Here is a 121,896-nt window from a genome sequence, read left to right as displayed (position 1 = left end):
TTCTTCAAATACAGGAGGCAGCCTCCTGCCTCAGGGCCTTTGCACCGGCCTCTCTCTGACCTTTAAATGTTCTTCCCCTAAATTATTCCCACTGACTGCTCCTTTACTCAAATGTCATCCTTAGTGAAGCCTTCCATAAGTAACCTATTTAAAATAATATAAAGGGCTATGGAAAAAAGAAGGGAAATGAGGACCGGAGTATTATCTTGTGTGTTTTATTTATCTTGATTACTGTAGCTCCTCCCATGAGAACACCAGGATTTTTGTCCTTTCAGTTCACTGTTGTAACCCCATAGTCAAAAATCAGTGCCTAGCAGATAGAAAACACTCAGATGTGTCCTTCTAATGATATTTAATACAGCTAATAATCACAAAGCACTTATTAAATAGGCCAGGCCTAGTTCTAAACATTTTACGTATTTAATCCTCCCCATAATCCTACGAAGAAAATACAATTACTATTTTCATTTTACAGAAATGAAGGAATGGAGGAAACTGAGGCTCAGAGAAACCAAACAACTTTCCTAAGGTTACACAGCTAGTAAGTGGAGCGACTATTTGTGGAATGAAATGAATGAAATTCGACTTGGCGCAGGGATGGAGATTGACACGGTGGGAGCGGATGCGATCAATTCACGCGAGTGCGTGCAACTTGAGCGCGCAATGCACCGCCTGACGCCAAGATCTAAAAGAGGGTGAGAAGGTGCTTTGGAAACAGCGCGGAGAAAGCTCCAGTGAGCCACCGAACTGCCATCACCAGCCGCCGCTCAGTCCACGGCGGCATGGAAGCAGGAAGTAGCGGCGGGCGTCGCGTGGGGTGACGTCACAGCGGCGCTGGCAGCGAAGGGCGGGGGAGGAGGAGGAGCGAACCGGGCTTGGGGGGCGGCTGCACAGTCTCTGGGATCCCCAGGCCTGGAGGGGGGTCTGCGCGCGGCCGGCTGGCTCTGCCCCCCGTCCGGTCCGGAGCGGGCCTCCCTTGGGCCAGCCCGATGTGACCGGGCCCAGCGGAGCCTGAGCTAGGAGCGGGTCCGTCGCGGAGCCGGAGGGCGGGAGGAACATGACATCGCGGAGGTGAGGAGCCCCGAGGGCCCGGCGCGGGCCTCGGCCCGGCCCCCGCCGCTTTCGTTCAGCCCCGCCCGGGAGGAGGCGGCCCAGCTGGGCTTCGGACTCCCGCCCGGGGTCGCGGGGGCAGGCTCCGTCCCAACCCCCTAGCCCTCCCGGGCCCGGGGGTCCGGCCCCACCGCGCCCCCTCCCCTCGGGTCCCCATTCATTTCCTGCCTCCCCGAGTTCCGGCTCCCGCAGCCCTGGGGATGCCCGTCTGGACGGGGCAGGTAGAACCGCCCGGGGAACCGCGGACGCCAGCGGCCCGGCTCGGCGCCGCATTCCTGACCCATTGCCTCATGAGAATTGCCTCATGGTGATTCCGAAATAACCCCGCTCACTTGGGGAGGCTCCTCGGCCTGGGACGCGGGAGGGGAGAGTAGGGGCCAGTTGCGCGGGGCCAGGCCCCCGACGGTCGAGTCGCTCTGGGTCCCTCTGCCTCTTGCGCGCATTTGGGGGCTTTACTCAGGATCCCTGACCCCTTTATATGCCTCTTTGCATCTCCTTTCCCCCCCACCCCTCACGTGCCAGAAATGGAAAAACTGACTGTATCTGCAGCTATTAGAAGTATTTCCTTCCTCTGCGATCTTCGCTTTGGGAGATGGAAGGGAAGGGAGCTGTATGTCTAGTTATTTAATCCTTCACAACCTTAAAAGTCAGGTAACATTAATTACCCCCGTTTTACGGATGTGGAAACTGAGGCTCAGAAGAAACATGCTAGTAAATGATAGGATTTGAACCTAAGAGTCAGAAGGAAGGTTAGTGAATTAATGAGATCCTTTGAAAGCTCAGGGTAATCATACTACTAATAGCTAACATTTATTTAGCTCTTACTGTATGCCAAACAAGTTTAATCCTTGCTATAACTCTATGAGGTAGGTATTGTTATCCCCGTTCTAAAGATGAGTAAAGTGAGTTTCAGAAGTTAGGCAACCTGGGCTTCCCTGGTGACACAGTGGTTAAGAATCTACCTGCCAATGCAGGTGACACGGATTCGGGGTTCGAGCTCTGGTCGGGGAAGATCCCACATGACCCGGAGCAACTAAGCCCTTGCGCCACAACTACTGAGCTTGTGCTCTAGAGCCCACGCTGTGCTCTAGAGCTCGCAAGCCACAACTACTGAACCCATGAGCCACAACTACTGAAGCCTGCACGCCTAGAGCCCGTGCTTTGCAACAAGAGAAGCCCACGTACCACAGCAAAGAGTAGTCCCCGGTCCCCGCAACTAGAGAAAGACCATGCGCAGCAACGAAGACCCAATGCAGCCAAAAATAAATAAATAAAATAAATTAATTAAAAAAAAAAGAAGTTAGGCAACTTGCCTAAGGCCACTCAATCAATAAATGATGGAGCCAGAACCCTCTTGTTAATTACCAGGTTACTATTATTTTATAAGTATTGCCAATAATTTGTAAGCCTTAATTTTGTTGTTAAACAGTAGTGTGATCTACTGTTTTCAGATAATGATCCTGCTATTTTGTATTTCCACTCTTTATATACGATTCATATATAAGACCCATTGTTTAGACTTCATTGTCCTGTTATGGTCACCGTCTTAGACATTTGAGAAACTGTTTCAAGCTGTTGGAGTTATTTGAATGAGAGACTTTTCAAAATATTAGGAATGTCTTCTTAGAAATACCTGCACATTATTCATTCATGGAATGAAAAGAGAGAGAGAAGAAAACTGAAAACTTGGGAAGTGAGTGATTTGGACAGGTCTGTTGGCAAGTGCTTACAGATCTGGGTAATATATAATTGCATTTCAGCAGAACAGTGTATAGCCTCAAATGTTTTAATTCCTTAGGGAGCTTTTAAATAAAACAGTTGTCTATTTAATCTGTCAAATAGTCATTGAGCCTTTTGTTCCTTGTGTCTGCTCTTCCAGACAAGTAAGGATCTGCTTCTTTTAGGAGACAAAGACTGGGGGCTGGGAGTGGGGTAGGGGCTGGGTAGTAATAGACCCTACATTGTCCAGCTTGTTAGTTTAGAAGCCAGGAAGTGTGGGTATAGCCAAAGCAGCAAGTGGTAAAGATGCCAGTTTGAAACGGAGTAATTCCTCCTCTCCTCCAGCCCTCCCTTACCTATTATGGAAAAGAAACGTGTGCCACCTAAAAAGCAGATTATGAATGTAACACACATAATTGGGGATTATTTATTATTATTTTTCAGATCGTAGGTCTATTTTATTATTTTAACCCAGCTTTATTGAGGTATAAATGACATGCAACAAATTGCATATATTTAAGTGTACAATTTGATAAGTTTTGACACGTGTATACACTCGTGAAACCATCACCACAATCAAGATAATGAACATATCCATCACCCCTTTTGATGGCTCCTCGTGCCCTTTATAATCCCTTCCTTGTTGCCAGGCAAACACTCTTCTGCTTTCTGTTACTATACATTAGTTTGCATTTCCTAGAATTTTATGTAAATGGACTTTTATGTGTGGCTTCTTATGCTCAGCAAAATTATGTTGAAATTCATCCATGTTGTAGTGTGTGTCATATAGTTCCTTACTTTTTATTGATTAGTAATATTCCATTTTATGGAGGTACCACCGTTTATTTATCTATCCACCTATTGATGGATGTTTGGGTTGTTTCAGAATTTGGCTTCACAAATAAAGCTGCTCTGAATGTTCAGGTACAAGTGTTTGTATGGATGTATACTTTCATTCCTCTTTGGTAAATACCTATCAGTGGTATGGTTGGATCACATAGCAGATGTATATTTAACTCTTTCAGCAATTGCCAAACTTTTTCAAAGTGGTTACCATTTACATTACCATTTACATTACCATTTACATTCCCACTGGCAGTGTATTAGAGTTCGGTTCCTCCACATACTGGTCAACACTTGGAATGGTCAGTTTTTAAATTTTAGCCATCTAAAGGGTGTGTCATTGTATCTCATTATAGCTTTTTCCCCCATATCAGCACTTTTAAATTTTAATTTTACTTATTTAATATTTTAATGGAGGTATAATTGACATAGAACATTATATTAGTTTCAGGTGTACAGTATAATGATTTGCCATTTATTCATTGTAGTTTTAATTTGTATCTTCCCTGGTGACTAATAATGTTGATCATCTTTTCATGTGCTTATTTGCCATCTGTATATCTTCTTTGGTGACACGTCTATTTGATTAAATATTTCCACCCCCCCCCCCTTTTTTTTTTTTTTGTGATACGTGGGCCTCCCACTGTTGTGACCTCTCCCGTTGCGGAGCATAGGCTCCAGACGCGCAGGCCCAGCGGCCGTGGCTCACGGGCCCAGCCGCTCCGCGGCATGTGGGATCTTCCTGGACCGGGGCATGAACCCATGTCCCCTGCATCGGCAGGCGGACTCTCAACCACTGTGCCACCAGAGAAGCCCTAAATATTTTCCCTTTTAAAATTTACTTGTGAAAAAAAAATGAAATTTACTTGTTTGTTTTCTTATTGAAATTTGAGAGTTTCTTATTCTGGATACAAGTCTTTGATCAGAATTGCAAATATTTTCTTTTAGTCTGTGGCTTGTCTTTTCATTTTTTAAAATGTCTTAAACGGAGGTTTTTAATTTTGCTGAAGTCCACTTTATCAATTAAAAAAAAAAAGGATCATGCTTGTGGTGTCATTCCTAAGAAATTTTTGCTTGACCCAAAATGTCTCAAATGTTTTCTCTTGTTTTCCACAAGTTCTATAGTTTTAGCTTTATGATCCACTTTGAGTTAACTTTTGTATGTGGTATGAGGTGTGGCTGTATCTTCTCTTTTTTGCATATGGGTATCCAGTTGTTCTAGCACCATTTGTTGAAAAGACTGTCCGTCTTTATTGAACTTGTACCTTTGTTGAAAATCAGTTGTCCATTTATATGTGGGCCTATTTCTAGACTCTCTTCTGTTCTATTGATCTATTTGACTTTCCTTATGCCAATACCACATGATCTTGTAGCTTTATAACAAGTCTTGAAATCAGATAGTGTTAGTCTGCGAACTGTGTTCTTTTTCAAATGATTTTTAACCTCAGAATTAATTCATTCAACAAGTAGTTATTGAACCAGGCAGGATGAAGCAGTAGAATAGGCAAAGATCGTTGTTCTTATGGCTGAAAGAGAAAGTGGACAAACACATGAATAAATGAGACTATTTCAGGTAGTAATAACTGCTGGGAGGGAAAAAAATAAACCAAATGTGGAGAATGTGGTTAGTTTTGATAATGGGTTTAGGAAAAATCTCTGAGGAGGTGATCATATGAGCTGACTCCTGAATGACTAATATTATGAATTTTGTTTTGTTTAATTATCAAAGTAATTCTTTTTTCATGGGTTTAAGGTTTAGAGTTTGTATGCATTTAATAATTACAATGTCATATATTCAGTATGCTGATACATCTCAACATCACAGGTAAGGAAAGGAAGGTATGAGCAATTATATGATTCTCCCTCCCACCCAGGTAATATAGCAATGCTAGTGCTGAGTTTAGATTTTGAGATTGTTCGGCTGCCCTACTCTGCCTTGTTTAGCTGACAAAACTGGCTGTATTCTTCAGCATCTGGTGCATCTTTTGCATTTGCTTTTGTTCCTCTGGAAGGTAGTGTCTGAGGGCTTAAACTGAGAGGGCCAGGAAATTTAGCTCGTTCTCAGACTCTAGGCTTTTGATTTATCTGATGCAGGTCAGGTACATTTGTCCCAGGCTCTCCTTAGTGGCCCTGTTTGTTTCTATCCTGTAGGAGTAAATAAACTTGCCTTACTGAAAAATAACAGTTCTACGTCTTTCCAGTTGAAACTGGGTTGTCTTTATTAATGTCTTGCCCCGATGTAAGCTCGGGTTTTTGTCCAGAGCTGCTCAAATGCAGGGGCTACTGCTAAGATCACTTACCCTTCTTGAAAGTGTCAGTGTGGCGAATGTTAGAGAGTCACATAAGAGCTGGAAAAGCAGAGCCAACCCTTGTTTGTAATTGTTACTAGCGGGCCTTGGTGTACTTTGTTCGGCAGCTATGGAACAATAGAAGATACTGTGCTTATTCCTCTTTCCCTTTGGGAAACACAGACAGCACTTGCTCTCCAATGCTTACCTTTTTAAGGAAGGGGAAGGCAAATACTGATGTTTGGCAGGTTCTGTGGCAGTTGTAGCCTGCAACCAACGGTTTGAGACCCTCCCCGAAATGGATTCAAACACCCTAAAATGCAGCCCAGTTCATTACTGAGTTTTGGAGGGTTGTGTGCATTTAGCAAGCTTGTATATGCTGTGGTCCTTGGCAGCACTGAAATATGCAAGATACGATTCATGTTCACAAGGAGCATTGAATTTAGAGAGGGAGACAGACTTGTAGGCCAGCATCAAATGAGTTTGATGAACATAGTACCAAACTGAAACTGAAATTTGTCAGTATAGAGTATACTGTTTAGAATACGTACCTACTTGTATACTGATATACACGTTCATGCACACTGTATATATGTCTGTCTATACGCACATACATATACACACACGCAATATGTTTATTTTAAAAATAGTAAGCTATAGATCCAAGTCTGTGTCATTCCATCGACCCACTCTAATGAAACACTGACCCATTCATTCAAGAACTTGGGATTTAACTTATTTATCGTGGGATTACTAAGTGCGGGGGGCACTGTGCTAGGCATTGGGTGTTCCAGGTTTTAAGGAAACAGCAAGTGCGGGAGTGCTGAGGTAGGGAGTTCTTGGACTGCTTGAAGGACAGAAGGGAGCACGTGGAGGAGCTGAGATAGGGGCTGTAGGTGGAGACTAGACCACACAGGGATTTTTAAGGTCCTCACTGTCACGTGGACCATGGAGAGGAGTTTGGGTTGTATTTTAAGAGCAATGCAAAACTGTAGAAGGATGTGATCAGGGGAGTGGCGTGAGCTGATCTATTTAAAAATATCCCTCTAGCTGCTGTGAAGGGAGGATTGTAGGAGGCTGGAGTGGACCCAGGGAGAGCAGACAAGAGAGAGAGAGGCTTTGAACAGGGTAGAAGCCATTTGTGGAAAGACTTTTGGAGGCAGTTTCCATTTATTGTCTTGTCATCAGAGCAGAGATGCTGACCAGTGAAACTATGAAAAGATAATGATTTATAAAGACATAGCAGCTATCCACTACCATTAGAAAGCTAGCTGCCTTAACTTTTTTTCTTGCCTCTGTTACCTAGAATGCTTGTCCCTATCGACTGCCCCTCCCTTGTGACTCATCCTTTTCCCATAGAAAATTAAAATTTAATTGGAAAAGAGGAATATTCTTGTAATCTGCAGAAAGTACCAAACTCTAAACTTTCTCCCCAAGGACAAAGATAATGATTTTTCTGGAGCAGCGGGTAAGAAAGCTATACCCAGTATCACTTTATATTTAGGCAAGAAACTGAAATAAGACTTCAGATCCCTAGTTTAAATTCCCTTCTTAGCATAGCAGCCTTGAGAATAAGTTCCTGAAATTATTGGCCTGCTTGACTGTTTCCCCACATCACTGGGGGAAGGGGACATAGATAAAATATTCAGCATCATTGTATTTTCTTTTTGGTTCATCAGCATTTTTTTTTTTTTTTAAACTCACTTGACATAAATAAGGTCCTGGCGTCAGTGAGCTAAGCCTTTGCAGAATCTGTATTCACTAATGAGGGATTTAGATTTCTGGGCAAATAGTTTGGGTTTGTAAACTCTCTTGGAGGCAGGGATTCTGTCTTTCCTTTCTTCAGGCCCACTCAGCACAGGACTGATTTGTTTTAGACATTGATTTGAGGCTCTTTTTCATGAGTGTTGGTGTTGTGTGTGTATGTGTTTTCAAACTCTTTCTGTGAGATGGGTGGTACCGACCTGGACCATGTTATGACCTGAGAGTCTTAATAAATAATAGACAGTGCCAGAGGATGACCGATTAGAAGGGATTGTCAAGCTCTGGCAGGTTTGCAGGGGTTAGAATGTGCAAGAGGAGAACGTTCTTCCCCCGCTTCCCTGTGTGACGTTTTCGCTATGCCATTCCTCTCTCTTTTCTCCTCCCTGGTTTTTCTTCATTCCCCGAAGTTAATTCAGGCAGCAGTCATTCACCAAGTGCCCACTGTATACATGAGGAAGACTGGAAATTTATCTGTTTTTTCTCATCCTGTATGGACGCACCTTGTTGACAGACCCAAATGTAGATATACTAATTTGCCCTTTTCCCCTCCTTTTAGATAATACAGATACATTTACATTACCTTTTGGGGAGACTAACCTCTGCTATTTGAATTCACACTAGGTGGGAGATGGAGGCAGGATTTAGAGATGTACAGCCTCAGTACCTAATATTACCAGTGTAATAATCCTTGAGGCCAGCTCTATAATATCATACTAGTCCTATTAACTCCACTATTCTTCCTTACCGTCTCTCACTCAGATCTCAGGGGTTGAATGAACTCTAACTGCTCTGTGTTAGCGATAAGCATGTTGCAAATCACAAAACTGCCAGTAATTGCACTACAAATATTAAACATGTAATTGGGAAAGACTTTTTTGGTAAATACAAAGGCTTTTTGAAAAAAATAGCCAAGGAAGGAGAGTTTACAGTATATCAAAACTCAAGTGGGTGGGTTATGGAATAGAACTTTCAATTTCTAATTATATACTGTTTGAGATAATGTAGGGACAGCTCCTGAGCTGTGAAGTTCAGTTTTTGAAAAGGCAGTGTAACATAAATGATTCATATCTCAAAATGGTCTGTGTGAAACTAACATAATTATGCAAGAGAAGAATCTATCTGCATATCTTCCACCAATAATAATAATGATAACAACAGCGATAACACATGTTTATTAAGCCCATCCTCTGTCTAGCCTTTGTGCTAAATGCTGGTTACTAAGTTTCCCCTGTAAACATCACTCTCCTGTGTTCACTCTTTTGTGTGTGTGTGTGTCTGTATGTTCACTCTTAAAAACATGATAGGTATAATTAGAAGTTGGTTGGAAATGAAATAATAATGGTTTATTTAATAAAGGACTAAAGAGACCACCTGCCTTATCTCCTCTGCCAATCTACCTGATGGGTGGTGGTTGTAGTTACCTAGCGTCACCTTCAGCAGTGGAAGTCACTTTTATAATGTCCCTCAGCATCAGCAGGATACTCTACATAAGTGTTATTTTTGTAAAATATACAAAGGTGAGAACACATGGTTGTGAATGAAGACCATCTACAGTCAGAGTTCTGCTTTAGAAATTTTTAGAAATAAATAGCAGAGTGTAATGGTTAAAAGTTTGACTTCTGGAGTCTACTTTGCACGCTGGCACATGGCAAACAGTAAATGTAGCTACAATTTTAACCAGCCATAATATATAATGGCCAGTAAATTATTTTTTCCCTTGCTATCAGAGCTAGTTGATAATTGAGGGGAAAAAAAGTGTATGTAATAATATAAGCATGGAGAAGTCTTTTCTATTTTATAATTTATAAAGTTTTATTAAATATAAAATATTATTAGTAGTAAATAATAATTCTGTCTTCTCTTTTTCTCCATACTCTTTCTTGATGTAACTTCTCATCTCTGTCTTATTTACTTTCTTCTCCCAGTCATCCCCCCTTTTTAGTACCCATTGCAGGGTCCTGTTAAAATCTGTGCCTTTATTGTGTTTTATTCTGACATAAAACTAAATTCCTAGTTCCACAGGTGAAACTCCTTGGAGTTTTTTTCTGTGCTAAGCACTTTATGTGTATTAATTTATTTCCATTTCACAACAGTGCTGTGGGTTAAGTTTTTCTAAACATAGCAAGAAACCCAGAAGCCATAAAGGAAAAAGCTGATAAATTTAACCATGCCAAGATGAATTTCTTTGGGGAAAAAAAATAACCACAAGCAAGTAAAAAGGGAAAAAAGCTAAGACAAATATTGTCACATGTATAATAAAGGATCATTTTCTGGTTCTATCAAGAAGAGCCCCTTTAAATCAGTAAGAAAAAAAATCCAATAGAAAATGAACAATGACAAGCTGACAACTCACAGAAAATGAAAAAAAAAGTGGTCTGAAAACATGAAAAAGTGCTAGTCTCACATAGAAATGCAAACTAGAATGGTACCATTTTCCATGACTCGGATAAAAAAGTTTGGTAATATACGTAGTAGTGGCAAAACTGGGAGAAAACGGGCTTTCATGCTTAATTCATGGGAGTCAAAACTGGTACCTTCTTTTGAGTGTGGTTTGGCAAATTTGTCAGAGTAAAAAAAAAAAACTCTTGTCAAAGCAGTTTTATTTCTACAATTTTAATTTACAGATATTTATTTACTTGTAAAAGTGTATAAAGATGATTATAAAGGGTGTGATATGCTGCATTATTTGTAATGACAAAAATCTATGAATAATATAAATGTCCTCTAATAGGGATTAAATTATAGACGGTACATTTTTATAATGGAATAGTGTATAGCCATTAAAAAGAATGCTCGGGGACTTCCCTGGTGGCAAAGTGGTTAAGAATCCGCCTGCCAATGCAGGGGACATGGGTTCGAGCCCTGGTCCGGGAAGATCCCACGTGCCACGGAGCAACTAAGCCCGTGTGCCACGATGACTGAGCCTGCGCTCTAGAGCCTGTGAGCCACAACTACTGAGCCCGCATGCTGCAACTACTGAAGCCCACATGCCTGGAGCCCGTGTTCCGCAACAAGAGAAGCCACCACAATGAGAAGCCCGCGCACCGCAACAAAGAGTAGCCCCCGCTGGACGCAACCAGTGAAAACCCGCGCGCAGCAACAAAGACCCAACGCAGCCAAAAATAAATAAATTAAAAAAAAAAAAAAGAATGCTTGCACGGAAAGATCTTTGCGTCGTAGTAAGTGAAAAAATTGGGGTGTAGATCAGGATTGCATTTGTGTATGTGTGTGTTCCACACAGGCTGGCATAGAGAGAGTAGTGTGTTTGCACACATGCACACGTAGGTAAGTATACGTATGTATATGCACGAGACATTTCTCAAAGATTAGGAAACTGCTAACTAGTGACTTCTGATGTTGCAAGGGAAGCTTGGGCTTTTTCTCGGAATTTCATACCTATATGTGCTGTTTTAGTAAATGAATTTTAAAAGGTTTTAGAAAGTTTATGTTTGTGTTCTCAACAAGATTCTAAAGGACATTGAGTCTATAAAAAATTAGAGCTGCCTGAAGTAGTTGGCTAAGGAAAAATGAAATGGGAATGAAAAACAGGAAGATAAACAAATAAAAAGATCTTGCTAGAAGCAGTAAAGAGTGCCCTTGAGGCAGCCCTCCCAGTGGTGAGGTTGAGGACAAACCTGAGAAATTCTTCTAGAATCTATTTTAAAAAAGAAAGAGGAGATAACAGTGGTGACAGTAAGGGAACAGATCCCCCATAGGTGGTGGTGCCCCAGGCTGGATGACCGGTATTTAAAAATGAAGCAACCTCTGAGCCCGCAGTATTTCATTTAATGAAGACCAATAATGGAGGAAGATGCTGGGAGAGAGCTGTAGAGGGGAGACAGAATGGTTTTTCCCTTTGTTCACTTCATTAACCTGATAATTGTAGGTTTAAGGACTTTTTTTTTTTAAATACTGCAGTATAACCATCATTATAATTTTAAAATAATTAGAATCTTATTAAAATTAGGAGCAAGGTGTCTGCCTTCCGTATCAATGAAGTAGCTGTCTTTATCTGGTATAGGTATCGGTGTTATATTTGCTTCATGAAAGGAAGTGGTACGTTTTCCTTTCCTTTTGACTCTCTGGAATAATTTATAGAGCACTGGGATGGTCTGGTCTTTGAAAGTTTGATAGAATTCCATTTTGAAACCATCTGGGCCTGGTGCTTTTCTGTGGGGTAGTTTTAAAATTGCTTTCTCTATTTTTATATAGAAATTGGTTTGCCTAAGTTTTCTCTCTAATGGACTCAGTTTTGGCAGTCTTTATTTCCCTAGATAATTATTCACTTCATCTAGATTTTATAATTTATTTGCACAGCAGTCTGCAAAATAGTTTCTTTAAAAATTTTTTTTCTTCTGTTTCAATGCTTATTTCCCCCTTGTCATTTCTTGTTTTGTGTATTTGTGATTTTTTTTTGTACTCCTGAATAAGTTAACTAGTGGTTTGTCTATTTTGTTAATTTTAAAAAGCAGGATTTTTATTAATTAGATCTACTACTTTTTTGTTTTCTTTTTCTTTGATTTTTGCTTATTTATTTATTTATTAGCTGCATTGGGTCTTCGTTGCTATGTGCGGGCTTTCTCTAGTTCTGGCGAGCGGGGGCTGCTCTTCGTTGCGGTGTGCGAGCTTCTCATTGTGGTGGCTTCTCTTGTTGCGGAGCACGGGCCCTAGGCGTGCAGGCTTCAGTAGTTGTGGCTCGCGGGCTCTGGAGTGCAGGCTCAGTAGTTGTGGTGCATGGGCTTAGTTGCTCCGCGGCATGTGGGATCTTCCCAGACCAGGGCTCGAACCCATGTTCCCCGCATTGGCAGGCAGATTCTTAACCACCACACCACCAGGGAAGTCCCCTGCTTTTATCTTTATAAAATAGATTTCCTTCCTTGTGCTATCCTTTGTCCTTTTTCTAGGGTTTTTTTTTTTTTTTGAACTGGGACTTTATTTTTATTCTCTTATATTTTTTATTAATGTTAGTTGTTTGTGTAGTGAATTTTCCACTGATAACTCCATTAGCTGTATCCCATAGATGCTGATATGTAGTGTTTTCATAGCCATTATTTCTTTTTTTTAATAGAATCCATGATAAACTTTATTTATTTATTTATTTATTTATGCCTGCTTTGGGTCTTCATTGCTGTGTGCAGACTTTCTCTAGTTGTGGTGCACGGGCTTAGTTGCTCTGCGGCATGTGGGATCTTCCTGGACTAGGGATCAAACCCCTGTCCCCTGCATTGGCAGGTGGATTCTTAACCACTGTGCCACCAGGGAAGTCCCGCCATTATTTCTTACAAATTGTGTAATTCAGCTTGTATTTCCCCTTTTACCTAATTGTTGTTTAATGGAAGGTTTTAAAATTTCCAGGTAGAAGGGCCTTTCTGTTTTTTGCTTTTGTTAGTGAAGTTCAGGTTTATTGCATTGTGATATTGTTCTGTGTAATACTTCTACTTTATAGGGGTTACTGTTTTCCTTGTGACTGTATATGTCTGATCAATTTTTATGGAAATGCTCTAGGCGCTTGAGAAAAATGTGTAATTATTATCAGGGTGTGGAGTACAATATATGCACATAAGATCTACCCTATTGTTTATGTTATTTAGATTTTCTATCTCTTTACCTATTTTTTTAGTCTATTTTATCTTGTATTGAGTGTGGTGTATTAAAGTCTCCTATTATTGGTGTGTTTCCATCTGCATTTCCTTGCATCTCCTGTAGTTTTTGCTTCACAAAGATGATTGCTGTGCTTGGTACATAAATATTCATAGGTTTGTTGATTTCTTTTAATAGCAAACTCATCCACATTTATTGTTATGACTGATAGGTTTGGTATCAACTCTATCATAACATTTTTTAAAATAAATTTATTTATTTATTTATTTTTGGCTGCGCTGGGTCTTTGTTGCTGTGCATGGGCTTTTCTCTAGTTGTGGAGAGTGGAGGCTATTTTTTGTTGTGGTGTGCGGGCTTCTCATTGTGGTGGCTTCTCTTGTCGTGGAGCACGGGCTCTAGGCACGCGGGCTTCAGTAGTTGTGGCTTGCAGGCTTACTTGCTCCACGGCATGTGGAATCTTCCCGGACCAGGGCTTGAACCCATATCCCTTGCGTTGGCAGGCGGATTCTTAACCACTGCACCACCAGGGAAGTCCTCTATCTTAATGTTTTATACTTACAGTTGACCCTTGAACAACACAAGTTTGAACTGCACGGGTCCACTTATGCACGGATTTTTTTCAATAAATATGTAGTACAGTATGATACAATCTGCCGTTGGTTGAAACCATGCAGTTGGAAGCAGAACTGTGGATATAGAGGGCTGACTATAAAGTTATATATGAATTTTCAATTGCGCAAGGATCGGTGCCTCTAAAGCCCATGTTGTTCGTGGGTCAACTGTAGTGTTTCCTTGCATTGTTTCTCACAAGATGTGTGTGTGTATGTATGTGTGTGTGTGTGTGTATATATAATATATATATATTATATATAATTTTTTTCTAAGATGTATATTTAAAAATTTTTTGTTTAAAACCGTTTTTTGAGGGGGTATTTAGGAAGGTTTGTATTTTTTTAAATCTAGTACTTACACCTTTTTGAATGTCCTTAGTCCTCTGTTTTGTTATTTGACTTTTATTATCAGGCTTATCAGATTTTTTTCATTATCCTTAAACACCCATCTATTGCCTATTGCCTATACAACAATGAGTTTTTTTCTGTTTTCCTTTTCCCATTTTCTAGTTGTAGTAGTTCTACTTTGTCACAGTATATAACTGTTGTACATTAGTTTTCTACTCTCATTCCCATCTTTGTTTTAGTCTTACATGACATTTATAGATTATTAAATGCTCACCATCGGTTATTTTGTCAATGTTGCTTGTTACAACAAGATAGATAGATAAAGTTTATCCTCTAGTAGATTCATCAGGAAAGACTGATAAGTACAGCATTCCCTTACTTGTTGTATGTTGAAACTTGTTTTGTCTGTAGCGCTGATAGTTGAAGTATAACTTAGCTGGATATAAAATTCTTAGTTTACCCTTTTCTTTCATTGAGTTTTTAAAAAATGCTTGTTCATTTATCAACTTGCTTTATATGTTGGCTTTGAAAAGTCAGATGCTAATCTAATTTGTTACAGTAAGTTATTTGTTTTTCGTGGAGGCTTTGAAGATTTTTTTTCCATTTGTCTTTAAAGTGTAATAGTTTCATTAGAACAAGTGCCAGAGCAATTATTCTGGGCTAATTTTCCCAAGTACCTGGTGGTCCCTTCCAATGTATAGATTCACATCTTATTTTATTTGTTTTCTCAATTTAGGTTTAAATATTAGTTCTGTTCCATTGCGTTTCCCCTCTCCCCTTACCGCAATTATATGTATGTTGTTTCTTCTTTGCTTGTCTTTCATATTAACCATTTTCTTTGTGATCTCTTTTATTTCTTTCTTCATCATATTTTATTCTCTTCATTGTTTTCCTCCCTTTCTTTAATGCCACTTATTAGATTTTCATTTGAACTTATTCTCCTTTGGGCGTCTAGTAATTTAGTTTTCATTTCTGAGATGATTTTCTTTTCCTTTTTCTTTGTGAGTTTGATCAACTCCCTCTTCATTTTTTCCTACTTTTTGTCCACTTCTGTTTTTTTTTTTTTTTTTTTTGTGGTACGCGAGCCTCTCACTGTTGTGGCTTCTCCCGTTGCGGAGCACAGGCTCCGGATGCGCAGGCCCAGCAGCCATGGCTCACGGGCCCAGCTGCTCCGCGGCATGTGGGATCTTCCCAGACCAGGGCACGAACCCATGTCCCCTGCATTGGCAGGCGGACTCTCAACCACTGTGCCACCAGGGAAGGCCTGTCCATTTCTGTTTTTAACTTTTAAATTTCTTATTCAGAGTGTTTTTTCATATCCCCAAGTCTTGAGTATATTTAATTCAGATTGGAGTGTTGTCTCATAGTTTTCTTCTGCATCATGGGTGTTTGTCTGGGGTAATTTTCAAAAGCTGACTGATGTGTGACTCTTCTTTTTTATAGTAACTTTATATAGACTTATACTTTTTTCCTATTTATTTTGTGGCTCTTAAATATTTTAAAGGTTCCTAATTCAATGGCATTTTCTTCTGTCAGTATAGAAAAGTCCAGGTTTTTTTTTTTTTTTAGTGGATTTGTGTATCTATTTGTGTTTGCGGTAGGGGAGAGGTTATTTGTCCTCTGGGTTTTTTGTTTGTTTGTTTGCAGGTAAATAAATTTCCTCCTTCTACTTCCTTTCCTTGTTGTCACCTAATTGCCAAATGGATCCTGTCTCTTTTTTGCCTTTTTCTTCCCCAGAGACCATGCATTTCTAACACTACACCTTAAATCATTCCCCTTTTCTATAAATAGGGCTCTGATCTACAAGAAAACTTTTTCAATATTTTCACACTTAGGGTGGACTTTCTCTTTCTGGAGGTGTTTTTACAGCAATTTTAGGCCTGCCACTAGCTCCCCTGTTCTCTCTGACATGCAGTTTTTCTCAGAATGCCCTTGGCTTGGCACAGAGGGTTGCAGTAAGAAGATGAGAGATCACTACTGAGATTTGGTATGTCTTCTTTTTTTACTTACAGGTAATTTGGAAGTTTGGGCATTCTCTGTCTTCTACTTTTGTTGAGGGCATGGTTAGGTTATTGTGTGGTTTTACTTGTTCTTTTTTAAAAATTCCATATTTAAAAAAAATTCCCGTTAGTTTTTAATTAATTAATTAATTAATTTATTTATTTATTTATTCTGGCCACACTGTGTGGCATGGGGATTGAACCCACGCCCCCTGCATTGGAAGCGTAGAGTCTTAACCACTGGACTGCCAGGGAAGTCCTCTGTATTGTTTTTGAAGGATATGTGGGAAGATGTGAATTTAGGCAGTCATCATTGTCCTTGGCTACCCTGAAGTCCAGGCACTGTTATAGACACTTTATAAATATTAACTCATTTTATCCTCTCAACACCCTGTGACACAGTGCTGTTGCTATTCCCATTTTATAGATGAGTTAACAGTTTAAATAAGTAGCCTGGGATCACACAGAGCTGGGATCTGAACCAAAGTAGTCTGGTTCCAGAGTCCGTGCTCCTACCCATAAAGCTTTGCCACCACATGCCAACGATTCTCAGCTTTTTTACTTCTGGAGTCTCCTCTTTTTTTTTTTTTAAACCATAAACCCAATATTCTAAAGAGAATTGTTTCCTAACCTGTATTCATCATATAATAATTAGTTTTCCCTTTTTGTTGTAGAAGAAAACATATATGCCACTCAGCTTCAGACTACCACACCAAGTAACATAATTGTTTTGTAGCCAAAAGCAAGAGAGATTTGACATTTTAACTAGCTTATACAGGTAGACAAATTGAAGATTAACATAAGATTTTCACTATACTTTTTGAAAAGTTAAAAGTAACTGGAAGCCTTCTGTTATTGCTTTCTGATTCCCTAGGACTGTGGGGACTCAGGTGGGAACCATAGATTAAAGAAGCTGTGGACAAGATTTAAAAAAAAAAAAAGGATAGTTTAGTAATCATACTGTATGCAAAAGTATTGGATGCTGGAATGATAGGTATCTTATAAATTGAGGTTGAGTTTTCCCTGGGTAAAATTCTGCCTCGATCTTCTGACAAGCTCTCAGAGGGAGTAAAGAGCAAACTAATATTTTTTTCCTTTTGATCTGAACCCTGTGATTTTTCTCTAGGATAATCAGAATGATGTTTAGATTTCCCCAAAAATGCTAGTAAAATGCTATAGGAAAAATTAAAAAGAAAATAAATTTCAGTTAATGTAAACAACAGGAATGTTGATAGACTATGTCTAGATTCTTGCCTTTTCTGATTATTTCTTGTGAGAACAATCTTATAGTTATTGTCATGATTGTCAGTAATATCTAACTATTAGTGCTTAATATGTACCAGACACTCAGATGATTAAGCATCTCATATTTAACATGTACCAGGGCTTCCTTCCCTGGTGGCGCAGTAGTTAAGAATCTGCCTGCCAATGCAGGAGACATGGGTTTGAGCCCTGGTGCAGGAAGATGCCACATGCCGCGGAGCTATTAACCCCGTGCGCCACAACTACTGAGCCTGCACACCTAGAGCCCGTGCTCCACAGCAAGAGAAGCCACTGCAATGAGAAGCCCACGCACCACAACGAAGAGCAGCCCCCACTCGCCACAGCTAGAGAAAGCCTGCGCGTACCAACGCAGCCAAAAATAAATAAAAAATTAAAAAAAAAAAGATTTAACACGTACCAAATCTAACACTTGATTTTTCCTCTCCCCACCCTTTTTCCACATCTCGTACGTGGTACCGCCAACCTTCCACTTGCCCAGACATGATACCTAGGAGTTGTTCTTACTCCTTTCTTTCTTTCCCATCTCATATGTAATAGATTAGGAAATCCTGTTGGCTACCCTTAAAATATTCCCAGTTGGACCGTTTATCACTACTCCTTCCACCACTTTGGTCCTTGGTACCACCATCTCTTGCCTGGATTATCACAATAGCTTATTTAACTGATCTATGTGCTTCTACCCTTGCATGATAGCTTGAAGATGTTTTAAAAATATAAGTCAGATCATGTTGCTTCTCTGTCTAAAACCCTCTAGTCCTTTCCCATTTCACAAAAAATAAAAGCTGAAGTTTTTACAGTGTCCTCCGAGGCCCTGCATCATCAGGCTTTTCATTACCTCTCTGGCCTCATCTACTGCTCTGTCCCTTAAGTGTCTTGCTCCAAGCATACTGGCCTCTTGAGTGCTTGAGCATGTCAAATACGGTCTGCCCCCGTGCCCTTGATCTTGTTCCTCCCTCTGCCTGATATGTTCCTTTCCTATATGGCTGCACGTTGCTGCCTCATTTCTTCCAGGTCTGATCAAATGTTACCTTATTGCTAAGGCCCTCCCCACCACCCTATATAAATAGCATCCACCTCAGCCCCAATCCCACTGACCATGCCCCCAGCCCCATCTACTGTGCTAGCAGGATCCCAGGCTCCTACCACGGGGAAGACAAGGAGGAGGCGGTGACCAAAGAGAGGAAGGGAAAGGGATTGGGTTGGTGTTTTTATTTGCTACTCTACTAATAAGCATTTTAGCTGTGACGGTGTGGGAAGTAGTGCCGACAGAGTCCTTTGTTTTTCATTGGTCTATTTCTCTCTCTCTCAAGATGGTTTCACCCAAATATCACTGGCGTGGAGGCAGAAAACCTACTGTTGACAAGAGGAGTTGATGGCAGTTTTTTGGCAAGGCCCAGTAAAAGTAACCCTGGAGACTTTACACTTTCTGTTAGGTAAGTTGCAAGAAAAAGAGAGAATCCTGAGAGTGTTTTCCAGGGGGGAAATGTTAGGACCACACTTGGACAACTTGTGACCCTCATTTAGAGTCTGAAGGTCTGCCTGCTGCCCCGTGGGTGAGGCCTTGCCAGTGCCCTGGCCCACAGATCAGGTGTGATTCAGGCCTGCTGTGGGGTTCGGGACGTGGCCTCCTGAGAGTGAGAGGCTCGGGGAGTCAGCAGAAGGGGCCTGAAGGTGGGCTTTTTCTCCCTTGAGAGGCCACTGAGGATGAGCTGGAGCACAACATAGCAAGTTCTTAAAGCCTGGGTTGATCCTGCTTCAATCCAAAACAAGGCTCCATCCTCGTTCCCTGCATTTTTCCTTTCCCATCTGTTGATTACGGAATGGGACAAATACTCTCTAAGAGTTTCTTCAAACAGCCTCACAGACGTAGAAAACAAGCTTATGGTTACCAAAGGGGAAAGTGGGGTGGGGGAATAAATTAGGAGTTTGGGATGAACAGGTACACACTACTATATATAAAATAGATAAACAACAAAGGCCTACTGTATAGCACAGAGAACTATACTCAATATCCTGTAAGGGAAAAGAATCTGAAAAAGTATATAACTGAATCACTTTGCTGGACACCTGAAACTAACACGACATTGTAAATCAATTATACTTTAATTTAAAAAGAAAGAAAGAAGGAGAAGAGTTTCTTCAGATCACTTTTCTTTTTCAAGAAATAAAACATCACTGAGGAAGTTGTGGTCCCGTTTGTTCCCCTGCCCAGTCCCATTCCCCTCCCTCTTTCCTCAGAGGAAACCACCATCAAGAGGTTGGTATATCTCCTTCCTGAACATGTTTTTATACTTGTACTGCATTTGTACTATGTGTGAATGATATGAGGTTGGTTTGTGTGTTTTTAGAATTCATATCCATGGCTTTATAGTGTACGTATTCTGAGACTACCTTTAAATTTTTTTTGAGCTCTGTGCTGATACATATAGATCTAATTATTAACTTTAATGGCTATATAATATTCGAAGGTGTGCATATACCACAGTTTATCCCATCCCATATTGTTGGACACTGAGTTGTTTTTAGTTTGTTTAAAATTGTTTTGAACAGTATTGGCAACATCTATTACATGTCTCTTTGGACACATGTAGGAGAGTTTTTCTAGAAATTGACTTTCTCTTATATACTCATTCTCCTTACTCTATCTCATTCCAGGAGCCAGAACTGAATTGCTCTATGAATTTGCTTTTATTATTATTATTTTTAAATAAAGAAGTAAGGAAAACATGTTCTGAGGATTTATTTAGGACTCCTTCGGGATTTGGGAAGTCCCTTTTTGATATCGATTAGTTTCTCAAGGAGCTCACATTGTTGGCTTTTACTTCTGTTTTGCAACAAGGAGAGGGTAGAAGCCTTCATGAATTTTCCCAGGCTTATCCTAGCACAGACTTCTAACCTACAGTTGAGTGACATTTGACCTGTAAGAGTTTGGATGGAGATTATATAATAATAACAACAATGATGTTGAGGAGGAGGATGATAGCAGACGTTATTGAGGGCTTGACATATTCCAGGCCATCTTGCTAAGCACTCTCCACATATCATTTTATTTAATCTCTCCAACAACCTATGAATAAATGCCACTATTATCTTCATGTTAGGGGTGAATAAGCTGAGGCACAGAGGTTAATTTACAAAGCTGGTTTCATAGCTAGTAAGTGGCAGAGCCGGGACTACAGAACTGGTGAGGTTTTTTTTTTTTCTTTTTCCTCAACTTTTTATCTTGAGAAATTTCAGCCCTATAGGAGAGTCAAAAGATGAGTACGGTGAATACCCACATTCCCTTTACCTGTTAACATTTTGCCATGTTTGCTCTTTTTCTCTGAGTGTGTGTGTGTATGTGTATACTCTCCCCTCCCCCAGCCTTTTGAAAATAAGTTGCAGATGTCAGGATGCTTATTTTTACCTCTGAGTACTTCAGTGTGCATGACCTATGAACAAGGACATCCTGTATAACTACAATATCATGATTATATATAAGAAATTTTAAGTGATTCCATAATGTTATCTAACACACAGTCCATATTCAAATTTCTCTCATCATTTCAATAGTGGATTTTGAAGCCATCCCTTTATTTCACATCAGGAAGCACATAATGTCTGTTTGCCCCATCTTCTGGAGTGTCATTGCTTCTAGGCCCTTTTAGTAGACAGAGCTGGGAAATAAATACTTATATATTTAAAACCAAATTTTAAATATATCAGTATCAATAAATATATAAATATATATCAGACAAGTCTGATAGCTCTAGTTCAGCCCAGTTTCCTTACCTTTTCCCATTCCGTATTTGTGTTTCCCTTCTGTAGAGAGAACCGTGTTTCACAGCAGCATCAATGTATGACCTCATTTGCCCAATCTTCTAATACAAAGATAGTTTCAGAATTACTATACCATTATCATTTCTAATTACAAACCCATTAAGTAAAGTTCATGATTTCTCTGGAGTGTTTCTGTTCACAGCATGTATCCCACTAAGGGTGTATAATCTGTACTGTGTTCAAAAGCTACGGGAATTAATTTTCTGTGTAGTTACAAACTTACTGCAAAGTTGGAGTCATTTCTTTCTTTCTGTATTCAGTTTTTTGGTTTTGTACTCATTTTTTTGATCCTTGTTGATTTTATTTTTTGAATATGTGAAACATTTACAAGATTTAAAAGTCAAACTGTATAAAAAGGTATATTCTGACAAACCTTATTCTTACCCCTACCCTGTGTACCTTATTTCCATCCCTGTAGGTAACCAGTTTTATTAATTTATGGTTTATCCTTCTGTGTTTCTTTTCACACATGAAGTGGAATACTAAGTCTATTTCTTTGTAGTTTACTTTTTTCACTTACAGAAATCTTTTAGTGATCTTTCTCAATTTTTAAATTAACTGCATAGCATGTAACTTTATACAATTTCCTAAAAATGGGAATTTAGTTATTTCCAATATATTACAATGATAAATAATACTGCATTTAATATGATAACATTTTGCATATGTTTTGTGCTTTTGGAAATGTATCTTCAGAGGTGAATTCCCGGGAGAGAGATGACTGGGGCAGAGAGTCAATATATATTAGTATAGTTTTTCCAAATTCCCCTCCACAGTGATTGTACCATTTTGCATTCTCACCAACAGTGTCTGAGGGTCCCTGTTTTTCCACAGCTTCCAGTTGAGTGTTGTCAAGCTTTTCACTTTCGTCATCCTGATAGGTGAGAAATGGTATCTCAGTGAATTTTAATTTCTCTTATGATTGAAGCTGAACATCTTTTAATAAGGTTAAAGGTCATCTGTATATCTTTTTGGTGAACTGTCTTAGAATCAGTGCTTTTAACAACTCTTAAACTGCCAAGTTTCACTTTATATATGTTTTCTTATGTATATGATGTATATTATAGACACTGAGATGCATGTGTGTGTGTGTGTGTGCATGCATAAATGACAAGTTTATTGTTCTAGTTTTCTACAGTGATCTAATCTTTTTGTTATGTGCCCATGCTGAAAATTTGATGATTAGGTTGCCTTAGTTAGTCAAGGAAGATCCCCTTTTTTTAATTTTGAGGGAAAAAAAATACAGAAAAATACAAAAAATTATGTCCAATTACCCATATTGTATTTATTGCCAGTCATTTTTTCCTTCAAATTAAAATATTAAAAAAAAGCAAAATTTCCCTTTTTTCACCACCCTTCCTGCTGTTCTTCTTTTTGCCACAGAGACAGCTACTTTCTGAGTTTGGTGTATTTCTTTCTAGTTCATTAAAAAAAAAGTACAGGGCTTCCCTGGTGGTGCAGTGGTTGGGAGTCCACCTGCCAATGAAGGGGACTTGGGTTCCAGCCCTGGTTCGGGAGGATCCCGCATGCCGCGGGGCAGCTAGGCCCGTGAGCCACAACTACTGACCCATGTGCCGCAACTGCTGAAGCCTGCACGCCTGGAGCCCCTGCTCCGCGGCGGGAGAGGCCACCACGGTGGGGGGCCTGCGCACTGCAGCAAAGAGTGGCCCCCACTCGCCGCAACTGGAGAGGGCCCGCCCACAGCAACGAAGACCCAACACAGACAAAAATAAATAAATAAATAAAATAAATTTATTTTTTTAAAAGCACATATAATAAGTAATATAACATAAAAGTAATATAATAATAAAATATAATATATATGTATGTCTGTGGTCTGTGTCATGAATAATGTATAATATTACTTGTGTGCATTCTGAAATTTTCACAAATGGTACATGCTGAGCATATCATTCTGCATTGTGCTTCTTCCATGCAATATCATAGTTTTTTTTGGCTGCGCTGTGTGGCTTGGGGTATCTTAGTTCCTCAACCAGGGATTGAACTTGGGCCCCTGCAGTGAAAGCGCTGAGTCCTAACCACTGGACTGCCAGGGAATTCCCAGTATCATGTTTTTGAGATCCATCTATGTTGCTTTATAGTCCATACCTGAAATATCTGTTTTTGTGATATGTTAAGTCAAGGTTAGAGATAGAAAGCTGAGGTGTTAAAATAGAATCAGGTGTAGCTGGAGGAGAGAGACCCAAAGTACTTTTTTTACCCACTGGAAAAGATTGTAACCAAAAATTAGAAGTAGATATTGTTATTAACATTGTAGGACAATTTTTCTTACTTTCCTACGTTTCCATTTTCCTTTATCTTTAGTAGAATTGTGTTTATATTTAACAGAGGCTTCATCAATAACACTATAGGGTCAGACTAAAAAATAAAAAAAGGTCAGTGATTACCATTTAGGGGTTGCCAGACCCCTTGGGTCCACAAAGATGATTACGGGTGTCCTTGAGATGTACTTAATAGTACAGAAAACCAAATGGAAATCATCAAACTGCCTAGGCTAACTAAAATACCAAGTTTTAGAAACTTTTGGTCAGTGTTGTCAATTCATTGGGTTGACATACTAGCTATCTCACATGGGAAACTCTGTTAATTATATGTCTTTAAAATGATTTTTAAAGATACAATTACATATAGTATCTTAAGTGTATATTGAGATGAGTTTTGACAAATGTGTTTATCAATGCAACCAGAGCTCCAATCAAAATCTTAAGTATTTCTATCACCCTAGAAAGTTTCTTGGTGCCGGTTTCTATTCTCCCTCCCCCTAAGAGGCAACCACTCTTCTCTTTTCTATTCCCATTGACTAGCTTATTCTACAACGTCATATAAATGAAGTCATACAGTATATATTCTTTTGTGTCTGGCTTCTTTCTCTTAACGTAATGTTTTTGAGATTCACCTAAGTTGATTGTATATATCAGTGGTCCTCTCTCTTATTTAAATTGCTGTGTGATATTTCATTGTATGAGTATTTGTGTATCCATTTTGGCCATAAATATTTGACCTTTCAATTTTTTTCTACTACAAAAAGGCTGCAATGAATATTCTTGTACAAGTCTTTTGGTAGCCATGCAGTTTCATTCCTTTGGGGCAAAATACTAGGAGTATGTTTACTGGATTATAAGGTAAATGTACATTTAATTTTAGCGATATTTGTCTTGATTAATTGATGAGAAAAATGATTGTCACTTAATATACGCAGAGCCCTTTGTGTTGAAATGGTTGACTGGTTATTTCACTCACTGCATTTGTTTAGGAAAAGCGTAAACTTGCACATTCCTTGGGTTTGTTTCAATGTTTAGGTGAAATCTGATAACGAATATGAGATCCGTTTTTACTAGTAGCTCTTTATTTGTCTTTTACCCCCACTTTTCTAATGGACTATTTTAGAAGAAATGGAGCTGTCACCCACATCAAGATTCAGAACACTGGTGATTACTATGACTTGTATGGAGGGGAGAAGTTTGCCACTTTGGCTGAATTGGTCCAGTATTACATGGAACATCATGGGCAATTAAAAGAGAAGAATGGAGATGTTATTGAGCTCAAATATCCTCTGAACTGTGCAGATCCTACCTCTGAAAGGTCAGTTACATTTTCGTAATTGCAGAGTCTGCATCTCTCCCACGCCATAGGTGCGAGGTGAATGCATTATGGGGGTTTGACTTCTGTTTCTCAAACTGTAATCTTAAAAGTGTTACTAAAGTAAGAGTAATAGGATCAGATTATTCTCAGAGTGGCCTTTTCTGAAGGCCACCTTTCTGAAGCAAAAGCTTCAGTCAGTGTTACTTACACTCGTTCTACAGAAGTCTCAGACTATTCCTGTATATACTTGATACATGCAATAATGTTAAGATTATTGACCTTGAGCGTTATCGAACTTTGAGCGTTAGGAGAGGAAAACAAATGATAATGGGAACACCAAAATAGCAGTTCCCTGTAGTAGCTTCTGACCAGCTATTCAGCAATGCCACCAACAGATGTCAGTTTAAGCTCAGAAGTGGGAAAGCAGAGGACTCGGTCAGATTTTTCATCAGTTCTTTTATGTTTTATCCACAAATGTGTGAGAATGACCCTAATTAGAGGGAATCGTATTATTTCAGAGATCTTTCCCCAGTGTTGGAACTAAGCTGATGAAAGCTGGGGCTTGACTTAACTTGCATTAATTTTATTGGTTTTCTGCATTCCCAGTCTCTTCTCTCTGACTCAGTACCAAATCAGGGTCTCTTAATTAGGTTTGAATATTTTCTGTCTTCAAGTAGGTTTCTTCTACTTATACCTTCGTGTCACTGGTATTTTATGCTGATAATTTGTTTTCCAGCCAAATTATTAAGCAAAAGGCTGTCAGCCAATTCTGTGCAGTTTATTTAATTTTACTCTGTTCAGTTGAGGGTAGATGAAAAATACCTCGAAGTATATTCCTTTAGTGTTGAGCCATTAGCAGTATGTGCTGTGATCATGCTTGTTTCCTCACCAAGATCCTGAGGGAAAAAGCCACATTATTAATATGACTATGTTAAGATGTTTTCTGTAGTAACTTAGAGTAGCACTGTTTCACAGTCTGACCTCAGATGGCCTACATTAGGACTCTGGTGTGCTGGTTAAAAATGCAGATTGCTGGGCCCCATTCAGACTTAGTGTATTGGTATCTCTCATTGTGAGGCATGGGAATTCACATTTTTAGCAAAATCCCTTGCCTCTACTCCAAGTCTTACGTGCATTAAAATTTGAAATGATGACCCAGTGGATAGTACAAGGATGTTGACAGCAAACTTGGAGGCTATTGAAGTATAGATTGGAAATCTGGAAAAGCTTGGAATGCCTGAACTAATTTATAATGAAGATCCTTTTTAATGTAGTGTTTGCATGCCAAAGCAAGGGCAAACATTCAAATGATTCTCTGTCGCTACCATAACTCTCTATTATAACTTCTTTAAATGACTGTAATTAAATAATTGGTCCTTTTAGGGTTTGGCAGTGGAGAAATGACAAACTGCCTTTTTAAAAGATGGGGGATTTAAAAGAAAATAGGAAAGATTGAGGATATTTGCCTCCAAATGATTGTGGGCTCATTTAAGGAGTTTAATGGTCATTCTTTTTTTTTTTTTTTTTTTGGCCGCACCACGTAATCTGTGGGATTTTAGTTCCCTGACCAGGGACTGAACCCGGGCCATGCCAGTGAAAGCCCGGAATCCTAACCATTGTCATTTTTCCTGCCTGCTTGGGATGCAAATTCTGTCTTATGTGGAATGGATCAATCTCTTGGAGGAACGTGCCTGTTTTTAATTGTGTTGAGTAGAGGTGACTATGTACGGTAGTTTTGTGAAAGAATGTTGTGAACGCATGGCAGAACTCAATTGATTTTTCATTTAAAAAAATTTAGGTGGTTTCATGGACATCTGTCTGGGAAAGAAGCAGAGAAATTATTAACCGAGAAAGGAAAACACGGTAGCTTTCTTGTGCGGGAGAGCCAGAGCCACCCTGGAGATTTTGTTCTCTCTGTCCGAACCGGAGATGACAAAGGGGAGAGCAATGACGGCAAGTCTAAAGTGACCCATGTTATGATCCGCTGTCAGGTAAAACCCGGATTGAACTGTGGGTCTGGTGAAACGTCATCTTTGGGTGGTTTTTTGGCTGGGAGAAGACCGACACCATTACTTCCAAAGTCATTTAGTTAAGGGCTTCTACACTTTTAGTACCTTGTTAATTATAACTGTTTCATCATTTCCGAACTTTATTAAATTACTTATTTCCTCTCTATCTCTGGCAGATTAAGTCATGCCTCAGTACGTCACCTTCTGCCCTGCAGTATCTTTTTTTTTTTCTTTGGCTGCATCACGCAGCTTATAGGATCTTAGTTCCCCGACCAGGGATTGAACCTGAACCCTTGGCAGTGAAAGCACCGAGTCCTAACCACTGGACTGCCAGGGAATTCCCAGCCCTGCAGTATCTCAGTCTGTACTTGGTTACAGCTGGAGTCTGCCTCTGTCTTAATTTCTAAAGCTATGGCCTCAGCTTCTCCCTTGGGTCAGCACAGTCTAGCCTGTGACTACATGTACTTTCATATTATAGAATTCTGGTTAAGGCTGGGAGAACTGAACTCACCATTTCTTGTTTTTAATGTGATGGCTAGACCAGGGAGGTTGGTTCTCAGTCAACTACATCAAACTTTGTTTTGACGTAGTTTCCTAAATAGCAACTGTCTATTCACTTATTGCTTCGGTTTTTCAATAAGATTAAAAAAAAAAAACCAAAAAAACCCAGCTTTATTGAGATATAATTCACACACCATACAATTCACCCTTTTAAAGTGGACAATTTGGTGGTTTTTAGTATATTCACAAATTAGGCAGCCAACAACGTTAATTCCAGAACATTTTCATCACCCCAACAAGAAACCCTGGGTTCATTACCAGTCCCTCCCCATTTTTCCCCCTCCCCCCAGCTCTTGGCAACCGCTAACCTCTTTGTTTCAATGGATTTGCCTATTTTGTATATTTTATATAGATGGAATCATGTAATATGTGGCCTTTTGTGACTGACTTCTTTTACTTAGCATGTTTTTCAAGGTTTATCCATGTTATAGCATGTGTCAGTAAACTCTTTATTGGCAAACATTTTGTTGTATGGATATATACCACATTTTGTTTATCCATTAAAAAATTAATGGGCATTTTGGGCCATTAATTATTATGAATAATGCTGCTATGAATATTTATATACATTTATGTATTTATCATTTTGTGGTATTCTCTGTTTGATGAGCCATCATGTTCATATTTTCTTTTAATTTATACTTTCCTTTAGTTCTTTGAATATATTTATACTAGCTGGTTTAAAGTCGTTGTCTGGGCTTTCTCAAGGACAGTTTCTGTTGAATGCTTCCCACCCTCCCCCCCACCCCCAAGTATGGACCATATTTTCTTGTTTCTTTGCATGTCTCATAAGTTTTTGTTGGAAACTAGGCATTTTAAATAATATAATATAAATCCTTTGCCCTCCTTTCTCAGGCAGTATTATTTGTTGTTGCTACTTTTTCTTGTTCCTGTAGTTGTTGTTGCTGTTTGTGTGTTCAGTGACTTTCCTGTCTTTGTCTTGCGTGGCCACTGAAGTCTTTGCTTGGGTAGCTTAGTGATCAGTTAATGATTGAACAGAGATTTCCTTAAATGCCTTGAAACATTAAATCTCCCAGCCTTTGCCAGGGAGGCTGTGTGTGTGTGTGTGTGTGTGTGTGTGTGTGTGTGTGTGTGTTGGGGCACGACTGCCTTCAGTGCTCTGGCACCTTAAAACTCTGCCTTAGTCTTCACTTCCTGCTTGCACAGAACCTCAGGATGAGCTAGACGTAAAGATTAGGGCCTTCTTGGATCTTTCCTGAACTTCACACAGCCATGCACGTACACATGCACGTCCTTCTAGATTCTCAAGGATATGTTGGAGGTTTTCAGAGCCCCCTGTGGACAATGTCTGGATTTTCCTTTTAAGTTTTTGATCAATCTCTTATTTGCCCTGACTGGTATTGCTGCCTTAGGCCACTGTGATATTAAACAATTGCTGCTGATTGTTTTTGGGAGATCCCCTGAAGGCCGGCTGAGTAAGCTGTAAGTCAATCAAATAAAGACAAGCTCTGAAAATAAGGCTTTCCCAGGGAGCTGCTAAACAGATCAGACAGTGATAATTGTCTAGGGATAGGTCTGGAAAGAGCTCCAAATCCATCTGTCTACTCCAGTTATGCTAAGCTGCTTTGTTTTCACAGCTACTGTGGTTATGAGACTCTTGGTTTTCAAGGCTACCAAGAAGCTGGGGAGAGGTAGGTGGGAATAGGGCAAGTTAAAAGGCCACAATTTGTTGTTCTCATCAAGGTCCAATCTTTTTCTTGAATAAATGCTCCTTGAACTTTATTGGTTAATTTTCAGAGTTCTGAAAAAGTTGATGACAATTTTTGCCAGGGTTCTTGTTACTTTTGTGAAAGAGCAGAGTTTCAGAGGTCCTTACTCTGTCATTCTGAAAGTGCTTCTTCCCCCCTCACTCGATTTATTTTTAAATAAAAGGTCATACCCAAATATCTTCATGTATCATTTCTAGGGTTTTGTATTTTCTAAGTTTAACCATTTTCCTGTTGTTTTCCTGAAACAGCCTATTCTGGTCTCCTTGTCAGAAAAAATTTCCTGGTCTCTGTTTATAATTTCCCTTTTAAATTTTCATTAGAAGATGAAAGTAAAGGCTTGTATATTGGACTTCAGTGCTGCCTCACCAGCCTTAGAGCTTGTTGTGTTTCAGAGAGAAGTAGTTATTTATCTTCTGTTCAGCAGCCTTGTGTGTAGTCACTTAGCCTAGAGTATAAGTAAATAGTAAATATGGTTTTTCTTTTTTTTTTTCTAACTATTTAGTTAACCTATGAGGGAGAAACTTTTTTGTGGCCTAGTTAATGTTGGATACTTATTTAGAGCTTCTCACACCTCACAATGAACTCTTTTACATTGGATCTGCTTCTCCATTTTCATCATCTTTGTTGCTTCCCTTTCTTGTGCTCTTACAGCTCTTCAATCTTTCCATTATTGGGGGAGAGTTAGTCTCTGTACTTGAGTTGGGAAAAACAGTAATTTAACATAAAGGTCATGAACATAATTTTTTTTTTGTCTTGAAAGGAACTGAAATATGATGTTGGTGGAGGAGAACGGTTTGACTCTTTGACAGATCTCGTGGAGCATTACAAGAAGAATCCTATGGTAGAAACATTGGGCACAGTACTACAACTCAAGCAGGTAAGCATTTTGGAAAGCTAAACTCCCCCTCCTTCTAGAGTTTAAGAAGTCCGAACATAGAATATTCCAAACAGACAGAAGTAGAATAGTATCGTGAACCTCCATGTACCCATCACCCAGCTTCAATTACGATCAACTCATCAAATCTTGTTTCATTTATTACTCCACTCACTACCTTCTTCTTGTAGTATTTGGAAACAAATTGTAGATAGTACATCATTTTCATGATTATCTCCGTATGTAATTCTAAAAGGCCTTATGGAGTTTTTAAAGCAAAGTTTTTATCAAATTTTCATTGTAGATGCACCTTTGGTTACCTTTAGGTGATCATACCTTTACATTTTGGAGTTATTGCTGTTTCAAAGCTCACACTTATTACTTAGTGGCAAATGATACCATCTCTAACATTGTGGTCTATTTATAAAGAAAAATAGGTTTGAATTTATATCAGCAAAGTGTGTGGAGATTGAAGAAACATATATTTCCTGAAAGAACAGAAAGGAAAGTGAAACTCTATTTGAAAACATTTACTGTGAACTTCCTGTCCTTGCCTCTATGAACACCAACATAGAAGTCTTTTTTTTTTTTTTTTTTGCATTAACAATTTTTTCTGTAATACTTTCTTCATTTCACACCAACTGCTGAATTTGATTAGCCCCTCAACACAACTCGTATCAATGCTGCTGAAATAGAAAGTCGGGTTCGAGAACTAAGCAAATTAGCTGAGACCACAGATAAAGTCAAACAAGGCTTTTGGGAAGAATTTGAGGTAAGTTTTTAAAAAAAATTTCTTTTACATGATTTATTAAATCCTGTTCTTAATGGAAGAGAAGTTGGTTTTATGTTTGGGATTGGATCTGAAAGACTCGGATCTGCGTCTTTTCTTAATTTGGCCATTGATTGACATGGAACAAGTTGCTGAGGGGGCTTTTTCAAATAGAGCTGCATTATGTTCTGGGAGAAGGGAGTTGGCAGTTAATATTACATGGATGAGCCAATAGCTCCATTTGGGTCTTTTGGTTTGGACTGCTGGCAAAACCCCAGAAAAAGAAAAGAATCTAATTCTTCGGAAGATTTCCAGCATTGGCTGTGGTCTTTAGAAAGAATCTATAGCTTTACTGCAGGGAATAAGTGAAAGACAGTTATCTCGTGGTGGCTTTAATCTGGGAGTTGAAATTTATATCTTTGAGAGGTTAAGGGGACTGATTTCTGTCCTGAAACCAGCTTGGGTAGGAGAATGTCCCCAGTGGGAGTGGGCTGTGTTCCTCTTGCACTGAAGTTTGTCACCTGCCAACTCATTGTAATCTTATTCTCTCCGTTATCATCCCTGTGACAGAAAACTTCGTCAAAAACAATTTTTTTTGTGTGTGTGCCATATTTACCTTCATAGTTATTCTTAGCATGTAGCACACAGTGCCTGGTACACAGCAGAAACTCCATAAATGTTTGTTGAATGAGTATTTGCATTTAGCTAATATTTATGTTATTTTATTAATACTACTCTGTTTATGGGAATGATTATTCCATACTTTTTGTAGGACTTTAGAATTCATAAATATTTGTGGAATGAATGAACAAATGAATGGCCACACGAAGTCCTTTTAACCACAGTATGTCAGATCAACTTGGTGAGATATTATTTCCATTTTACAGATGAGGAGCCTCAGACTCAGGGAGGTTAAGTAAATTGTCCAACTTCTGTACCACGAATATTGATTAAATTGCAGCACTGAGGATGTGTACAGAATAGAACAGTCATGGTCATTGCTGAACATTGCTAACCAGAGACTTGACCTCACATTTATTCTTTTTTCCAGCATTGGGTTAGTCACCAAGGACACCATGGTGAACAAGATGGACAGGGTTTCGTCTTTAAGGAGCTTTGAGTTGAGAGAGGGATAAGTACAGAAATTTTAGAAATCTTACATCAAAATTTGAATGAAAAGCCTATTTTTAAAAACTTTTTATTATGCAAAATTTCAAATATATACAGAAGCAGAGTGAATTGTATAATTATAGCAATATATACCTATCACTCAGCATTAACAATTGTTGATATCTGGCCAGTCTTTTTATTTTTTATAAATTAAATTTATTTATTTATTTATTTATTTTTGGCGGCATTGGGTCTTCGTTGCTGCGCATGGGCTTTCTCTAGTTGTGGCGAGCAGGGGCTACTCTTTGTTGAGGTGTGCGGGCTTCTCGTTGCGGTGGCATCTCTTGTTGTGGAGCAGGGGCTCTAGAGCACAGGTTCAAAAGTTGTGGTACATGGGCTTAGTTGCTCCGTAGCATGTGGGATCTTCCTGGACCAGCAATCGCACCTGTGTCCCCTGCATTGGCAGGCAGATTCTTAACCACTGCACCATCAGGGAAGCGCCTGGCCAGTCTTTTTAAACTATACACCACTTAACTCCCCCAGCCCTGGCTTATCTTGAAGCAAATCCCAGATGTTATTTCATCTGTAACTATTTCATTAAAAAAAATTATAACCAGCATATCATTATCACTCCTAAAACTATTAACAATAATTTCTTAATATTAACACATATCAGTCACTGTTCACATTTTCTTGATAACACACACACACACACACACACACACACACACACACTTGCAGATTGTTTGAATTGGGAAGTGTTTTTTCCCCACTTGATTATGAAAAAAATTTTGAATATAAAATAGATTTGTATAAAGAACCCCCATGTACTATTACCAGTTTCACCAGTTACCCCTGATATCACATGAAATATCATAAATATTTCAGTATTCCTGGAATTCTTAAAAAATTAACCAAAACACTACTACCACATCTAAAAAAAGATAATAAAAATTCATCAAATAGCTAGTCATTGTTCCAATTAGGATAGCTATCTTTTTTTTTTTTAATTTGTTTGTTGTTGGATCATTTTTCAAATAAGTTCCCCATGGATCTCTTTTTTTAAACTCTGTTTTTTTTGTCTTGTTTTGTTTTGTTTTGTTTTGCCGTGAGGTTTGTGGGATCTTAGTTCCCCAATCAGGGATCGAACCTGGGCCCTTGACAGTGAAAGTGCAGAGTCCTAACCACAAGACCACCAGGGAATTCCCACTGTTTTTAAAATCTTAAGCCTCTTTATATTCTTACTCTCCTTTCAGCCTCTCTATTCCATCCTTTCCCCTCCCTTCCTTTCTCTTCCACTCCCTTTTCTTCTCGCTCTGTATTAGTCCATTCAGCTGATATAACAAAATACCATAGACTGGGTGGCTATACACAACTGAAATATATTTCTCAGAGTTCTCCAAATTCTGGAGTTCTGGAGGCTGGATCTGAGATCATGGTGCCAGTATGGTCCGGTGAGGGTCCTCTTCCAGATTGGCAACTTCTCATTGTATTCCTTCCTGACAGAAGGGGTGAGGGAGCTCTGTGGACCTTGTGTATGAGGGCACTAATCCCATTCATGAGGGCTCCACCCTCCTGACCTAATCACTTCCCAAAGGCCTCACCTTCTAATACCATCACCTTGGGCATCAGGATTTCAACATAGGAATTTTGGGGAGACACAAACATTCAGACCATAGGACCCTGCTTTTTGTTACTGTTTTTGTTATTGGAGAAAGCAGGTCCTTTCCAGAGAGTTACTTGCGATCTGGATTTTTCTGAGTGTGTCTCTGTGGTGGATTTTAACACCTTTCTCCCCTGTATTTCTTGTAAGTTGATCTATCTAGACGCTTTGTTAGATCCGGTTTTTCTTTGGCAAGACTACATATGAGATGGTGTGTCAGGACGTGCTTATGTCCTGTTGCGTCTCTTTATTTTCTAAGCAGCAACTGATAATTATTGCCTAGATCCATTCACTTATAAGGTGTGTAATAACTTTATCATTCGTCATTAATAGCTGGAATATTTCTATAAAGATAAGCTTTTTGTCACCAAGGCAGGATATACACTTGATTCTTTCCTGTTTACTAAGTAGTTTTAAAAATAGCGTTCTCCAAAAAAAGTTTTTTTTATCAATATGTACTCATGGATTTTTTAAACGTATTTAGTGTGCTTCTATCTATGGCATTTATTATCACTTCTTTTGCTCAAATTATTTTAGCTTTGACCAGTGGGAGCTTCTGCAAGCTGGCTTCTACTCCTTCCTATACAACTCTGGTAGTTTTTGCTAGATTCCTTACTTTCTGGTGTAATAAGTTGTTACAGTGCAATACATTTCCCATGTCAGAACTGGAATCAGTCATTTCTCCAAGGAGTGAGTTAGCTTTTATCTCATTTTCCTCCCTTTCTTCCTTCCTTCTCTTTCTTCCCTTCCTGGGAAGTGGTATTTAGAGACTACAGTCTGGGAGCCAGAAGTGTTTATTGTTGTCAGGTTGGTTATTTCCATCTCAATGGGTGGAGCTAGAAAAAATTGTTTTCTTGAAATAAATTATGAGTCCAAATGATACTTCCAATTCAAATTTAGGACTCAAGACTAGTAAGACTTCCGTTACCCCCAATAATATCATTACTGAAAACAGTTTAATTTTTTTTTTTTTTTTTTTTTTTTTTTGCGGTATGCGGGCCTCTCACTGTTGTGGCCTCTCCCGTTGCGGAGCACAGGCTCCGGACGCGCAGGCTCAGCGGCCATGGCGCATGGGCCCAGCCGCTCCGTGGCGTGTGGGATCTTCCCGGACCTGGGCACGAACCCGTGTCCCCTGCATCAGCAGGTGGACTCTCAACCACTGCGCCACCAGGGAAGCCCAACAGTTTAATTTTTTTTCCAGCTTTTATTTTTAAATCCTTAGGGTAGATCCTTCAGAGATGTATAGTCAAATTACTGTGCTTTCAACTCATTTGTAATAGTTCTTCTCTATGTGGTTATATACTAACGGGATATACAGCTAGGTTATTTGTTTCATTTTATGTTTGGATTTCAGAAATTTCTTTCTATAAAATTTTATTTACAATTATATAAAATATTGCCTTTGATTCTAAAGTCAAATATAAAAAGTACATTCAAAGAAGTTTATCTTCTATCCCTGTCTTTTCCTCCTTATATTTATAGCCATTTAAAAAAAAGTTGAAGTTCATTATTACCTTTCAAAAAGTATAAGCAAATATATATCTGTAATTTCATAACCCATCCTTTCATGGATAAATAGTAGCATAATTTTACATACTTCTTTCCAACTTCTTTTTTTTATTACATTGGAGATCACTCCACAGTAGTATCTACAGATAGTCTTCATTCATTTTTACTGCACAGTACTCCACTGTGTGGATGTACCATAGTTTATTCAACCTGTTGATGAGCATTTGGATAGTTTCCAAATATATTACAAAGAAGATACAATGCATAGCCTTGTGCATGCATATTTTTCTCTTTTTGCTGATTATTGTTAATATTAACATTTTTTTGATATTCTGTGTTAAAAAAAAAGTGCTGATTGTTACTCATCTTTAATTTTTTTTTTTTTTGTTTGTTTGTTTTTTGCCGGGCCGTGTAGCTCGCGGGATCTCAGTTCCTGATCAGGGATTGAACCCAGGCCACAGCAGTGAAAGTGCCAAACCTAACCAACTACACCACCAAGGAACCCCCTACTCATCTTTAATTTTTATTATATATCCTACATGATTTTGGTTAGCATATTTAAAGTCTGAAAAGTATTTTTAATTAAAATTAAAAGATATCAAACCTTTTTGGTAAATATAAGAAGTGAGCTAGGGGCTTCCCTGGTGGTGCAGTGGTTAAGAATACGCCTGCCAATGCAGGGGACACGGGTTTGAGCCCTGGTCCGGGAAGATCCCACATGCCGCGGAGTAGCTGGGCCCATGTGCCACAATTACTGAGGCCCAGGCACCTAGAGCCCATGCTCCGCAACAAGAGAAGCCACCACCATGAGAAGCTCACGCACCGCAACAAAGAGTAGCCCCTGCTTGCTGCAGCTAGAGAAAGCCCGACGCAGCAACGAAGACCCAAAGCAGCCAAAAATAAATAAATTAATTAAATTAAAAAAAAAAGTGAGCTATTTTTAAAAATTATTATTTATTTATTTATTTTTGGCTGCATTGGGTCTTTGTTGCTGAGCGCAGGCTTTCTCTAGTTGTGACGAGTGGGGGCTACTCTTCATTGCGGTGTGCGGGCTTCTCATTGCAGTGGCTTCTCTTGTTGCAGAGCACAGGCTCTAGGTGCGCGGGCTTCAGTAGTTGTGGCTCGCGGGCTCTAGAGCACAGGCTCAGTAGTTGTGGCGCACGAGCTTAGTTGCTCTGCGGCATGTGGCATCTTCCTGGACCAGGGCTCGAACCTGTGTCCCCTGCATTGGCAGGCAGATTCTTAACCACTGTGCCACCAGGGAAGTCCCAGTGAGCTATTTTGTAATCTAGTCCCATTTTTATGTTACACTTCATAATAGCTGAGGCCATCATTTGCACAGACCACTTTTCCTATAAAGTGACTATGAACTTTAAAAAAATTACAGCAGCAAATTTGGTATCTGGTGCAGTGGTGGATTCTTTAAGTTCACTTAGGCAATGCTTAGAGAAACAAAGTCAGACCTTCTTACAGCTTGCGGCAGTAGGGAGTTTTTTATGATCCCTTTGGCGGGGTCAGGATAGAACTTAGAAGGAAATCCTAGCCTGACTTTTCTGGCCATGGAAAAAGGTTGATTCTAAACGCTGACCTGATGGTTTCAGTCCGTGACATCTGAAATTCAGTTCATCTTTTATACATTATTAACAACAAAATGGGGGAAAACTGAGTTGGCTTTCAGGGGAAATGGAAAAAAACAAGATCACATCTGTACTCTACTAAGTCCTCTGTAGATGTCAGGCTGGGGTGATAAATTGTCAGGCACTAAATCAGGGCATTAACGTTTCACTTAAACTGAAGCTAGATCCAAATAGCTGATGGCCTGCTTTCTAGATCTCTTATGTACCTGCTTCTTAAATCCAGTCAGTTTTCAAAAAATTGCCCTTTAAGGTTGGGGCCAGGGGAATAAGGCTGAGAACAGAATGAACCATTATAGAAGAACTTAGGTATGTGGAAGCAGAGACTCATTAAAATCTAAATCCTCTGAAGCTGAAGTTTGATCCAACAGCAAGGCATTAATTATTTTAGTGATTGTACCTTAGTTGTTTCCCAGAAGGTGATAAATTTGGGATCAGTTCCTTCTTACTGTGTATTCTGATGGTCTTTAAAGTGAACCAAAGCTCTAAATTGCAATGCCACTGATAATTAAACTCTGATAGCTATGTTTTGTTTGTCTGTATGCCCGGCTTCTCGTTTTCTGTGAAACTCTTTGTGTTCTTTTGGGTAATTTTCCCCTAGAAGACACTTACAAATTACTTCCGATTTTGATGCATCTTAAAATATGAAGTCTCTTGTGAAGCTCTTTGGTTCTTTTCTCCTTTGCTCCTGAAATAAATTCAGGTTGGTGGTTTTCTTCAAGGATATGTGGTATGGTCAAAACATTGCAAACCCAAGTTTTTAATTTTTCCTATAGAGTCCCCATTTTTTTTCCTTTCTTTCCCCAATTTTTTTTACTGTGGTAAAATGAGATTGTCCTTTTCTGTAAACATCTTTTGTCTCCTGCATATCTCTGCCATGACTGTAAAGAAGTGGAAAGTATTTCTAGATTTGTTGAAATGAAGTAAAGTTCTGTCAAAATGAGATGGACACTAAATAACTGATCAGGCAGGTTTTGATCCTGCAATTTTGCCCCTTCGTTGTGCAAGTTACCCGAAACCTGAATTCAGCCCTTGTGTGTCTCTGTGAGAGGCATATCGCATGGCTACATTTATAGGGTATCTGCCCTCTCTGTGCCTGTTCTTCCCTTTTGAGTCTCTAGACCTGAGTTGCCAAGGGGCACTGTGAGCTGAGCCTGGACGTCATCTAACTGCAGGACCCAAGCTGAGGATGGAAATCTTGCTGTTGATAGTCCTTCGGCTGCCAGACTTTGCCTTCACCCTCCTCTTCCATCTCACTGCCCCCTCTGTATCCAGAACCTCGGCTCTCCACACACCTGCTTCGTTCTTCTTTCCCTGCGGAAGGTTTCTTTTCTTCTTGACTTACGAACTTTACTTCTTACCCCTTTCAGATATTGAAACTGGCAACTTTCAGTCATTGTATCAAAGTCTCAGCGATTTTCACTGGCTCAGACGCCATCCATCTCTGGTCCAAGGACAGCATCACATAGAACAAAGACATCTTCATGGACCACTGTGTTTGGGGAAAAATAGTTCTCAGATGAAGGTTATAGGGAGTTGGGCAGACATCCCCAAAATATCTCCCCCAAACAGTAGCCATTGGTGGTGGCAGTGATTAATTTGTTCATTCATTTAACAAATATTTATTAAGCACAGACTCTATCCTGGAGTCTCTGTTCTAGGTTCTGGGGATGTAGTAGAGAACAAGTCATAGTCTTTATCCTTGTGGAGTCAATTGGGAGAGACAGACAGTAAACAAAGAAGCAGGTAAGTATTCATTATGTGAGATGGTGATAAGTGTTGTGAAGAAAATAAAGTAGGGGAAGATAAAAAGGGTGTGCTGATGGGGGCATCACCATTTTACATAGAGCTCTCTGACAGAGTGGCATTTGAGTGGAGACCTGATGGAAATAACGGAGCAAGGCATGCAGATAACCTCAGGAAGAACATTCCAGGCAAAGGGAACAGCAAGTGCAAAGGCCCTGAAGTGGGAATGTGCTTAATGCACGTGGTGCACAATCAGCGGACAGGCCAGTACTATCAGAGAAGGGTGAGCAAGAGGGAAATGTAGGTGGAGCCATAACGGAGGGGTCAGATCCCATGGGGCACTGTGGTCAGGGTAAAGCTGTTGGCTTTTACTTGGAGTAAGATGGAAAATCTAAGGAGAGTTTTGAGCACAGGAGTGAGGTGATCACTCAGGTTACCACATGGAGGACAGTCTGTAAGGGGAAGGACAGAAGCAGCGAGATGGGCAGGGAGGCAAATTGCAATAATTTGAACAGAGAAATAATGTTGGCTTTGACCAGGGCAGCAGCAGCGGAGGTGCTTGAGAACTTGAGACTTTTTTGAAGGTAGAATTGTATTTGAAGGTAGAGTTGACAGATTGTATGGTTAAGACAGAGGTGAGGCAGGATAAGGTGAAAGTTTTTGGCTTGAGCGATTAATTAGTAGGATGGAGTTACGGTTTGCTTAGAGGGGGAAGAATGGAAGGAATGGGTTTGGGGGAGACTCGGAGGGATGAGTTTTGGGGGAAACTGGGAGGGATGGGTTTTGGGGCAAGTGATCAACTTACGTTTTAGACATGTTAAAGTTTGAACTGCCTATTACATACCTAATGGGAATATGATTCTTCAGCTAATTCAATTGTGTTACAGGTGGGATTGTACTAGAATGTTCTTCCTTCCTTACGTCACCTTGCTAACGTCTCTTCACTCTTCAGTTCCCAGCATCAGGGTCATTTGTCATTTTCTCAGGGAAACCTCCTTGATCCCTGTCCCTATGCCTGGATTGATTCTTCCTGTTATATGTGCACATAGCAGCAGATCCTTTCCTTTGTAGAGTTTACCATCCTTGGAATTCGTGAATAATTTGTGTAGTTATTGGTTTAATGTTTGTTTCTTGTCACTGTGAATCCACAGAAGCAGATGGCGTTACGAGGTCTGTTGGAATAAAAAGAGGTCTTGTTCAAATGAAACTGTTGGTGAAAAAATAAAGAGACAAACTTTGATCCTGCTGTTTTATGTCTGCTGTGTGCATATTATCTAAAAAAATAGTCTGGGTCAGTCTGTGGGCCTCACAAGGACAGATAGTCCTGTTTTGTTCACTGTAGCCCCAGAATCCAGCAGAGAGCCTGGCACACAGGAGGCACAAAATAAGTATTTGTGTTGTGTTGAATCTGAGCTGTTTTCCATAGCAAGAGAGACTTGTATTGGCTTCAGACCCTTTGCTTATATTCAATAGGGAACAGCTTTCTGATGCTTAAAAAGTGTGGAGGAATGTTCCAGGCTTTGCTTTGAGATGTTCGTCTTTATTCCCATGCAGTTTTCATTTGGAGCCCCTGTTTGAGGCTTGGTGAATGCACGTTTTAGTCTCTGAGACCCCTCTACACACTTGCTTAAAAGGATGTCATTCAGGGTCGCAGTAATGAATTTCAGGCAGATTTTAGTTTTGAACCCTCTGTTTCTGATTAAAAAAAAAAACACAGTACACACAGACAAACCTTCCACAACGTCTTTTTAACTGGGGTTCTATTTTCTCAGCTCTTTAAAGCTTATTTTCCTTAGTAATTGGATTTTTTTTTTTAAAGCCCAGCCTCCTTCTGTTATACAAGCCTCTCTTCCCTGTCGTGGTCTGAAGCTGTGCTCCGTTTGCACGGGCATCGCAGGCATTTCTCTGAAAGCCACACAGATGTCCTGGATTCCACCAGCAGCTCTGCCAACCGACAGAGGAGCTAGTGCCTTTCTTCAAACCCACAAATTCTACTTGGAGATAGTTAGGTTTTATGGAGACAAGGCTTTAACTGCACCCCAAAGCTGTGTCTCAAAAAATAATTCTTGCTGGTGATCTCTAGTGGAAATCTTCTGCTTGGTGACTAAGCAAAGCCATATTGAACAGCTGCCCCAACCAGGGCTCCAGCCTCATGATTAAAAATGCTCCGGGAGGGCAGCCTTGAACTGTCATCAGGCTTTTCCATCCAGGCCTGAGCTCCCGGCTGCTTGATAGAAGGGCTGCTCCCTTCTGGTGGGCAGAGCATCACAGTGGCTAAAGGGTTTTATTCCGCAAGCCCCATTCTGGAGAAATTCCTTTGTTTCCTTTGAACTATTTCTCTTTCAGCCCACTCCATCCACCCCCCCGCCCGCCCTTGCTTTTGTTCTGTGCCCCTCCAGTGTCAGGTTTTTCTCTTTAGAGTTGTTTTCATTTGCTGGAGATGCTTGACATCTTTACAGAGAACTGAAGAACCGAAGGTGCTTCCAGGTGCTTTCACATCTCTGCTGTACCTTCCCCTTTGCCTTTGAACAACCTTGCTGCTTTCCACACTGTGGGCCTGTGCTGCAGCCTCCATTTCTTCTTAGCCCCTTTCTTCTTTAACCTTGGAATGTGACAGCCCACAGTATGCTGAAGTAACACTTTGAGAAGACACCAGTGGCTTTCTTATTAAGATTAAAAAATAGTCTTTTCTCTGGCCTCTTTCTTCCGTGAGCCGCTCTTGAGACAGCTGTCAAGTTGCTCATTCCCACCATTTTCTTGTTTCTCTGATCCGCAGCGGCATGTGCCTGGTTTATTCCTTCCTCCCCTCCCTTGTGCTCTTCTTGCTGTTTGTTGTTTTTTCTTCTCCCAACCAGTTAACTCTGGTGGTCCTCCAAGACGTGGTCTGGGCCCTCTGCTTATCTTGCTTTAAACTTGCTCTTCACTGAGGAGCACATCCATTTTCACCCTCCTCTGATTACCGCTAAGTTTGTGTTGCTTCCGGGCTCTGGCTCTACCTTTTTTTTTTTTTTTTTGTGGTACGCGGGCCTCTCACTATTGTGGCCTCTCCCGTTGCGGAGCAACAGGCTCCGGATGCGCAGGCTCAGCGGCCATGGCTCACGGGCCCAGCCGCTCTGCGGCATGTGGGATCTTCCCAGACCGGGGCACGAACCCATGTCCCCTGCATCAGCAGGCAGACTCTCAACCACTGCGCCACCAGGGAAGCCCTGGTTCTACCTTTTGAATTGTGCCTTCCACACTTCTTCTTGGCTGTAATAGCTCTTCAAACTCAAGCATTCACAACCAGACCTGTTATTTTGTTATTTTCCCCTTCAGACCAAATATACCCTTTTACTTCTCATCTCTGGTGGTTGTCCTGTGTATTCTCTGACCCTGTAGGCTGGAATCCTCAGAGCATCCCTTAACTCATCTTTCTCCCATACCTTGCCATTCACCAGGTCTGGTTGATTTTTCTTTCCTAGTTGTCTTTGTGGTCTTAGAGGAAGGAAAGAAATTAGCATTTATTGTCTGCTTGGTGCTGCATTTTGGGCTAGGGAAATCATCTCATTGCATCCCCAGATCTTATGCGGTAGGTAGATCTTGTGTCCCTGGGTGCTCTGAGAGATCAAGGCACCTGCCCAGGACTGCCCAGGTGGGCAGCAGCAGAGACAGGAGTCTCGCCTGATGCCAGGGGTGCAGGCTCTCATCGCCTCACAAGACACCAGCTGCCCTTTTACTCTCGGCCTCTGCCCTTCCATTCGCCCTTCATGCTAATCTACTCTCAGCATTTCTCCTGTCACTCTTCTGCTCAAAAACCTTCAGTGGCTCCCGATTTCCCACCAGAGGCATAGCATTTTCATTTTGAATATGAAGACACTGAAGCCCAGAAGAAGGGAGAAAGTTGTCCCCAAGGAGGTGGCTAGCAAGTAGTTGGCTGTGGTTTGAACTTCCAGAACGTCTGACTCTAAGTCTACCGTGCTGTGCTTCTCAGCTGTTGAAGATCTCCCGCCCAGTTCTCAAGGCCCCCCATCTCCCCACCTAACCTCATTTCCCACACTGACAGAACTCAGCTTCCAGGCCCTTTGACCAGTTTCCTTCACCCTAACTCTGAGGCCACTAACTCTGGCCTCTTAGCCACCTTTGCTTATGTCCCTAACTTGCTGGGATGTTTTCCTCCCTTCCTTGTACCCATCTTAGCCCCTCACTTGCCTCAGGCCTCACCTCCTCCCAGAAACCTGCTTCACTTAGTTTTCATGGATCTCACTCCCTAAATTCCACACCACATAATTAATTACACACTTAATCATAGATTATTAATGATAGATTTGTCTTGTACTGTTTGCTGCTGTTTCCTATGTCAGAACCTCTTCTCCTCTGGGGACCGTGTCTTCTAGATTTGTTTTTCTACTTCACCTTGTTGGAGGAAGGAGGTGACTTAACTTCAAACAAGCACCTGGAAAGGAACCAAATCTTGGATTGGTTTTGTCCCTCACGGTGCTTTGTAAGTGCTTGTCCATCAGTTGGGACCTTCTCTGGTGATGAGAATCTCCAGCTGCCCTTTCACTCCTGGATGATGCTGCAGACTCATTGGGGACGAGCCTCCCCAACTCCACCGTGGGGAAGTGGTGACAGGCCGTGCAGCATGGCATCTGGAAGTGGGGGCTTTCACCTGCTGGTGGTGCCTGGTAACACCACAGAGTTTGCAGTAAAGAGGACGGAGTGAGAATTCTAGTGTTCCTCTGTGCGGAGGGCAGATGCCAAAGGGAAACAGAAGTTCATTCAGACCGGGAAGAAGGCCCAGTCTGGCGCCTGTCTACGTGGTTACTGCTGTCTTATTTGTGGCCCCCACCAGAGAGGCCATCTGCCTGACAGCCGTTCTCAGCCCTCTTTCTCTCCTTCAGGTGACCAGCCGTGAGTGGGGTAGGGGGAGAGTTAATAGGAGCTTTTACATTTTTATCTTTTTATAATTTATAAAAACGTTCTTTTATTATTGAAGTTTTCACACACGCCAAAGTTGAGAAAACAGGACGATGGACCTTCTTTTTCCCAACACTCAGCTGTAACACTTATCAGTATTTTGTTGATCATGTCTCCTCCCCTTGTAGCTTTGTTTTTTTGTTTTGTTGTTGTTTGTGGCCACCTAGCGCAGCATGTGGGATCTTAGCTCCCCGACCAGGGATCAAACCAGTGCCGCCTGCAGTGGAAGCGTGGAGTCTTAACCACTGGACCGCCAGGGAAGTCCTTGTAGCTTTGTTTGTAAAAATACTGTACAGTTTGGTCTGGCCTTAATGATTAGTGGCGTTATTTTTTTTTTCCCTTAGCAATTTGTCCCTGTTGCTCAGAGCAGTGCAGGCAAATGGTTCTCAGGCCACTGTCCTGGCACATGGGGCTGCCTGGCTCTGCCCATTCATTTGTTGTTTGTCTGTCTTTCTTTGATCCTGTTTCTCCACTTGCATTCGTGACATTCTGGTCAAGAGCCGGTTCCAGTGGTCTTTAATCAGAGGACTTTGGAAGCCTGTGAGGGTCTCTTTTGGTCATCACGGTGACTGGGGGTGCTGCTACTGGCATTTAGGCTGGAGGCTGGCAGGGGTCCAGGTGTGGGGAGCACAGATGTTCAACAGCCATAGCTGTGAGGGACCGTTCTGCATTGTGAACACCTGTTCCATCCACACTCGGTCATGCTGCTGGGCACGCCTAATGTACGATGTGGATTGGGGATTGCCTTTCTCTTCATGCCTTTTATAAACGCTTAAAAGTTTGATATAATCCATTTGTTGATCACCGTTGATTCATGTAATCAGGTGACTGTAACTAGCCTCTGGTCCTTTCTGAGGGTTCATCCTTGGTTGCAAACCCTTTGGTTGTTTTACGTGGGAAAATGGGGTATCTTGCAGCCTGTGCCCCAGCTTTCTCGTTGCCTGTCCCACGCCTTATCACTGGCATCCTGCCAGGCCCAGTGGAGAATGGGGATGGAGACAGTGACATTCAGCCGCAGGTCATTCACAGGTTTTGGTGCCCTGGGGGCAGCTGAGAGGGAGGTTGTGGAAGATCATCCTTGAAGGGATTGTAAACTCCTGGGGGCAGGGCTTGGTGGCTATTCTCCTGCCTCTTCCGGCCATCAGCCTGCTGCTGCTGGGGAGGAAGCGCCCCTTAGCAGGCGGTAGCGGTGCAGTCGGGGAGCCTCTGCAGGCAGAACATGGAAAGTGACAACTTCTGAGTTCTTTTTATTTTCAGTCTCACTCGAGATGGATGGCAGCCTTCCACTGTGGGAAATGAAATGTGTTCAGGCAACTTGGGCCCCAGGCGCAGATGAGAATGGGCTAATGGGCACGGAGGAAGGAGCGGGGCTGGAGGGGGAGAGGCACACTGTTAGTCATTACTAATCCGTGACAGCTGCCAGCCAGCCGCTGGCGGTTAGCACCCTACTGCGCCTGGGACACAGGGCCTCTGGGCCTGTCCTTTCTGGAACACTCCAGGGCCCAAACTGTCTCAACTTGTGTGCTGTTCAAACCTCAAATCCGCATGGAAGATGCAATTGGTAACTTAATGCAGGATGAGGGAAGCCAGAGGCTGAGCTGAGTAGATGGTCTAGCCAACATGCTATGGGTATTGGTGAGGATTTCCCTGGCCTGGAACTCTGGATTATTCTAGCAAAGTGTTCTTGGTGTGTGAGATGATTTTCCGGGGCACCCCATTACAGTAAGATCAAATTAGCGAATGAGGAAGGTTTTTCTCTTTTTTAACCCATACCCATTCCTTTTGACGTGGCTTAGGAGAAGGTCTGAGTACAGTTTTAGTATGCCTCTAACACCTACCTCTAACACCTGCCAGTGTCCCTTTTCCTTTACAGAGTCTCAGGCATGCTACAGTATCCAGGTAGAATTTGACAATATTTTGTTTTTATTATATTCCTTTTTCTGGTTACCTTCCATATATGGCAAGTGATACTGGTTTTCATGTGTGCTAGTAATATGCAGTTTCCTTTTGAAATACATTTTCTGAAGGGAAAAAAGAGGCTGTTAATTTAAGAAAACAATTGATATAACAGGTGATGTGCTGAGATGGCACAGCATCTTGAAGATGCTTTTCAAATGACTAAAGATCGGGAAATGCTGTTTTAATATTTTGCCTACGTGGTTTTTCTTTATGTTGAAGACCAGGCCGGCAGTGTCAGCATGGGATGCTGAGTGTGGGCCCTGCAGTGCCGAGGCCATCGCCATGATGGTCTGTGGTTTGTATGTCTCCCTCCACCCCCTTCTGTATTTATTTGTTCATTCAGCGGATACATTTTGAGTGCCTACTTTGTGCTGGATGCTGTGCTGTTTGCAGGCAAACAAGGGTGGTCCATGCTCTCTAATAGAAGAGACAAGATTGCAAAAATGTAGCTGGGATTCAGTGTGACGAGCATACTCACGGAGGGAGGTGCTGCAGCCCTTGAACTGGTATTGTGAGCCACAGGGAGGTCGTGCTGAGTGGGTCAGGAGAGCTTCCCAGAGGAGGAGGTATTTGGGGTGGGTCCTAATGAGTAAGTAAAATGTAACCATTCATAGGTACTCAAGGCAGAGAAAGGGAATTCTAGGCAGAGGAGATGGCATGGATAAAAACATGAAGGCCTGAAGAAACATGGTGAGTTCAAGACCCTTGTGTATATTTGGTGTGGCTAGAGTGTAGACAGTGCGCCTTAACTCTTAACACCAACCCTATGGGGTAGGTAATTAGGATTAGCCCCACTTTACACTTGAGGACACTGAGGCACAGACAGGATAGTAACTTGGCGAAGCAGCAGCTGAGGTTAGAGGCAGGCCTCCATTAGCTCAGAGAAGGTTTCCTGAGTTGTTCTGAAAAGCGTGCATTTGATCTTGAAGGCAGAGGGAGGAACTGAAGGTGATTAAACAGGGCGGGCCTGGGTGAAATCTGCCTTTTCTAGAGATTGCTCTGGCAGTGTGCCCTCCACAAGTGAAGCATCACTTGAGGTTTGTTTCATAAGTGAACACTTGAATGCTTTGCTGTCAAGTTTGTTTTGAATCAAGCACCTAGTTATTTCCTAGTATGTGTCCCGCCCTTCCCCCACCCCATTGTAGCTTTTGTTAATGTTGTTTCTCTTCACTTGGTTGATGTTTAATTGATTGATTCAGTTCATAGTGTTTGAACCTCACCTTAATGTCTAATAATCAAGATCAAACTTTCTTCCTAACACAGCAATATTGCACGGTAAGGCTGGCTCACAGTTGAGAGGAAATGCCAGCTCCAAGAAGGCAAAGGGCTGTAATTACTTAAAGTGACCTCATTTAAGAATTTTGAGTGACCGTTTGATTGTCAGAGTTCTGCATACATTGTATTTTATTTCTGTCCAGGTTTCCACTGGCTGAACACTTTGGTTATGAGCTGAGTGTCAAGGCCAAATATTACATTTTGAAACTGAGAGTCAAACTAGCAATTTAAACTCCTGACTTTCGTACCTGTCTGTGAAATTCAGATAAATGAAATGGAAATCTAACAGGGCTGCTGTGTTACGAAATACTGACTCTGCCTCTCCTTGTAGAGAAATCTCTAAGGGAAAATCATTTTAGCGTATATAAATATATTAAAAATATATATAACACACTTTTCCCCCCCTTTTTTTAGTCTTCCTTTCACTTTCTTGATTTGCCCCATTTGTGATTTCCCATTCAAATTAGGCTTGTTTGAAACCAAGGGTCCCTTGAAGAGGCACTTGTGGTAATTTTGAAAATGAAACCTACTCCTTGAAAATACTTCAGCCTAGCTTGTCCACCTTCCTGTCTGTTTCTGCAGCTGGTGCTTCTCACCACTTCCCCACATCCTCTCTTCCCCTGGGGCCAGCTCCACTGTGGCTGCCTAGTTTAGGCTCTTGCCCTGATCGCGTTCCCCACCTCCTTTACCTGCAGAGGTGTCCTTCCTGACCCCTCGCTTTGGGTGCCCGAGAGTTCTCCTCCTCCATCTCTGGCTGCGGTAGAGGATAGGGGCCCCCTCCCCTCAGAGCATAGGAGAGCGGGTGTCTGTGCAGACGCAGGCTGGCTGCCCAGGGCACTGACATGGGTTTGAGGCATAGGAGGACTCCAAAGCCTTGCTAACAAAGCTTGCATGCCCATGATCTAGTGGCACCAGAACTACTTCTACTGTCCCCCAGGATCCAAATTTGAGAACTGACTTGCAGCTTGCTCTGAATCAATCAATGGTAAAAGGCAGATCATAAAATCCTCAAGAACATGGATCATATGTATTATTTGGATGCTGTCTACCAATGCTCACTGGCTTTCATTCTTAATAATTGTTATTTTAAAAGGTTTCTCTTCTTTTTTTTTTTTTTTTTTTTTTTTTTTTTTTGCGGTATGTGGGCCTCTCACTGCTGCGGCCTCTCCCGTTGCGGAGCACAGGCTCCGGACGCGCAGGCTCAGCGGCCATGGCCCACGGGCCCAGCCGCTCCGCGGCATGTGGGATCCTCCCGGACCGGGGCACGAACCCGTGTCCCCTGCATCGGCAGGCGGACTCTCAACCACTGCGCCACCAGGGAAGCCCAGGTTTCTCTTCTTATAAATATTTATTTATTGTAGCAAATTTAGGCAAAAAACAGTTAAAAAAGAAAAAGAAAAGAAAAAGAATAATCCCACTGCTCTCAAAAAAATAATCCCCGTTACTTTTTTGGTGTACATCCTTCTGCCATTTCTTATATACACAGGTGCATGCAGACATATGGGCTTATGTAAGACACTGTTTTGGAAGTTTGAGCTGCTTTTCAGTTAATACTTACTCTGATCATCATTCCAAGGCATTAAATATTCTCCTAGGATATCTTTTAAACGTCTGTAGAACATCTTTTGTATGAATGAACGAAAGTGTTTATTTAGGCAGTCCTTTCTGGTTGGACATTTATGTTGTTTCCAGTGTTCCTGCCACTCTTGATATAGCATTAAGGTGAGCTTTCTTGTAGCTGTTGCCCACGACTCTGGAACATTTCCTAGGAAAAATTCCCTAAAGTGGAAGTGCTGGGTCAAGCTTTTTTTTTTTGAAGCTTTTGGTGCATAATAATATTTGCTTTTGTTTCTCTCTAGACACTACAACAACAGGAATGCAAACTTCTCTACAGCAGAAAAGAGGGTCAGAGGCAAGAGAATAAAAACAAAAATAGATATAAAAACATCCTGCCCTGTAAGTATAAATGTATTTCTTCATAATAGTCATTCTTGGAGGTTTTGATTCCCAGTGTCTCAGTAACTTTTCTGGGGGCCATGTGCTTTCTCAGCAGATCCAAGGTCTTAGCTTCTTTTAATTGTAAGTAGTTTCCAAAATAATCAGCTGTTTTGGGGATGGATGGCCTCATTCACTGAGTTCCTGTGATGTTGATTACGGAGTAAAATTGCCACTGGGAGGCTTAGTGTGTGGTTGTTTCCTTCTATTAATTAATTTTGTCTGCGTAGGAGAGATCATCTCAAGGCTTGCCATCTCCCAGGGTCTCACCATCAGGCTCAAGGGTCCCAGGCTTGTGTCCTTGCTTTGCAGCGTCCAGCCCTTGGGTCTTGGGGACAGCACGCCTCCTTTCTGGGGCTCTGTTCCCTCATCTGGGGAACAGACGAGCTCCTCCTGGGGGTTCTTCCAACTGTTCCCTTCATCTTTTCCGACATCCCTCATCCCTTGAGCTCGAATTACTGGAGATTCAGGTGCATACCTATGCTTTGCTCAGAAGCAGACCTTGTGATATTCATAAAGCAGTACCTCCTTTAACACCCAGGTGCTGCCAGGTAGAGCCTGAGTTGAACTGTAGTGAAAAAGAGGCCCAGAAGGATGTAGGCCTTGGGTGAGGATCCCAGAAATGGCACCACACAGTTGTGATAGCTCACCTCCCCTGAGTGCTGTCTCTGTGCCAGACTCTGAGTCCATATCTCACTTAATCCGTATCCCATGCACACAAAGCAGGAGTTCTTATTATCCCCATTTTAGGGACCATTTTAGCAAGGTCACAAGTGGGAGTGAGTGCGAGAACTGGTACTGGAGCCCCCAAAGTCACTGCTCTTAGCCCTGAGCTCTAATGCAGGGTCTCCAGAGTGGGCTGGGTAAGGCAGTCTGCCATGGGACAGGGAAGGAACATTTAGAACGTCTCTTGATTTACATCTTTTATCTAAAAAAAAAAAAAAGAAAGAAAGTAAATTTTAAATCTGATGTGCAGCTTGATGGCAGAGCATGCATAATGTTTTTACCCAATTTAAAAATAAGGCTTGTGTGGGGCTTCCCTGGTGGCGCAGTGGTTGAGAGTCCGCCTGCCGATGCAGGGGACACGGGTTTGTGCCCCGGTCCGGGAAGATCCCACATGCCACGGAGTGGCTGGGCCCGTGAGCCATGGCCGCTGAGCCTGCGCGTCCGGAGCCTGTGCTCCGCAACGGGAGAGGCCACAACAGTGAGAAGCCTGCGTACTGCAAAAAAAAAAAAAAAAAAAAAAAAAGACTTGTGTGTATCTATAATTGTATATATATTTCAGTGTTCAAAAACTTTATTATTGAAGTTTATTGACAGCATGATCAGATTGGAGAGCACTGCTGTAATGTCTCCTCAGGCCAGAGCTATTTTGTCAGATACTGTAAACCCATCCCATGTGTGCGTGTGTGTGTGTGTGTGTGTGTGTGTGTGTGTGTGTGTGTGTGGCATAGTCTTTCTGTATACATAGGTGCACACACACAGTGTATATGTATATCACATCCATATAGATATTTTTAATGTGTGCAGGTGAGGATGGGAGAAAGTGGAGGCATTTCTAATACTGAGGAGAGACAATGAGGAATTTGTAGAGAATCATTTTGAGCCACAGCATGGTCCTAATGACGTTGGGGAAGCATTGCCCTCTTTATGTCTTAAGTTTTCATTTCTGCTCAAGAGGTCTAAATGGTACTCATTACTAAGATGTGGGGATGTAGGGAAAGATGAAGGGAACAGTGGTATGCAGTATCTATTGATAAATAGAATATTATTGCCCTTTCCTCCCTTAAAGATCCCAATCAGATGTTTCTTCTGATTAACATCATATTCTTTAAAGATGGGGAGTCTGAAGCAAAAGAACATTATTCTAGTAAGACATACAACTTTATTACTATTTCTCAGTGTAAAATGCGTTGCTTCGGTAGAACACTCAGATTTTTTAAACATCAGTAATGTACTTCTGTATAAAATTTGGTCAGTAGATACTATCATCAGAATCCTGTTGTCTAGATACTGTATTTAATTCTACTTCATTAAAAAAAACACCCTTTTTCTTATGGAGAGTTTAAAATATATTCAAAAGTAGACAGAATAGTATAAAGAACCCACACGTACCCATCACCCAGCTCCAACAATTGTCAACTCCTGCCCAATCTTGATTCATCTATATTCTGATACACTTCTCTTCTCTCCCTGAATTGTTTTGAAGCAAATCTCAGACATCATGTCATTTACCTGTAGTTTACTCTTCCTCTAAAAAAACCCCCCAAAACAAAAATAACTTTTGTTTTGAAATAATTTTAGACTCACAAGAAGTTACAAAAATATATAGAGGGCTCCCATGTACCCTTTATCCAGCTTCTCCCAATGATAATATTCTATATATCCATAGTACATTATCAAAACCAGGGAATTGACATTGCTACTTTATTCTCTTAAAGAAAGCATTATGAGGCATCATATTCAGATTATTGTTTAGGATTTAGTTTTTAATGTTGTTTTATCATGAAATGAGCAAAACTTGGACTCGTTGAGGATGAACTGATTTGAACTGATTTGTCCTGAAGAGGTCTCAGTACCTTTGTGACCATGGTCTCTTTTTCTTCCAGTTGATCACACCAGGGTTGTCCTACACGATGGTGATCCCAATGAGCCTGTTTCAGATTACATCAATGCAAATATTATCATGGTAAACTTTGTTTCTCGTGGTGTTTTCTGACTGTATATTGCTAGCCAGTTTTTGTATTTTAAATCCTTCCTCATGGCCTGAGAGCAGTTTTCAAATGTTTGAAGTATTTTCTTCCTAAATTTCTAGCCTGAATTTGAAACCAAGTGCAACAACTCAAAGCCCAAAAAGAGTTACATTGCCACACAAGGCTGCCTGCAAAACACCGTGAATGACTTTTGGCGGATGGTATTTCAAGAGAACTCCCGAGTGATTGTCATGACAACAAAAGAAGTGGAGAGAGGAAAGGTATGCTATATACTCTACTTTTTTGAAGTATTGGACATGTCAGGTTGAACATGTTAAGAACTGAATAGGGACTTCCCTGGTGGCGCAGTGGTTAAGAATCCGCCTGCCAATGCAGGGGACACGGGTTCGAGCCCTGATCCAGGAAGATCCCACGTGCTGCAGAGCAGCTAAGCCTGTGCGCCACAACTACTGAGCCTGCGTTGTGGAGCCCATGTGCTGCAACTACTGAAGCCTGCGCGCCTAGAGCCCGTGCTCCACAACAAGAGAAGCAATCACAATGAGAAACCTGCGCACCGCAACGAAGAGTAGTCCCTGCTCACCGCAACTAGAGAAAGCCCGTGGGTAGCAACGAAGACCCAACACAACCAAAAATAAAATATAAATAAATTTATTAAAAAAAAAAAGCTGAGTAAATACAGTAAGCTTACTCTGACCCTCTGGAAAAAAGGGAGTAGGAGAAATTTGATATGACGTACTTTGGTGTAGTTTTCTTTTTTTCTTCTTCTTAGGGTTCATGGAGCTTCTTGGGTCTGTGGGTTTATAGTTTTCTTCAAATTTGAATAACGTTTACTATTTCTTCACACATGAACTGCCAACCCACCCTGTCCTGGGATACCAATTACACATATATTAGGCTGTTTGAAGTTGTCCTGTAGCTCACTGAGACTTTCTTCATTTATTTTCAGTTCACTTTTTTCCCTCTGTGTTTGGGATAAGTTAGATAAGTTTCTTTTGCTATACGTGTTTCAGTTCATCTTTTCTTCTGCAGTGTAGAGTCTGCTGTTCATCCTATCCAGTGTAATTTTCACAGTAGACATTGCCCTTTTCATTTAAGTTTTATTTGAGTCTTTTTAATATATCCTATGTCTCTCTTCTTAACATGTCCATCATTTACTGTACCTTTTGAACATACGGAATATATTTATAATAATTTTTTATATGTCCTTGTTACTAATCCTATTATATATGTCATTTCATTTTTCCATTTTAGTGGTTTAAGGTAGGAGAATAAATCCAGTTTCTGTTACCCCATTGTGTCCAGAAGCAGAGGTCATAAAGGGAGTGTAAGAAGGCCTGTCTGGTACCTTCAGGGGATTAGAGGACTAATCAATAAACGTTGATTTCACTTGTCATGTGAACTATACTTAGGACTTCTAAGCATTTAAAAAATTAATTTGAACTATCCAGACAATGTATTCAGATAAACATTCAAACTCCTTACAATTAAACTTACCTTTGTCACCATCCCTTGTCCACCCAATTGTTCCCTCCAACATAAACCCTCTTATCAGTTTGATGTGTATTCTTCCACACTGTCTTCTTGGCATTTGCATATGCATGAGTATAATAGGCATTATATACCTACATTTGCACATGTATATGTATTTACATACATACATGCTCCTATAGAAGTATATAGTGCTATTTTCAGACAAGTACTGTATGAAAAAGTGCTGTCATACAGTAACTTTATTGTGTATCTTGGTTTCTTTTCTCCCCACCTAATATATGTTCTAACTTCTTCTGTTAGTACATATTGGCCTATCTCATTCTTTTTAGTAATTGCATGGTATTCCATGGTATGGATGTACCACCATTTGTTTAACTGTCATATATTAGGCATTTAAATGTTTCAGTTATTGCTCTTATAAACAGTGCTGAAGTGAACAATCTTGTTCTTGCTTTTGTATGTGGTAAGTGTTTTTCTAGGTCAGATGTCAAGAAGAATTGCTAGGTCATAGGGGATGTGCCTGTTGTAAATTTTTAAAAAAATTTTTTAATTTTTTTTTTCTCTTGTTTTTTATTCCATTTTTGAATTTTTTAAATTTTTTCTTGTTTATTTATTGTTTTTGCTTTTGCATGTTGTAAATTTTAATAAATTCTGACAACTACCCTCTAGAGTGGTTGTCCCCGTGTACACTCCCCCCAAGCAACATATGCCTAGTACCCATCTCCCTGCACTCTTCATGACACTTCAGGTTTTTAAAAATTATAACATCCCACACCTATGGAGAAGCAGACAGATCTCACTGAGTGACAGCTCTGTGTGTTATCCCAAAGTGAACCCATCCATTGTGGATTTTTTAATATGGAAAAGTTCTCTGTTTTTGTTTGTGTTCTAGTCAAAGTTCTTTTTATTTAGATATACTTTAACTGGTTTATGTAAAAGTTGCATGGAATGTAGCAGTCATACCCTATAAAAAGACAGATGGGTGATTTTGGATTTTAGCCCTTCTAATGTAATTTTCATATCAGTTGTGAAAGGCAATGTGATTTTGTAAGATTTTTGTTGTTGTACTGCTAGTTGTTACACTTTTGAATACCTTTGAGGCCAGGTCTGGTCATTGTGAAACAAAGGCTTCCTCTAGCAGCTGCCTGCAGTAACAGTAGATGTTCTTGAATTAATGGACAGGTTAAAATGTCTTCATAGTTTTTGCTTCAGGTGAGTGTTACCGGCTCTAAGTATGGAAAGGAAAACTGAGCCCTCCGTCCTGCCTGTTGCCTGATTGCAGTTGTAGGAGGCCACCTGTTCTCAGAGGACTTGAGGGCTGTGAAGAGAGGGTTCTCGGGTCACTTCAGAGGGATCAGGATTGGTCCCTCTCAGAAGAGCTGCCAGAAACGCCTAGAATAGACAGACGTTGGGCCAAGTCACTCTGCCCCCAGCTCCTTACCTCCTTCTCCCGGCCTTTGTCTGTTTTCTCATTCTCCCTCTGTACTCTGCTGCTGGAGAGGAGGACATGATGGGCTTTCAGTCTCCCCGCGAGCGTTTCTGGTAACTTGTTCGCCTGTTATCCCCTCCAGTGCACAGAAGAAAAACCAGACTCTGAATTCCCTTTGATTCCTGGGCTTTAATTTAAAAGCTAAAGTATTAGCACTCACATTTTAGAATTTGTTTGCCAAGGTTTACATCAGAGTTTGGGAAACTGGGAGGAGGGCACAGTAGATTGCAGACATGAAGAGTCAGCTACAATGTTAGGAGTTGTGATTTAATTTGTCTTCTTTTGAGCGACCAGCAGTCCTCAGAATTGTTTGGAGAGTGGCAGCATTGCATACATTTAATAGTCAAAGTGTTTATTTGGGGATAATAAAAATTGTGTCAAATCTGTCAAAGAGGTTTTTGGATCTACAGGATCGTGGAGGGAAAGCTGAATTCAGAATAATACATAAAAGACCACATAAGCCATGCTAAGCAGAAAAGTAAACGCTGTCCATTAATTCTTCTGTTGACCTTTCCTCCTGCCATGTTTTTCTTCTTTCCCTCAGTCATTGACTGTGGGGATGTCTGCAGCTGCTCTCTGATTTCTCGTTTTATAACAGTGAATTTCTCTGTCTCCCTAATGCACAAGGTAGATTTCTCTTGCTGATATTTGTGTCTTGGTTGTTGTTGAAAGTGAGTGGTGTGGGTGACTGCTCCCAGGAGAAAACAAGACGCAAAGGCATTCTCTGCCCAGGACATATCACCAAAGATACGCAGACTCATCTCTCATTGAGCAAAATATCTTCCTCTTTGGCAGCCAGAATGGTTCCCTTGGTGCCATATTCTCCAATCTGCCTGCTCTGAAGCCAGCAGCTATTGCAGGCTTGGCGTTCCCAGGCACCCAGTTAAGCGAAGGTGACGTGTGTAGCAGGTATCAGATGGATCTGGATATAGAAAAAGCAGCTGGTTCAAAACCCCATCAGCTGCCTTTCTGTGCTGGAGTTATTCACACTTGGGTTAGATAAGGCGGGGAGACCTCCTACACTGGCACGGAAATGGACCAGACAGTCTGGCTCGTTGGGCAGCCCATCCACCTCCAGAGCCCCTGCTTGCCTTCCCTGCATAGTGACTGGTAGATCTCTGGAATTCAGAACTGAGTGCATGCTAGGCAGCACACTCATACTGGGTAGTCCCCTTCTTTCTGCCTCTTTGGTTCTTTAGAGAGAAATAAGCAAACACTGACTCTCCTTGGACCTGTGGCTTAAATTAGGCAATTTTGCAACAGCAGCTTTCTCTTCCCACTTCTCCCTGGTTCTCCACACACCTGCTTTTCTTTTTGAATTCTTCTTTCCTTCTTTCAAAACCCAACAGTTAGATACCAGACAGGCCGTTTTCCATGTTAGTGGTCATCAAGGAAGACTTGAACGTTGGTTTTCTTTTGGTTTCGGCTTTCATGTCAGAGTTCACAGAGATTAACTGTCTTTTCTCTGATCCCTTCCAGAGTAAATGTGTCAAATACTGGCCTGATGAGTATGCGCTAAAAGAATACGGGGTCATGCGCGTTAGGAACGTCAAAGAAAGTGCTGCTCATGACTATACGTTAAGAGAACTTAAACTTTCGAAGGTTGGACAAGTAAGTATATTGTCGTACTTTAGAGACTTTGGTAACTGCGCATGGTGTGCGCTAATCCAGGGTCGTGCGGTTACTCCTGTCTGCATACCTTCAGCCATTCGTTCACTCACTGAGTAACATCCATCTATCAGGCGCCTTCTATGTGCCAGGCACCGTCAAGGTACTACTGATACATCGCAAACCAGACCGGCACAGTCCCTGCCCCCACAGAGCCTAGGGAGGTGGAAGGTTAAGGAGTAAATAACCAACTAAGCTTTCTGATCGTGCTCCAGCTGTGAAAGCCACAGGATGGTATGTTAGAGAGTGACTGGGTACCCGAGATGGAGTAAACAGGGAGGGCTTCTCTGAGGGGGTGCCACACAAGCTGAGACCTGAAGGTGGAGCAGCATCCAGAGGGTCAGGAGAGGAGTGTTCTAAGCGGAGGGAGCAGTGAGTGCAAAGGCCCTGAGGCCTATTCAGTGACCAAATTCCATGGCATCAGCTTTTAATTGCTTGTAGTTCAGGTTTGTCCCTGGGGTGACTAACTTTGAATCCAACAAGATTTGGATTCATTATAATTACATGGTGCGAGGGGCTTACTTTTTCAAAGTCCTCTGGGGACACAAAGGTAAGCGAAATCGCCTTTGTCCCCAGGGAATTGCAGTCATGTAGCCGAGAGAAGCCACGTATGCAAAGTCCTGTGCTGTCGAGCAGACACCGGCTGTCACACCCGTCTAAGGTGCTGGAGTTCTGCCGAGGCTGGGCTTCCAGCCGGGGCATCAGGGAGACTGTCTCAGAAGAGGGTGGGCCTTTAGGTCGGGGTCTCTGTGGGAGAAGATGGTGGAGAGAGGGCCTCCCAGATGAAGTGTCATTGTCAGCCAGGGTTCTGAAGTGCCAGCGTCAAGGAAATGGGGTTTACAGGGAATGAAGGCAAGTGGGGAATTGAGGGAGTAAACGGGTTGAGAGAGGTTGGGACCAAGTTGGGAAGAGCCTTAACTCTCACGTGAAGAAATGTAAATTTTAGGGACTTCCCTTTTGGTCCAGGGGTTAGGACTCTGTGTTTCCATTGTAGAGGGCCCGGGTTCAATCCCTGGTTGGGGAACTAAGATCCCACATGCCGCAGGCATGGCCAAAAAAAAAGAAATGTAAATTTTATTCATTGGCTGGTGTTGAACCCGTGACAGTTCTTGTGCCAAGTGGACACATGTGGAGACAGGTGCCAGGAAGGTGTCCTACAGCCCCCCGAGGGAAGAGTGGGATGGAGTGACTCCAGTGGCCAGGACGCCTGTAACCAGGAGGGCTCCGCAGAGGTCTAGGTCTGATGGCCTCTCTCCACGTTTTGCTTCTTTTTCCTTCCTTTGGAAATGAATATGATATAAAATGCCAGAATAAACTCTAGAAGAGAAGCGAGGGATGTGAGAGACCCCTTGGGGGGGTGAAGTCTGTAGGGTGTGTAGGGATAGTTTGGCTATTGGAGGAGGAGGCGGAATCAGACGTCGTAGGGTTTTGAGTCTGAGTGGACGGTGGCACTGTGGCAGAGGTCTGAAAAGCTGGAAGATGTACAGGATGGTAGGGCTTGAATCGTTTGGGTAAAAGATGGTAGGGGCAATGGAAAGAAGGGGACTGACTGGAGATAATTGTGGATGTAAATGTGAAGGGGTTTGATGATGGTGTGAATGAGGGGCGAGGGCTGCAGCAGATTTGAGGAGGGAGGGAGGATGAAGCGCAACCTGCTGGACACGTAAAGTTTGAGATGCCTTTGAGACGTCAAGGCGAGGATGCCAGGGAGGCAAGGGTGGAGCCTGGATGAGGAGGGGCGTGGGATCTAGAGCATCGTGGATGGGTTGGTTTTGATCGATGGGGGTAGCACTTCTTGGCCACAGGAGGGAAAGAGGAGAAGGTGGCCACAGATATAGGGAGGGGAGCTGACAGGGATTTGCTCTAAATTCTCTATCAGGCCTGAGGCAAGGCCATCCATTGACATTCAAAGGGAATAAGAAGAGGCGAAATGTTTGAGGAAAGTGGGGAAAGGATGAAATAGTCATTGTGTAGCAAAGCAAGAAATCCAGTAAATTTCTGGGCAGTGCTGAGTGCCCATTGAGGTGGTGAAGATGAACATTCAGTGATACCAGTCACCTGGTGTGAGTTTTCTCCAAGGACACTCTGTTCCTTGGGTACAAAACAGAGAAAGTGGGTGGTTAGGTTCGTCCAGGCTTGGGGCTTTGCTGGGGTGGGGCGGGGTGTGTGTGTTTGTGTGTGCAGTGGGTGGAGAGAGGGTGGAGGGAGTGGAGGTCTGTGTTGGAGAGTGGCTGTGAGGAGAGTGCGTGGAATCTGAGCTGGGCAAGCCAGCAGCAAGGGCAGGAGGAGGCAGGCAGAGGGTGGATGGAGGGGCTCAGTGGTCTGGTGAGTTCCATGAGGTGGTCGGGGGACTGAAGTGAGCTGGAAGCCTTGGCAGATGTGGTCCAGGGTGGGATGTCAAACTTCTGATGTCAGCGGGGGTGCAGTTGTGGGGAGAGGGTGGAGGTTCAATTGCAGAGACTGAGAGAGGAGTTGTCCAGCAGAAATGAGACAGAGATTTAGAGGACATCGGACAAAGATTCCGGATAGGTTTTTCTTCAGGTTTAGTGATAAACTACCCATCTTCTCATCATCAGGTGTTTCTCAGTAGCAGGTGGATTTTTATTCAGTTTTAGTGATAAACCATCCATCTTCTTGTTATCGGAGATTTGGGAGGAGCAGGTACGGGAAATGTTGGTGTTTGGGTTTGTGTTTTGCACCCTCGGATGCAGGCGCTGACATGGGACCAATCATTTCTCCAGAATTGCTGGTCACAGATTATCTGCTGTTTTGTAGAGCTCATTCCATGTTTTCTAAAGTGCTATCACATGATCTCATTTAAGCCTCCTGATTGCTTGGGAAGGAGGGGTGGGAGCAGAGACCTCAGTGGCCATTTACGAAGGACGAGGAGCAAGGATGCTCCGGGCGCTGGATCTCTCTCGTTCCCTGTCCTTTCTGTGACCCTGGTAGCCCCCTGATCTTTAGCTCACTGGTAACATCCAGAAAAATCTTTTTCTGGCTCAGCAAATTAAATGCACATAATTCAAGAAAGGATCTTGATTGTGGTTCAGATTCCCTGGATGTTCTGAAGGTTACTGGTGGTGGACACTGGTCTAGTTATACTCTCTCTCTCTTTTTTTAAATCCCCTTTAAAAATGTTACTTAGCTTGGATTGTCTCCAGATATGTCGGAAGAAGATGTAGTAACAAATAGTGCCGTTACAGTGATCTAATCTGGGTAGACCCAGAACACGATGCTTTTTGGTTTTTTGTGGTCTTGGTACCCTTGTTGACCTTTATTAATGTCAGTCCTCAGAAGAGCACCAGTGTGCTGAGTCTCTTAACTGTCTCCTGCGCAGTGGCTGTGTGTTTAATTGACGTTGTTTAGTCCTCACAATGGTATTGTGACTGAGAGATTCTTATCTCCATCGGCAAATGAAGAAGTTGAGGCTTAGAGATGTCCAGGGGCCGCAGTGAGTGTGAATCTTGAAGTTTGGGCCTAAATCCACCCATCTGATTGCAAAGCCTGTCTTCTTATCTGCTTTGCAGCAAACAGAGGTTTAAATATCATATTATAATAAAAGTGTGTGTTGGGGAGGGGAGGAGGGCCAGGTACGAAAAGACAAAGAGGAACAAGTGCTTGAGGGAATACCCGTTTTCTCTTCTGGTGGGAGGAGAGCCCTGAGTCCCAGAGGCCTCAGTTGCCTCCCAGGTAGAGCTGCACTTGGATGAAGAGGGTCAGGGACCTCATCTGCCCCTGGCTGAGGATTCAGAGACCGATTCAGGCTGTAGTTTCCTGAAGAACAAATAGCCGTACAAGACATCTTGGTTCTTATGGCAGAGGCCAAGGGTTGCCTCCAGGATTGCTCAGCCAGACCCAAAAGGAGGAGAGATCTGGGAAACTCGTGCAGGGGACCTGTAAACAGTGTGTGAGGAGGCTCTGTGCGGGCCTGGTCCCCTGGCTCATGTAGGATCTGGGAAAGATGGGGACCAGACGAGTCCTCAACCCCTTGATTTATTTAATTCTTTTCTGGTTTTTCTTGGCTCTACTCCAGGGGAATACGGAGAGAACGGTCTGGCAATACCACTTTCGGACCTGGCCGGACCACGGAGTGCCCAGTGACCCCGGGGGCGTGCTGGACTTCCTGGAGGAGGTCCACCATAAGCAGGAGAGCATCACGGACGCGGGGCCTGTGGTGGTTCACTGCAGGTGACCAACCCTCCCACCTCTAGGGCGCTGCCTGTCCCGTGTCCTGATGCCCAGGGGGCTTGTTTTTACCTGCCCATCCCCAGCTCTTTAACTGAGGGAAAAATTTAATCTCTGTTTGAGGCATTAAGGGACCACTTTGACCCAAAGTACATTTCTTCTAGATCCTACGGGACCACCGTGTACCTGGGGGTGGTGGGGCACAGGGTGGTAAACAGTCCTTATTCTCAAGGAGCCCTTAGTCTGGTAATGTTTGCTTGGTTTTCTTTGTTAATATAATAATTTAGGATTCATCTCTTTGATTGTGCTTCTGTTCTCTTTTTCCATGGAAATGAGGTATGTTTTTTCCCCTGACAATATACTTGTTTGCTTCAGAAGATTCGGACCGCTCCCCATCCAGGCTTCTAGAAGCCAGGCCCATGGCCTCTGCACCAGAGTTTGCAGGCTGCTGGTGCCCAAGCTTAGGTTTCATGATTATACTGGGGAAAGTTTGGTTTCCTAAATCTCTTTCATATGCAAGTAGATGTGTGTGAAACGTTGTTTATTCAGTTCTTTAAAAGCTCCCTTTTATTGAGCACTTGCTCTATACCAGCATCTGAGCTCAGTGCTTTTTCATCCGTTACTCGTATTTGATCCTCACAACAACCTATTTCACAGATGAGGAAACTGAGGGTCAGAGAGGTTAAGGGAGTGGCCTCAGGCACATTGTGCTGGAGAAGCTGGACTCCAAGTGTAGGATGGACTGAGTCCAAAGCCCCGTGCTCTTTGCTAATATATTTGCAAATGTAAATGGACAATCTAATAAACACTCCCAAGAGCAGACATTGTTTCTGTTAATATTAATAGCTTGGTTTTGCATATAAAACCCTCATGAATGACTCCGTTGTCCTCGCTCTTCATCCTTCTGCCCACAGTGCTGGAATTGGCCGAACAGGGACGTTCATTGTGATTGATATTCTTATTGACATCATCAGAGAGAAAGGTAGGTCATCTGGAGGACAAGAAGCTACAGTTCCTGTTTTCAGTTTATGGAAGGAAAGTGCTAGTGAAAGTAGCCTGTAGAAGAGAATTGAATGTTAAAATATTTTCACAAAAATCTAGGCCGGAGACTTCAGCTTTCAGTATGTTTGCCAGAGAACAGAAGTGATGCTGTTTGAGCTTTTGGCATAAAACAAAGCCTAGGAGCTGTGGGTGCCACTGCTCTGGTCTTTTGTTGAACATGCAACTGCCTTGCTGATGGTATGGGACGGTGCTGTTGGAACGTGAGGGACCCCTCACTGCTGACTCTTTACGCTGTAATCTTCTAGGATCCTTGGTATTGGTCAGAAGGCCAGTGCTGTAGCCCTTGGAACATGTTCGGTTAGAACATTAAAGACTAAGTTTGCTTTATCTCTGAGTCTGCTAACAGTTGTGCATTAAACCACTTCACATTGTCTCTGCAGTTTATCCTGATACTCCATGGTGCTTGCTTTGTAGGTGTCGACTGTGACATTGACGTTCCCAAAACCATTCAGATGGTGCGGTCTCAGAGGTCAGGGATGGTCCAGACAGAAGCACAGTACCGATTCATCTATATGGCCGTCCAGCATTATATTGAAACACTACAGCGCAGGATTGAAGAAGAGCAGGTACCAAGCCTAGAAGGCTGGCGTGTGGATTTTCAGTGGTTTTCTCTGGGCAGCTTGGATATGCTCTCCTTCCATGCAAAAGGACAGGCTCTGATAGATAACTGTCTTTCTTTGAAAAGGTGAAACAAGTTCCCAACCAGGAAGGGCCTCTCTGGAAACGAATTATTCCCTACTTCACAGCTCTGATTTTTCAGTATGGAGTAGCTCAGGAAGGAGCACCAGGCCTGACAGATTGGGGAAACAGCCACAGAAAAATTGGGATTTTCCCAGGCTCACACGGCAAGCTTAGAACGCAAAGCCTCAAAGTTTCCAGCCTGTTCCACTTTTGGTCCAGGCGATATTCATCCTGATTCCATCTCTTAAATGAACGCCTCACTCTTAATAGCACATGGGGGTTTGAACCACCAATTTGGTCGAGTTGGAAACAGTAAAATTTCAATTTTAATAAGCCATGCATAATGAAGAACAATGTGGCATTGGTGCCTTTCCATTGGAAGCTATTCATAACAGACACAAAGCTGAGTTAAAGAGGATTGAGGAGACTGCTCTTTCCGGAGCTTAGGCTTATCTCCCTCCCCAGCCCCAGCCCCAGCCCCATTGCTGTGCTGCAGACTGGATGGTGTCTAAACATCAACAGGGTTTGCCTGCTTTACCCTGTTTATTGCCTTCCAGAAAACTCAGCTTCTCAAAATAGGACCTGCCACCTAACTGAAAGATTTCTAGCCCAGCAGCATAGCAGCCACGTTATCAAAGTGTGGTTAGCCAAAGTTAGTTAGTTTAGTAGGTTCTCAGTCCACACAGAAATACTCACTAGATTGTTTCCTTGTACAAAAACATCTTCAGAAGCAGTGTGTGTATAGAAAGCTACCGCCAAATAGTTAACAAGCTACTGGTTTTGAACTTTACTGCTTTAAGTCTGACTTTGTGTTATTGTAAGTGCTATGAACTGTTTAGATGTTTACTGTAGGCTATTTTATATTTGTCTTCCAGTTATATTAATTTGGGCCAGGAATACTTAAAGCATAAAGCTGCCCAAAGAGAAGGACTCCTAATAAATACAAGAGAGGATAGTACAGTTGGTACAAATGGGAAGTTATTCGGGAATATCTTGAAGAACATAATGTAGTCTTGTTCAGAAAAGCTGGGGGGAAAGCTCTCTATTTCACTCAGAAGCTTTGGTCTTTCTTCTTGTTCTGGAGAATTTAGGGACTTTCCCTCCCAGCTTTTCTGGCACTTCAGATCTTCCCATTACCATATATGGTCCCTCTGACCCTGAATTTGAAGTTGTAATTTGGATTTAGGAACTACTTAAAAAAAAAACAAAAAACCTTTATCGCTGCTCTTTTATTGGAGGTGAGGGGTAGGAGAGGTAGAATGTAGACAGAATGTAGTCTACAGAATGTAGACGATAGAAACTGAATGTCCCTGGTAATCCCACCCCAAGAGTACTAGAATGCATGCATGCATTCATCCACTCAGCCAATACTTTTTTGGTGCCAATATGTGTCAGCACATGAACTACTATTTGGTACATGAGCCTTTGGATTTATGTAGCCTAAATATATGTAGGCTTAGATTATATTTATTTTTAAAAATTAGATCCTGTACTATGTTGTTTTCTGCATTGTATTGTTTGATTCAGTGTAGGAACTTGCTACTTGATTTAGTGGTAAAGTAAGAAGTACTTTATTTTAGCAGAAGGTTTAAGTGGCAGACTTAAGAACATGAAAACCGGGCTTCCCTGGTGGCACAGTGGTTGAGAGTCCGCCTGCCGATGCAGGGGACACGGGTTCGTGCCCCGGTCCGCGAAGATCCCACATGCCACGGAGCGGCTGGGCCCGTGAGCCATGGCCGCTGAGCCTGCGCGTCCAGAGCCTGTGCTCCGTAACGGGAGAGGCCACAACAGTGAGAGGCCCGTGTACCGCAAAAAAAAAAAAAGAACATTAAAACCCCCTGATTTTTAAATTAAGCAAAAGAACAAAACTCATTTAGGATAATTAATTATTTTGAAATACAGTCATTTCCAAAATTATGAAGCATTAAGGACCTTTGGGAGTGGAAGAATGTGCTACAGAGGGATAAATGAAAAAAAGAAAAGGCAGTAGAGAAACAGACAGCATTGGAAGGAGGAAATGCAGAAACAGGTGGGAATCTAGAGGAAATGCAAATGAGCAAGACTGAGAAAATTCTCAGCTCTTTATAAATGGATCTTCTCACACTCTGCTGTTTACTTGGAAGTAGATTTCTTTTGTTAACTTCCATTTCAGAATTAAAACAATTTTTTTTTTACTTGCAGAAACAGTATAATGGAATTCCCTTCACCCACCTTTCCTGACTGTTAACATTTTAACACATTTACTTTATCACTGATTCATATTCTCTCTCTCTCTCCATATGTATATACACACACACGCATATATAAATAGCTTTATATATACCTATATAATTTTTTAAATGAAATATTTGTAGGTTGCAAACATTAATGTCCCTTTGCCTCCAAATACTCTGATGTGTATTTCCTAGAAATAAGGACATTCTCTTATATAACCATAGTAAAATTATCAAAATCAGGAAATTAGCACTGATACAGTAACTATTTTCGAATCTATAGACCGTGTTCAGATTTTGCCAATTTGTCCTACTAATATCCTTCGTGTGGTTCAGGGTCACGTGGTGCATTTAGCTGTCATGTATTTTTAGTCTCCTTTAATCTGGAGCAGTATTCAATCTTTATCTTTCATGACCTTGACATTTTTGAAGAGTTCAGACCAGTTGCTTGGTAGAATGCTCCTCAGTTTGGATTTGTATGATGTGTTCTCTTGATGAGATTCAGGTCATGCATTTTTGACAGGACGGTCGCAGAAGTGATGCTGTGTCCTTCCTGGTACATCACATCATGAGCTCCCTCTTGGTTTGTTTCACTCCTGACGGTGTTAACTTTGATCACTTGATTAAGGTGTTGTCTGTCTGATTTCCCCACTGTTACGTTGCTGTCTTTCCCTTTTTAATTAATATCTTGTAGGTAGATACAAGAAACTATACAAATGAACAATTTTTCATCATACTTTTTGCCTACCAGTTTTATATTCATTCACGATTCTTGCCAGGAAAAATTACCACTGTGACATTTGCCCAATGGTGATTTTCTCTTTTCACCATTCCCTTTTCATTTATTAGATGGAAGCCTACTATAAGAAATAGCTTTCCCATCTTCCTTATTTATTTATTCATTCATTTATTTATGTCAGAATGGGTTATAGTCCATTACTGTTACTTATTCTGTTGCTTAAACTGTCCCAAATTTGCCTAGTGGGAACCTTTTCGAGTTGGTTCCTGTGTTTTTTTGATATGTTCCCATTTTTGATTACTTCCTTACCCTTTTTGACACCACAAGATGATCTAGGTTCATCTTGTACTTTCCCAGCCAGTTTTCTAAGGAGCCCTGATGCTTCTTACTGAAGAGTGGTATTTCAAAGCCAAGATCTGGATACTGGGTATGTTTGTTTGTACTGGTATAATATTCTTTGAATTGCTAATTAGCAAATTAATTACTCCTCTTGTCTAGCTCTCTCTATATAATCCCTCTCTCTCTCTCTCTCATATATATATGTGTGTGCGTGTGTGTGCGCGTGCGCACGCGCATGTGTGTGTGTATATATACACACACACACACACACACACACACACACATATATGCATGAGGCCATGCCTCCATTTGTCCTGTTTTATTTGTTTCCCTAGCCTTGTGCTTCTTCACATATCTTCCATAATCTCCTTGGTTCAATAAAAAGGTGTTCTCACATTTGTTCATTTGTTTATTCATTCCTGCATTAATTAAAGTCAGTTGTATTATGTGCCAGGCACTGTGCCAGATCCTGGAAATATAAATAGTCATGTTCCTGAAATGGAAATAAATCCGTACGATGGAGCAGAAGGAGTTAGAGGGAGAGCATGGGGCGTGTTGGGTGAGATTAGAAAAGTCAGCAGAGGCCAGATTTCGAGGGGGTGGGTCTTGCAGGCCATATTGAGGATTTAAAACTTTATCCTAAGGAAAATGGGAAATCACTGAGGATCTTGAAGCAGGGGAATGACATAAAAAGATCCTCAGGTCTTCCCTGGTGGCACAGTGGTTAAGAATCCCCCTGCCAATGCAGGGGGCATAGGTTTGATCCCTGCTCCGGGAAGATCCCCACATGCCATGGAGCAGCTAAGCCCATGCGCCACAACTACTGACGCTGCACTCTAGAGACCTCGAGCCACAACTACTGAGCCCGCGTGCCGCAGTTACTGAAACCCACGCGCCTAGAGTCTGTGCTCCGCAACAAGAGAAGCCACCGCAGTGAGAAGCCTGTGCAGTGCAACGAAGAGTAGGCCCCGCTCACCACAACTAGAGAAAGCCCACGCACAGCAACGAAGACCCAACGCAGCCAAAGATAAATAAATAAAAAATAAATAAATTTATGAAAAAAAAGAGATTGTCATTTTAAAAAGAGGGCCCTGGCTTGAGAGGGAAGGCTGGGTGGGCACGAGGCTTGAGCAGCTGCAGGGGGACCAGCGTCAGTGAGAACTGATGGTGGTTTGGACAGGATAGCAGGGGCTGATAGTGAGCCCAGGGAGAGTAGAACCAGTAAGATTCTGTGATTAGTTGTGGAAGGAGTCAGGGTGTTTGTAATCCTGACATTTGAGCCCAGAGCACCCTGGATGCATCATCTTGTTGTTCTGTAACTTAGACAAGAGCATTTTCATTTTACTCTCTCCCTGCTCTGGGCTTTTGGGCTTCTTTGTAATTTAAGGTTTAAGAATGTAACTGGGTTTACTCACATGGAAAGATAGTTAATACCAGATGATTTTAGAGCCTCATGGTTGGTTCCTCCTTTCAACCTTGGCTGTGTGTCAGTTGACAAGACCGTAAGATTTTTTATAAACATTGCAAGCGACTTGGTAACCATGCTATGTCATTGAATTCCAGTGGAGGATAGATAAATTTCAGATCATTTTTTTAGACCTCCTCTGAAATAAATTTCCCTCCACTCCTCAAAGCAAAATAAAACAAAATGGAACAAAACAGCCCCTACCCCTTGAGAATTTTTCTTGATCTATAAGACAGCCTGGGCTGTCATGGTTCCGAGAAACAAACCCATCTGACTTGTGAATCAGTTTTATTTCTTGTTTTTCCAAAATAAGCTAAAAAGCTCCAGCATTTTTATGTTATTCCTCGAGCTGCTATGATTTTTAAAAATAATTCCTGTTCCATTTGCATTAATTATTCCTCATTGGAAAATTCTTTTGTCATCACTTCATGTAGAAATATTGATTTTGATTTTCAAGAAAGTGTGTAGTAGGGAGAAAGAAATGGGGGGATGGAGTTTCAGTCATGCAAGATGATGAGGTTCTAGAGATCTGCTGTACACCAATAGCAAGTGGTTAACAATATTATACTGTACACATAATGTTTTGTAAAGAGGATATATCTCATGTGTTTTATTTTAAACCACAATTTTTAAAAAAGTGTTGAGTAGAAAGCATCTTTATGCTTCAGTTTATTTATTGTATATTTAAATTTTTTATTTAAAAAAATGAGTTAGGGGCTTCCCTAGTGGCGCAGTGGTTGAGGGTCCGCCTGCCGATGAGGGGGACGCGGGTTCGTGCCCTGGTCTGGGAGGATCCCACGTGCCGCGGAGCGGCTGGGCCCGTGAGCCATGGCTGCTGGGCCTGCGTGTCCGGAGCCTGTGCTTCGCGACGGGAGGGGCCGCAGCGGTGGGAGGCCCGCGTACCGCAAAAAAAAAAAAAAGAGTTAGGATTTTAAAACTTTTAAGTAAGTGATGCTCTCTGTCAATTCTTCCAGCTAATATTTAATTTTAAATTATATTGTATCTTTAAAAAAATTACTTCTTATGTAAGTCAGCATTTCAGTGCTAAAAAGTGTATGGCTGCTGTTCAGAGGTGATTATTCACAAGGACTTTAAATTTTTTTTTTTTTTTTTTTTTTTTTTTTTTTTTTTTGCGGTACACGGGCCTCTCACTGCTGTGGCCTCTCCCGAACGCATAGCCCAAGCGGCCATGGCTCACGGGCCCAGCCGGTCTGTGGCATGTGGGATCTTCCCGGACCGGGGCACGAACCCGTGTCCCCTGCATCGGTAGGCGGACTCTCAACCACTGCACCACCAGGGAAGCCCAGGACTTTAAATTTTTAAAACCAGTTCAAAAAATTCAAATACTATATAGACTCAATGAAACATTTTCTCCTCGGATTTCTTTTTTGCAACTTCTTCCCTAGACTATAAGTTCTGTAATGACTGCAATTTATAATAAATTGGTTTGGCTGCTTTAACAGAGGCTAAATAATAGTGCCTTAAACAAGATAGAAGCTTATTTCTCTATAGAGAAGTCCAAGCTGGCAGGCAATTTGGGGATCAGAGGGTATAGGGCGGGGACCTAGGTTCATCCAGGGACCCAGGTACATTTGGTCTTGTCCCTCTACTGTCCTTTAGGATGTTTCCTTTTTCACATGGTTGCAGAGAGTAGGAGGAAGTGGAGGGCAAGCAGTTGCCTGTTAATGTAGGAGTCAGACTTTCTCTGTCGAGGGTCAGACGGTGAGTCTCTTAGGATTCCCAGTTACATATGGTCTCTGTTGCATACTCTCTCTTTTTTTACAACCCTTTAAAAACTATTAAACTTGTGATGAAGTAACTATTCTTACAAGCCTTGCAAAAGGTCTGGGCTAGATTTGTCCATAGGCCATTAGTTTGCCAACCCCTGTTTTAAGGTTATGACTAGAAATTGCACACCACTTCCTCATCTGTTAAATATGGCTGGGACTTCCCTGGTGGTCCAGTGGTCAAACTCCACGCTTCCACTGCTGGGATCGCGGGTTCGATCCCTGGTGGGGGAACCAAGATCCCCCGTGCCGTGTGGCGTGGCCAAAATAAATAATAAATAACATAATAAATAGGGCTAATAATAGTATCTATTTCAAAAGGTTGTTATGAGGATTAAAATGAGATAATATATTCAAATAGTGCCTGACACAAAGCCAGTGCTTAGAAAATTTTAACTGTTTTTACTGTAATAATAATTGATATTTAACTCTGTGAAAGAGAATTAGCACATTTTTCTTTTATCTCCTGATTTTTGTCATGGTTTATGACATTTATATCTGTAATTATGACAGTGGTTCAGTGTTAGTGCTGTATTTAGATCAAAACTCTAGTCCTTTTATCACGGTATCTGTTTCTCTGAATTCTTTGTTTTGATTTTGATTTATCTCTGTTGGCTAGATTTCATTACTAGCTGTTTTTTTTTTTTAAATAATTACATTCTAAGTTTTTGCATGCTTAAAAATGTCCGAACATTAGTTTTATATCTGAAGGGTAACTTAGTAGGGTATAAGATTCTTGGGGGTTTTTTTCCCCACAGGATTTTTTGGAATTATGTGGCTGTGTTGGAGTCTAAAGTCAATTTGATTATCCCCCCTTATATGTGACTGACTTTTTCTGCCTGGAGATCCAATCCAGGCATATTCTTTATCGTTGATGTTTGGGAGATTGATTGTGAAGTTTTTCCTTTTAAAATGCAGATTCAAATAAATAAATAAATAAATAAAATAAAATGCAGGTTCAGATTTTTTTTTCCTTTGAGATTTCTGGAACATTTTCTTGCATTATGTCCTAGAATATTTTTTTATGTTTTATTTGTTCCCATCTTCAGGAATTCCATAATATATATCAAATCTCTTAATAGCTTTCTCCATCACTTTTATGTATTTTATTAATAGTTTAAAAAATATGTTTTCCTCTAGACTGTTTACAATGTCCCTTTCTATGTTCTTAGTTATTTAATTTTTTGCTACCTCTAATTAGACTTGAACTTACTATACTTCGTGTCTTTCTTTTATTTCCTTTTGTTGCTTCGCCAGCTTGCTTTTCATCTCCTCTGTTGTCATATAATCTCTTATTTACGCTCTTTTTTAAGAAAGCCCATGTCTGTAAAGTCTATGATATTAAGGCAGAACTGTTTGTGTTCATCTTTTCTTCTTTCTTTGTTTAGGTTCTTTTTTGATGTGTTTTCTCCATCTGCCTTTTGCTCTTTGCTCCCTTTTTCCTTTTTGTACCTTCCCCCCCTTCTTTATATAGGCTCTGTGCTGACCTCTTCATTACCGGATAGTCCATAGCGAGGGGAGGCAGGGTGGCTGAGGAGGTCCACAACTTTGCTTGGGTTTGTTATCTCAGTGCCCTGTTACCTTCGCCCTGGGAGCACATCCGTGTGTTGGTGTTCAGGGGGTCATTCTGACACTTTGCAATGCCTGTAGAGTCAGAGGGGTTAATAATGCTCCCTCATACCCTGCCTCTCCTCTAGGCCACCTCAGCTGGGAGGGTGGCAGTGGACGGCAGAAAAGGCTCTTCAGACTGTGGGCCTTTCTACTGTGTTGAACTGGCTCTTGACAAGCCTTCCCCCACCTCTCCTATGGCCTGCCATGGCTCAGCTCCAGGCCTTTCACTCCTGGGACAGTGACATTCAGGGGTTTCTTTTTCCTGCTACCATCTGAGGGGTATGTGTTACTTCTCAGCTTCCTTCTTATTTTGGTCCAGTTTTCACAGTACTATATCAGAGACACTTTATAGTTTGTAGATTGGAGTTGTAGCATTCCCTTGTTTTATGTATAGTAAGATTTTCCATTTTTTATTTAGCTGTTTTTGGTGAGTTTTGAGAAAGGAGAGGAAAAAAAAATTCCACTGGTGGATTTAAATTTCTTTTATGCTTTACATTTTATCTTGAAAAATTTAAAACATTCAGTACCACACCCATAATAGACCATTTCCTTTTGTCACATTTCTTTCAAATCTTTTTTCTTTTTAAAAGCAATCAAGTGTAACCACTATATGGCTGAGATTCCATTTGACACCCACCCCCAGGGCCACCCCTCATCTTCACCCTCGGAACCCCAAGGCAGTAACTAGCCTTGCAGTCTCTTTTTGTATTTAAAAATTTTTAAATACAAATATCTGTATACAATATATGACATTGTTTTTATGTTTAGAATGTTTAGCAAGATGATATACTGTTTCATTGTTTTGCAGTTTGTGTTTTTCCACCTAACATTGTGTATGTAATCTGTTTTGATACACACACACACACACACACACACACACGCACTTTTCCTCTTCACTGTTGCATATTATTTCGTGATATGAATGTGAGGTATTCATTGTGAGGTATTCAGTGTTCTCTTGGTGAACATTGTTAGGAATAGCACGTCACTGGACATCCTTGTCAGCTCTTTCTAGGCTTGGGTGCGTGAGTTTCTCAAGAAGTAAATGTTCAACGTTGTAAAATATATGTGCCTTTTCATCATTACCGGATACTAACTAGTTGGTACTATCAGTTGTGTACCAGAGTGTTGGCACCAGTTCACCCTCTCAACAACAGTGAATGAGAGTCACTGCTCTACGTCAGTATTTGATACGGATACTCTTTCTAACATTTACTGTGTCTTGAATAATCCTGTAATGAAGGCAGCATTATATAATGAAGATAACTTGATGGATTAGATTTTCGGAATTCGTTGTTTCTGGGTGAATTTAGGAGGAAAGAATGATAAATCATCTAACTAGAGTCCTACCTAATGCAGTTCATTCTGTATCTGAAATGAGATTACATTTTACTGGTTTTCTCTGCCTTTTTTCCCCCAGAGAATCATTGGGCTGAAAGTAAAGTTTTAAATGTGCTAGAGTTTTTTCTGGAGTGGGGGTGGGGTGGGGACGATACGATAAAGTGTATTATTCTGCTAAGAGTGCTGCCATCTTTTGTACCTGTGTGCAGTTTTTACTTGGAGTGCGTTTATTTCTGAAACTCTTTTCCCACCTGTTTACTTGAAAATCATTAAATGTGTTGCAAGTGAACTATGAAATGATTGGATGCTAATGTGTCAAAGAACGTGTGAATTCTCTCTTAGTCCAGAAACAGGTACATTTCATTTAATACAGTAAGTTGTTAATGCATGACTCTCTGCTTTTGAATTGTATGGTTCAAAGGTCCATTTCACCCATATGATGTATTTACATGAAGGAGGTGAATTCCCTGACATTTGGTCAACATACCAGTATTCAGGGTCCAACTTGTCTGTCTGTCAAACTCTCTCTCTCTTTTTTTCTTTTTAATGAAATGCCTTTTTGACTTCTCCATTCCCTCAAAAAAGTCACAGTTCTTCATATATGCAATCTTCACTTTGCAGAAAAGCAAGAGGAAAGGGCACGAATACACAAATATTAAGTATTCCCTGACGGACCAGGCAACTGGAGATCAGAGTCCCCTCCCACCTTGTACCCCAACGCCGTCCTGTGCAGAGTAAGTAGAAATGAAGGAAAATCTTTTTACCTGAACGTACTCCTATAGAAAAGCTTTAAAAAATGATACGTCTTTGCAGCACATGCCTTTCCTTGGTGCACGTTATTGTTGCCTAACTGGTTCTTGAGTGTGCCAGTGGCTAGCTAAACTAAATTTTAGTTGACCTAAACTGAAGGCTGCTTGCTACACTGGCTAGGAGTCTACGGGACTGTACAGATATCAAGTGCTGGTTCTCCAAGGAGAATCTAATTTTTAAAAAGTATTTTATTTATTTGGTTGTGCTGGGTCTTAGTTGCGGCAGGCAGGCTCCTTAGTTGCAGCTCGCCAGCTCCTCGGTTGTGGCATGCAAACCTTAGTTGTGGCATGTGGGATCTAGTTCCCTGACCAGGGATTGAACCCGGGACCTCTGCATTGGGAGCGCGGAGTCTTAACCACTGCGCCACCAGGGAAGTCCCAAGAATCTAATTTTTCTTTTGATGGGGTGTGGATTGTTGCAGAGGTAGGTAACACCCTTTTTGATGAGTCAAGACTCTTGGCTATGTAAAAGCAAGTAAATTGACCATCACTGTGTCAACACAATCATGGTCTAATTTTCCACAGTCAGCAGAAATCTACTGTGGGTATTTAAACCAGGTTAGCAAACTACAGCCCCCAGGCCAAATCCGGGCCACGGCCTGCTTTTGTACAGCTCATGGACGGTTCTTAAAGGGTTATTAAAAACACACACACACAAAGAATAATACATGACAGAGACCGTGTATGGCCCACAGAGACTACATTATTTTTAGTCTGGTCCTGTACAGAAAAACTTTGCCAACTCCATGTTTAAACTAAAACATGTGATAAGAAAATATTCGTTAAATCGATTATGTGAATAACAATTGTAAGTTATTTTTTTTCTGTATATCCTAAAGTCACTCTCTGGTATAACATTTACTTTTTATTTTCCCCTAGGAGTCTTATCCCTGTTTGCTTCTGATGTGGATTTTTAAACCCCTGTTGGCTTTAATACTCTATATAAATGTTTTTGATAACATATATGAGGCTCGTATTTACATTTGCTTTCTATTTAACATTGAAATGAAATTATATAGCAAAAGTATGCTCTCCACCAAGCCGCCTCTTCCTTCTGCCTGCTTTTTTCTTTCCCAGCAGACTGATGGGGAAAGTTGATTTTAAATTGCTATCTGCAGTGATTTGCAGTGGAACCAGCACGTCAGGGCTCCGAGTCCTTGCCAGAAAGCTTTCCCTACATGTTGGCTCAACAGAATTAGCTCTGACGACTCCCTTTTTACCAGTGGCCTGCCTGTGACTAATAGGTTCTCTGCCTCTCCGTTCCCGTTGTCCCCCTTGTAGGGTGCAGACCCAGGAGACCCCGGCCCCTGCTGCTTGTTTCAGCTTGTTCCTCTCTGACCAGCCCAGAGCTGCTGGGTTCCTCGTCCCCCTGGACTGTTCTGGTCTCCACTCTGCTCAGCAAAACAGAGTCTGGGGGCTTCCCTGGTGGCGCAGGGGTTGAGAGTCTGCCTGCCGATGCAGGGGACACGGGTTCGTGCCCCAGTCCGGGAAGATCCCACGTGCCGCGGAGCGGCTAGGCCCGTGAGCCATGGCCGCTGAGCCTGCACGTCTGGAGCCTGTGCTCCACAACGGAAGAGGCCACAGCAGTGAGAGGCCCGCGTACCGCAAAAAAAAAAAAAAAAAAAAAACAGAGTCTGGGCTCTGATGCATTGCCCCTCCACCCTGGGGCCCTAAACTGCCGGTCAGCTTCATGTTCACCTTCATGTCGCTGGATTGGGGGCTGAATGGATCTGTAGTCCCTGCCTAACCGTTCCTACACTTTGCCTTTACATTGCTCTGGCCCATTCAGATCCTTCTGCCCACAATGAATACCATTCTTTTCTCTATGCACATGTCCCAGCTTCCTTCAAGGTCTAACCCAATGCCTCATCGTACAGGCCTACCTCTCTCCAGCCTCCTGGAAAACAACTCTCCTTCCGCCAAACCCGGGAGTACAGGGACTTGAGGCTCTTACTTCAGAATTATTTTGCTGTGTGTTTCTGTCCGATATCCTCTCCTATAATGTCAACTCCTGACATTATAGGAGCTAATGTCTGGCATTATAGGAGCTATGTCTGCGCCGCATACGGTCCCCAGAGAATAGAGTATGTGCATTATAACTATCATGTAAGGTTAAACAGTATGTCTGCGTTTTTATTAGTGTCGTCTTCCTTTTCTTCTTTTCAGAATGAGAGAAGATAATGCTAGAGTCTATGAAAATGTGGGTCTGATGCAGCAGCAGAAAAGTTTCAGATGAGAAGACCCGCCAAGACTTCAAGCACAGAAATAGGTATTTCAACAGAAGTGCTCTACTGGTTAATTGTTTATATCATTTGTGGCATTTTGAAGCAGGCAAATAATTTGTGACTGTTTTAACAAAGTGAACCACAATTGAATTTTAAAACCCAGCCTCTTTTTTCTTCTGCCTGTATTTCTTTCTCCAAGCTGGATTCATTACATATTGAAATCAAATACAGAATTAATTCTGTGAAGGGCAGGGTTAGCACTTACAGAAAAATGGTTGATACTGGTGATGAAGGGCAGATATCATCATTCCTGCAATTTTTATTAAAGTAGGTTAACCCACGCTGTGCTGGGAGTTGATCTGTAGGGATCTAGGGACTGTGGGGACATGGCACTGGATGGTCAGAGTCAGGATGCCTGAGTTTTCACCCCAGTGGGCCTCTGATTGGCTGGCTGTATGACACAGGGCACTGGACTTCCTGGGCCTCTGACTGGCTCAACTCCACATCCCTTCCAGCTCTGATGCTGGGAATTCGTCTCCCTTGTACGTCTCCTTCCTTCCAATCACCTTTTTAGACAGGGACCCAATTGTGTGATGTATGTTTAAAAGGTAAGTTTTTAGCAGTTCACGTCGAAATCCCCATTTCAATGAATAGTATATTTAAAAGCTCTAAATCTACTTTAAAATGGTTTACTGCCTTGCCAAACTTTTAGATGTATGCTCCTTAAAAATTCTAACTTATTTCTTTGCCAGATGTGGACTTTCCCCCTCTCCCTGAAAAGATCAAGAACAGATGCAAGAAAGTTTACATGAAGAATGAATTTGAATTTGGAAGGCTTGCATTGTGGTTGACTACCTTTTGATAAGCAAAATTTGAAACCATTTAAAGACCACTGTATTCTAACTCAACAATACCTGATTTCCAATTACTCATGTCCTCAGATAAGAAGAAATCATCTCTATGATGTAGACAGTGTTATATTTTATGGAATTTTATTTTAAATTGAGGAAGCAGTTAAATTGTGCTCTATATTTTCCAGATGATGGTTATTCAAATTCTAGTTATTGGCATTTTTTCTTTTGATAACCTCAACAAACTTAGTTTCCCCCCTGCTTTGTGGGGAATGATAGGGCACTTGTAAGAGGAGAAATGATTGGGGATAATTAAGTAACAACACCCTATAGAAGTGAGAACAATTTCATTTATCATCACTTATCCAGTAGTGGATAATGCATTTTGATGGCCTCTTATTTTGGCTAAATAATAATTAAGCCAGTGCCCCAGACTGTCTCCCCTTGCATTGCCATTGAAAAATCATGGGGGCGGAAATCATGGGAACTTAGGATAAAAGGCATGGTTTCTTCTTAGCAGTTGACCAATTACCATTCAGCCTGTTGACTGAGAAACTCGTGGTGGGAAAACGTTTGTCATCTTTTCTTTTCATTTGAGTAATTGTATTTAGGAAAAAATACATCTATGGATAACCAGTTTTGGGTTATCACTTGTTGCTGACAAACCACCTTAAAACTGAGTGGCTTAAAACAACAACTGGCTTTTCCCCATCTCTTCAAACTGGGCTGGGCTCAGCTGAGCGGTTCCTCTCCTTGTCTTGCTGGTGTCACTCGTGGTTGGCAGGATGGCTGGGCCTCTCCATCTGCATGCGGTCCTCAGGTCTCACCTTCTCCACGTGGCCTTGCCCACAGGGTAGCTGGACCACATTTATGGCAGCTCAGAGGTCCCAAGGGTATAAAGCAGTAGTGGCCAGGTTTAAGACTTAAACCCAGAACTGTCATAGCATCACTTCTACTGCCTTCTATTGATTAAAACCAGTCCCAGGCCCAGCTCCGATTTGGGAAGAGGAGACTGCACGAGGGCATGAAATGGAGGTGAGGTTCCTTGGAGGCCCCCAGTGTAACAGACCGTCAGAACCAGTGCCATGGAAAAACAGCTAAAAAAAGAGGTTAGCAAAAGTAGAAGCTGCTAGTGACCTTGGGAAGCTGAAGCTGGTTATGATAGCTGCTGTAAGCTGGAAGTCAGGCAGAAACAGAGGGCCTTCAGCGAGCTTCCTGAACCAGTTCTGCTGGCTCTTAGCATATGTTCTAAACCATTGCTTTGGGAAACTGGTCTCTTAAGGTTGGGTGTGTTCGGGAGGGCAGAGCGTTTTAAAGCAGAGCCACCTCATTGCCCTGGCCGCTGCAGAGGGAGGTGAATGGGGTGCTTTCTTCACGCCCCTGGCTTCAGTCGGGCCCCACACCCATGCACGCAGTCAAGGCTGCAGTGCGGAGGGGCAGTTCTCGTGAGGCCACTAGTCAGATTGAATTAGCAGTAGCTCATTTTTGTTTTAACCAAGCAGTAGGATTTGCTAATGTTCTACCTGAAGTGCCTTCTCCAAAGACATCCCTCTTTGCCCTGTGTGTTGAATCATCATTCAGTGAGTGTATTTCAATTGAAGTATCATTGGTGGACTTTGTAAAGATAATAAAATGCCACGGCAGCTTTGCCGTTAAGTCATGATCTCCTTAATCGAATTCTTCTTGCTTTGTCTCCAGAAAAGGAAGGACTAGATCCAACCCTGTTAGTAGCTCCTTTCTGAGGTCTTTACCTCCTTTGAAACCCTGAGGTTGTTTGGGGAGAGCCTGGCTGCCATTTTCACAGACAAAATTACATTGACTTCTCCCCCCACCTCCCCTCCCCCCATCCATTGAACTTAGAATTGTTGAAGGTAATTACCTTCTAAGAGGAATGTAAATGACTGCTGTCTTCTTGTCAAGCCTGTAAAGAAAGATTCCAGTTCAGTACTTGCAACAAGGATCTTGAATCCTGTTATTTGTATTGCATTGTCACATTGAATGGTCCTCGTTTTTGCGATAACGTTTTGACTCTGGACTTTGGGGGCAAGGTCTTTCACCAGCATACAAGGATTTGATTGTACAACATATCTGCTGCATTAACGTCTCTGCCTGTAGCTTAAGATCAGTTGTTTTTGCACTTGGAAACACCTGATCCTGGCCAGCTTCGTTTGTAATAGGACATTGATTTCATTTAGATTTCCCTCCACGAAGTCAGCACCTATTATGTGGTGTAAACTGATGCCAAGACAAGATTAATAGTCCCTAGGTTGCCTAGGTTTGTCGTGTGTTTGGTAAAGGTGATTGTAGGTTCTCCGGTAAGATTACATGGGATGGATTCACGTGGAGGGGCTGTGAAGAAGGGGGAGGGGGAGGTGAGCTCGAGGTGCGGGTGTAAAAAAAACAGTGGAAATGGAAGTTCCAAAGAGGTGGTTTCTGAGGAAGTCAGAGGGCCTGGGACCACAGCAGTCAGTAATAGTTGAATCAGGTTACCTGGAAAATAGGTGTGATAGCTACACGTCTGTAGTCTGATTCCGCGTTGCTGGTAGACATTAAATTTGCACAATATTCCCATAGCTGGCTAAGTATTTTAAAATTACAAGCATAGGATTTTATATTTGGGGTGAAGAAATTATCTGGCATGTGGTATTGGAGTTTTTTAAAAAAGCCAAATTTCAGAGTCTTAATAGCCTGTTTTTTTTTAAAAAAAACAAAACAAAACAAAAAGACACCTTGTATCCAGTGTGTGGCCCTCCTGAAAATTCTGGTCATCTCGCCTTTTGAAATTGGTGACTTTACAAATGTGGCTAAATGGGGATGAGAAAATACATGTACTACTTTCTTGGTGTTCGTGCATTCTTTACGGAGCCCAGTTGCTTTGGAACAGCCAAGAAAATCATCAAGATTATTTTTAGGGGTTATTAAGGGGTTACTAGGGTTTTTAAGAACTAATATGATGTCCTGGGTTATTTCTAGTTCAGAGGAATGTGGAAAAAGGTATGCAATTGTGAAGTGTTCTGTTGTAGCTTGTTAATCCGTAAGGGAAACTTAGACTGTAGACGTAAGTACAAACCCAGTGCAGTTTTTGTTTTCTGTATGTTGTTGGCGGAATAAAGTTTTACATCGTAAGCACATGGCCTCCCTGATTTCAATATGCCTTTATTAGGATCTGTATTAGCCCTTAATTTCGTTAAAATCTTTTTTCCTCTTCCTCTTGAAAAATAAGTTCCAAAATATAGTTTATTATACCTTCCATCCTTAAAAAGTTTGTTCCTTTTTTACTATGGGCAGTTCACATAAGGCAAAAATATTAAACAGTTGGTTTTAGTGTGTTGTATAACTTTGCTGTATATCAAACTAATTTTTACAAGTTTTCATCCTAAACCTCAAATCATGTAATTAATAATTTGCCTGTTTATTTATGACCTAGTTGTGATTCTTTTATTAATAAAAGCTAATGGAAAAGGATCCTTTATTAAGTCGATGACTAGATCTACAGTTAATTTTCCTGCAGTATATGAAGTATTGTACCAGAGTATTAAAAGATATGTAATATTTTATTGATAAATCTCTCCTTTAAAAGGAATACGTTTTAGGATGTCATCATTTTGATGTGAATCATGTAAATGTTGATAATATGCACTGTTTATTATACATTAGTGTTTCAAGAGATTCACTTAATTGCCTTTTTGCCCACGTATATTATGTAGTCTATTTGCAATTGTTTTTTAAAAAATGACATTAAAAGAATAGTTTATGTAGAGAAACATTAGTGGATGTTAATTGTCTCCTCACCTGTATTTATGGGTGTTAGTTCAACTGCTTTGCTAGTTGCAAAGCCGTATTATCAGAGTAAAAGTGTATTTGTAAACTGTATGGGAACTAAAAATTAGGAATAAAACCATTTTCGTATATTATGGTATTTGTCATTTACTTCATCTGAAATGTCCAGGAAAAACTGGGGTTACAGGTCCCTTAACCTCTTATACTAGCCAAATGCTGACGTTTTGCAGCTCTTATCTAGAAGGGAACCTGGAATTCAGAATGAATGAATCAGTTCCTCAAGCATTTGAGTGCCTATTTTATGAGTAGCTTTGGGAGACAGGGAATTTTATTTGGAAGCACTTATGAGTAAATAGCGAGTAAAAAGTATGTCTGTATAATGTATACAGGACATGATTAGACTTCCCTGGTGGTCCAGTGGTTAAGACTCCACGCTCCCAATGCAGGGGGCCCACGTTAGATCCCTGATCAGGGAACTAGATCCCGCATGCCACAACTAAGAGCCAACATGCCGCAACTAAAGATCCCACGTGCCACAACCAAGACCCGTAGCTAAATAAATAAATAAATAAATATTATATATTAAAAAAGAATCTGTGGGTGGTTTATGGACAAAGAAATTCATGTGTTGCTCAGACTTGTTGTCATGTCTCTACCTGGTAAGGCCATAGACCGTTTTGGGTACAAATTCTCTTCCATTCAGCAAAGATTAAATCCCCACTAGAAGCTAGGGACTGGGAAATGGATGAATAAAACAGTTATACAGGTAGTTATTCGATTAGAGTAAACAATAAGGGTATTAACTGAAATTGATGGTTACATAGAGGAATGAATTACAGGGAGTTAGGATTCAATGCTGAGGATCACTTAAGCTTATTCTTGACCAGTGGGGAAACTTGTGTGTGTGTGTGTGTGTGTGTGTGTGTGTATAGAGAAAGAGGGAAACTGTCCTTTCATTTTCTTATGGGTTCAGTCAAGGCCAGTTTCTTTGGATCTCTTTTTAGAAATGAACATGCAAGGCAAATAGCTATTTCTCTATTCAGCTCTTGCTTCTCCATTCATCTCTGAACAAAGAATAACTCTCTCTGTCATGATCTATACCAGTGGCAGTTCTAGCACTCTTTTGGACACATTTTGCAACAAAATATAGTACATATTTATGAGTGTCTTTATTCTCTATCCATGCATCTACTTACTGCATTTTTAACCATTCAGTTCTTGATGAAATATAAATTCACTGTGTTGGATAATCTAGGCCAGTTTTGCTAGGACTTCCTAGTATAGAGTATAAATTATGGTTTGGAATGAGCCGTTTCATTCCGAATGTAATCATTATTGAGATAACATTTTTCAAGGGAAATATCAAGTTCATGTCATAAGGCAAAGGATTTTTTTTCCTGTATTGTAAATGTTTTCATATAAATTTACAAAGTCAATAAAGTTACATTGTAATTTAGTTTTACAATTAATGAATCATCCTTTATTAAGAAAGATAACATCTGTTCATTCAGGATTACCCTAGATAACTCAGGTGATCTAGGTCTTCCAAGTGATGGTATTTTTTTTTTTTTTTTTTGGCCACACCACGTGGCTTGAGGGATCTTAGTTCCCGGACCAGGTATCGAACCTGGGCCCTCGGCAGTGAAAGCACAAAGTCCTAACCACTGGACCGCCAGGGAATTCCTGGTGATGGTATTTGAATGTGGCCTCATGATTCATGAGGTCTTGTGTGCTTGTCTTTTACTTTGTTTAAAAAATTGTTTTAATTGTAAAATATGGGTAAAACAAAATTGGCCATTTAAACCACTTTTAAGTGTACAGTGCAGGGAATTCACATTATTGTGCAACATTAAACCATGATCCGTTGCTAGAATTGTTTTCATCATCACAACTGAAATTCTGTACCCATTAACCAATATGTCTGCTTAAAAAAATTTCCCCCCTTAGGCTTAAAGCTCTTCTGAACTTAAAAATTGTGTGTATTTTTTTTGAGTAGATAATACGTTCACTTAGAACAAAGTGTAAAAGGTTCAGAAGAGCATACAGTGGGAAATCTCGTCCACACCTGTCTCCCGTGAACAGTCTTTCTCATTATCCCCAAGGACCGAGAGCAACTTTGAACATATGCCTCACTGTAAGTGCTGGTTCCCAGGGTTTACATTTGTTACTTGGATGTAGAATGTTGAATTGTGCCCCAGTGAGGCTGACCCTAGTTATAGCCCTACCAGCTTCTTTCCTCACACCTTTATCAAACTACCTTTCAGACTTGGGCCCTCATCTGTCTGATAGGTGAACAAAGATAGTTCAGCGTAACTAAATTTGCATCTCTCTTAAGGAGGACAAGCATCTTTTCAAATGCTTTGTTTACGCTTTTCTGTGAACTCTTTAGGTCACTTGCCTTTTTTTTTCTTTCAAGTTCTGGGTCTGTCTTGTTTTGAGTTTAGGAATAAAGATACTTAATTCTCTATGACTGACTGACGACTGAAATTACTGAGTCACCAGGATCAATTTCTATAAACCGCCCTTTAGGTGCATATGGGATGCACCTGTCTGTGCATTTTGGTTTGGGCCTTGCTGTGATTGTCATTCTCAGTGGGGATGAGGGAAAGCGTTCTTGCCATCACCAGGATGCTAAAGCTCTATACCAGCTACCATGTGAGACTGGTCTTAATTATCTGGGCCGGTGAGTTGAGAATTACTTCAGATTTTCTTTCAGATTCAAAAGTGCCAAACAATAATGCATGCATGCATCCATTCAACCACTTTTTTTTTTTTTTTTTTTTTTGGCTGCGTTGGGTCTTTGTTGCTTCATGCGGGCTTTCTCTAGTTGCAGCAAGAGGGGGCTACTCTTCATTGCAGTGCGCGGGCGTCTCATTGCAGTGGCTTCTCTTGTTGTGGAGCATGGGCTCTAGGCGCACGGGCTTCAGTAGTCATGGCACACGAGCTCAGTAGTTGTGGTGCATGGGCTTAGTTGCTCCACGGCATATGAGATCTTCCCGGACCAGGGCTTGAACCCGTGACCCCTGCATTGGCGGGCGGATTCTTTTTTTTTTTTTTTTTTTTTTTTTGGCGATATGTGGGCCTCTCACTGTTGTGGCCTCTCCCATTGCGGAGCACAGGCTCCAGACGTGCAGGCCCAGCGGCCATGGCTCACGGGCCCAGCCGCTCTGCGGCGGGTGGGATCTTCCCGGACTGGGGCACGAACCCGTGTCCCCTGCATCGGCAGGCGGACTCTCAACCACTGCGCCACCAGGGAAACCCGGCAGGTGGATTCTTAACCACTGCACCACCGGGGAAGGCCCCTCAACCACTTTTTAATGAGTACAGTGAGCCGTTGACTAGGTGCTGTGAGGAATACAAAACAAGTATCTGTCTTGATCCCTGTCTTAAAGAACTTGATGGCCCATTTAGGGAGAGGAGACACACACAGGCTGAATACAAGATGGAAAATAAAACAGCTATGGATGAGCCCTGGATCAAGACTAAAAGAGTAAAAGGAAATGATGATAATACCCTTCATTTACTAAATGACAGTTAAATGTGCCAAACACTACCAGAGATGATTTCAAAACCTGCAAGGCAGGTATCCTCCCCCATCTGTTTTGCTCACAGCCATGTTCCCAGTGCCTAGCATGGTGCCTGGGTAGCTCAGTATTTGTAGGATGAATGGCTGATCCCTATTTTACAGATGAGTAAACTGAGGTTCAGGGACACGAACTGACTTATCTGAGGTCCCATGCAGTAAGTGGGGAGCTAGGATTTGTTGAGCCCAGGTGGGTCTGACTCCAAAGTCCATGCCCCCTCCTTTTCACCACACTGGCCCCTGAGGAATCCCGGGAGAGACCGAGAGCTTCACACTTAGCTGGAGGTGGGACCCAGTGGAGCATTCCTGGAGGTATGGCGGGCAGGCAAAGCCACAGAACAGCAGAGCACATGGTTGGGGGCGGGGGAGGGGGAGGGCTCAACTTGGCTGGAGCCCATACCTGGAGGCCAGAATGGGAGGTAAGGTTGGGAAGGCAACCTGGGGCCTCGACCAAGAAGGGTCACCTTTTTTGTTTTTTGTTTTGGGCAGAAGATGGATAACTATTTTTTTTATTTTTTTAATTTTTTTTAACATCTTTATTGGGGTATAATTGCTTTAACTATTTTTTTTAAAACTGCTTTTTAAAAATTGAGATGTAATTCACATTCCATACAATTCACCCGTGTAAACTGTACCATTCAACAGTTTTTAGTATATTCACAGCTATATACAACCAGCCCCACAGTCAATTTTAGAACATTTACATCACCCCGAAAAGAAACGCTGTTCCCTTCAGGTGCCACTCCCCAGCACCCCCAGCCCTCTTATACCTAGGCAAAACCCCCCCAAAGCCTTTTTAATCAAAAATTTTGGGTTAAATCATAAGATTTCAGGGAGACCTTCCCCATCTGTCTTAGGTCAGTTTCTTGAGAAGTGGAGCCTGCGACAGGAACTCCTGGGCAAGTGATTTGCAGAAGAAACGCCCTCCGGAGAAGGGGAGAGAGGGAGGCAGGGGAGGGTGGGGAAAGCAGGACTTGGTCGCAGGTGGAGGTAGCTTCACTCTGATTCCCTGGGGGCAGCTGTGAGCTCTGAGCAGTCAAGCCCAGCGCCAGGGGAAGGCTGTACCTGCCTCTTTAAGATCTGGGCTGGCAGTCTCAGCATCTACTCCACTGGTGCAGGACCTGGCATGACCACCACCCTGTTATTTTGGTCAGAAACCTAGGGATCGTCCCTGACCCCTCCCCCATTGCGTGTCCAACCCAGCAGACAGTTCTGGCCACTCTACTAAAGTATATCTATCCCTGGCCTGTTGCATCTCCCTACATTTACTACTGCCATCCTAGTCAAGCCACTGCTGTTTCTGAAGGTCAAGGAGACAGGGCAACAGTATTCCTGGAACTGCTGGAAATGCAGAGTCTCAGGTTCCCCTTCAGCCCTACTGAATCAGAACCTGTATTTTTTTACAAGATCAGCAGGGGACGAGTGGGCACGTTTGAGATGAGCTGCGCTGGAGGATTTCCACGTGGAGAGAAAGGTCGTTGGAAATTATACCCGTGCTTGGGTCAGTTCACGTCTGCAGACAGAGATTTGGGAATCACTTGATATCACAAGAGTAGCCATGAAGAGTAAGAAAAATCCAAAGACTGGCTCTCAAAGAACAAGACAAACGTCATCCCATAAGGTCTTGAAAACAGCTTCAGATATTCTTAGACATTGCACCTACCAAAACCGAGTCTGTGAAATCCCAAGCATATGTTAAATCCATCTAACTATGGGAAGAGATGGGGAAAAAATGTAAAGGAAGCAAACTCTAAAATTAAAGTCTGTTTGGGAGGTGACAGATGTCTGGGTCCAGATAGATTTCTCGACTTGTAAAAAGTAGTTTTTTTCATCTTCATTCATACATGTTTGATGGTTGCTTCCCCTATTACTGTTTTTTTTTTTCTCATACAGAAATCAATTTCCTTCTTTCTAAAGGTGGATTCTCTCAAGTGTTAGTTTGTATGAAGGTTTTAGAAAATATCTAACAAAGGTTTGAGTTGTGGACAGAAAAGACTCCTGAGCTTTGGCCATACAAATGAGCCTCTAGCAGTGGCCTATTGTGAATTGATTTACTGCGTTTAATACCTTTTCCACTTTTGAAAATGGACTAAGATCCTTGTTTGGAACCAACATAATTCCTCTCTATTTTTTATTTATTTATTTTTTTGGCCGCACTGCATGGCACGTGGGATCTTAGTTCCCCTACCAGGGATCAAACCCATGCCCTCTGCAGTGGAGGCACGGATTCTTAACCACTGGACCGTCAGGGAAGTCCTAATTCCTCTCTTTAGATATAAGAATAAACCATCAAGTTTCTGCTAAGGGTAAGTTAAAATATATGTTTTGATACAAGGTGTTAATTACATTTGAGTTTTAGACTCCAGGAGGAGATGGAACATTCTGTTCTAGGCATGTTGATTTAGTGGGAAAAATCAGGGCTTTGGAATCCCACAGTCTTGAGTTTGTTTCCTGGTTTTGTCACCTTCTGGCTATAGGACAAGTCAGTTCAAGCCTTTGATCCATAGATTCCTCTTTAGGAAATCTACCTTGTTGTGAAGGGCTGTTGAGAAGTTTAATGGCAGTGGGTGACCTGGCACATAGTAGATGCTCAACCAATAAACATGTATGTTCTCTCTATAGGGCTTGGGAATGTCTTGCAGGCCCTTGACATAGCCTGTTCCTGGGTTATATGAATTTACCAGCTGATGGCACGTAGCAGGGATGATGTGAACGAAATTCATGGGTTGCATTAGAGTTTACACAGCCCTTCCAAGAGGTAAGGGTCGAGCAAAAACCTTTTACTTTTATTATAGTCAATAAGTGGGAAATTGCTTCAATCTGGGAAGGAGGTTGATCTGAAAGAGCTGAGAATGGGGACGGGCTGACAGTAAAGACCAGGTCATGCGTTTTGCCCACGTGACTTTGGCAAGTAACTTAAGCTTTCAGAACCTCACTGAGAATGGGGTGACAATCATAATATACTGCCTGTGCAGATAAAATGAGCTAACAGACATAAAAGAACGGTTGTTTGTAGGAGCAAAACAATGGAAGACCCTCAAATGCCCCTCTACAGAAGAATGGATGGGATCAATTGTGGTGTTTTCCATACACTGATTGATGTGTAGGGAAAGAATAGGAAAGGAGTGGATCATGTCAACATGGACGAATCGTAACAAAGGGACAAGCAAATCGTGGGAGAAGATGAACGGGATGAGATCCTTTATTTTGTGTGCGCAGCCACATGCAAAAACAAGTAATACAATGTTTGGAGAAGAAAATCATTTGTAGTCAAACTCTGAAGGAAAATATGGGGACGATAACCCCCACTCTCTGGATAGTTGTTGCTTTGGCGTTGGAAAGGGATGAGGCTGGATGAGAACAGAGAGGGGCAAGTGGGGTTCCAATGGCTTCCAAGATGCTTATTTGAGCCGTTTTTTCATGTTATTAATTTGTGTGTCTTATTATATAACCTGTTTACATGATAGGAGCATATGTTCCATATACTTCTGGATTTTATGACATTTTATAATGTATTTACACTATAAGATTATATGTTCCACATTTTTTTATGGATTTTATAACATTTTATAATATGTTTATATTATATGTCCTATATATTGTTTTGAACATTTGAAATATTTCAGGATGAAGCATTAAAAAGATTACGCTAATAAATGTGACAAGCACCTTGTGAATAGCGAGCGCATTGCTCAAGTCAGCGTGTGTAACAGCCAGTAGCTGCTGTTCGTTGAGTGATTGCCAGATGCAGGCACCGTGCCAACGGCTTGACCTGCATTCTCTGACTACATCCACACACCACCACACCCCTTAGGTGCAGTTATTATCTTCATTTGACAGACGAGTAAATCGAGGCAGTTAGCCAACACACATCGACTGAGAGCTTAAGTGCCAGGTCCTGTACTGTTACACTTGCATGTTATCTTACTTCATCTTTTGGCAACCCTGGGAACTCCACTGAAAACACAACTTTGACCAGGGGTCGGCAAACTTCTTTTGCAAAGAGCCAGAGAGTAAATATTTTATGCTTTGTGGGCCATGCCATCACTGTCACGACTCTGCAGCTGGCGTACGACAGCAGCCAGAGATAATGTGTAAATGAATGACCGGGGCTATGTGTCAATAAAATTTTATTGGTGGACACTGAAGTTTGAATTTCATTTAATTTCCATGTGTCATAAAATTTCCTTTTCCTTTTGATTTTTTCCAACCATTTTAGAACGTAAAATTTTTCTTCACTCACGAGTTATTAAAAAACAGGCAGCAGGCTGGATGTGGCTCGTGGGCTGTAATTTGCCAAACTCGGCTGTAGACCATCAGTTTCATGAGGGCAGGAAACTTCCTGACCTTATTCAACATTGTACTCAGCACACCATCAAATGCTCAGTACACATTTGGTGGATGAATGAGTGATACACGCTGATATCTCAAAAGTCAGATGATGGCAATGTTTTCTCTCCACTTTGGGCAACCATCTTGGACATAACTAGGGTGAGCATTTTTTCAGGGGATGCTGTTAATAATGATGTCTGTCCTGGTCAAACCAGGGTGCATGGTGATCCCAGCGTTCCCCATCAGGGAGATGACTTATCACAGTGACAGCTGGATACCGGCTATGTCCTATATGCGTGAGTGTTACTGATTTTTCCCACAATTTCTAATTTGAAGATTTCAATGTGCAAAAGAAATGCAAGAATAATAGATTAGTACAATGAACACTCACATAATTGTCACCCTGATAGAGCCATTTTTGACATGGTGCCACATTTATGCCATCTATCTATCTGTTACCTACCTACCTACCTACCTATCTTATCTACCTACCCACTTATCTTTTCTATCTACCCACTTACCTACCTATCTTTATCTATCTATCTATCTATCTATCTATCTATCTATCTATCTATCTACCTATCTGTCTCTATCATTATTTTCCCTAAGAATCAGGTACAGACATCATGACACTCCATCCTTCAAGGCTGCAGTGCCCAAGTCCTAAAAACATCCTCATCTTTCTTCGTAATTACAATACAGTGTTCACCCTCAGGAAGTTAAACATTGACACAACACCATTGTCTAACATACAGTCAGTATTTTAATTTCCCCAGTTGTCCCCCAAATGTCTTGCTTTTCTGGGAAGCAGGATCCAATCAAAGATCACACATGACATTTAGCAGTCCTTTTGATTCAGTCTCCCGGAATTTAGAGCAGTTCCCGTCCCTCTTTCTGTCTTTCACAACATTGGTATTTGAAAAGCACAAGCCATTTGTCTGTACTAAGTCTGTCGGTTTGGATTTGTTTGATTGTTTCTTGTGATTAGATTGGAGTTAAACATTTTTGGCAAAAACAATGTGGGCAACGTTGTGTCCTTCTCGGTGTGTCCCATTAAGAGGCAGAATGGTGTCATTTGTCCTGTTATTGATGATGTTAACCTTGATCACTTGGCCAAGGTGATATTGTCTAATTTCTCCCCTGAAAAGGAATCTTTCCCCTTCATAATGAACATCTGCCATTTTTTTTTAACTCAAGGGAAATATCATTCAGTAGAAGAAACCACTGAAGAGTGTAAACAGGAAAAGACAAACAGGTACAAGGGGTCCTGTCTGGCAGACAGTTTGCCCAACTTCCAAGTTCTTGCAAGCTCAGTCGTAACTGAATGTAACTGGTGCATATCTCCCGGCTCCTTGCTTCGTGGCTATATGTATGCACAGCAGCACTCTTCGCCCAGCAGCTGTGGATTTATTGATTGTGTTAGCTTTCCACGATTCGGTGGTTCGGGAGGGCTGCTGGGGGCGGCAAATCTTGCCTTGGCCGTTGCATTAGTTTTCACTTCATGTAGCTAGAGAGATAGAGCACGTGGCCGGCCTCCCTTCCTCTCTATGGGCTTTCCAAGGGCAGCTGTTTGGACACGTGCCACCGTGTTCCAGGCCACCCTTTATCTCCCCTGATGATTACAGTGGTCCCCATATGGTCCCTCCAATATCTGCCCTGCTCTATTCCTTACCCCAGTCCATTCTCCTCCAAGCAGCCCCAGTGAACTTCTCAAAATTCAAATCAGATTATTAACCCTCTCCTTTAAACTTTGCCTATTGTCTTTAGAATAAATATCTAAATACTTACTCTGGCCTACGCTGGATGGTCTGGTCCTTACCTTTCTCTCAGAACTTATTTTCTTCCACTCTTGCCTGTCCCTGGTCTCTGCACCCCAGCCGCAATGGTTTTCTTTCTGTTTCACAAAAATGCTTCTGCCTCAGGGCTGTTGCATATGCTTCACTGTTCTACTTGAGATCTTCTGCTTTCATTCTCCCACTAAGGTAACTACTTGTGTTGTATGCTCACTAGAGACTGGCTTAATTTCTGGTATGGCTGGATCCAGAGGCTCTAGTAAAGTCACTGGAGATTTATCTGTTGACTCATTGTTGGCTCTATTCAGGCTGTTTCTTTCCTCATGGTGGCAAGATAGCTGCCAATATCTCCAAGCCTACATCATACTCCCTCAGCAAATCCTATGAAAAGAGAGTACCTCTTTCCTAATGGTTCTTATAAAAATTATGAGGTTGGCTTTAATTGGATCACCACAGCTCACATACCCATTCCTGAGTGAATCCTTATGGCCAGGGGGATGGAATACACACACTCACTGGTCAGACCTGGGTCATTGGAAGGGGGTGTGTATTGGCCTTTCCTAAACCTCACGGACTGAGAGTGGGGGTGATCCTCAAAAGAAAACGGGGTGCCATTACCAGAAGAAAGGGTGTGGGTGCTGGGCAGCAATATAAAAGGTGCTCATTACTGACTGTTGTAAGGATTTAAAGAGATCATATTTGAAGCACCCCTAGCCCATTTTTCTGGAAGATAATAAGCATTGTATAAATAAAAGCAAAAAGAAATAACAAAATGAGAGTCAGCAAGATTTGGTGTGCTATGTGGATGGGTGGGATGGAGATAAGGTACTTGGAGGCCTCAAGTCTGGAGTCTGGGTTCCTGGGAAGTTGGACAGCCTTTAACTAAGAACAATGTGGGGAAGGGCTGGGTGGGTGGGAGGAGCAGCTAGTTTGCCCTGTTAGAGCTCGTGCACGCACACCCGTGTGTGTATGTGTGCGTGTGCGTGTGCACGCGCGCGTGTGTGTGTGAGGTGTAAGTGGCAGTCATTAGAGGCCATTAGTTTTCTTTTTTAATTGAAGTATAGTTGATTTACAAGGTTGTGCTAATTTCTGCTGGACAGCAAAGTGATTCAGTTATATACATACAGACATTCTTTTTAAAAATTATTTTCCATTACTGTTTATCGCAGAAGATTGGATATAGTTCCCTGCAGTGTACGGTAGGCCCTTGCTGTTTATCCATTCTAAATGTGATAGTTTGCATCTATTAACCCCAAACTCTCAGTCTATCCCTCTCCCTCCGCCCCACCCCCCGCCCTTGGCAACCACAAGTCTGTTCTCTACGTAGAGACCATTAGTTTCAGTTCCCTGTTTTTTCAGGTGAGGGGCACAGACCCTGTAAGACGGAAAATAATTGGTTCATCTCCCACAGCAACAAACTCCATCTCCTGGTTTCACTCCCCCAAGCCTGATGTTTTTATTTTTATTTTATTTGTTACTTTCCCTTTGTCTTGAGGGATGCTCATTTGAATTTATTTTGAAAACCAAAGGAGAATATCGCAGGCATTTTCAGTGGCGAAAAGAATTGCATTTCCTGAGGCTAACTGCTACAATGATTGCAACCTACCAGTGTTCACAAGCCCTAAGAGGGTTGCTAAAATCTTCACGTTTATAGCTGTCTTTTTCATAAGGGCAGTTTGGAGAAGGTGAAAATAGTTGAAACTTCTGCAAATCATTTTGTGTAACGGCCATTGACTACTTCTCAAGTTTTTATGAAATTTTATAAAAGCCTTCTTTTACATTTCAGGGCTTTCCATGTCCAGCGCCTGAAGATATGAACCCACTTAACAGAGCTGAACTGGGGCTCTTGGTTGTGCACGTCTAGGAGAGATTCCAGGCATCCTTATGTCCAAAGAACCTCCAGCTTGGCTGGGAATGACATCTGTATTAATTTTCCTGTGCCCTTGGGCAGGCCATCTTCATGACCTCTGTTCTCCCCTGTCATTGGAATAGTGGGTATGATGCAAAGTATAATTTTAGATGATACAAGTTTGGAGCTTTAAATATCACCGGATCACCTGGTTAAAGTGTTGTACCTTGTTCAATTTTTTTTTTTTTTTCTTTTGGGCTGTGCCCCAGGGCTTACAGGATCTTAGTTCCCTGACCAGGGATCGAACCCGTGTCCCCTGCAGTGGAAGCTGGAGTCCTAACCACTGGATCGCCAGGGAATTCCCTTCCTTGTTCAATTCTATTTCAGTCTTTTCCATGAAGAAACATCCAGCTTGGTGCTAATATAGTTTTAATGCCAGGCATTGGCTAGTCTTTCTAACAAAGAAAATTTAATAACATTGCTTTTTTTTTCTTTTAAAAAATTTTATCTTTTTAAATTGAGGTATAGTTGATTTACAATATTATATAAGTTTCAGGTGTACAAAATACACCCCTGCCAATGCGGGAGACACAAGTTCAATCCCTCGTCCGGGAAGATCCCACATGCCTCGGAGCAACTAAGCCCGTGCGCCACAACTACTAAGCCTGCGCTCTAGACCCCGTGAGCCACAACTACTGAGCCCATGTGCTACAACTACTGAAGCCCATGAGCCACAACTACTGAGGCCTGCATGCCTAGAGCCTGTGCTCCGCAACAAAGAGAAGCCACCTCAATGAGAAGCCCACGCACTGCAACAAAGAGTAGCCCCCGCTCGCCGCAACTAGAGAAAGCCCACGTACAGCAAGGAAGACGCAATGCAGCCAAAAATAAATAAATAAATTAAATGAATTTATAAAACAAAAATAGTGATTCACAATTTTAATTAATTAAGTAATTTATTTTTTTGCGGTACGCGGGCCTGTCACTGTTGTGGCCTCTCCCGTTGCAGAGCACAGGCTCCGGACGCACAGGCTCAGTGGCCATGGCTCACGGGCCTAGCCGCTCTGCGTCATGTGGGATCTTCCCAGACCGGGGCATGAACCAGTCTGTGTCCGCTGCTTCAGCAGGCGGACTCTCAACCACTGTGCCAGCAGGGAAGCCCTGATTCACAATTTTTAAAGGCTATACTCCATTTATAGTTATTATAAAACATTGGCTCTATTCCCCTGTGCTTTATAACATACCCCTGTAGCTTATTTATTTTATACATATTTTATACATAGTAGTTTGTACCTCTTAATCCCCTACCCCTATATTGCCCTTCCCCCCTTCCCTCTCCCCACTGGTGACCACTAGTTTGTTCTCTATATCTCTGAGTCTGTTTCTTTTTTGTCATATTCACTAGTTTGTTGTACTTTTTAGATTCCACATATAAGTGATATCATACAATATTTGTTTTTTTCTGTCTGACTTATTTTACTGAGCGCAATACCCTTCGAGTCTATCCCTGTTGTTGCAAATGGCAAAATTTCATTCTTTTTTATGGCTGAGTAGTATTCCATTGTATGAATATATATATAATATATTATATATATAATATATTATATATTATATATATATATAATATATTATATATATAATATATTATATTATATATATATATATAATATTTGTGTTTTCCCTTTCCCTCTGTCTGTGTAGCCAGTGAGAACTAGTTTTCCATTTATTTATAACACTAGCAACCACCACCACTAACATAGTGCTTACTAATTCCAGGAACTTTTCTAAAGATTTTACATGCATAACTCATTCAATTCTCTTAAGAGATAAGTTATTATTAGTATTCTCCACTTTAGAAAAGAGGAAATCAAATCACAGAGAGTTTGAAGCACTTGCCCAAGGTCACACAGCTAGTACGTATCAGAGGGGGGATTTGAACCCAGGAACTCCGCCTCCAGAGCCTGTGCCCTTAACCATTCTACTTTGCTGATGCATGACATAATGTTTCCTTTTAAAACGTATGTACCAAAAAAATAAAGGGGGGGGAAGTGAGAGTCAATTATATAAAATAGATAATAAAGCATGCATGACAAGGACACAGTAAAATTGTGACCATGGCTTTGAATAACTGAAACACTGAACACTCTAGAAACCTAGAATTCTGTAAACGAGGAAAATGCCTGAATTAGGGAAGTAAGCCAGATGGGGCCTGCTGAGTATATTCTAAGCCACAGCACAGGTAGCTCACAAAAATTGCTTGTAGAAAATGAGAAATGTCTTCCTTTCATAGCCACGGAGCCTGGTGGTGTCCACTAAGGGTGTCAGGCATGCCGGACCCCTTCAATGTGACCTTGCTCAAGGCTGAGGTCTAGCGTCCTTTCGTGGAGGTGCCAGCCGCCTCTGGAAGGACCTTCATGTGGCAGCTGGTTCAATGTACTGTCTGTGGAATGAGTGTGAGGTGTGCCGGCTGACCTTCGGAAAAGTAATTAATGGGCCTTAATTATTCACGTCCTCTTGGGTGGCAGAGATGGGATGGAGGGGTCTGCACACAGCACCCGAGACAGCTGTGGGCAGAGCTCCTCACCTTCTACGTCATCCCATCTTCCTCTGTTTTGTTTGTTTGTTTGTTTGTTTTTAAAGACATTTATTTATTTGGCTACATTGGGTCTTTCGTTGCTGCACGGGCTTTCTCTAGCTGCAGCGAGCAGGGGCTGCTCTTCATGTGCGGGCTTCTCATTGCGGTGGCTTCTCTTATTGTGGAGCACTGCCTCTAGGTGCGCTGACTTCAGTAGTTGCAGCATGTAGGCTCAATAGTTGTGGTGCCTGAGCTTTAGCTGCTCTGCGGCATGCAAGATCTTCCCGGACCAGGGCTCGAACCCGTGTCCCCTGTGTTTGCAGGTGGATTTTTACCCCTGTCTCCGTCTGTTTTGCAAACAAACCCTAACACTGACCTTACTCTAACTAACCTCAACCCGAATCCTCCGCTTCTCCCCTGTATCTGCTCGTTTATCGGCTCATTCCCTTTCCAGATTTACTCAGGTATAATTGACAAATAGAAATTGCATATATTTAAGGTCTACACCGTGATGACTTGATATACATATACATTATGAAATGATGACCAAAGTCAAGTGAATTAATGCATTCGTCACCTCACACAGTTACCATTTTCATCCACTCATTTATTCACTTACTCGTTCATTTATTTTTTTCTCCTGTATTTATTGAGCACCTACTATATCAGCTAGGGTTTCAGCAGGAAAGAGAAGGCACACTTTAACTGGGTAATTGAGCAGAGTTTGGTAAAAAAGACTATGTACAATGATGTGGGTGTGGTCAAGGGAATTAAAGGGCATATTGAGGCACTGAAGGGCTAGCAGAGAAAGGAGCGTTACCACCTCTCGGGCAAAGAGAGGGAGTGCAGTTGGGAGGACCCAGCGACAGGTGGCGCTGTGGAGGAGGGGTCTCTGATAGAAGCAGGAGGTAGGGGTGGTTGTCAGAGCAGGGAGGGGCCAGAAGGAAGCACCCAGACCTCTTCCTCCTCCTGCCTTCCTGGCACATCCTAGATCGCTTCCTATTGCCTCTCAAACTTGCAGATGGAGTGTCAAATTTTCATGTATCAGCACATATATGCTGTTACAGTAAAGAGGAAACTAAAATATTTCTTTTACCTAATGCCCCTTTGAGAGGGAAAGAACAAAAGGCAGATCGAGAGGTCCTTGTCTTAGAAGCAGATGAAGAATGAACATTTTTCTTTGTGGAAATAATGCTCTTCCTAAAACTTTAATGTGCAAACGATGTGTGACTGTGACAAAAGAATACTATCTAAGACATTGTTAGGAAACAAACCTATCTGATTTTGCTCTATATTATGCCTGTAAGACAGAACTCACTCACTGTACTCACTGTAACTCACATTGAGGCTCAGAGAGGGCAAGCAGCTTGCTCAAGGACACACAGTATGTTTGTCAACGCAATTCTGGAGCTGAACCTCAGGTCTCCTGCTTCCTCATGGTGTGCTTGTTCCATTTTGTCATCATCTGTGAAACTGTCTTCATTTGCTGCCTCTCTCTGGGGACAAGCCCAAGTCCTCACAGTCCCTGGAAGAAAGTGCAGTGTTGTTATTTAATCTCCTCAGCTGCATTTCATCTTTTCCAAGTGTTAACAGCATTTCCCATGATGCAACGCTCCAAACAAATGCTGGGTTTTCTTCTTGGCCCTTTGCCAACTCAGAGAGTTCACAACATGGTGATTTTGTCATCTATCCCTGAATGAAAAATTTCATTCTAGCTGCCTCTGCCACAGGCAGCTTGGTCAGATCAGAACCTGTCACCTCGCCTCCCTCCTTTGGTGCCACACCCCAACTTTCCCATTTGTGAGGGATGCCATCATATACTCAGGCTCCCAGGCTGTCAAACCTCAGACTGGTCTTTTAATCTTTTCTCTTTTATTCCCTTTAACCAAGTCATTATGAACTCCTTTGCTTTTTGCTAAGCAGTATAGACTAGCAGTTTAAAAAAAAAGTGCATGGCGGTGGGGAAATGTTGGCATCAGACAGATCTGGGTTCAAATCTTGGCTCTACTATTTGTCTATGTTTTACCTATGAGACATTGGGCAGGTTCCATAACCTCATCGAGCCTCAGTTCCATGTGCCACCCAGATCCCCATTCAATGGAGGGCTGTTGCCCTCACTGCTGGGGGGTGCTGACAGCCAATGGCCCTCAGCTGTTAATCCCTTCAAGGATCCCTCAGCTGCAGAGCCACCTTGCTCTTTTCCCTTCCCGGACCAGCCCACAGATCAAGGTGGAGTATGAAGGCCTGGCCATCTAGACCCAACTCTGAACATCACCAAGAAAGGAAGGAAGGAAGAGAGGGAGGGAGGGAGGGAGGGAAAGAAATAGATAGAGAAAGAAAGAAAGAAAGAGAGAGAGAGAGAGAGAGAGAAAGGAAGGAAGGAAGGAAGGAAGGAAGGAAGGAAGGAAGAAAGAAAGAAAGAAAGAAAGAAAGAAAGAAAGAAAGAAAGAAAGAAAGAAAAGAAAGAAAAGAAGAAAGGAAGGAGGAAAGAAAGAAAGGAAGGAAGAAAGGAGGAAAGAAAGAAAAAAAGGAGACCCTTTGCCTCTCAGGCAAAGGAATGGGGTTCTTATTTAGGGTACTGGCATCCACAGTAATAATAATGGAGCTTGGTCTCTGTTTTATCAAACATTTTGTCCTTTCCCCATTTATCCTGAAAGCTAACTTTTTTTCAGGTTGTCTCATTTTTACAAGACACCCTGCTGGGAGGGAATTCCAACATCTGAGGCGTGCATTTCCTGTGATTTGCAGGGTAATGACTCAGATTTTTGCATATTTTTAGGAGAGAGTAATGCACAAGTAAACCTAATGTACAAAGACCCATCCCACTGTGGACCATTCCAGGCTTTAGTTCCCTCTAGCTGCTCTTCTAGGGTCCTGATTATCGTGCTTCCTCCCTCCTGCTGCTCCACAGAGTGGCCTGCCCCTGCCCCCCAACAAGTTCATCCAGTTGAGAGGATGATATTTACATGATTTGAATAATAATTTTGCATAATAGAGGCTCTCATTTAAATGATGTAAATTTCCTCCTGTCCTCTGTCTAGATTATTATTCATTCATTCAGTGAGATCACTTTTAAGGGATGTGATAGAAATATTTACAAAAGACAGAGAATCGAGTGTGGAGGCTTTGATGATTTCTAGCAAAAAATGAAAAAAAAAATGGTTTTGCTTTGTTTTGTTTGATACATTTGAGGGCGGAGGCTGCAGCTGAAGGCATAACCTTTTTATGAGACTCAGTGGATCTTAACACACTATTTGCCCTGAGTCAGTTGGTGGGGAGCGGGGAAATTGGGGATGGAGGATCCATCTCGGTCTCTGGATACCTCTTGTGAGATGTACCTAAGGATTCCCTCCTACCCTCCCCTTCTTTCCTCTCTGTACCTTCTATGTCTTCTGTGGATGCAGACCTGGTGAGTATTTACCTCCTATTCTAATGGAAGGAACAATGAATTTGGGGTTGGGCATACCTGGTGTATATCTGTCCAGGTTCTTTGGTTGTAAACAACAGAAACCAACTTGGGCTCAGTTAAGTCAAAGGCATTAATCAGAAAGCTCAGGATGTAGACTGGGGGAGAGGGGACATCCAGTAAGCCCAGCATGGGTTCCATACTCACTTCTTGGCTTGGGGTGATGAAGGCGCCCCTAACATTTGCAGGCCCCAAGGCAAGAGTGCAAAGGGAGGCCCATATATCATTTATTTGTGTATTTGAAAATTATACATCAGGCAAATAAACTTAAATAAAATGTGAGCTATCTTTATACCTTGGCACAAATATGGGTTTGAATTTAGAATCTTGGATTCCTGAGAGTCATGGGCCCGAATGTGATGACTCAGGAAGAGCTCATGGCCCACTCTCCCTTCTCTCCTAAACTTTGGCTCTGTCCCCATACCCCAAGGGGCCTCAGGTAGATCCCCAGTCCATGCATCCAATCTCTGTTTTCTACCCCCAACAAACAGCTTTCCCTTGGCCCAGGCAGGTGATGTCAGTGGAAGCAATGGCCTTCTCGGTCCACCTTTCGTGTCCTCACTCTTGACCAGTCAGGGTCCCATCAGGAAACAGCTGGCAGACCCTCATCAGGATAAGGGTTTAATAAAGGGACTATTTATAAAGGTTCGGGCAGGCTGTAGGAAGCCAGGATGGATAGCGCAGAACGTCAGGGCTAGTATAGTAGAGCTGTAACCACTCCTGCATCCAAAAGACTGGGGAGGGAGTGGTTCTGGAATCTGGGATGGAAAGGACCACATCAGCAAGAGTTGTGGCCTTCAGAGGAGGGTTACAGTCAGTCTTAGTGACCCCACAGGGAGAAAGCCAGTAAAATAAATAATACAATCACATGTTCTTTCTGCCTTCTGATCTCCTGTTGGCACCTCCCATTGGCCACACCCAACTGAAATCCAGAGGGCACAGGATCCCATTGGTGCCACCCACAGGCTCAGCCTCTGGAGTGTGACACACGTGAGTACAAACAATAACCTAGGCATGATGGTGGATGTTGATGCCTTCCTGCTCTTAGTGCTGGGAAGCAATGGGGTGTGGTGGGATGTGGGGCAAAGAGGAGTGTGCAGACCCCTTTTGAAGACGGGAGCTGCAACCCAGCTCTGGCCAATTATCACCCTCAGGGGTGTGGGCTAGTATTGCCAGGTGCTCTGAGTTTTGACAGCAGCAGGTAATCCAGATTTTGAAAATATGACATTTAAAGATTTAAATGCATTGGCGACTAATTTAAAAAAGATTTTAAAGCACAGTGCAGGCGATATGGGGATACATGTATATGCATAGCTGATTCACTTTGTTATAAAGCAGAAACTAACACACCATTGTAAAGCAATTATACTCTAATAAAGATGTTTTTTTTTAAAAAAAATAAAGCACAGTGCAGGCCCAATAAATCCCATTCACAAACCAGATTTGGCCTGAAGCTGCTCTAAACAGAAACTAATTTGAGGCTTTTGTCTCCAGTCCAAATCCCCAGGAGAGAGAGACTCTGACCTATTTTGGTTCAGTTGTCCCTTGCTTGGTCCAATCAACCACGGCTGGGGAGGGGTCATGTCCCCACTGCCCACTCAGCTAGGGACAGAAGAGTCTGTCTGAGAGCTGGGCAAGTTCCCTTGAGGGCAGTAATGATTTGTGGATCTACTGCAAGGATTTACTCCTGAATGATCAGGAGGTATGTATTTGTTTCTTTTTGTAGCTGTAACAAATGATCAGAAACTTAGTGGCTTAAAAATCACAGATTTATTATTTCACAGTGCTGGAGGCCAAAAGTCCAAAATGGGCTACAATCGAAGTGTCAGCAAGGCTGTGTTCCTTTCTGGAGCTGTAGGGGAGAATCCATTTCCTTGCCTTTTCCAGCTTTTTGGAGGACAGCTGCATTCCCTGGCTCATGGCTCCTTCCTCTGCCTTCAAAGCCAGTGGTGGCTGGTTGAGTCTTTCTCATGTCACATCACTGACACTGACTCTCCTGCCCTCTTCTTCCACATGTAAAGGACCCTTGTGATTACATTGGGTGCCCCCAGATAATCGAGGAGAATCTCTTTATTTTAAGGTCACCTGGTTTGCAAACTTAATTCCATCTGTAACTTTAATTCCTTTGTCATGTGAAGTAACATATTCACAGGTTCCAGGGATTAGGATGTGGACATTTTAGGGGGTCTATTTTTCTGCATATCACAAGGTGGTATCTGCACTTTGCTGGTCATCTGTAAAATGGGGATAATTTTGCCTCCTTCATGGGTTGTGAAAGGGTTCAGATGAGAGAACACCTAGCTCATTCCTTGGAAGATAGATAGTAGGCACCCATGTTGGTCCCTTTCCCTTCCCCTTCTTGAGCTATTAGCTTTAATCTGGATAAGCCTCAGTTTCTTCATCTGTTAAATGGCAAAGATATACCAGTCCCACCTACCTCGAAGGGTTGTTCCCTCATTCATTCATTCACCCACTCATTCAGTATTTATTGAGGGCCTACTATGTGCCAGTCACTGTGATAGGTGCTGGGACAGAGCAACAAATAAGGCAGACATGAGATTTATTTGCAGGTGGAGGAGAAAATATTAAATAAGGAAATAGATAATCATAATTTCATATAGTAATAGGAGAAAGAAGACAAATAAAATATGATAAAGGAACAAAGAATAAAGGAGACAGTGGGGCACGGGATGCTATTTTAAATACAGAGATCAGAAAATAACATGTCTGAGCGACATGTGAAATGACAGAATGTTTGTTGATTGACTTCATGACATTATGCTGATTTCCAGCTTGATTATGGCAGAAGTGGATAAGCTGTTTTTTTTCTTTTTAAATTAATTTATTTATTTTTGGCTGCGTTGGGTCTTAGTTGCTGCATGCAGGCTTTCTCTAGTTGCGGAGAGCGGGGGCTTCTCTTTGTTGCGGTGTGTGGGCTTCTCATTGTGGTGGCTTCTCTTGTTGCAGAGCATGGACTCTAGGCACGTGGGCTTCAGTAGTAGTGGCTCATGGTCTCTAGAGCGCAGGCTCAGTAGTTGCGGCGCACGGGCTTAGTTGCTCCGCGGCATGTGGGATCTTCCCCGACCAGGGCTCAAACCCATGTCTCCTGCATTGGCAGGCAGATTCTTAACCACTGAGCCACCAGGGAAGCCAGATAAACTGATTGTTGGTAATCTGTGCGAATTACATAGATTTCTTCCATAAACATTTTAAGGTTTTCTAGCTTCCTTTTTCTGTGCTGAATTTTACCATTTTTTAAAGAAGTGACCCAAAGGGCAGATTCATCCATCCTCTTAGAATGGCATGGACATTTCTCTGAATTAGCTCATGTTCCTTCTGGAGGGCTCTTAAAGCAGCAGAAAGAGAGACACTGACAGCCCGGTCCATGCTCTGTCTGTGACCTGCCCTCCGTGCTCAGCTGCTGGGAGCCTCGACAGTCTCATTAATGTTGGAAAAGCACTTTGGGTTCCCAGCTGAAAGATACCAAGAAAGGCAGGGCTTAATTATTTTGTTTTTCCCACATCTTCAGTGTGCAGAAAGGCCATCAGAGGCAGCCAGAAACTTCTCCATCGAGAATAAGAGGCTGCAGTTAATGGAGGGAGGAGAGGAGACTGGCAGAGGCAGAGAGAGAGGTGGAGCCCAGAAAAAGTATTTCCCGGCCTCTCGCTGAGGACAGATGGGTCATGTGCTGGTCAGTCCCCTCCCTCCTATGCCTGTGACCCATCACGTTTCTAGGCTGCCGGTGACATCAGCTTCTTAGGGTCCATTCTGGTCAGACCCATTTCCCTTTTCCATATCAGAACATGGCTCTGTGACCCCAGCCCCCCACCCCAGGGGTCTCTAAGTCTTTCTGGGGCGGTCAGTGTAGCCACGAGAAGATGGACACTGGCTGGAGTAGATGATAATAATAGCTTTGAGTTACTGTGCACCATCTCCCTCACTGACTTCCCACCACAGCCCCCCATGGGAATGATTATCCCCATTTTACAGATGCGGAAACTGAGGCTCAGAGAGGATAAGTGATATGCCTAAGAGAGTGGATGAGCTGGGATTTGAACTCAGCTCTATCTGGATTCAGCATAATCTGTTGGCTCTACTTGCAAAATAAATACCTCCCCACTTTTTCCCAACCCCACTGCTATCACCTGGTCCAGCCACTATCACATCTCAGTAGCCTCTGCCCTGGTCTCCCTGATTATGTCCTCCCCACCACCTTCTACCCTCCAGTCTGTTCTCATCCCAGCAGCCCCTGGGACACTAAGTCCTCCTCTGCTCAAAACTCTTCTATGGGTCCCATCTTACCACAGTAAAAGCCCAAAGCCTCAACCTGGCTGACAAGCCCCCTACGTTCCTTCTTTGTCCTCATCTCCTGCTCTTTATCCCTTTGTTCACTGTATTTCTTTCTTTTTTTTTTTTTTTTTTTTGCTGTACACGGGCCTCTCACTGTTGTGACCTCTCCCGTTGCGGAGCACAGGCTCTGGATGCGCAGGCTCAGTGGCCATGGCTCATGGGCCCAGCTGCTCCATGCATGTGGGATCTTCCTGGACCGGGGCATGAACCCGTGTCCCCTGCATCGGCAGGCGGATTCTCAACCACTGTGCAACCAGGGAAGCCCAGTTCATTGTATTTCAATCACACAGGCCCTCTTGCTCTTCCTTAATTATACCAGGCACACTCCTACCTCAGGGCCTTTGCACAGGCTGTTCCCTCTGCCTAGAATACTCTTCCTCAAATAGCCACCTAGGTTTATTTCAAGTCTGTGCTCAAAAGTCACCTCACTGACCTTTTTCTGACAACCCTTTTAAAAATTGCAAGTTTTTCCCCACTACCCCTGATTTCTCCCTCTTTCCTTATTTTTCTTCCTGGTAGTTCTCATTATCTAACACACTCTATCTCTTATTTATTTTTGTCTGTTGTTCACCCTTCCCCTCTAAAACGTCAGCTCCATGAAAGCAAGGTGTTTTTTCTGTTATGCTCTCTGCTCCCTCCCCAGCATCAAGAACAGTGTCTGTCACACAGTAGGTGCTCAATAAATATTTGTTGAATGAACGACTCCAAAGCTATCATTCTGTCCACCACACATACTGCTTCCCTAGACTGGCTTCCTGTCTGTAAGAATTCCACATCCTTCCAATACTTGCTATAGTCAGACATTTCAGTTTTCTCCAATGCTTGGGTATAAAATAGTATCTCACTGTGGTTTTCCCGTACATTTCTTGATATGCCTGGGAACTCAGGTGTCAACATGTCTGAGGAGCAGTGGAGCTGTGTCCCCCACCTCGGTCAAGTCCAGACCTCCAGAGTAGACCATCTCTCAGGATTTCTTTCTTTTTTTTTTTTTTTTAAGAAAGAAATGGAAAATTTTATTTAAGCCAAATTAGAGGATCATAACCTGGGAAGAGCATCTCAGAAAGCTCTTAGAACTGTTCCCGGGATTTCTTGACAAAATGGGAAATGGGTCTTTGTTTTGGATTATAATAAGACAAGTGACTTATGTAAAACAAAAGTCAGCATCTGCTCTGCACACTGGCTTTAATATTTAGGGATAATTTAAATCCAAGGAAAAGGCAGAGTTATTAATAACAGTTGAGGGGAAGTGTGAAGAGAGAGTATGTAAATCTTCAATTGAAAAAGCTACTGTAGTTAGCGTCCAAAATAAGACCCTGCTTAGCATGCCGTTCTGCTCATTTGCAAATTAAGAGATGTATTGTTTTAAAAATAATTAAGTCTAATTTTGCATGTTTGGGAGGTGGCTCTCCACTGGCTTAAAAATCTTTATTTATTTGCAATGTTCTGAATATAGTTTAATCTCCAGCGCTAAGCTAAGCATTTGCTGCTTTATGTACTCTCAAATGCTCACCGAGGCAAAGCGGGTATCTATCGCTAGAGGAATGATGTCTGGGGGCCCCGGAAGTTATATTTTGGGGCAGAGCACGGATCTTAGCAACAACTGAGTCCAGTTTTCCTCATTTTACATGTAAGGAAATGGAGGCTCAGAGAGGTTAAGGGACTTGTCAAAGGCCACACAGCAAATCAGTGGCAGAAATGGGATTAGAATGCAAGCCCCTTCCAGCCTCAGCCGTTGTATTTTCCACTAAGATTGTGTGTTCCACACTTCAGTCACATTTTTAACATATCCATGTACCCTCTGTACTATTTACACTTAATGATTTTTCCTTTAAATGAATTCACTTTTAAAAATGTAAAGGTGTTTATTTAAAAGGAAATCACTGAACAAGTGTAAATGGAAAATCTTATTACCCCAAAAAATAGAAAATAAATGACAATTAAAACAAGACAAGCAAAATCATGTTATAAAGCTCTAGTAAGGCAACTGTGATTGATAGGACAGCAACTCATGTAAAACAAAAGTCAGCATCTGCTCTGCCCATCAGGTTTAGTATTTAGGGATATTAGGGGCTACTCAGAACTCTAGGCTGAGACCCCACTCTCTCTTTGTTAAAAAGAGGCAATAGCAAGTGTGAGAGTGGCGTACAGAACCTGTGGTACCAACCCGAGACTTTCTCCTTGTCATGCTCAGGATTGGAACGGAATGGAAAAGGGATGAATTTCTGCCAAGGTGATTATGTACCATGTAAAATCATCTCAGGCACCACCACAGTTCTCACTTTAGATAAATGTGGACTGTGAGAGCTTCTCTCTCTTCACTTCTTTCTCTCCCCACTTTGCAGCGAGATGAGGCCCAGTAGCAGACGTTGCGATAGGGACAGGGTGGGCACTCAGCCGTTAGCTTGCCACGGTTACCGCGAGACCATGACCATTACCGCGAGACCATGATCATTACCGCGAGACCTCTGGCACGAGAGCTGCAGAGCAGCGGTTGGAGGTCTTCCTCAGCCGACGGTCGGCCTAGCCGGTGGTGGTCCTCGCGGCGGGTAGAGTGCAGTAAGAGGTAGATGGCGGCCTCCTCCCCGTGGCTCTCCAGGCTCTCCGGCCTCAGGGCTGGCGGGTGAGCTGGGGGCCCTGGGAAAGGCTAAGGGCTGTGTCCAGCAGAGCTCCAGAGCCCTCGCCACAGCCGCCCTTTGGTTGGGCTCAGGCCTTGAGGCAGCAGTGGACCTCTCCCCCATCCCCGCCTCTGCAGCCTAATGGCGGCGGCAGCGGTCTCCGTGGGGTGCAGTCTGTGGAGTCCTCAGGAACCGGAGTATACGGACACTGCCGTTAAGGTAACAGCTTCAACCAGCTTCGGTCTTTCTGTTCAAATTTCAAAAACTGGTCCAGCTTAGATCAGTTGTCTACCCCTAGGAGGTGGTCAGAGGTCAGGGTTAAGTTGCAAGGCCTTGCACATCATTACTTCAGGTCCACCTCTGTGGTTGTGTTGCAGGAAGGGGGACCCCTTGCAGGGCCGGAGAGTGGGCTCTTGTCTAACACTCGGAAATGAATTGTCTGAGGAGACACGTGTGCTGACAAAAGCAAGAGACTTTATTGGGAAGAGGCGCCCAGGCACAGAGCGGCAGGGTGAGGGAACCCAGGAGAACTGTTCTGCCACGTGGCTTGCAGTCTCGGGTTTAATGGTGATGGGGTTAGTTTCCGGGTCGTCTCTGGCCAGTCATTCTGACTCAGGGTCCTTCCTGGTGGTGTGCACATCGCTCAGCCAGGATGGATTCCAGCGAGAAGGATTCTGGGGGGTTGGTAGGACATATGGACTGGCGTCTCCTCCCTCCTTTTGACCTTTCCCGAATTCTTCCACTTGGTGGTAGCTTGTTGGTTCCATGTTCCTCACCGGGACCTCCTGTTGTAAGATAACTTATGCAAGTGGTTACTATCAGGCCTGGCCAGGGTGGGCAGTTTTGGTCAGTGGTTCCTCTAACAGTTGGGGCTGTTCTCAGAGAAGGGCAATTGGGGTGAGCTGGGAAATAACCCAGCTGGTATTTGCTACAACATGTATTCATATTGATCCTATACAAATGACTCTATTCAGTTTAAATGAAAAGCCTGAGGGTCAGCTGGGTCCTGGGCGCCTGGCTCCCTCAGTGATAACAGCTGGGCAGGATCTGGGGACCTGCCCCTGGGGGCACCCGCTGAGATCTGTCTCTTCAGCTGGGCCTGGGCACTGGCAGGAAGACTGAGACTGGGTGCTGGACTAATGCTCCCGGGCAGGGTAACCAGCTGGTGCAGGGACCCCCTCCTCTTAGCCAGGCCCTGGACCTCAGAGGGCGAAAGTTGAGCCTCGGGCCTTGCCTTCTCTAGTCAGAACAGAGAATAACTTTTGTTTTGGTGGAGGTTTACAGGAATTTCATGACCTGACTGTGCCCTGACCTCAAGAACAAAGGGTCTGACACCAAGAAGTTGGTAACAATTCACATTCCCACCAGCAGTGCAAGAGGGTTCCCTTTTCTCCACATCCTCTCCAGCGTTTATTGTTTCTAGATTTTTGGTAGTGTATATATGTCCATGCCACTCTCTCGCTTTGTCACAGCTTACCCTTCCCCCTCCCCATATCCTCAAGTCCATTCTCTAGTAGGTCTGTGTCTTTATTCCTGTCTTACCCCTAGGTTCTTCATGACAGTTTTTTCCCTTAAATTCCATATATATGTGTTAGCATATGGTATTTGTCTTTCTCTTTCTGACTTACTTCACTCTGTGTGACAGACTCTAGGTCCATCCACCTCATTACAAATAGCTCAATTTCATTTCTTTTTATGGCTGAGTAATATTCTATTGTATATATGTGCCACATCTTCTTTATCCATTCATCCGATGATGGACACTTAGGTTGTTTCCATCTCCGGGCTATTGTAAATAGAGCTGCAATGAACATTTTGGTACATGACTCTTTTTGAATTATGGTTTTCTCAGGGTATATGCCCAGTAGTGGGATTGCTGGGTCATATGGTAGTTCTGTTTGTAGTTTTTTAAGGAACCTCCACAAAGCGAGAGAGTGGCATGGACATATATACACTACCAAACGTAAAATAGATAGCTAGTGGGAAGCAGCCGCATAGCACAGGGAGATCAGCTCCGTGCTTTGTGACCACCTAGAGGGGTGGGATAGGGAGGGTGGGAGGGAGGGAGACGCAAGAGGGAAGAGATATGGGAACATATGTATATGTATAACTGATTCACTTTGTTATAAAGCAGAAACTAACACACCATTGTAAAGCAATTATACTCCAATAAAGACCTAAAAAAAAAAAAAAAAGAAGTTTGTAACAACTAACCACGCCCCTCCCTCACCTTTCCTATAAAAGGGCTTTGCTGAAAGCTTTCAGGGCGTTCGGGGTTTTTAAGGCATGAGCCACCCATCTCCTTGCATGGCTCTGAAATAAACGTTCTCTGCTCCAAACTCCAACGTTTTGGTATTGTTTGGCCTCACTGTTTGTTGGGCACACAAACTTGTGTTCGGTAACAGTAGATGAGGTATAAGGGGAAGCGTCAGGTAGAAGCTTTCAGGAACCTTCTTAAAAAGACAACCATTTGGACCCTTTGCTTTTATTTCTTCATCTTTTCCTTTTCCCGTTGGTTGAAATTTGGTTGTGATCACTGGAATTAGGCAGCCATAATGGACAATGAAGTGACCATGAGAGTGGAGTCTAGTGGAGCAACAAGATGAGCCTGGCCTCTTGAGCCTCTGGATTTAGTGCTTGATTAATTGATTGATTTGTAAAAGAGAAATGAGCTCCCATCTTGTTAAAGTTCCTGTTACGTTGGGTCTTTGCTGTTCATAGTCAAAGTTCATTCTAATACAAAAGGAGAATGAGCGAACTCTGGATTACTAACTAGATGACCTGGATTCTAGTCCCATTTCTTCAATTCGTATTCCATGCAAATTTGGGAGTGAAAAACTAGGCTCTACTTTACAATCCTCAGCATTCATTTTAAGCTTCCAATGGGCTTCACCCCTTGGGAACTCTCAGTTCTGCTCAGAAGTGCTGGGTATTTCTATTCTGAGGCAGTGATGTGGGCAGGGTACCCAGGGAAGGAGCAGGGTGGAGACTGGTTCCTTCCTGAGTCTATCTTAGATGTCACCCTGTTGAGTAGGCGATTGAGGTAAAATTGGGACCTGGGGGTGTGAGAGCATTCTGTGGTAGAGGGATAGCAGTCCTTGATAGCTGCTAAAAGGCATCACACAGGGAGCATGTCTGTCCTTGAACTGCCTTATCTTTTTCCTTCTGAACCGCACCAAGCATGTATCCATAAATGCACAAACAGCCCATTCCTCTCTTCCCCTCATAACATCCTCAGCAGCTGCACAGTTGTTATGTATTTTAAAAAAAGCATTTAAAACCTCCCAGAATTTAGCAACAATCACCATGGATACTCATCACTGAAATCCTTTGTTACCATGGCAACATTCCACCCTTTAACCCCACCCCCCACCTCACCCCCATCTTGCCTGTTTACCCTGAAACTGACACATTGGTTATGGTGAATGATGGGAAAAAAATTTGAGAGGAACTTCACTTCCAAGGTCATAGAAGCATGAAATATCTTGCCAGAAAGTAGGTATTTTTCCATTATTGTAATAAGTATGTTTCATTCTATTTCATCACGGATAAATGACTACTGTTGTGCAGGGGAGAGGAAGATCAGTGATGAATTAAAGCTGAAACGATCCCTTTGTCATATCCTGTAGGTGATTTTTAATAGCTGTTCTTGCTGTATTGAAAACGTGGTCAATAGCCATCCTGGAGTATTAAACCATTGATACCATTTGACCCATTTCTTGCAGTTTTCAAAAATACTCCAAGACAACCCTTTAGAAGGAGCAAACAATCTTTCCAAAGCTCTCACAGCAGCCTTTATGGAATGGTAAGAAAGGAGAAACAACCCCATGCCTGATGTTCGGGGAGTGGTTCCGCTAAGCAATCAGAGTGTGAAGCAGCGTGATCTTTTGTACCATTTATGAATGACACATAGGCTGTGGCTGTATATACATTTGCTGGTTCAGAGAAGTAATGTTGAGCAAATGGAGCAAAATACAGTTGATCCCATGATTATAGGCAAGTGCTCTGAGAATGTTCGTATGCTCCCTAAACAACACTGGGGAGAATTTGGAGATTCTGAACTCCCTTTGTGTCAGCGACCTTTTTAAGAAACTGAGTATGCCTTGGGCCATCTCCCCAGAAAAGTCCCCAGACACACAACATTTTACATATAATTCTAGGAGACTCGTTGGTCCCTTGATGTCCATCAAGGGTCACCCCCCCGCCCCACAAAGGTCCATCACCTCCTGGTTTAGAGCATCATGTTCATTTAGTTCAATCCTGGCCATTAAGTTATTTAATTCCATTAAAAAGCCAAAACCCAAACTAAAACATGTTCGGAGATTTTGGATATACTACTTACTTCTCTCTGGTCCCCCCACTAGAATGTAAGATCCATGAAGGCAAGGGTTTTTCAAGGTCCTGTTTACTGTCTGTATCTCCAGTACCTAGGACAGTGTCTGTTCTGGGAATACTACTCAGTAGTTCTTGAAATTATTTAACAGTATGTTCAAATGCAAAGTGTTATTATTAGAATCATGACCTTGTATGGGAAGCATCCATGTTATTGCATGTTGTTGAAAACTATTCATTTACATTGCTGTACAGTGTACGATATTCCATTGTGTAAATATACCACAGTTTGTTCAGTCATACTACTATTGGTGGGCATTTGGGTTGTTTCCAGTTTCTTTGTTTTGATTTTTTGTTATTATGAATAGCACAACCTTGAACACTCTAGCGCATGTCTTTTAGTGAACAAATGAATGCATTTCTCTTTGGAATATGCCTAGAAATGGAATTGCTAGATTACAGTGTATATGTACATTTAGTCCTAATAGATATTGCCAGACAGTTTTCCAAACTGGTTGTACCAGTTTGCACTCCTGTTCAGGTAACTCTGCATGTCTCTCCATCTCTAAGTCTATTGCATCATTGCATGGCCCTGTATTCCCTGTAAAGCTGCTTGTGGACATAATCACTGCTTTTTCTGATCCCCTCAGTGCAGTTTCTTTCTTTGTTTTGAACAGTTTCATCTCCGCCCATATGATTTAGCTCTTGAGAAAGCTCTTCTTTCTCTCCCAGTTCCCTTGAAATCGATGCTAATGTTTGTTGAATACGTGAGTGACTGATTCAAATCTTCTGGAACAAATCCCAAATGTTTGCTCTCCCATGTTTATTTTTGGACCATGTGTTAAGAAGAAAACTCTGAGCCATTTGAAAATACTGAATTAAAAGCACATTGCCAGCTGAAAATGACCGCATCGCTCTAACACTCAGATTATGCCATAATTGCTGCCAATCAGGAAAAAGATCTGCCCCTGGTATAGTAGGACCAAAGGTAATTTCTGGAATCTGCTTCCAGAATTGGGTTGGGATGTCACATGGAATTCCAGTAACCTGCCAAGGTGAGCTGTGAGGTTTGTTTCTATTATCTGTTATTTCCCAGAGGTTAAATGTTTCACTCATTGTGGGCCCCAGCAGGCTTTGATCTTGTCTTCAGAGAACATGGGAGTGGGAGGAAAAACACAGAACCATACCGAGTGCCTAGCATAGGAGAGGCCCCAGGTTAGGTGCAGTCTCCTTAATTTAATCCAATTCCACAATAATACCAACATCCTCTCCTCCAGTCCCCTCTCAGAGAATAGCATCTTCATTCACCTAGTTGACAAAGCCAGAAACTTAGGAGCTATCCTTGATGGCCCTCTCTCTCTCATCCCCATATCCAGTCCATCACCAAACCCTGTAGTTCCTACTTCTGAATATATCTCAAACCTTCCCACTCACTCCACCCCCACTGCCACCATCCTGGTCCAAACTACGGCCATCTCCTGCTGGAACCACTGCCAGCAGGATCCGAGCTGCACTTGTGCTTCCACTCCTGTCGCCTACAGCCTATTCTCATCCCAAAGACCAGAGTGAGCCTTGAAACTCACTCTGCTTAAAATTCTTCAGTAGGGCTTCCCTGGTGGCGCAGTGGTTGGGAGTCCGCCTGCTGATGCAGGGGACATGGGTTCGTGCCCTGGTCTGGGAAGATCCCACATGCCGCGGAGCGGCTGGGCCCATGACCCATGGCTGCTGAGCGTGCGCGTCCGGAGCCTGTGCTCCGCAACGGGAGAGGCCACAACAGTGAGAGGCCCGCGTACTGCAAAAAAAAAAAAAAAAAAAAAATCCTTCAGTGAGTCTCTGTAGCAGATGTCGTGGGTGCCCTGCTCATATCTGCTTGGCACACTCCATTTTTGGGCATGCAGACCTGAGAGCTTCCAGCAGCCGCACCTAAGATTTGTAGGTGAGGGCTTTATCTGGCTATATACAGGGCAGGCTAGAAGTGCCAGGAGTTAGCACTCCTCCTTTCTCCTGGAGCATGTTATCAACCCACGACTGGTGATAGCTGGGGGATAACAATAAGATCCCAGATCCCTTGCTCCTTAGTTGAGGATACATTGAGTGGGGATTTGAGCTCTGTTGCCCCAATGGCAGTCTCCTCAGTGATGCACTTTTATTTGCTTCCTTCCATTGCCTTCCCCTCTCCTCTACCAGTGCTTCCTGAGGCCACCTCCCCAAATAATGTATTTGCACTCACATTTTTGTGTCAGGGTCAGCTGTTGCAGGAGGTCATTGAGAGGACGTGACCACTGGTTGGTGGCCCCAGGCAGTCAGGCTCCTCACCCCCTTCCCCGACCTTGCAGTGTACATTCTGCCCACTGTTCCTGCAGTGAGAGCCATTCTCAAGGACAGCCCAGCCTTGAGAGAGTAGGTGTGGTTGAGACCGTCTGGACAGTATATATAACTGAGCCCAGTTGTGGCCTCTATATAAACGTTTCAGGCGGGTGTGGAGATCTCCCCCAAGACAAGCCTCGGGAGTAAGTTCCCTTGCTTGTCAAAACTGCCACCTACCAGCCTGAATGCTGTGTCCTCCCAAAATTCGTATGCTGAAATCCTAATCCAAGATGTGACAGTATTTGGAGGTGGGGCCTTTGGGAGGTGATTAGGTTAGTGGGGCCCTCGTGACAGGATTAGTGTCCTTATAAGGAGAGGGAGAGATAAGAGGTCTCTCTCTCTGCACACACCCAGGAAAGGCCACGGGAGGACAAAAGCAGGGAGAGGGTCCTCATCAAAAACTCCACCATGCTGGCACCCTGAACTCAGACTTCCAGCCTCCAGCACTGTGAGAAATAAGCGTTTGTTGTTTAAGCAGCCTAGTCTATGGTATTCTGTTAGAGCAGGAATTCAAAAGGCATGGATTTGTCCTCCAAGGAACTCACAGTCCTATTCACCTCCAAGGACTAAAATAAGGGCTGTAAAAAGACCTGCAAACACCCAGTTGTTCACTAACTTACGACTGGATCAAGAGAAAGTGTTATCTATCCATACAATGGAATATTATTCAGCCATAACAAGGAATGAAATATTGATTTGTGCTACAACATGGATGCATCTTGAAAACATGATGCTAAGTGAAAGAAGTCAGTCATGAAAGACCACATATTATATGATCCCATTTATATGAGATGTCCAGAATAGGCAAATCCATCAAGACAGAAAGTAGATGAGTGGTTGCCAGGGGCTAGGAGGAGAAAAAGGAATGGAGAGTGACTGCTTACTGGGTAGAGGTTTCCTTTTGGGGTGATGAAAGGGTTTTGGAACTAGATAGTGGAGATGGTTGCACAACATTGTGAACGTCATTGACTTGAATCCTTTAAAATGGTTAATTTTATGCTAGATGAATTTTATTAAAAAAAAAAGGGCCTGTGAAGAGAAGAAGGATCCCTCATGGGGATTATTCCAGCCAATGCCAGAGACCTTTGCTGCTGGTGCCTGGTTCCATGTCTCATGAGGGGCCGCTATGTTGCTCAGTTCCAGGGACGCCATTTACATGGTATTTATTCTACATGAGTGGCACCCCTTAGAGTTGTGAGATGTGGCAGCTCCGCTTTTGTGGTCAGAAATGGATCTGATGTGCTGGAGTCCCCAAGCCTGTGGCTTTCTTCTCTCGCCAAAAGGCTCAGGAACACAGATCTGATGATCCTGTCTCCAATTAGGAAAGCAGCGTTAGACTGGAGCACAGGTGCCTGTATGTGGCTGGTGAGAGTCCCCAGGCAACCCTGGAAGGATGGCTTCTTCGCTCCTTACAGAATCTCTATCCCAGGGTTGTCGGGCTGGTTCAAAGGGCAGAGTGAGGAGTGCTTGGTAATTGCATTGAGCCGGGAGCTTGCTTTGCAGTTACTGGGCATTTGAATTTATTTGATGTGGGAAAAGTGTCTGCACTGTTGAACTGCCTCTAAGCTGCAGTGGGAACAGAGAGAGCACAGGCTCCGCACTAAGATGGACTGGAAGCCAACCAGAGACACCTCTCTGTTTCTTTTGGTGTTAGCCATTCCCTCCTGGGCACAGCTGGGCCAGACGGGCACTTAAAATTAATCACCCTTGGGACTTCACTGGTGGTGCAGTGGTAAAGAATCCTCCTGCCAATGCAGGGGACACGGATTCGAGCCCTGGTCCGGGAAGAAGCCTGTGTGTCACAACTACTGAGCCTGTGCTCTGAAGCCCGTGAGCCACAACTGCCGAGCCCGCGTGCCACAACTACTGAAGCCTGCGCACCTAGAGCCCATGCTCTGCAACAAGAGAAGCCACCACAATGAGAAGCCCACGCACCGCAACAAAGAGTAGCCCCTGCTGGCCACAGCTAGAGAAAGCCCACGTGCAGCAATGGAGACCCAGTGCAGCCAAATATAAATAACTAAAATAAATTTATTAAAAAAATCACTCTTGGGCTTCCCTGGTGGCGCAGTGGTTGAGTGGTTGGCCTGCTGTTGCAGGGGACGTGGGTTCGTGCCCCGGTGTGGGAAGATCCCACATGCCACGGAGTGGCTAGGCCTGTGAGCCATGGCCGCGAAGCCTGCGTGTCCAGAGCCTGTGCTCCGCAGCGGTAGAGGCCACGACAGTGAGGGGCCCACGTACTGCAAAAAAAAAAAAAAAAAAAAAAAAATCACTCTTATCAAACTGTCATTGATGTGCAATAATGCTAAAAAGAATCAGCTTTATGGAGGTGATTTCCATGTAACAATGCACCCATTTTAAGTGGACAGTTTGATATGTTTTGACAGATATCTACATCTGTATAACCACCACTACAGTAAAGATAACAGAACCTTTCCATCACCCCAGAAACTTTCCTTATATCCTTTTGCCCTTAATCACCACACCAGCAATCCCTGACAACCATTGACTGATCTGCTATCTGTCATGACAGATCCCTAGAATTTGATATAAATGAAATCATACAATATGTAACATTTTCTATCTGGCTTCTTTTGTTCAGCATGATGTTTTTGATATTCATCCACATTGTTGACTATATCAGTGGCTCATTCCCTTTTCATCACTAAAGAGTATTCCATTATATGGAAATGCCAGAATTTGTTTGTCTATGCATATATTAATGGGCATTTGGGTCACTTCTAGTTTGGGGCTACTATGAATTGCACTGATATGTGGAAATCTTTGTATAAGCATATGCTTTCATTTCTTTTGGGTAAATGCCCAGGAGTGGAACTACTGGGTCGTTTGATAAGTGTATGCTGAGCTTTATAAGAAATTGCCAAACTCTTTTCCAAAGTTATTGTACCATTTTGCATTCCCATCAGCAGTTCATGAATGTTCCAGTTGCTCCATATCCTCACAAACACTTAGTATTGTCAGTCTTATTAGTTTTAGCCCATCTGGCAGGTGTATAATGGTTATCTCATTGAGATTTTAATTTGCATTTCCCTAATGATTAATGCTGTTGAACACCTTTTCATGCACTTATTGGCCATTTATATACCTTCTTTTTTGAACTGTCAAATATTTTGTTCACGTTTTAATTGGGTTATTTGCATAATATTGAATTATAAGGTGATATATTCCAAAGGCAAGGGATAAATTTATTCAAGATTCTCAGTGTGGTGGGAGGGGTTCCTAGCCTCCCTTTCTCTCTGGGGTCTGGCCAGGATAACTGAGAAGGGAGCCTTTGGTAATGTAACTTAAGGTGGAGAAAGAGATTAAAAGCATAAATCTCTGTAGCATAAAGCACTCAGGACGAGGTTAACCTCAAACTTTAGTATTCATGAGAATCACCTGGAGGGCATGTTAACCATAGATTCTCTGGGAGGCTCACCCCGAGTGTTTGACTCAATAGCTCTAGGGAAGAGCCCAGGAATCTGCATTTCTAACAAGCTCCCATGTGATGCTGATGCTGCTGGTCTGGGGATCACACTTTCAGTTACTTTAAAGATGCTTGAGGCTGAAGGTAGACCACAGTGAGGACCTCTTACTCCTCCCTTGTTTCCAATTTGTAGTCTCTGGAGCCCTTCCCACCTCCTCTGTCCAACCACCCATCCCACACTGCAGAGTAATTGGACAGAATGGAATGATTGACAGCCCACATTGTCAACCTATAGAGGATCAAAGTGGTCCAAGGCCTAAGGAGAAGAGCTTTCCCACTGACCTCATAGGGGTAGACACACCTTAAGGAGTGCCCTAAAAGTCAAGAACAGAAGGCATAAACTGGCTGAATCTGGCCTGGATATGTGTCTCTTTTTTGGGGGGAAGGGGGTTGCCTCCACTGTGTTTAAGATTCTTCTGAATTAGTTATCAGCATGCACAAATTGACAATAAATGTAGGATCGTTTTTTTAGGGCCAGTGGTTGCAACCAAACTCCCTAAAACTTTCATGTGAAAGATAAAATTATGCTTATTAAAAAAACTCTTAGTGACTTTGGTGTTTAATTTTAAGATCTATAAATACATTTGGGGGCAGTGATACCTGGAGAGACACCAAGAGCCTGCTAGGAGGAGTGGGAGTGTATATAGATAGGCGGGTATGTGCACAGCACACATTTTTTCTTGTATGTGTGTTTATTGAGCTAAAAGACCAGACAACCCTAATTGAAAATTTAACAGGAAAGACACTTTGATTTTGAAAATTTATAAACTACAAAGAGTAAAATATAAATAAAGAAACAAAAAAAAGAAAGGAAAGAACACTTATGCCAGTAATTAGGGATGGATGAAATAAGAAATATTTTCGTTCTTAGTTAAACCTTTAGAAATTTTCCAAAGTGCTTAAATGAGAAAGAAAAAGGAGGTGGAGTGAGTGTGGGAGAGGGCACTGCCAATTCAGATGAAGCTAAAAATTTAAATTCTTATTAAACAATCCCCCAAAATTGGCATTCCAACAGGCTGTTAATAAAAATGCGTCTTTCAAAAAGATGGTTTGGCGTAAAGCACTTTTTCCCCTTTATGCTTCCCCTTACCCCTCAGGCATCTGGGATATAAAAACTGGGTTCTAATTTCAGTTTTTTTGTTTATTAGCTGTGTGACCTTGGACGATTCACTAGACCTTTCTGATCGTCAGGGGTAGTGAAAATTACTTCTTGGGGAAACTGGAGAAAACTCAGCATTAGACCTTAGGCCGAACTCAAAAGGTCCACAGGCTCCAAGAAGACCTTGTAGATGAGCGAAGTGGGCCTAGTGGAAACTGACCAGTCAGAAGAAACACCTGTTTAAAGGACTCGCTGCTCCTGAGCTTCCTGCCTCCAGGAAAGTGGGCTTAGTATGACCTAAACTTTCTATTTATCAAAGAGGTACTGAAAATCCCCATATTTATGTGCTCTCTCAGTTTTTAAGTGTTGGCAATTAATTCACTTAAACAAAACACTGACTAAACCAAACAGAACATATTCTGCAGGCCACCCTTGGCCACGGTCTTTTGGTTTACATCACTTGCCTTAAACAGGAAGAGAATGAGATGATTTCCACACTGGCAAGATGTTCTTTTCCATTCCACCTTTGGGGATGGGTGTCTTGCTGAATGCAAGCGGGCAATAATAATAGCTGCCATGATTGAGTGCCTGCTGTGTGCCAGACACATTTTTAAGCCTGTTACGTAAATGCATTTAATACTTCCAGCATTAACTCTATTTCATTTGGTCAAAGGGGTTAAATAAACTGGCTGAAAGTCCACTTCAGGCACTGTATAAGTCACTGATTAAAAATCTTGCTCATTCCAGGCAGCAGTTCCTTTTTAGACTAGAGATGACAGTTGACCCCCCACCACCCCCACCCCACCTCTGTCCAACCCCACCTTTCCTGATTTTCCCTTTGAGGACCCTTAGGAGGGGAGGAAAGTGCTCCTAGTAGAGGGACAGCAAGTGACGACCCCCCCTTCTGCCAGGGGCCGAAGACCACTGTGTATTTGGGGATCAGGAAAATGAGTGAATGACTGAACGGAAGAGGGAGGAGTAGGTGAATGGGTTCTGCCAGCCGAGAAACCCAACTGCAGAGACAACTTTTCTTGCACAGGCGGTGGTGGAGGGGGAGGGAGGTGGTCTCGATTTTTGAGCTTCCCCTTTATGAGCTTCCCCTCATCCACTGCTCCCACATCTAAGGTCAGAGAACGCACGCTGGTGTGTAGGTGTTGGGGGGGCGCGGGGGTGGGAGTTGGTGATCGAGGGTCACGCGCAGGTGGCTCTGCCGCGGTGGTGGTGGCGGTCGCAGAGGCGACAAGGCTGGAGGCGGAGGGACGGCGGGCCCACAGTCGCTGCGGGCGGGTAAGGTGGGCAGGGCGGGGACTGCGGGAAGGGGGGCGGGCCGCCGCAGGCCGCCGCAGGCCTTGCCTTCCGGAGCTGCAGCCAGCTCTGGGTCGGAGGTCGTGGGGGCGTTATCTGGGGGCGGGAAGCGGTGGTGGTGGGGGGGACGCAGGACGATGTCCCGGAGAATGGGGCTGCTGTAGCTGGAGGATGCGCTAAAACTGAGGGTTGGGGCGACGACGGAATTGGACGGCGGGGAGAAGGCTCAGCACTGGCGGGACCCGACCGGAATTTGGGGGGGGCGGGTCCCTGAAAGGGTGTGTTAGTGGCAGCGCCTGGGCGCGGAAAACAGGTGGTCGCCAGCGCGAGTGGTGCCTGGGGCGCAGCGGCGGTGCCTCCAGCGGTGTCACTCATTCCCAGATGGGTAGGGGGTTAACACCTGGTCCGGGTAGCCACGCGTGTTGGATGTGAGCCTTCTTCAGCGGTCCTAGGGGTTGCCTGGCATCAGCTGGGATACCTCTCCCTCCTTAGGCCTTGGTCAAGGGTCTTTCTAAGGGATAGGTAGAGGGGAGATGCAGAAAGTGCTGATATCTGGACGCTTAAGAGACAGTGGGCATCTGCCCGTGTGTATCAGATTTTTACCCCCATCTTCACTTCTTACCCCAGGGATGGTGGTTTTCATAGTAAGAGGGGGTCTTCCTGGCCTTGCCCATTGAAAGTGTTCTTTTAATTTCACCTTATAAACCAGGGATTGCAAACTTGGGTGCATACAAGGACCAAGAGGTAAATAATGATCCCAACCCTTACTTGGTCCCAGCTGGGACAGGCACTGTCTGGAGAGCTTTACACATATTCATTTACTTAATTCTCACTGTATGTCACTCCCATTTCACAGATAGGAAAACTGATGAAAGTCACTTGACCACAATCACATGGGTAGGAAGTACCAAGTCAGGACCAGATGGGCAGGATGGGTCCAGATTCCAGGCTCTTAACCACTGTGCTGTGCTAAGCCAATGGACTGTGGGGCCAACTGGAGCCCCACCAGAGAGCCTTACGTTGCCAGGCAGGATTATGGGCCCAGAGTGGCCAGATCATCTGATTTCTTGAGAAGCTAGAACTTGGGACATTTATGTAAAATCACCTTTATATTTTGACAATTAATTTAAACTTAAAAACACTTTTTATAGTGAAAAATTTCAAACATACACAAAAATAAACTGGTATAGTAACATTTTGTAATTTTTAAAAATACTGTATGAGCCAAGTAAAACATGTTCAATGGCCACTTCTGTCCTAAACACTTCCAGCTGTTCACTGCTCTGATTTGAGCCCTGTCTATTCAAAGTGTGGTCCTGGTCTAGCAGCATTAGCATCAGCATCTGTTGGGAGCTGGTTATAAATGCTGAATCCCAGGCCCCACCCCAGACTTACTGAATTAGACTCTGGATTTTAATGAGATCCCTAGCTGATCCATATACATATTAAAGTTTGAGAAGTGCACTGCTCTGTCTAGGCCTTTTTGCCTGGACAAGTTATATTAGCCTCCTTCCTGATAGGTCTTCTTGCCTTCAGGTTCACAATCTTCTATTGATGTTATAGTTGCATTTCTTGCCTTTAATACCCTAAAGCTCAGGTCTGGCCCCAGATAATTCAGTGGAGGAAGCATTTTCTTTGGGAAGGTTTGGTTACATTACGTAATAGAACTGGCAGTGTTCACACCGGTCTTACCCTCTTCAGGGCCCTGAGGGTCCTTGTTGTAAATCTTACAGAATTGTTTTGAAGATGAAATGAGGTAATATAAGTAAGAGTATTTGCATATATTTTTATTAGTCAGGACTTTTTCAGTTAAAAAAGATAACTTAAACCTGCTTAAGCAAAACAAACAAACAAACGGACTTGACAGCTTGAAGGCTCAGAAAAGACTAAGGGGGAAGATTTTAGGTATGACTTGATCTAGGGGCTCAAGCAGTGTAATTGGAACTTGATCTCTCTCTCTCAGGAAGCAATAGGGAAGTGGGGGGGGGTGAGGGTCTAACCTGGGCCAAATAGCTTGAGATTGGGAACATAGTGGTATTTACCAAAAAAAGTGGGAATAAACATTTGTCAGGAAAGATCAGAAAGATTATGTAGCTGGAAACCATATTTGTTATCAGTCTTTGGGTTTTTGTCTGATCTTTCCTGCTAGACTTCAAGTTCCTTGAGAACTGGGGCTGTGTCTTCCTCATCTTTGCATCCCCACAAGTCAGGCATACTGCATTTCACATAATGATGCTCCGAAAGTACTGAATCAAATGTAATTGACTCAAGTAAAGTAGAGATTCAGTCTCTTAGGCACCAGCCTCAGGCAAGGAATCTCTCGCTCCCTTTCAGTTGCAGTGGAAGTCACTGTTCTCAAGCTTGTAGTATAAAGAACATCACAGACTCTGGCTTGGTTGCCTTTGTTTTTCTCACTGCCACCCTTCAATTCAAAGTCATTTTGTCCCTTTGCAGGTGCCAAGCAGTTAGGAAAATGGGCCCAGCATGAGATGATTTCAAACTGCACAGCATTTTATTATGGAAAGGTAACAGGGTTTATCTCTGCGTGACCCAGCAATAGTGGCTGTCTGTGATTGTTACCTCAGAACTAGGGAGGAAAACAAAAGCTTTCAAATGTATGTGTCAATCAAAGGGAACTACTGACTCCCCATTTTCTTGGAGGCCAAGATTCTTTTGACAGGCAAAATTATGATTGCCAGCAGCTAACAATTTGTCTTAGAAAAGCAAAAACCAAACCAAAAAACCCCCACAAAAAACAAAAAACAACCCACCAATCCAAAAATAAAACAAAAGACTCCAAAATCAAACAAACAAAAACCAGCCAATGCAAACTAAATTAACAACAAAAATAGAATGCAGAGAAATCTGGGAAGGTCTACAGAAGTCTTTTAGAGGGAGAATGCTTGGAACTGGATTTCTGTTCTTTTGGTCCAACCTGAATGGGAGAGAGAGTGAGGAGTATAAACATTGTCTGAATGGGACTCAGAAATATGTCTCCTGTGAATTCCATCATTAGGGATTTTGATGGGCTCAATAATCTCCTATTTAAAAAAAACAAAAAAACACAAAAGCATGCAAACATATCAGCCACTTACATTTTAGTCTGAACTAGCCACTTTCTGACAGTTAGGAGTTGCACACTCGACTGCTTACAGGGTTCAGGCATGAAATGTCAACAAGTGAAGCAGGCTGGGCCAGGAAAATACAAGAGTGGTAGGATGTGGTGAGTTGGAGAACATATGCTCCATCTGTAGGTGTTACCAAGTTCAAGCTCATACTGCTCCCTGCATGATAGGCTAATAAATCGAGAGGTGAGTTGTTGGGGCAAGGAATAGAGACTTTATTTGGAAAGCCATCAGACTGAGAAGATGGTGGTCTAGCGTCCCAAAGAACCATCTTAAATCACAGAAGGAAAGGGGGGAGAGAGTGTGCTTCAGAGTTCTCAGAAGACTTTGTTCCCTAAGGGAATTACTTGACAATAAAATTCTTCCTAGGGAAAAAAACAAAAACCAAAAACCATCTTTCCTGAGTTAGAATTCAGGCTTCTTTTATGCTAAAAGCGGGTGTGGCTGGTTGCTGCAAACTTCTTGGTGTGGGAATCCTTTGTTCTTGCAGCTGTGGCATTAGGTCAGGTCACCATATTCCTGTAAACCTCCAACAAGACCAATGTTATTCTCTGTTCTGCAACTTTTTATCTCCATATGAAGGAAAATTGTTATACCTTTAAAGGTCAGAGCCTTGAGAATGGCCTATCCTGTATTTCAGGCTCTAGGCAGCATTCTTAATTAGTCGCAAAAGCAATAGAATACAAAGGTTATAGTAAAAGAAATAGATCCAGTATTGAGTCAGATTTGGTCTTCCGTATTACACAGGGAGCACCTGCAACTCAGCTCTGGGCAATCATTACCACGAGCCATTACAGTGTTAGTGTTACTGTATTTTGGGGGACAGAAGTTGGAAATCTAGATTTTTACATGAAATCTTTCAATTTTTAAAAATATAAAAATATTTACCTTGTTTATTTACTAGTTCCTAACCTTTCATCATAGCTTCCTTTGATAATCTGACCAAAGCCATAGAACCTGGGAAATTCACACATACTTTATCTTGTATACAATTTCATAGAGGGCCTCTTTCTATTACACTGTGTAGTTCAAGGTCAGCACTGACTCCTAATTCTCAGTATTAGATTGTGGGTACCCAGATCCTTTGAACTGCATGGATTGCTCTCTGGGATGCCACCTCACTGACATCCTCCCCTCCCCCTCCCAACTCCATTCTCTTTCCGTTTGAAAAACTCCTCTCCTTCGCTTTCATCTTTCTTCTTATATTTAAAAAAATTCCAGTAAAGTCATTACTTTTAATTTTTATGATTTAATTGTATTGACATAATACATACACATAGTTTAAAAATCAGATTATAACATATTTATAACAAAATATTAGTTTCCTACTTCTCTCCTAGTCTTTCCCTTGAGGCAACTATTTTCAACTCCCCTAGCTGTTTCTTTTTTATATTTTTAAGATGTTATTTTTCTTTTTAAAAGCTAAAACTAAAAATTCACCATAAATGGGAACCAATACAATTTATTCCTCAGTTTTGCTTTAAGACTTTGTGTTCTTGTTTTCCTTTTGTAAACAATTGAAAATAATCTTTTGCTACTAGGTGTCCAACCCCCAGCCGTTTCTTATAGCATTTTCCCATCTTCATATTTCTAATCTTGATTTTTTAAAAAATTAATTAATTATATTTAATTTATTTTTGGCTGCATTGGGTCTTCGTTGCTGCATGCGGGCTTTTCTCTAGTTGCGGTGAGCGGGCTTATTGCTGTGGCTTCTCTTGTTGCGGAGCATGGGCTCTAGGCGCACGGGCTTCAGTAGTTGTGGCACGCGGGCTCAGTAGTTGTGGCTCACAGGCTCTAGAGTGTAGGCTCAGTAGTTGTGGAGCATGGGCTTAGTTGCTCCGCAGCATGTGGGATCTTCCCAGACCAGGGCTCAAACCCGTGTCCCCTGCATTGGCAGGCGGATTCTTAACCACTGCGCCACGAGGAAAACCCTCTAATCTTTATCTTTTTTTTTTTTTTTTTTTGCGGTACGCGGGCCTGTCACTGTTGTGGCCTCTCCCATTGCGGAGCACAGGCTCCGGATGCACAGGCTCAGCAGCCATGGCTCACGGGCCCAGCCGTTCCGCGGCATGTGGGATCTTCCCAGACCAGGGCACGAACCCGTGTCCCCTGCATCGGCAGGCGGACTCTCAACCACTGCGCCATCAGGGAAGCCCACCCTCTAATCTTGATTTTAACGTATGTTTCTAGTTATTTCGTTCACTCTTTCACTCAGTAATTTAGTAATTTATTAATTAAATATATATACAAAAGAATACCTACTATGGGCCAAGGGCTCTGTTGGGTGCTGGGGATGGAGGGATGAGCAAAAAACAGATGCAATCCCTCCTTTATGGAATTTTTCACTAGCAGAGGTTTTGTGATTAATCAAACAATCACACAAAAATA

General features: G+C 42.5%; 1 protein-coding gene across 4 annotated transcripts; it reads left to right on the top strand.

The window, feature by feature from the left end:
• The first annotated feature begins 869 nt into the window (after nucleotides 1-869).
• Nucleotides 870-79,364, top strand: PTPN11 (protein tyrosine phosphatase non-receptor type 11). 4 transcript variants are annotated; one of them, XM_082667564.1, is made up of 17 exons: nucleotides 870-1,071; nucleotides 18,879-19,001; nucleotides 24,799-24,990; nucleotides 26,789-26,981; nucleotides 30,051-30,167; nucleotides 30,823-30,936; nucleotides 48,645-48,741; nucleotides 50,573-50,650; nucleotides 51,390-51,469; nucleotides 51,596-51,754; nucleotides 55,954-56,085; nucleotides 60,176-60,330; nucleotides 61,242-61,309; nucleotides 61,804-61,955; nucleotides 72,187-72,299; nucleotides 74,541-74,643; nucleotides 75,352-79,364. In XM_082667564.1, the coding sequence occupies exons 1-16, from the start codon at nucleotides 1,058-1,060 to the stop codon at nucleotides 74,608-74,610; spliced, it is 1,857 nt and encodes a 618-aa protein (XP_082523690.1). In that variant the 5' UTR covers nucleotides 870-1,057; the 3' UTR covers nucleotides 74,611-74,643; nucleotides 75,352-79,364. The 4 variants fall into 4 exon arrangements, with proteins under 4 accessions (XP_082523690.1, XP_082523689.1, XP_082523692.1 ...); XM_082667563.1 differs by having other exon boundaries at nucleotides 24,796-24,990; XM_082667566.1 differs by lacking the exon at nucleotides 50,573-50,650.
• Nucleotides 79,365-121,896: the final 42,532 nt, after the last annotated feature.

This window comes from Grampus griseus (genome assembly GCF_964374135.1).
Source record: "Grampus griseus genome assembly, chromosome: 12".
In the NCBI taxonomy this organism is placed as follows: domain Eukaryota; kingdom Metazoa; phylum Chordata; class Mammalia; order Artiodactyla; family Delphinidae; genus Grampus; species Grampus griseus.
This window is presented reverse-complemented; position numbering and strand designations above follow the sequence as displayed.

What these genes read in the sequence shown, in the direction of transcription:
- PTPN11 (XM_082667563.1), top strand. An exon ending in GCAGATCCTACCTCTGAAAG is followed by an intron (nt 24,991 to 26,788) that starts GTCAGTTACATT and finishes AAAAAAATTTAG; the next exon opens with GTGGTTTCATGGACATCTGT. An exon ending in CAGTACTACAACTCAAGCAG is followed by an intron (nt 30,168 to 30,822) that starts GTAAGCATTTTG and finishes GAATTTGATTAG; the next exon opens with CCCCTCAACACAACTCGTAT.